The sequence below is a fragment of the Engystomops pustulosus genome, chromosome 1 (assembly GCF_040894005.1).
Source record: "Engystomops pustulosus chromosome 1, aEngPut4.maternal, whole genome shotgun sequence".
NCBI classification, from domain to species: Eukaryota; Metazoa; Chordata; class Amphibia; order Anura; family Leptodactylidae; genus Engystomops; species Engystomops pustulosus.
In genome coordinates this window covers 11,737,186-11,881,364 of record NC_092411.1, presented here as the reverse complement: position 1 = coordinate 11,881,364, position 144,179 = coordinate 11,737,186, and the positions used below count along the sequence as shown (strand labels likewise).

General features: G+C 45.1%; 3 protein-coding genes across 9 annotated transcripts; 1 reads left to right on the top strand and 2 right to left on the bottom strand.

The window, feature by feature from the left end:
* Positions 1-46,109: 46,109 nt before the first annotated feature.
* Positions 46,110-54,583, top strand: LOC140116802 (CD5 antigen-like). The gene is made up of 5 exons (XM_072133239.1): positions 46,110-46,159; positions 48,534-48,560; positions 49,160-49,477; positions 51,428-51,745; positions 54,229-54,583. The coding sequence occupies exons 1-5, from the start codon at positions 46,132-46,134 to the stop codon at positions 54,231-54,233; spliced, it is 696 nt and encodes a 231-aa protein (XP_071989340.1). The 5' UTR covers positions 46,110-46,131; the 3' UTR covers positions 54,234-54,583.
* Positions 54,584-85,536: 30,953 nt separating this feature from the next.
* LIPG (lipase G, endothelial type) lies at positions 85,537-94,496 on the bottom strand. Of its 2 annotated transcripts, XM_072133190.1 has the most exons (11): positions 94,463-94,496; positions 94,249-94,328; positions 90,976-91,169; positions 90,408-90,587; positions 90,143-90,254; positions 89,580-89,804; positions 88,865-89,107; positions 88,499-88,622; positions 88,201-88,413; positions 87,585-87,689; positions 85,537-86,790 (listed from the first exon to the last, which is right to left on the bottom strand). In XM_072133190.1, the coding sequence occupies exons 4-11, from the start codon at positions 90,585-90,587 to the stop codon at positions 86,778-86,780; spliced, it is 1,215 nt and encodes a 404-aa protein (XP_071989291.1). In that variant the 5' UTR covers positions 90,976-91,169; positions 94,249-94,328; positions 94,463-94,496; the 3' UTR covers positions 85,537-86,777. The 2 variants fall into 2 exon arrangements, with proteins under 2 accessions (XP_071989291.1, XP_071989286.1); XM_072133185.1 differs by lacking the exons at positions 94,249-94,328; positions 94,463-94,496 and adding an exon at positions 92,677-92,931.
* Positions 94,497-94,584: 88 nt separating this feature from the next.
* On the bottom strand, positions 94,585-143,463 carry LOC140116763 (uncharacterized). 6 transcript variants are annotated; one of them, XM_072133223.1, is made up of 14 exons: positions 141,215-143,463; positions 141,080-141,117; positions 140,190-140,597; positions 139,686-139,724; positions 139,453-139,497; positions 139,246-139,308; positions 139,030-139,086; positions 138,544-138,567; positions 138,339-138,418; positions 137,509-137,746; positions 137,109-137,219; positions 136,846-137,023; positions 136,209-136,310; positions 134,889-136,098 (listed from the first exon to the last, which is right to left on the bottom strand). In XM_072133223.1, exons 3-9 carry the CDS (start codon positions 140,594-140,596, stop codon positions 138,370-138,372), a joined length of 684 nt encoding a protein of 227 aa, XP_071989324.1. In that variant the 5' UTR covers position 140,597; positions 141,080-141,117; positions 141,215-143,463; the 3' UTR covers positions 134,889-136,098; positions 136,209-136,310; positions 136,846-137,023; positions 137,109-137,219; positions 137,509-137,746; positions 138,339-138,369. The 6 variants fall into 6 exon arrangements, with proteins under 6 accessions (XP_071989335.1, XP_071989324.1, XP_071989329.1 ...); XM_072133228.1 differs by having other exon boundaries at positions 141,231-143,463; XM_072133216.1 differs by lacking the exons at positions 141,080-141,117; positions 141,215-143,463 and having other exon boundaries at positions 138,544-138,564; positions 140,190-141,071.
* Positions 143,464-144,179: the final 716 nt, after the last annotated feature.

Below are 144,179 nucleotides of genomic sequence, written 5' to 3'. Positions count from 1 at the left end.
TTTGCAGTGATTGCGGGTTCACGTCTGTAATGAGATCTCTGCAGAGAATTATTGGGTAATTTCGGTATGTGGCGGCATATAGCCCGGCCCGCGTCCAGCTTGTCTAGGTTACCTAGTAGCAGGGACAGAGACACCCCAGGCTTTATATCACAAAGGCGACCAGACCCCCGGGGACCCAGCCTGGGGGGGCAGGAATAATCATGTACATTACAAGGAGATTAATTAGTTTAATAAGAAAGGATGAAAATATTTGTCCAACTTCACAGTCCGCGGCCCCTCAGCAAATAGAGCGCCATTGTTCCCCTTGTACCCGGGCGACTTCAAAGGCCCCCGGGGATTTATATTGGACCTTGTAAGATGTAGGCATTAACTCTATGTGTCCTGGATAGAATATTCCATCTATAGAAGTCAAACTTTACAAAATATTCTGAAACTTTTTACTTTGTTACAAACTCTGATACTTTGTTTCAATTCTGGACCATATCCAAGATCTCTGCTTATTGGCAATGAATGGATCGAAATATTTGTTCTTATACAGTCTCACTGTGGGTTTTGGACCAAGTATCGAGAATTTAAAGGGATTTTATAGGATAAGCTCCTCCTGACTTGGGGTGAAACAGTGGGGCACATTTACTTACCCAGTTCTGCATGATCCCTGTACGTTGTCCGACGAGAATGAACTTTGCGCCGATTCACAAAGATCATGCGCCCCCATATCCTGCATGTGTCGCTTCCCCGCTCAGGTCCGCCGGAGTTCACCTTCTTCTTCCTGGTGCATGTAAGTGATTTGGTTGCGACACAATTTGAATGTTAAATCCCGCGCTCAGTCCGAATCAGTAGGATCGTCTGACGCCCCCCCCCCCGATCTCTGCCGCTTGTAAGCCAGCGCAGCTGCGCCAAAATCCGAACGTGTGTGTCACAATCCCCAGTTAAATACCTGTCACAGCGGCGCAAATCCTGAAAATTTCGAAAATCCGACGAAAGTGCGATCCGCGGAACCCTTAGTAAATAAGCCCCAATGTATCAAACGTGTGTGAATTCAATGTATATTCAATGTATTGTATATGTATGTACAATGTGTGAATGTATATAAAAGTTTGGAAACCCCCTGGAGATGGGCGATGTATCATGTTCTCATGGCACAGCACCCCCCCCCCCAACCCAAAACATTTGTCCCTTTGGGAGGCATCAACCATGAACGGGGGCGGCCACAGCAAGGTAAGTCACAACAACAGCCAAAGGTGCGGGAACAGGAGGGGTTAAACACCAAAAATAAAGTTCAGCCTTCTGTGTCCCATTACTGATCATAACTATTCCATGATGGTAGTTTTTTTTGGGGGGGGTGGGGGGTTAGGGGGGTTGTGTTGCTGTGACAACCACTCAGCAGTAGGGGGCAGTTGTCGCCATTATTAAGTCTAATAGTTGTCACTGTTGACCCAGTTGCTAAGGCAGAAAGATGGAGCTGCCAAACCTTGTCCAATGTGGCCACTGGGTGTATTATCTCATAACCGAGTGACCCCCTCCCCCCCGATGATCAGTATTCGTCTGCTTGTGTCTGATGACAGAGTCCACTCCCGATGCCAAGACTAATACTGTACTTAATCTTGATGCTAATTCCGGGTTTTTATGAGATGTCCAGAATTAGGGAAACAAACAAGAACAGGGATTTCCTTCTATCCTCAGATGTTTGAAGGGTTTGTCTCTTTTTTTTATGGACTTGTCCACTAGAAAAGAAATGATTAGAAAACCTAAAAATAAAAACCGAAACTTGCCTTCTAAATTCTTGTAAATTCTGTTCCCATACAAGATGGGTCCGATCCTGTCTTAATATTTCCGGAGATGCCTGCTCAGCCAATCACTGGCCAGATCAATGACCCGCCTCAGCCAGTGATTGGCTAATCAGGCATTTCCTGTGTGTCAAGAAAGGACCAGAAAGTGGAAATCAGAGGGAACCTGACAGCTGGATGGGGAAGCTCATGTGATCGGAGAGGTGAGCATCTCTTACTCAATATTTTACTTAACTTTTTGCAACTTTTTTTCATGCAAATCTTTTCTCTTTACTCATTGGCAACGTTTTCATTCCTGCTAGATAGAGCCTTTAACCCCTTGGTGACCGCCAATGCTAATTTTTATTTTTATTTTACAGCAGTCAATACAACCCCCCATGGTATATGGAGAAGAAGAGAACACACAACGTGCAAAATGTGTATGGGAGACATCATGGCAGCTCATCTCCGTCCGCCACAACTGAGAATTACAGATAATAATAATAATTCCTGTATTTATATAGCGCACACAGATTACACAGCGATGCACAGAACTCACCAAATCGGTCCCTGTCCCCAATGGGGCTCACGATCTAATCAACCTATCTGTATATTTTGGAGTGTGGGAGGAAACCGGAGGACCCGGAGGAAACCCACACAAACACAGAGAGAATATACAAACTCTTTGCAGATGTTGACCCTGGGACTTGAACTCAGGTCCCCAGCACTGCAAGGCTGTAATGCTAACCACTGAACCACCGTGCCGCCCCAATAGAGCCTGCAGAGAGGAAAACTGCTACATAATGCAGAATATAAATCCTATAATATCAGATGCTTCTTCTCAGCTGTCAGAGACTTGGGATCCTGGACCAGTCAGTGTATAATCCTATCCCTGGATATTCACTGTAAATCTTACCTATTGCTTCCTCCTGGCAGTTCTCCTGGTCCCTCCATTGTCTCTGCTCCTACAGATTCTTCTAGATTTACTATTGCACTCAATGGGGGTCATTTACTAAGGGCCCGATTCGCGTTTTCCATACATGTTACCCGAATATTTCCGATTTGCGCCAATTTTCCCTGTATTGCCCCAGGATTTTGGCACACGCGATCGGATTGTGGTGCATCGGCATCGGCATGCACGCGACGGAAATCGGGGGGCGTGGCCGAACGAAAACCCGACGGATTCGGAAAAACCGCCGCATTTAAAAAAAAAAAAAGTATAGCTCGGCACGTGCTTACCTTCACTCAGCCCGGCTCAATGTACTCCAGTGCGTTCCGATGCTCTTCAGCGCAGCAGTGACATCTGGTGGACGTCGGAGGAACTGCCTTAGTGATTAGCCGGAAGACCCGAATCCACCGCAGAGAACGCGCCGCTGGATCGTGATTGGACCGGGTAAGTAAATCTGCCCCAATGTCTGCATTCAGCACTTCTAATCTTACACATTGGGGGTCATTTATCTGCAGTCAGGACATTTGCATCTTTATTTGGTTACTTTTTAGAGGTGGATATATCCGGCAGCCGAGTCTGTGGGTTTTTTTCAACTTTCTATTAAAAAGTTGCACAAAAGTTTTAAACTATTCTGCAACTCCTTGGAAAGTTTTTCCTGTGCCTAATCGGGACTGGAGTTTATTTGCGACTTTTTAAGCACAATCTGCGCCATTATTGTAACTTTTTCCTTGTGTCCACATTTGGATTGCAAATATATATCAGACGTAACACTGAAACATTGTTGCACGGCACACTTTGCTGGGCGAGTGGAAAAGTGCAAATGAATTATTAAATCATTTTTTGACGAAAAAGGAGCAAATATAACGGAAAAAAAGATAAAAACCGAAAAAATTAATGACCCCCTTTGAGCTGTAGTGACAACCTGGGTCCTGTGCAGCCAAAACCAAACCATTTTACAAGGGGAAACACCAGACGGCAGCCTAAAAACCTGAAACACCAATGGGGGATGGATCGAGTTTAGGGTTAGTCACTTTTTAGCAGGTTTTGGGAATTTGTGCCAAGTGATTGTTTATATTGCAATTCCATTACAGTACAACAAGTGGACCGGTACATTTGGACCACGTGATTGCAGGGGCGATGTTACCCATGGACTGAGCCCGTTCCCCCTCCCGATGTTTGTATTGGCTCTTACATGCAATCACATCCAGCGCCTATTATTGTCTCACTATAGTTATTTGTTCGGCATGCCCTGAGCCTCTCATGTGCCACTTACTGGGAGATTTGTGTACAGGACTAAGTGCTGAGGATCTGCAGAGTCTCTCATAGCCGCAGCCAAAAAGATTTTTTCCTACAATTATTTTTTCAAGATACTGCACTCGAATGCTGCTTAACCTAATGGAGTGGAAATATCCTAAAACGTTAGTCCTAAAATGTTAGTTCTGCTATAATCAAGTACACTGGAGCAGTATTGTAACACAGCGGGACCCTGAGCATAATTCATTCTGAGAATGTGCTTGTAATCCACATTGCTTGTATATCAAATCAAGTTTTCCCATAGAAAATAATAGAAACGCAGATGATTGGTTCCACAATGACCTAAACCTTGGACTACAAGCGGAATTAGTTACGGGAACATGCTATGTCAAATCAAGTTTTCCTGTTGGAAAATATTTGCGTTTCGATGAAAACAAATATACAGTTGGGCCCCGCCCCCGGGCATTTGCATAGCCATTTCTAAATGCCCCAGCGAATAGACCAGTGCAGAGTTAGACTCCACAGTCGGGTGATATATCTGGAGTACTTTAGACCAGCTATTAGTAGATTTAGTTATTTGTCCATGGCCTCCTTCCTTCTAAAATCATGTTTTATAATTATGCTAATGACCCCGAAGGTGTTTCCAGAGCCCCTTATTGCTGTAGCTTCACAGGCTGTTACAATGAGCAGCTCTCCCTTCCCCCTACTCTCCCTACTGCTATATTACACAGGCAGAGGGAGGAGGGAGAGAGCGGGAGGAGGGGGAGACATGTTCTGCTCATTGTAACAACCTGTGAATCTACAGTGCCAGAGCCCTTCAGGGTTATTAGCATAATTTTAAAAGTTGTTTTTAAAAGACAGAGGCCATAGATAACAAATAGAAGAAACTTACCACACGCTGGATTTTAATAGTAGATTTTTTTAAGGACTGAATTTTACGCCCCCCTTGCCCCCTTTTTGGAAAAGTTGGAAAATATATTGTTATATATTGTTATATTGTAATATAAAAGTAACAGGTATTTTCTGGCAGTGGGAGATAATAGATGGGGTGCAGGGTCTTATGTGTTTTGTAAAGGATTAGGAAATCTTCAGAGGGGGTTTCCAAGACAGGAAGTGCCTGTTACTGATCCTGGAAAATAATCTAATTTCTGGCTGAACTTTTGCCAAACTCATTAAAAGTAACAACAAACATTGGATACAGAGGGATACGATCTATCACAGACAGGCAGGTGGTTTCCTTATATGAGGGGGTCTCCTGCACCCTGACATTGCAGCGGGATCCCCCTCATTACGTCCCTTGGATGCACCTACATCTTATATGTAAATGAACAAATATTTTTTAATTTGCCTAAACAGAACTTTCCATATCGGACAATGCGGAGGGTGAAAGTCTCCGATGACTTATCTTCAATTACAACAAAAGAACATTGTGATATAATAATGTAGGTCATATAACGTAACAATGTAGCTGTGACACCTCGCCCTAATATCTTACACCAGGTGAGGTCTGACTCATAGGTGTAAGTAACGAGTATTGGATGTGCTATATACATGGAATATATGGATGGCTGCACCTCATACCAGGTCATACACCTGATCTCTGTGATATCATTCTATAGGGAGGGACCTGTAGGGAGTAAGAAGTGAATGATTGGCTGCTGTGCTAAGTATGAACTATTTGGGGGGGGAGTTGCTGTGTGAATTATCTGGGATGGGCTTCCAAACTACACATGAATTATTAGTGGGTGTGGATACTGTGCTACAAATAAATTATTTGGGGGAGGGTTGCAGTGCTATGTATTTACTATTTGGAGGGGGTGCTGTGCTATGTGGGAACTATTTGGAGGGGGTGCTGTGCTATGTGGGAACTATTTGGGGGAGGGGCTACTGCACTATGTGTGAGCTACCTGGGATGGGCTTCTGAACTACACATTAATTATTAGTGGGGTGTGGATGCTGTGCTACACATTAACTATTTGTGGGGTTGCTGTGCTATGTATGAAATATGTGTGGGAGTGGCTGCTGTGCTATGTGTCAGCTATCTGAGACCATGAAGTATCTGGTGATCTAAGATGTATTTTAAGGGGTGCATTGGTAATAAATCAGAGCAGTGATCAATGTAGTAAGTGATGTCTATCTCTGCCTGATGGCAACCCTGGTGTGCAGTACATTAATTACTGCTTATATTTATGCGTGGTATATTCACTGCTGGTTTATTTTTCTATATGTGGTATATTCACTGCTGGTATATATTTATATATGTAGCATATTCACTGCTGGTATATATCTGTGTGTGTTGTATTTTCACAGCAGGTACATATTTATGTGTTTGGTATATTAATTGCTGACATATATGTGCTATATTCGCTGAAGTTTCATATCTATATTTGCAGTTTATTCACCATAGGCACATACATACATATATATATATATATCTACATCTTTACTGACTGTATGTACATTTTTTGGTTGTGTAGGATTCAATAGTGGTTGAATCTTTCTTATTGAAGAAGTGGTTGAATAGGGCTGGGTGCTATAATGATATTTGGAGAACATGTGTAACCCGGGTTCCTGGAAATGAAGGTCATAAAATGTATTTCTTTCCTGGTCCGAAAAATAAAGCTCTCCATTCTTATCTCTGGGAGCGGCCGCTTGTTTCTGGCACTCCTCGCTCGGTTATCTTTGGATTGATATCATCCTGAAATATAACTGATGCTTTCATTTCATGGTTTCAGAAAACCATCAGAATCCAAAATTAATATGTTCTCTTATCTGACCCCAAGGAGGGCACAGCAAAAATATTTGATAAGGTCGCTCCACCCAAAATCCAAAAATATGTCCACATCATTGAGGCTAAAAGTTTCGGAATATCTAGCGTAAATGTGGTGACAACCTCTCCCTAGCTCATGTCTAGATGGGTTGTCAGAGCCCCAACCCTCATCCTAAAATATCATCCATCCTGATAAACCAGGGACATTACCCATAGATCCAGGCACCGGGACAGTGGTATCTTCTTATTTGTGTAATTCATGGTCTCCTTCCTTCTAAAATCAACTTTTGAAATTATGCTAATGATGTATTTGTAGGAGAACACTTAAAGGGATGTTCTCATTATTAAACTTATGTCGGTCTATACCTGGTGTATGGTTGAGGCCACTATAATGTGATTCCATTATAGAAGTGACACCTATAGATACATGGAACATTCTAGCTCTTGACTCATGACTCAGGTGCGGCTCTTCTGTGGTAGGTCACACCCTGCCGTAGTGTGTGACATTCCTGCGTATCACATAGCTGGTAGCCGGGGCGGCCGCTTCTCATGTGCTGACGCCTGTTACATCATCTATACTACAGATACCACGGCCGGATGTCATCTGCTTGTAATGATAGGATTTCATATTCTGCAGTAGTAGCAGCAGAACTTTGAAATTGCATTTCTTTAGCTTCTCCCAGTGGAATAGGGACACATTCTGACACTGCTGTGTTCTGTGCTCTCTGCAGGCAGTGTTAGGTATTGCCCCCTGGAGAGATGTGTAATAAGACCTTTGTGTATGTTGTTAGTGGTAGGATTTTGATTCCAGGATTGTAGCTTCCTTAAGTACACTGGGTACATGTCCTGACACTGTTGTGCTCTGTGCTTTCTGAACAGATAGGTATTGCCCCAGGAGAGATGTGTAATCATACATTTGTGTATGTTGTTAGTAGAAGCAGGACTGTGATAGATGGTTTTTGATTCCAGGATTGTAGCTTCCTTAAGCACAATAAGTACATGTCCTGACACTGTTGTGCTCTGTGCTCTCTGCAGGACGTGATAAGTATTGCCCCCGGAGAGATGTGTATTAAGACCTTTGTGTATGTTGTTAGTAGCAGCAGGACTGTGATATATGGATTTTGATTCCAGGAATGTGGATTCCTTAAGTACACTGGGGAAATGTCCTGACACTGTTGTGCTCTGTGCTCTCTGCACAGATAAGTATTGCCCCTGGAGAGATGTGTAATCATACATTTGTGTATGTTGTTAGTAGAAGCAGGACTGTGATATACTGTATTTGATTCCAGGACTGTAGCTTCCTTAAGTACACTAAGCACATGTCCTGACACTGCTGTGCTCTGTGCTCTCTGCAGGCACTGATGAGTATTGCTCCTGGGGAGATGTGTAATTATACCTTTGTGTATGTTGTTAGCAGCAGCAGGACTGTGATATGCAGATTTTGATTACAGGATTGTAGTTTCTTAAACTACATTGGATACATGTCCTGACACTGTTGTGCTCTGTGCTCTCTGCAGGCAGTGTTAGGTATTGTCCCTAGAGAGATGTGTAATCATACCTTTGTCTATGTTGTTAGTAGCCACAGGACTCCACCCTCACACTGCTGTTCTCTGTGCAATCAGCTGCTTGACAACCCCTCCTCTCTGCTCTGAGTCACTGCTGCATTATCCATCCAGAATCCTCCAGAGAAGAGAAAAATGGGATTTTGGAGCAGCTTATTGAAGAGATCTAAGTGCACAGCAGGGTGAGGACATGTCCCCGTTATGAATGAGTTCTCCATGGCTGCTACTTGCAGTCTCCATAGTCACTGAGGACAGATAAACCTGTATTGCAGGTATGTGCACATTCCCCTGCGGGCTCGCAGCTCTTCCATGTTGTTCCAGTAGGGGGCAGTATCTGACATTTGATCAGTAGAAGTCTGGGGTGAGTAAGAGTTTGATGAACCTCTGAGGAATGTGGTCTGGCGGATCGCTCCGCGTACATCTCCTCCGGGGAGACCACAGGTGGGTCCATGTCTGGAGCCTGCGCCCTCAGTGACCTTCAGGATGAAGAACAGACTCGCCCGGGCTCTTACCGTCACTTTCCATCACGTTACATAATTATATTCCGGTTACCGTCACAAGACGCGCTGCTGCGTGGAAGGATGACATTGGCACGGAGGATTTCTCACCGTCATATGTCTCCTAACATCCTCCAGACAACAGGGAGGAGACTAAGATCTATTCCTCCTCCTGGAATTGTCATCTGGGTGTTACCGTTCCATTGTCCAATCAGAGCTGAGAGTGCCGGGGACTCCCTTCTATTAGCATTCACTTAATTATTGAGAAGTAATAAGATGGTAGATACAATTGTCCCTGCATTGTATTGTATCCTGTAAGTGTTCCCTCACCTACCTGTTACCTGCCTCCTCTATGTCCCCCGATTATTCATGGAAATCTACCACCATGACACTTCCTCATAGCTCCAGGCACCTGGACTGTGGTATCTTCTTATATTTGTTATCCATGACCTCCTTCCTTCTAACATCAACTTTAATAACTATGTTAAAGATCCAGAAGGGCTCTTTGGGGCGTTACCAGAGCCCCTCTGTGCTGTAGCTTCACAGGCTGTTGTGCAGGAGCACTTATTCTTCCCACTGGGTGAGATTACATCAGGCAGAAAGAGGAGGGAAATGCAGAGTGAGGGGGCACAGTGTAACAGTCTGTGAGGCTGCAGGATGGAGGAGCTCTGGTAACACCCCCTTCTGGTTCATTAACATAACTTGAAAAGTTGTTTTTAGAAGTAAGAAGTGCTTGGGCGGGAGAGGGGGGGGGGGTGTTACTAAAGCTCATCCATGCTGAAGCTTCAAAGGCTGTTAAACTGTCCCCCCTCCCCCCCCCCCCCTCTGTTCCCTCAGCACCCCCTAGCTATTGCCTGATGTAATCTCACACAGTAGGAAGGGAATGTTTCCTGAACAGTGTAACAGCCTGTGAAGATAAAGCATAGAGGTGCTCTGGTAACAACTGCCTGAGCCCTTCAGGATCATTAACATAATTAGACAAGTTGATAATAAGGAGGGAGGAGGCCATGGATGATAAATATAAGGAGATACCACAGTCCCGGTGCCTGGATCTATGAGTAATGTCCCTGGATTATCAGGATGGATCCTGACGGTAGATTTCCTCTGATTTATCCCCGCTAACCAGGAGATGGGGGGGTGCAGGGCTTTTTAGTGTGTGGCCCCTCCTAGTGGAGAATCGGGGGGGGGCAGGTCTATCTGTGTCACCTGGGGGGCTCCTCTAGAGCCGGTGGAGTAAGTGACACTGGGAAAGTTGCACCTTCTTCCATGGAATCTCCTCCGGCCATTACTGGATCCGGAGTTCACTTGTAAAATACTTGGCAGCGGTCGCAGTCCTTGGGCAATAGGGACTGTACAATCATCATGTGAAATCAGGTGAAATGTGCAAACACATCATGTGCACGGCGACTGACAGCGAGCCACTCCCAAATGTGGATTTAGGGAATTATAATAGAATAGAATATGTTTTAGCTACAATTGTATAAAGATCACACGGGGCTATGACCACCTCAGGACCAGCAGGACATGACAGCGGGAGCCGGCTACGGCAACCTCAGGACCAGCAGGACATATCAGCGGGGGCCGGATATGACCATCTCAGGACCAGCAGGACATGTCAGCAGGGGCCGGCTATGACCACCTCAGGACCAGCAGGACATGTCAGCAGGGGCGGCTATGACCACCGCAGGACCAGCAGGACGTGTCAGCAGGGGCCGGCTATGACCACCTCAGGACCAGCAGGACGTGTCAGCAGGGGACGGCTATGACCACCGCAGGACCAGCAGGACGTGTCACCAGGGGACGGCTATAACCACCGTAGGACCAGCAGGACATGTCACCAGGGGCCGGTTATGACCACCGCAGGACCAGCAGGACAAATCAGCAGGGGCCGGCTATGACCACCTCTGGACCAGCAGGACATGTCAGCAGGGAACGGCTATAACCACCGTAGGACCAGCAGGATGTGTCAGCAGGGAACGGCTATAACCACCGTAGGACCAGCAGGACGTGTCAGCAGGGGCCGGCTATGACCACCTCAGGACCAGCAGGACGTGTCATCAGGGGCCGGCTATGACCACCTCAGGACCAGCAGGACGTGTCAGCAGGGGCCGGCTATGACCACCTCAGGACCAGCAGGATGTGTCAGCAGGGGCCGGCTATGACCACCTCAGGACCAGCAGGACGTGTCAGCAGGGGCCGGCTATGACCACCTCAGGACCAGCAGGACGTGTCAGCAGGGGCCGGCTATAACCACCGTAGGACCAGCAGGACGTGTCAGCAGGGGTCGGCTATGACCACCTCAGGACCAGCAGGACGTGTCAGCAGGGCCTGGCCATGGCCATTTCAGAGGTGGCAGCTACACATCAAATCCAAATTATTTTCTGATTCACTTTGGACGAGCCACTGTTGCGCAAAATTTTCAGGAATTGGTATATAACCTACTCTAGTCCTCAGAAACACAGATTTTTTTTGTTGCATAATTTTTTCATTATGGTTTGTCTGAGGCTGCGTTCACATAATCTGTTTGTTAACGCAATGTAAACGCAACTTGTGAACGCAGCCTCACACCCACCATAATACTCTTATACAGGCGGTCCCCTACTTAAGAACACCCGACTTACATACGACCCCTAGTTACAAACGGACCTCTGGTAATTGGTAACTTTCTGTACTTTAGTCCTAGGCTACAATAATCAGCTGTAACAGTTATCACAGGTGTCTGTAATGAAGCTTTATTATTAATCCTGGTTCTTATGACAACCCAACATTTTTAAAATCCAATTGTCACAGAGACCAAAAAAGGTTTGACTGGGGGTTACAATAATAAAGTACACAGTTCCGACTTACATACAAACTCAACTTAAGAACAAACCTAAAGAACCTATCTTGTACGTAACCCGGGGACTGCCTGTAATCTTATCGGAAATTCAGCAAAAAATGGCACGTGGTTAATCAGGGTCCAAAAGCGTTAGTTGGCCCCTCTGGTCCTGTCATGAGTAGTGAGCAGACCCAATGTTCAAGTTCGGGTTCAGTCGGCTTGGGTTGGGGTATGCGTTCAGCTCGAGTTCGGGTTCAGCTCCAGTTTGGGTTCAAGTTAAGCTCAAGTTCGGGGTCAGCCATATTGATATTGCCGGATTAGTGGCCGAGCAGCCAATCTGGCAAATGCCCCTAGTAACAAGCCATGGCTATGATTGGGAAGGGGCACAACTGTCTACATTCTAGTGGCGTCCGTTTGGCGGATCGGCAATTCAGCCACCAATTCAGCAGTATGTCCTCATCAAGCCGGCTGAACCCGAACTAGAGCACTGGGTTATCTTCTCTCTAGTAATGAAAACTTAACACTGGAAAACCCCTTTAACAGTTACTCCACAAAAGGCTGTCACATTCCCCTCACTTCTCTAGACCCCCGAAAACAGTAGAGGATTATAAAACAGACACTTTGGGCGATACCACGGGGCCCAAGCCTTCTAGGGGCCCATGGCCACCCAAACCACCCACCAAATTATATACTGAGAAGGGCCTTGACACATGAAATCCTCATACATCTCCTCCTGCTCTCAACACACATGAGCCATTTCAGGACCTTTGAAGGTCCTCCAAAGGTCCTGCAGCCAGAGACTGAAAGCAGCAGAAGGGACATGTCCTCCATTCCCCAAGAAGCTGATTCTAGCACCAGATGTAGGAAGTGATTCCAGACTTGTAGGGGCTATAATATTCATACAGCCCAGGGCCCATGGTGGTCTTATCCGCCCCTGCCTGAAGCGCAGAGGATGCATGTGTGAATACTGAGTATCAGGGAATGCTCACCCTCACTTCATGTTTTATCAGAATTTTTTTATATCTTTTCTATCCGGTGTCGACTAATAAAAAAATTTGATGTCAACACAATAAAGTCATTGAGAGGATGTATTGTAGGAATAATAGTGGCACAGTCTCCCATTGTCCCCGGAGCCTCCAGCCTGTAACTTTCATGTCGTGTAATAACTGGGAGTGAGCGGCTCACGTTACAGAATGTGTGCGAGTTGTAAGCCCCGGGGTTACCAGCAGTCATTGACCTCCTATAAACCCGCAGGTAACATCCGTATCCATCCCACCAATCACAGCGCTCCAGATATAGCTCAGAACATGAGGTGTTCCTGCTCAGCCAATAGGAGACGCCGTCTTCTTAGTCACCGAGTTACAATGTATATTGTGATCATCGGAGGGGGAAGAGGAAGTGGCGGCTCCAGGATGTGGGACACCTGACAGGCGGCTCTAGAATAACTCTCACTGACGCTCACATTACATCCCATTCACCCAAAACCTGCTAAAATGCAAATATTTCATCCCCCATAAAGAACTGCTGAGGTCCCGGCCCGTACAGAGACACCCAGGTGATGCTCCTCTAAGTACCTACCTGTCAGCGAGGCTCCACCCTGCAGACACAACACAGGAGAAACAAAGAATAATCACAGTTCTGCAACTTTTTTTGTGTGTGTTTTGATTCTTTATTATAGTCTAGATGTCAGCGAATGACAAATCTCTTGATTTTAGGATGAAATCTGTAAAACCTACAGGAAATTTCCCATCAGAATCCATCCTGATAAACCAGGGACATTACTCATAGATCCAGGCACCGGGACTGTGGTATCTTCTTATATTTGTCCTCCATGGCCTCCTTCCTTCTAAAATCAGCTTTTATAATTATGCTAATGAAAAATGAGATACAAGGGTCCCTGGGGGTGTTACCAGTGCCCCTCTATGCTACAACTTACACTGTGCAAGAGAGGCACATTCCCCTCCCACTGTGTGGTAAAACTTCCTCTGCTACTGTAAGATTACATCAGGCAGAGGGAGGGGGAAGTGCTAAAGCAGAAAGTGTAACAGCCTGGGAAGCTGCAACACAGAGGGGCTCTGGTCACGCCTCCCCAGAGCCCTTTAGGCTTATTAGCATAATTTTAAAAGTTTGTTCTAGAAGGAAGGAGGCCATGGATAACAGATATAAGAAGATTCCCATAGTCACGATACCTGGATCTATGAGTAATGTCCCTGGTTTATCAGGATGGATTTTGATGGTAGATTTTTCTTTAAGAGTTTGTTACATATGTATCCAGAAAATCTCATACACTGTTGCGAGCTCTGATATATTGTATGGCCGATAGGATGTGGACCCCAGTCATCACATCAAGTGCAGCAATCGGGGGTCGTTTAGTGTGGCTTTGTTCAGGTGGCCCCAAGTCACAGGTGAAGGGAAGTCACTGCACACGGGCTGGATTATCATTCTTGACTTTCAGAGAGCCTAATGGCAGGATAAACCAGTTCCCTACATTGTACTGATGAGATGCAACCATGTGGAAACAGTGCTGTCTATAGCTGGGAGTCTGTTCCCTCTGCCATACATATTCTGGTTTGGCTTTAATCCTACATCATGTCATTAGGCTTCATGAAAGTCATGCTTGATTTACAGGGAGCTGCCTTACAAGGTAGCTAAGAGGCAATGTTTTCCTTATCCTAGTGGAAAACTTATTTTCATGTTTCCTAAAATTCCCCAGTGGAGTGACATTAGCTGTAAGTCTTCAGTGGCAAATTGGCAAAGTCTCCATAAGGAGAGATCTTACTTCCCGGCCATGGAGAAGGTCAGACACTAATGCATGAAAAAGTAAGAGCACCGATTCTGATTCTTAGGAGATGGTTACGCAACGAAGCTGGACAGGGTCAGGTGCTGATCATAGCCTTCTGCCTAAACCAGACCCATATTTTGGATGAGTGAAATCTGATTAAGAGTCTGCAGAGAACATCCCAAACCACCACTGATGGAGATGACATGGCTGTGTGCTTGGTGTTATGCACAAGGTGCGGCTGAAACACCTAATTGTAGCGACACCGCAGCCCTTATCCTAATCTGCATCAACCATGGAGCTCCCAAAGGTCAGCACATTGTTGGTGAAAACAAAAAGTTTAGACATTGGAAGGCAAGAAATATCCTGACATTACATTCTGTTCTATATGTGATCCTCTACGTGTATATTGTGGGAAGCTCATGGAGCTCTGTACAAAGGGCTCATTCTATAGGAGGTGCGTGAGCGGCTTCTCTACTGTGAATGGAATGCTACAAGTTGTCTTGGAGGCAGATTTTATATCTCTCATTGTCACTTCTGTATCCAGAGACACCACTGTGTGCACTCATATCCTATACCTCTGATGGCAAACCTTTTAAAGGCTGGGTGCCCAAACTAAAACCAAGTGCCAACCTGACAATTTAAACAGTAACTTATTGCTCCCTGTTCTTCCACAACATTCAATCGTATTGGCCCCCTGAGTACACCAAAATAGTTGAAAGCAGGAGGGCAAATTCAGACATCATTATAGCTTCTCTACAGGGTCTGGAAGATTCATGGGGCCATCAAAAGATCATCTGGCCCTGTTCAAACCTTCTCACTCTTCTGCAGTTCTAATCAGTCAAGGTGGTGTCATCTTAAAAGAGCATTGAGAGCAGCAGGAAGATTCCAGTCCTGTAAGTTAAACTCTGTCCTGGGGCAACAACCTGGGTGCCCACAGAAAGGGCTCCGAGTGCCACCTCTGGCACCCGTGCCATAGGTTCGCCATCATTGTCCTATACTATGCAGACAGCAGCTATGTGGTGTGTCAGGTATTACCCCCTAAAAACCAAACTAACATTAGTAATTTTACATATGTGATGTGTGTGTGATGCAATCTTTTTTTGGGAGCAATTAAAAAAAAACTGCAAAAGTCTAAAAAGTATATAAAATGTAAAAAATAAATAACATTGCTGTTTTGCGTCACAAAGTCATGTACCACAAAATGTAAAAAAAATATAAATATTTCAGCTTGAAAAAAACAAGCCCTCATAAAGCTTCATCCATGAAAACAAATGATCAATTGCCCCGAGTTATTTTATGTATTGGTTCTATTTTGAAACAGTGGTTAAAAATGATAAAACGTTTTTTGAATGTGATTTTACTGAAAACAGCCAAGTCATCTTTACTGCAACATCATAAAAAAATATTTCATAGCAATTTTTAAAAGGCGAATAAACCGTTATATATAAACCAAAATGGTGGCAACTAATAAAAAAGATCATCATGCAAAAAACAAGTCCTCGAATGGATGAAGATGAGGACAAAAGGTTTTGCGGTCTAAAAATATTGGGACGGGAAAACTAAGAAAAGAACTTTAGCATCGCCACAATTCCCAGTGTGGACCATGAGGAAGATTCCATGGAAGTAGAGGCGCAATGTCCGTGAAATAAATGTAAAATGTGATTCGCACTGCGCGTTTCGGCTTTGAACAGAACTCTTCGTCAGGTGAAACTTTTGTTTAAAGCCAAAACGCGTTGTGAGAATAGAATGTTACGTTTCTTTCACGGACATTGCGTCTCTCCTTCCACGGAATCTTCTGTGTCCCTTCCTCTTGTTGCCGGATTGTTACTCTGGAGCTATGTATCGCACCGCTGTGGTTTGCGGCTGCATGGACTCTTTTGGTGTCTTTTTGCAGACTTCTTTTACTTGGCATTTGATATACTGCACTGAAATCTCGTGCACTATTTGTCTTTACTTTCTCCTCCTCGTGGCTGGATACAGGGGTTTCCTCCTCACCCCCGCTTTCCCAGACTTTTCGGAGACTTATATTTTTTATTATTATCCCCATTTTTAGCGATTTTCATGCGCTTTGATGTTAGTTTTTTTGCAACTATTTGGCGCCTTGACTACAAACTTGTGGTGCACTACTTTTCCTCGCTTACGCACTATTTGTCCTAGTCTCCCAGATGTTATACCGTGACAACGGCTGTTTCATCAATTGCGTTATTGTTGCAAAAACACTCCAGGCAGAAGGCGGCTTAGAATGAAGAAACCTAATGGGGCAGATTTACTTAAATCCGATCGCGTGCGCCAAAATCCCGGGGCAATGCAGGGAAAATCGGTGCAACTCGGAAATATTCGGGTCACACGTCGGGAAAACGCGAATTGGGCCCTTAGTAAATGACCCCCAATGTCTACAACCAGGGCCGGCACCAGTACTGGGCATACCTGGGCAAGTGCTGGGTCCCAGAGCTGCTGGGGGCCCAGTTCATAAGGAATCCATGGGTTGAGGGGGGCAGTATCTAATGAATTCATAGGAGGTAAGGGGGGCTTATATAATATAATTAGGGGGGGTTGCTTCATATGATAAACTAGGGAACAGGAGACAGTTTTAGTTTCTGATTTTTTTTTTTATTCTGCCATGTGAGTTCACTGCAAAGGGGCCCACTGAGGTAACTCTGTAACCCAGGGGCCTTCTGAATACTGGAGCCGACCCTGTCTACAACAAGTCACAACCACATGACAGGAAAAGGGATCGGAGAATAACATAGATCGGGTTTAGTCACCTGTGATAAATTGTGCACAAAATTGCAACAAAAAGTAACAAAATGAAAGATAAATAGAGAAAACAATGCATCCCATCAGGGTAAACGTAAAAAATCTGAAATTATTCATTGATTTTTATTGATGCAATGTTATTAGTCACAACTAAGAAATGTAGAAAGTTGTGTGACAGATAGTCCTGTGTACTGTATGTACAGTTACTCAATATATGACGCCTCTTATCTAAGTCGGTGGTTACGGGAGGTTTACCCTCCAGGTTATTGTCACACCTATACCAGTGCAGTAATTCTCACATTCACATCTCACTGCTCCAGGCGGTAAACGCTGGAAAAGGGTACCTTAAAAAAAATCTACCACCAGGATGAAGGATTGTAAACCCAGCACACTGACATTCTGGTGTGCGCCCCCCTCTGGCAGGATCTGCTCTTCTTTTAGCTTCTTATGCCCTTGCTTTTACAGTATGTCAGTGTGCTTGTTATGCAAGCCTTCATCCTGGTGGAAGATTTCCTTTAAAGGGAACCTATCATCAGAAACTGGCAGAAATCGTGGATTCTCTCAAGGTCCAGTGTGGTGGCAACATCCAGAAAATCTGCATTGAATGATATGTAAATTGGTTGTATAAAGTCAGGGAGGTGGAGAGTTTAACACTGAAGTCAAGCTCTCCCTGTCTGTGAACGCCTACTCCCTTGTGATTGACATCTTGGGCCAGACTTCAGGAATGCTGGTTAGTGATGTCTTTGGACTCAGGGCTACCAGTTACAGCAAAAAGTGTACTATAAGGTAGGGAGAGCTTGACTTCAGTATTTCCTTCCTTGACTTCATACAGCCAATTTAAATCAAACTTTGCTGTTGATTTTCTGGAAAATGGAGCCACACTGGGCCATTAATGGAAACATCACCTAGAAAAGTAGTCATCTACTTGACAACATATTGGCAGTGGTATATTAGGCCAATTTCTGATGACAGGTTCCCTTTAAGCCCCATATAAGGCAACAGCCGATGGCTCCACTAATTATTAATACCACATTGATCCAGAAGAAGGCAAAGGAACAATCTATAGTTCTATATATAGTTATTTTTTTGCAGCAGATAACTGCTCCCTTGATGTTGCCCCCCATCTTTAAGCAGGGGGTGCCGCCTGAGGCAAGAGGCTCGAATCGCCTCATCTTATCTGCCCCAATTATAGTCTATTATAAGAACTGTAATTGGCCCAGAAAATTACACCATTTTGTTTTGCTAAGTTTATAGAAACTTTTAAGAAAAGTTTCTAATTTGTTTTATGTCACTTTCAATCACAGGAAATTTTAGTTTTTTCTTTTCCCGCCACTACAGACTTTCACTCTCTGATTCTGCAGAACGGAAGACGTCTCCTTCCTGGCACAAGTTTTATTGCATTGTCTGAGTAATTATAAGGGGGATTTCTTCTCCATCTGTAAATATTAGGAATGACCCCCCCCCCTCTCCTGGGGTTGGATAGGAATCAAATTCTATAAATATAGTTGGTGTTTTTATTGAAACATTGTATTTCTTGTAAGTGGTAACATTCAGTGAAAATGTTTTTGTTTATCTATGGAACAGAAATGGAAATTTGTTGAAAATTGGGAAATATTCAGCAATATTTAAGGATTGCTAATTGTTCTGCTTTATAGACCGAAAACTTCAAAAATTTTAACTTTTACTTTAGCCTGTTAACCCTTTCAGCAGCTTGTAGGAATTAAAATGGAATGGAGGTAAAACAAAGCCCCCCCACACACCATCACACCCAACAGTGTCACCAGCAAAGCCCCCCACACCATCACACCCAACAGTGTCACCAGCAAAGCCCCCCACACCATCACATCCAACAGTGTCACCAGCACAGCCCCCCACACCATCACACCCAACAGTGTCACCAGCACAGCCCCCCCCCACCATCACACCCAACAGTGTCACCAGCACAGCCCCCCACACCATCACACCCAACAGTGTCACCAGCACAGCCCCCCACACCATCACACCCAACAGTGTCACCAGCACAGCCCCCCACACCATCACATCCAACAGTGTCACCAGCACAGCCCCTCACAGCATCCCACCCAACAGTGTCACTAGCACAGCCCCCCCACACCATCACACCCAACAGTGTCACCAGCACAGCCCCCCACACCATCACATCCAACAGTGTCACCAGCAAAGCCCCCCACACCATCACACCCAACAGTGTCACTAGCACAGCCCCCCCACATCATCACACCCAACAGTGTCACCAGCAAAGCCCCCCGAACCATCACACCCAACAGTGTCACCAGCAGAGCCCTCCCACACCATCACACCCAACAGTGTCACCAGCACAGCCCCCCGAACCATCACACCCAACAGTGTCACCAGCGCAGCCCTCCCACACCATCACACCCAACAGTGTCACCAGCACAGCCCCCCACACCATCACACCCAACAGTGCCACCAGCAAAGCACCCCACACCATCACACCCAACAGTGCCACCAGCAAAGCCCCCCGAACCATCACACCCAACAGTGTCACCAGCACAGCCCTCCCACACCATCACACCCAACAGTGTCACCAGCACAGCCCCCCACACCATCACACCCAACTGTTTTACCAGCAGAGCCCTCCCACACCATCACACCCAACAGTGACACCAGCAGAGCCTCCCACACCATCACACGCAACAGTGTCACCAGCATAGCCCCTCACATCATCACATCCAACAGTGTTACCAGCATAGCCCCACACACCATCACACCCAACAGTGTCACTAGCAGAGCCCCCCCACACTATCACACCCAACAGTGTCACCAGCAGAGCCCCCCACACCATCACACCCAACAGTGTCACCAGCAGAGCCCCCCCACACTATCACACCCAACAGTGTCACCAGCAGAGCCCCCCACACCATCACACCCAACAGTGTCACCAGCAGATCCCCCCACACCATCACACCCAACAGTGTCACTAGCAGAGCCCCCCCACACTATCACACCCAACAGTGTCACCAGCAGAGCCCCCCACACCATCACACCCAACAATGTCACCAGCAGAGCCCCCCACACCATCCCACCCAACAGTGTCACCAGCATAACCCCCACACCATCACACCATCACACCCAACAGTGTCACCAGCAAAGCCCTCCACACCATCACACCCAACAGTGTCACCAGCACGGCCCTCCCACACCATCACACCCAACTGTGTCACCAGCACAGCCCTCCCACACCATCACACCCAACAGTGTCACCAGCACAGCCCTCCCACACCATCACACCCAACAGTGTCACCAGCAGAGCCCCCCTGCCATCATCACACCCAACAGTGTCACCAGCAGATCCCCCCACACCATCACACCCAACAGTGTCACCAGAACAGCCCTCCCACACCATCACACCCAACAGTGTCACCAGCACAGCCCCCCACACCATCACACCCAACAGTGTCACCAGCATAGCCCCTCACACCATCACACACAACACTGTCACCAGCAGAGCCCCCCACACCATCACACCCAACAGTGTCACCAGCACAGCCCTCCCACACCATCACACCCAACAGTGTCACCAGCAAAGCCCCCCACACCATCACACCCAACAGTGTCACCAGCACAGCCCTCCCACACCATCACACCCAACAGTGTCACCAGCAAAGCCCCCCAAACCATCACACCCAACAGTGTCACCAGCACAGCACTCCCACACCATCACACCCAACAGTGTCACTAGCACAGCCCTCCCACACCATCACACCCAACAGTGTCACCAGCAAAGCCCCCCGAACCATCACAGCCAACAGTGTCACCAGCACAGCCCTCCCACACCATCACACCCAACAGTGTCACCAGCAGTGCCCCCCACACCATCACACCCAACAGTGTCACCAGCAGAGCCCCTCACACCATCACACCCAACAGTGTCACCAGCAGAGCCCCCACACCATCACACCCAACAGTGTCACCAGCACAGCCCCCCGAACCATCACACCCAACAGTGTCACCAGCACAGCCCTTCCACACCATCACACCCAACAGTGTCACCAGCACAGCCCTCCCACACCATCACACCCAACAGTGTCACCAGCAAAGCCCCCCACACCATCACACCCAACAGTGTCACCAGCAAAGCCCCCCGAACCATCACACCCAACAGTGTCACCAGCACAGCCCTCCCACACCATCACACCCAACAGTGTCACTAGCAGAGCCCCACCCCCACACTATCACACCCTACAGTGTCACCAGCAAAGCCCCCCGAACCATCACACCCAACAGTGTCACCAGCACAGCCCTCCCACACCATCACACCCAACAGTGTCACCAGCACAGCCCCCTGAACCATCACACCCAACAGTGTCACCAGCACAGCCCTCCCACACCATCACACCCAAAGTGTCACTAGCAGAGCCCCCCCCACACTATCACACCCAACAGTGTCACCAGCAGAGCCCCCCACACCATCACACCCAACAATGTCACCAGCAGAGCCCTCCACACCATCACACCCAACAGTGTCACCAGCAGATCCCCCCACACCATCACACCCAACAGTGTCACCAGCAGAGCCCTCCACACCATCACACCCAACTGTGTCACCAGCAAAGCCCCCCACACCATCACACCCAACAGTGTCACCAGCAGAGCCCCCCACACCATCACACCCAACAGTGTCACCAGAACAGCCCTCCCACACCATCACACCCAACAGTGTCACCAGCACAGCCCCCCACACCATCACACCCAACAGTGTCACCAGCATAGCCCCTCACACCATCACACACAACACTGTCACCAGCAGAGCCCCCCACACCATCACACCCAACAGTGTCACCAGCACAGCCCTACCACACCATCACACCCAACAGTGTCACCAGCAAAGCCCCCCCACACCATCACACCCAACAGTGTCCCCAGCAAAACCCCCCCACACCATCACACCCAACTGTGTCCCCAGCAGATCCCCCACACCATCACACCCAACAATGTCACCAGCAAAGCCCCCCACACCATCACACCCAACAGTGACACCAGCAAAGCCCCCCCCCCACACCATCACACCCAACAGTTTCACCAGCAGATCCCCCCACACCATCACACCCAACAGTGTCACCAGCAGATCCCCCCACACCATCACACCCAACAGTGACACCAGCAAAGCCCCCCACACCATCACACCCAACAGTGACACCAGCAAAGCCCCCCACACCATCACACCCAACAGTGTCACCAGCAGATCCCCCAACACCATCACACCCAACAGTGTCACCAGCAAAGCCCCCCACACCATCACACCCAACTGTGTCACCAGCAGAGCCCTCCACACCATCACACCCAACAGTGACACCAGCAAAGCCCCCCCACACCATCACACCCAACAGTGTCACCAGCACAGCCCCCCCCACACCATCACACCCAACAGTGTCACCAGCACAGCCCCCCACACCATCACACCCAACAGTGTCACTAGCACAGCCCTCCCACACCATCACACCCAACAGTGTCACCAGCACAGCCCCTCACACCATCACACCCAACAGTGTCACCAGCACAGCCCCTCACACCATCACACCCAACAGTGTCACCAGCACAGCCCCTCACACCATCACACCCAACAGTGTCACCAGCACAGCCCCACACACCATCACACCCAACAGTGTCACCAGCACAGCCCCCCACACCATCACACCCAACTGTTTTACCAGCAGAGCCCTCCCACACCATCACACCCAACAGTGTCACCAGCACAGCCCCACACACCATCACACCCAACAGTGTCACCAGCACAGCCCCACACACCATCACACCCAACAGTGTCACCAGCACAGCCCCACACACCATCACACCCAACAGTGTCACCAGCACAGCCCCCCCCCACACACCATCACACCCAACAGTGTCACCAGCAAAGCCCTCCCACACCATCACACCCAACAGTGTCACCAGCACAGCCCCCCCCCACCATCACACCCAACAGTGTCACCAGCACAGCCCCTCACACCATCACACCCAACAGTGTCACCAGCACAGCCCCCCCCCCAGGTATGTAGAGTCCATTCCTTCACCTTCTCTAGGTCACACAAAGACATGGTAGTTGGAAGCAAAGATCTCAAATTTGGACTCATCAGACCAAAGCCCAGATTTCCCCTGGTGTAACGTCCAATCCTTGTGTCTCTGGTACTTGGTGCTGGTCCTTAGCAGTGGTTTCCTAGCGGCGATGTTACCATGAAGCTGCTGCACACAGTCTTCTCTTACCAGTTGTTGTAGAGATGTGTCTGCTGCCAGACCTCTGTGCGGCAGTGACCTGCTCTATAATCTAAGCTGCTGTTACCCTGCGATTTCTGAGACCGGTGACTCGGACTTCTCCGCAGCAGAGGTGACTCTTCTCCTCCACAGCAGAGGTGACTCTTCTCCGCAGCAGCAGAGGTGACTCTTATCCTCCGCAGCAGAGGTGATCTTGGTCTTCCTTTCCTGGGGCGCTCCTCAGCCAGTTTCCTGTAGCTTCCTTTTTGGGGACACTTTCCCAATTTTTCGAACTGGCCGACCTTCATTTCTTACAGTAATGACGGCCGCTGGTTTTTCGTTACTCAGCTGCTTTTTTCTGGCCATAATACAAATTCTACCCGTCTATTCAGTAGGGCGATGAGCCGTGTATCCACCTGACTCCTGCACAACACAACTGATGCTCCGACCCCATTTATAAGGCAAGAAATCTACTTATTACCCCTGACAGGGCACTTGTGATATGAGAACCATTTCAGGTGACTACCTCTTGTATCTCATCAAGAGAAGCCAAGAGTATGCAAAGCAGTAATCACAGGAAAAGGAACCTAGAATATAAGACAGATTTTCAGTTCTTTCACACTTTTTTGGTAACTATATTATTCCACATGTGATAATTCATAGTTTTGATGCCTTCAGTGTGAATCTACAACTTTTATAGTCATGAAAAGTCAGAAAACTCTTTGAATGAGACCAAACTTTTGGTCTGTACTGTATATATATATATGAAAGAGGGGGAAAAGGGAACAATATATAAAGTAGGGGACATATATAAAAGAATGCTACATATAAAGGGTAGAATGTACAGGAAAGGGGAGGGCACTGTATGGAAGAAAGAGGTTTTATAGTGGGAGGTTGCTTCAAAGTAAACTACAGAACAGCGCCCCCTTTGGCCCATCAAGTACTAATATATCAATATATTTTTTATAGTAAGTGGGTTTTTCATCTAATGTCTCACACTTATGCTGACATCTGGTGTGAAGAGAAATTATTTTTGAGTGGCAGATCCTGCTATGTAGCAGATAACTGCACCCCTAATGCCGCCCCCATCTTTCTGCAGGTGGTGCCGCCTGAGGCAAAAGGCTCATGTCGGCTATTTACTGGTGAACCCTGGTGTATGACATTAGAATATGGAACATATATAAATCCTATGTGCTAAGTGGTACACAACTCATCTCATTAGTAAAAAAAAAAAAAGTTATATTTTTATTTTCTTGGTGATCGGGACCCAAACATGACTTTTGTTACGAGGCCCCAAGATTCTTACGTACGTCCCTGATCAAAGCATAGAAAAGATATGGTCCTAAACATCAGAAACAAAAAAAAAAAGAAAACGTTGCAACTTCCTAGGGTTAAACAGATGACTATTAGAGTTTAACAAAAACAAATGGAATGTCCCTTTAAGAGAATTCAGAGCTAAATGACCGGAGGAAACTGCAGCATGTGGAGGAAATAATAAGAAGCGGGAGTAATACTCAGGGAAAATCCAGGGTCCCTGAAGTTTGTCGACAACTTTTTGGAAATTTTTATTTCAGAAAATGTTTTTTTTTCTTTAATTGAAGAAAAAAATTGGTGGTGGTGGTGGTGGTGGGGGTTTGACAGCAAAATCACTCTGTATAGACAAACATGGATCTACTACAAGGGTTCTGATAAATCAGCTGATCACAGGCGACCCTCCCCTGCAGAGATCCTCAGCGATCAATGGTGGGATGCAAGAAGGGCCGCCAGAAAGTGTCCAAATCCTCGGCAGCGCCCCCACAGGGGAAGTGAGGTATTACATGGGTCTCATTAAAATCCATCACCTGACTGTTTGATGCAGGACGAGCTGCTTCCTACAAAGTAAGTGACATTTTTTCAAATTAATTTAGAAACATAATAGTTCTAAATTAAAGGGATTTTCCAACCACACATTATTCACGATTATAATTAATAATAATAATAATTCCTTTATTTATATAGCACACAGATTACGCAGCGCTGCACAGAACTTGCCGAATCGGTCCCTGTCCCCAATGGGGCTCACAATCTAATCAACCTACCAGTATGTTTTGGAGTGTGGGAGGAAACTGGAGGACCCGGAGGAAACCCATGCAAACACAGAGAGAACATGATAGTTCATTAATGGGTGATTATAAGGGGTTTTACAGGGGTGCACAATCCATGAGGCGAGTTAAGCCTCTTGCTTCAGGCAGCAGAAACTGCTGAAAGATTGGGGGAAGCATCAGGGGCGCAGTTATCTGCTACAAAGCAGGACCTGACACCTAAAAATAGGGTCTGCTTATACCTGGTGTCAGCATGTGAGACACTGCATTGAGATACTGATATATTACTACTGGATGGGGTGGAGGGGGTGCAAATCAGAAACTTGCCTCGGGCATCAGAAACTTTAGATTCCTTCTTGGGTTTGACACTTTGTTTCCCCTCAATCAGTTGCTTCATTATAGAAGTCATTGGGAGGAGACAGCTCCACCGTTGTGTAGTGGCAGTCCTGGGTCACTGCAGGTCCTGCTATCATTAGAGCACATGGTCCGAGGACAGAGCTGATCGATGTCATGCCCCCACTGATCACCTATTAATGGCCTTATCTATGGCTACATCATCAATCTGAGGCCTCTCTGGGCACATAATGATTGGGCATGTAAAATCCATCATGTCTGATCCTTCTTCCCCTCTTGTGGGGTCACATCTTACATCAATGGGCACCATTATGGTTGAATCAGCAGATATTACGCGGCTATAAATTGGATTTTCTAAAATTTTTGGCACATTTTGATGAACTGATGAGGATCGGCCATTGTTGATACTTCCATTGTTCCATGTCACCTTCTCTTTATCACTTTATCTCTTCCCACGACTCTTCTGTCAATCATCCGTTACTGTAAAAAAACCCATTAAATCATTATTATTGTTTGGGGTGATAATCCTGTTATAATGCGGCATCATGGGTGTCTAATCAGACGGTATGATGTCATTATGGGCGGGGCTGAGGCTGCGGAGGACCCCCCCAGTATAGAGACCAGAAGACCCCCAGAGGGAAGGATTTCATCTTAGCATCAGTCATAAGGAGACAGTATCTGTACATAGTATACATAGTATATAGGGTGTGATGTGTCCCCTGTGGTTAGGTAGAGCTCGACCACAGAGCTTACACTCACTCTGACGGCACTTCTCCCTTTCCAGGCTGATTCAGTGCAGGGGAATTCTCCAAATTGCCATATAAAAAGATATAGATTAATAAAACCTGTAGACCATAACCTCAAAAAAGTGGTTGTACCATAAATATCTTGTCTCTACCGTTTTATAGAGGTGGTCCATCATCTCACATTAGTGGGGGGGGGGGGGGGAAGGGGGTATCTATCATATTTCTGGGACCATTGACTCCCTACTCTCATCACTGCGCATTCAGAACAGCGCCATACATTGCATAGTGGTTGTGCTTGGTATTGCAGCCATGACACAATGAGCTATAATCAGGTCATGTGTCAGGTTTCCAGCATATGATCCCAATGTCGGACTCTCACCAATCTGAGAATTTAAGTAGATCAATCTATTCCCTGGACATTGTGGTCCATTTTGGGGGGTAATAGGATAGGCCATCAGATCAATGGTGGTCTGACACTTGAGACCCCCACATCAGATTATGGCGACAGAATATACATAGAGAGTGGAAAGGGGAGAACAGCTCCATTCTCCACACAGTGGCTGACTTATGTAACTGCAGCCAGAATCAGCCGATCAATGGGTCAGTGCGATACTGATCCGATACTAATTACCTTTCCTATGTATTATCTACATATTAATATCACTAAGCCGGAAAAATCCTCTAAGATTCGTATTGATGTGAAGGATGAATGAGCCACATTTATGGCTTAGGAGATATGAGCCGATATCTACACAGATAAGGTGTGACGCTACTACAGTCTCGTATAGCGCCGGCTGTTACTCATTACTGACTTATCACACGTGATGGAGAATTGCGGGGGTTTTATTTGTCTGAAACTGGGAATTGATCCAATGGATAAAAGAAATATTGATAATCAAATGGAATTAAAGGGGTTGTCCACTTTCAGTAAATAATTTATATTATTTGTGTAAGGAAAAGTTCTACAATTTTCGAATACACTTTTTGTTTTGTTGGTTTTCTAGATCTCTGCTTGCTGTCCTTTAATAATAATAATTCCTTTATTTATATAGCGCACACAGATTCCGCAGTTCTGCACAGAGCTTGCCAAATCAGTTCCTGGGGGCTCACAATCTAATCCACCTACCAGTATGTTTTTGCAGTGTGGGAGGAAACCGGAGGAAACCCACACAAACACGGAGAGAACATACAGAGGCAGATTTACTTACCCGGTCCATTCGCGATCCAGCGGCGCGTTCTCTGCGGAGGATTCTGGTCTTCCAGCGATTCTCTAAGGTAGTTCCCCCCATGTCCACCAGGTGTCGCTGCTGCGCTGAATTCCGTCGGAGTGCACTGAAGTTCAGCAAGCCGAGCCGGGTGCAGGTAAGCGAGTGTCAAGCGACACATTTTTTTTTTTTTAAATACGGCGGTTTCTACGAATCCAACAGGTTTTCCGACGGCCACGCCCCACGATTTCCGTCGCCTGCATGCCGGCGCCGATGCACCACAATCCGATCGCGTGCGCCAAAATCCCGGGGCAATTCAGGGAAAATCGGTTGACCCCGGGGACATGAACCCAGGTCCCCAGCGCTGCAAGGCTGTAATGCTAACCTCTAAGGCCGTGGTCACACGTACCGCTCAACGTCCGTTCATAACGCGACGCTAGCGCACAGGGGGAGGTCCTCGGCCCGAACGCACATGCGTTTCCAGAGAAACGCATGCGATCGGCTTAACAATCTCATGCGTTTCCCTGGAAACGCATGTGCGTTCGGGCCAAGGACCTCCCCCTGTGCGCTAGCATCGCGTTATGACGGACGCCTAGCGGTGCGTGTGACCGCGGCCTAAGAAATCGTGCCGCCCCGATAGAAAGCCACCATGCCGTCCTTCTATAGAAAGCTTCTATGTTTACTTCCATTGAATAGAAATCTGTCCATGTGATATGATGGACATGCAGGTGCACGAGCCGTTATTATCACCGAGAGTAATAGGAGTTGTGTGATAAAGGCTCGTGCACCTGTGTGACATCACATCACCATGGACAGATTTCTATTCACTGGGAGTAAACTTAGAAGCTTTCTATAGAAGGACAGCAAGCAGAGATCTAGAAAATGGTGAGGAACTGATACAGAAAGTATATAGTAAAATTGTAGAACTTTTCCTTCCACAAACAATGTCAATTATTTGCCAAAAGTGGACATCCCCTTTAATATCTGCATGAACCCTCAGCATAACCCCTCCCCAGTGCTGCTGCCTAACCCTAACCTGAACATTAACAAGGTAAGTATAAAATGGGTGACCGTATTAGGCTCTTTCGCATTGGTGCTCAGCTTCAGTTTTGCCTCCGTTGCATTTGGTCAAGGTTCAGGTATTATTTAGTCTCTAATATTTGGTTAAAGTGTAATGATATGAGTCGTACTATATATATGATGGTAAAACTTGCTATTGTGCCTTATCATTGTTATTATAGCACCTCATATCTGAATGGTATAGCGGTATTATTCATGCTGTGTGAGGTGGTAATATTTGCTCACAGTATTTCATTATTACTATTTATTCATTTTATGGTGTAGATACAGTCATGTATTTCTCGGTCTTATTATATTATTAATAAATGTGCACGTTATGGCGGTATTATCCGGTCTCCATATGGCGGTATTATCCGGTCTCCATATGGCGGTATTATCCAGTCTCTATATGGCGGTATTATATAGGCTCCATATGGCGGTATTATCTGGTCTCTATATGGCAGTATTATCCGGTCTCTATATGGTGGTATTATCCAGTCTCTATATGGCGGTATTATACAGTCTCCATATGGCGGTATTATCCGGTCTCTATATGGTGGTATTATCCATCTCCATATGGCGGTATTATCCAGTCTCCATATGGCGGTATTATCCGGTCTCCATATGGTGGTATTATCCAGTCTCCATGTGGTGGTATTATCCGGTCTCTATATGGCGGTATTATGCGGTCTCTATATGGCGGTATTATGCGGTCTCTATATGGCGGTATTATGCGGTCTCTATATGGCGGTATTATGCGGTCTCTATATGGCGGTATTATGCGGTCTCTATATGGCGGTATTATCCGGTCTCTATATGGCGGTATTATCCGGTCTCCATATGGTGGTATTATCCGGTCTCTATATGGTGGTATTATCCAGTCTCTATATGGCGGTATTATCCAGTCTCTATATGGTGGTATTATCCGGTCTCTATATGGCGGTATTATCCGGTCTCTATATGGCGGTATTATCCAGTCTCTATATGGTGGTATTATCCGGTCTCTATATGGCGGTATTATCCAGTCTCTATATGGTGGTATTATATAAAAATATGACAATAAATACCAGGATACATCCTTTAGTTGCTGCTGTTGTTATTTGTTACCTACAGCAGTAGAATGGAGGGTCAGATATTGGTAAAATAATCCCTTCTCCTGCTCCCACCTTCCTGCCTTTGTTATACATATATGGAAATCCCCTTATTTTCATCCCGGTGTGTCAGTCTATGGATATTGAGCATATCCCTTGTGAAGTGTTACTCATCTAATTCCCAAAATTGGGAAAACATAACAAACACCTAACAATACAAAATTGGCATGAAAATCAGGAGGAAACACAGAATCACATTGACATCCTATAATTATTACTTGTATATAGATTATTGAACATCACTGGTGCCCTGCGCCATATGGGAGTGTCATGGCCGCCATACAAGATTCAATATGGGGTGTTATATGGACATGTAAGAAGTGATCAGATTTGTTTAGAGGAAAAAAGGGAAGTCAGGGGTTAAAGAAGATTATATAACCCCTCTCCATAGCATTATAGAAAGTGGGGGGTCCACTGCTGGAGACCTCCGGAATATGATATGAGATACATAGATATATAGATAGGAAATAGATAGATCGTTAGATTATGAGAAAGATAGATAGGAGATAGATAGATAGATAGATAGGAGATAGATAGGAGATAGATAGATAGATAGATAGATAGATAGATAGATAGATAGATAGGAGATATATACGAGATAGATAGATATGAGATAGATAGATAGATAGATAGATAGATAGATAGATAGATATGAGATAGATAGATAGATAGATAGATAGATATGAGATAGATAGATAGATAGATAGATAGATATGAGATAGATAGATAGATAGATAGATATGAGATAGATAGATAGATAGATAGATAGATAGATAGATAGATAGATATGATATAGATATGAGATAGATAGGAGATAGATAGATAGATAGATAGGTGATAGATAGATAGATAGATAGATAGATAGATAGATAGATAGGAGATAGATATATAGATATGAGATAGATATGAGATAGATAGATATGAGATAAATACAGTGGCGTAACTAGAGTACACTGGGCCCCGGGACAAAATTCCTAATGCCCCCCCCCCCCCCAATTATACCTAAAAAAAAAAACCCTTTCTGCTAACCGACATTTCAGTGATTATTACATATTCTGCCCCCGCACAATGAATTATTACATATTCTGCCCCCCCCCAATGAATTATCACTAGAGATGAGCGAACATGCTCGTCCGAGCTTGATGCTCGGTCGAGCATTAGGGTACTCGAAACTGCTCGTTACTCGGACGAATACTTCGCCCGCTCGAGAAAATGGCAGCTCCCGCCGTTTTGCTTTTTGGCGGCCAGAAACAGAGCCAATCACAAGCCAGGAGACTCTGCACTCCACCCAGCATGACGTGGTACCCTTACACGTCGATAGCAGTGGTTGGCTGGCCAGATCAGGTGACCCTGGAATAGACTAGCCGCTGCCCGCGCTGCTCGGATCATTCTGTCTCTGGATGCCGCTAGGGAGAGAGCTGCTGCTGGTCAGGGAAAGCGTTAGGGTGTTCTATTAGAATAGTGTTAGGCAGGAGTGATTCTCAAAGAACCCAACAGCCCTTCTTAGGGCTACAATAACGTTCTACTTTTTTTATTTTAATTTGCATCTTTTACCATTTTGTGAGGAATTAGCAGGGGGACTTGCTACCGTTGTGTTTAGCTCTTAGTGGCACACATATCCATAGCAAAGACCGAAGTGGGAAAATTCAGTAGGGGTTGGATTTCTATTAGGCAATAACTCAGTGTCATCTCATCTGGCATAGTACTGTGCTTCCTTTGATACTTGGCTAGAAAATAGCCATAGGAGAATACAAACAGCTTCTTGAAGCCTACAGTAGCGTTCTATATATTTGATTTCTGGTTGATCTGCTGGTGGCTGTACTTTCTGCAGTGCATGTACTTGCCAATTCTGAGCAATTTGTAGTGGGACTTGCGACCGCTGTGTTCTGCGCTTAGTGGCGCACATATCCATAGCAAAGGCCGAAGTGGCAAAATTCAGTAGGGGTTGGATTTCTATTAGGCAATAACTCAGTGTCATCTCATCTGGCATAGTACTGTGCTTCCTTTGATACTAGAAAATAGCCATAGCAATAGGATAGCATTGTTTGGTTTTAAAAACTCAAAAAAAAACAAAAAACACAAAAAAAAAAAAAAAACACAAAAAAAAACAAAAAAAAGTAAAAAAAAAAAAATAAAGTTATAACTCTCATTTTAAAAATGTTTAACCCGAGGGCTAGGGGTAGAGGACGAGGGCGGGGACGTGGGCGTCCAACTACTGCAGGGGTCAGAGGCCGTGGTCCTGGGCGGGGTGAGACACCACCTGCTGATGAGGGAGCAGGGGAACGCCGCAGAGCTACACTCCCTAGGTTCATGTCTGAAGTTACTGGGACTCGTGGTAGAGCACTGTTGAGGCCAGAACAGTGCGAACAGGTGATGTCGTGGATTGCTGACAATGCTTCGAGCAATTTGTCCACCACCAGTCAGTCTTCCACGCAGTCCACCCATGTCACCGAAATCGCCACTCCTCCAGCTCCTGCACCTCAGCCTCCTCCCCCCCAGTCTGCCCCCTCCCAGGAAAATTTGGCATTTGAACCGGCATACTCTGAGGAACTGTTTTCTGGACCCTTCCCACAGTCACAAACCACTTGTCCGGTTGCTGCTGAGCAATTTTCCGATGCCCAGGTTTTCCACCAGTCACAGTCTGTGGGTGATGATGACCTTCTTGACGTAGTGGAAGTGTGTAAAGAGGTGTCCGACGATGAGGAGACACGGTTGTCAGACAGTGGGGAAGTTGTTGTCAGGGCAGGAAGTCCGAGGGGGGAGCAGACTGAGGGATCGGAGGATGATGAGGTGACAGACCCAAGCTGGGTTGAGAGGCCGGGTGAACACAGTGCTTCTGAGACGGAGGAGAGTCCTCGACCTGAACAGGTTGGAAGAGGCAGTGGTGGGGCCAGACGGAGAGGCAGGGCCAGAGCTGGTGCATCAGCGCCACTGTCAACTAGTGAAGCTCCCGTGGTGAGGGCTCTTGCGGCGAGGGCTAGATCTTCAGAAGTGTGGAGGTTCTTTAAGGAAACACCGGATGACCGACGGACTGTGGTGTGCAACATTTGCCAAACCAGGCTCAGCAGGGGTTCCACCACTACTAGCTTAACTACCACCAGTATGCGCAGGCATATGAATGCTAAGCACCCCACTCAGTGGCAACAAGCCCGTTCACCTCCGGCCGTGCACACCACTGCTCCTTCCCCTGTGTCAGCTGATAGTCAGCCCCCTGCCCAGGACCCTGGCACAAAAACCCCATCGTCGCCTCCACGATCCTCCACAGCATCCACCAGCGTTCAGCTCTCCATACCCCAGACGCTGGAGCGGAAACGCAAATATAGTGCAACCCACCCGCACGCCCAAGCCCTTAATGTGCACATCTCCAGATTGCTTAGCCTGGAGATGCTGCCCTATAGGCTAGTAGAGACCGAGGCCTTTCGCAACCTCATGGCGGCGGCCGCCCCTCGGTATTCGGTCCCCAGCCGCCACTACTTTTCCCGATGTGCCGTCCCAGCCCTGCACCAGCACGTGTCAGACAACATCATCCGTGCCCTGACCAACGCCGTTTCTGACAAGGTCCACCTGACCACGGACACGTGGACGAGTGCTGCCGGGCAGGGCCACTATATATCGCTGACGGCACATTGGGTTAACTTGGTGGAGGCTGGGACCGAGTCTGACCCTGGGGCTGCTCATATACTGCCGACGCCGAGGATTGCGGGGCCTACCTCGGTCCAGGTGTTTCAGGCCTACTATGCCTCCTCCTCCTCCCACCCCTCCTCCACCTCCTCCTCCGAACTACCATCCGTGGGCACGGCGCCATCAGTCGGTAGCTCTAGGCACAGCAGCAGTGCCGTCGCTAAGCGACAGCAGGCGGTGCTCAAACTGCTGAGCCTAGGCGACAAAAGGCACACCGCCCAAGAGCTATTACAGGGCATCACGGCGCAGACTGATCTGTGGCTGGCACCGCTGAACCTCAAGCCGGGAATGGTTGTGTGTGACAACGGCCGTAACCTGGTGGCGGCTCTGCAACTCGGCAGACTGACACATGTGCCATGCCTGGCCCATGTGTTAAATCTGATAGTGCAGCGTTTCCTCAAGACATACCCCAATCTGTCTGATTTGCTCACGAAGGTGCGCCGCATCTGTGCGCATTTCAGGAAGTCCAGCCCAGATGCTGCCACTCTCAGGGCAGCGCAGCGCCGCCTCCAACTGCCCGCTCACCGACTGTTGTGCGACGTGCCCACGAGGTGGAATTCAACACTGACCATGTTATCCAGAGTTTACCAGCAGCGCAGAGCGATTGTAGACTGCCAGATGTCAACTTCCACCAGAACTGGTAGTCAGGTCAGTCAGCTTCCTCAAGTCTACAATGAGGAGTGGACGTGGATGTCTGATATCTGTCAGGTGCTGAGTAACTTTGAGGAGTCAACACAGATGGTCAGTGGCGATGCCGCCATCATCAGCCTCACCATCCCGCTGCTTGGCCTGTTGAAAAACTCTCTGGTCAGCATGAAGTCGGAAGCTTTGCGCTCGTCACAAGAGACGGGGGAAGAATATTCCCTTGTTGATAGCCAAAGCACCCTGAGGTCTGTTTCTCAGCGCATATCGGAGGAGGTGGAGGTGGAGGAGGATGAGGAGGAAGAGGAGGAGAATGTTGGCGAGACACAAGAGGGGACCATTGTTCAGTCCTTCACTGTTCAGCGTGTATGGGCAGAAGAAGAGGAGTTGGAGGAGTTGGAGGAGGAGGAAATGGACAGTCAGGCCAGTGAGGGGAGTGAATTCTTACGCGTTGGTACTCTGGCGCATATGGCAGATTTCATGCTAGGCTGCCTATCCCGTGACCCTCGCGTTCAAAGAATTTATTCCAGCACCGATTACTGGGTGTTCACTCTCCTGGACCCACGGTACAAGCAAAATCTTCCCACTCTCATCCCTGGAGAGGAAAGGAGTGTGAGAATGCATGAATACCAGCAGGCCCTGGTGCACAAGCTGAAACAGTATTTCCCTTCTGACAGCGCTAGCGGCAGAGTGCGTAGTTCTGCGGGACAAGTAGCGAGGGAGAGTAGGCGAGCAGGCAGCTTGTCCAGCACTGGCAAGGGTACGCTTTACAAGGCTTTTGCCAGCTTTATGTCACCCCAGCAAGACACTGTCACCTGTCCCCAGTCTCGGCAGAGTAGGGCTGATCTTTACAGAAAGATGGTGAGGGAGTACGTAGCTGACCATACCATCGTCCTAAATGATCACACAGCTCCCTACAACTACTGGGTTTCAAAGCTGGACATGTGGCACGAACTGGCGCTCTACGCCTTGGAGGTTCTTGCCTGCCCTGCCGCTAGCGTCTTGTCCGAGCGGGTTTTCAGTGCAGCTGGTGGCATCATCACCGATAAGCGTACACGCCTGTCGACTGACAGCGCTGACAGGCTGACGCTTATTAAAATGAATAAAGGCTGGATTTCTCAGAATTTCCAATCTCCACCAGGTGAAGGAAGCTCAACCTGAATAATTGATCCACTCCTCCTCCTCCTCCTCATTTTCCTCCTTCTCCTCCTCTTTGTACAGTAAAGCAGAGGAAACTGGCTATTTTTTGACAGGGCCCACTGGCTCTTGCTATAGTACTTCATGCATTTAATTTTTCTGGAGGGCCACCTACCTGGTCCTCTGTTTGAAACAATTTTTGTGAGTGCCACATACAGGCACTCAATCTATTCCATTTTACTGCAGGGCCACCTACCTGCTCCTCTGGTTTGAAACATTTTTGGGACTGCCACATACAGGCACTCAATCTATTCCATTTTACTGCAGGGCCACCTACCTGCTCCTCTGGTTTGAACAATTTTTGGGACTGCCACATACAGGCACTCAATCTATTCCATTTTACTGCAGGGCCACCTACCTGCTCCTCTGGTTTGAACAATTTTTGGGACTGCCACATACAGGCACTCAATCTATTCCATTTTACTGCAGGGCCACCTACCTGCTCCTCTGGTTTGAAACATTTTTGGGACTGCCACATACAGGCACTCAATCTATTCCATTTTACTGCAGGGCCACCTACCTGCTCCTCTGGTTTGAAACATTTTTGGGACTGCCACATACAGGCACTCAATCTATTCCATTTTACTGCAGGGCCACCTACCTGCTCCTCTGGTTTGAAACATTTTTGGGACTGCCACATACAGGCACTCAATCTATTCCATTTTACTGCAGGGCCACCTACCTGCTCCTCTGGTTTGAAACATTTTTGGGACTGCCACATACAGGCACTCAATCTATTTCATTTTTCTGGAGGGCCACCTACCTGCTCCTCTGGTTTGAACAATTTTTGGGACTGCCACATACAGGCACTCAATCTATTCCATTTTACTGCAGGGCCACCTACCTGCTCCTCTGGTTTGAACAATTTTTGGGACTGCCACATACAGGCACTCAATCTATTCCATTTTACTGCAGGGCCACCTACCTGCTCCTCTGGTTTGAACAATTTTTGGGACTGCCACATACAGGCACTCAATCTATTCCATTTTACTGGAGGGCCACCTACCTGCTCCTCTGGTTTGAAACATTTTTGGGACTGCCACATACAGGCACTCAATCTATCCCATTTTACTGGAGGGCCACCTACCTGCTCCTCTGGTTTGAAAAATGTTTGGGACTGCCACATACAGGCACTATCCAAATTAAATTGTCTCCATAGCAGCCTCCACACGTTGTCTCCATTGCTACCTCCAAAAGTTGTCCATATAGCTGCCTCCATACATCGTCCCTTTATCAAACGAGGTGTGTCAGGCAGAAATTTGGGTTGTTTTCATGGATTCCACATCAAAGTTGTTAACTTTGTCGCCACCCTGCTGTGTTATCCACAAAATATACTGGCAAACTTTTACCATTTAGGGATATTATTTCAGCGCTTCTTGCGCATCTGTTTACATTCCCCTCACCCGCCATATCCTAAACTTATAAGAACGCTACTACACTTGATCTTATACAAAAGGTTCTTAGAAGTGCTGTTTGGGGAGTAGCCTAGAGACAGGGGCTTGGATTGGCGAAAGCTCGCCTGGCAGCGGAACGCCAGCTCCATGCGCATCATGCGCTTCTTGCGCATCTGTTTACATTCCCCTCACCCGCCATATCCCAAACTTATAAGAACGCTACTACACTTAACTTGGTGCAGGCTGGGACCGAGTCTGACCCTGGGGCTGGTCATATACTGCCGACGCAGAGAATTGCGGGGCCTACCTCGGTCCAGGTCTCAAAGGCCTACTATACCTCCTCCCACCCCTCCTCCACCTCCTCCTCCTCCGAATTACCATCCGTGGGCATGGCGCCATCAGTCGGTAGCTCTAGGCACAGCAGCAGTGCCGTCGCTAAGCGACAGCAGGCGGTGCTGAAACTGCTGAGCCTAGGCGATAAAAGGCACACCGCCCAAGAGCTATTACAGGGCATTCCACATCAAAGTTGTTAACTTTGTCGCCACCCTGCTGTGTAAGCCACAAAATATACTGGAAAACTTTTACCATTTAGGGATATTATTTCAGCGCTTCTTGCGCATCTGTTTACATTCCCCTCACCCGCCATATCCTAAACTTATAAGAACGCTACTACACTTGATCTTATACAAAAGGTTCTTAGAAGTGCTGTTTGGGGAGTAGCCTAGAGACAGGGGCTTGGATTGGCGAAAGCTCGCCTGGCAGCGGAGCGCCAGCTCCATGCCAAGATCCAACTAACATAGTTTTAACTGCAGCACCTTTAATCTACTACTAGTTCACTGCCTCCATACATGGTCCCCTTATCAAACGAGCTGTGTCAGGCAGAATTTTGGGTTGTTTTCATGGCTTCCATGTTAACTTTGTCGCCACCCTGCTGTGTAATCCACAAAATATACTGGCAAACTTTTATCATGTACCGATATTATTTGAGCGCTTCTTGCTCACCTCCTTTGGTTCCTCTCTGCCACCCATTGGTTTGAAGCCTGAGTCCATTTAGGGTATGTCGCCATGACACTCTCTAGCCTGCTGCCGCTGCCTCTGCATGCCGTCCCCTATAGTGTCAGGGTCAATTATTGGATGTTTTAGATGCTATCTAGCTTCATTCTGTCACTCTGTCATGGCCATGCTGTTGCCCATAATTTTGGCATAATGGTGCGATTATGCAGCCTCAGAGGCATCCATGCATGCTGCCCCTGCTGTTTCCTGTCCATTTCCGTGGTGTTTCCATCCTTTTCTGAGGTTCCCAGGTGTTTGGCCAAGCTTCCCTGTGCAGAGCCTTGGTCCCCTTGAAAAATGCTCGAGTCTCCCATTGACTTCAATGGGGTTCGTTATTCGAGACGAGCACTCGAGCATCGGGAAAAGTTCGTCTCGAATAACGAGTACCCGAGCATTTTAGTGTTCGCTCATCTCTAATTATCACATATTCTGTCCCCCCCCAATATATCATTAAATATTCTGCCCCCCAAAATGAATTATTAAATATTCTGCCCCCCCACAATGAATTATTAAATATTCTCCCCCCCAATATATTATCACATATTCTCCCCCCCCCACAATGAATTATTAAATATTCTGCCCCCCCACCCACACACACACACACAATTAATTAGCAAATCAAATAAATGTTTTATACAATAAGTCCCTTTTACCTCAGATTTAAAAAAAAAAAACCTGTACTCACCTCTGGCTCCCGCATCTTCTATCTTTCGCCCGCGGCCGGACAGGAAAGGCCGCGCATCCTAGTTCATGGAGCGATGTGCGCCGGGGGGTTTTCCTGCCACGTCGCTCCACCCGCAATAATAGTGCTCGAGCGGCCGCTTCCGACCGCATCGAGCACTATACAGGGACGGACAGGAGCTTCCTGTACGGACAGACAGAGGCCCCTGCCCGACTGACAGTGGCATACAGACCGCGGTCGCCATTGAGACGGCGGTCTGTATGCCACTGGATAGATAGATAGATAGATAGATAGATAGATAGATATGAGATAGATAGATGAATATGAGATAGATAGATATGAGATAGATAGATATGAGATAGATAGATATGAGATAGATAGATAGATAGATAGATATGAGATAGATAGATAGATATGAGATAGATAGATAGATATGAGATAGATAGATATGAGATAGATATGAGATAGATAGATAGATGAATATGAGATAGATAGATATGAGATAGATAGATATGAGATAGATAGATAGATAGATATGAGATAGATAGATAGATAGATAGGTAGGTAGATATGAGATAGATAGATATGATAGGTATGTAGAGAACTATGAAGCCATGCACTACTGCACAGTACTCTCTATCCTTTCCCTGTACTCTCTGCTGTGACCTGTACAGAGAAGTTGATCCATAAGTTCTTATACTAATGGAATACCACTGGGGATCCTTATATTAATGAAATATTTGCCCTAGACCACCAGGGCCCTCAATTATGATATATGATAGGGGTCCCCCATAAACTGTCTCATACTTATATGTAAAGACCAGAATTTTCAATCATTATATTGGGGCCCTGTACAGAATTTGCATTTGCACCCAAAGCTTTTGGTTTTGTCTTGGTAATGCGCAGGCAGGGGGTAGCGACGCCCCACACCAGCCAACAACCCCCCCGTTAGGCCCCTCCATGCCAAGGTGTAAGAGGGGAAATAGCTTGTACCCCACCAATATGAGGTACAAGCCCTGATAAATCCCCCCATTGATTGGGCCTTGATAAAAAGACAGATTTGCCATTCTCTAAGTTCTCACCAAACTGAAAGGGAAACTTGATGTTAATATCCCAAAAATCTATTGACAACATTGAGAACAAAGTGAATATTCAATATCCCATAAAAGGGTTTAATATTTCCAATGTCTGAAAAACAGAAGAGAACTTGTCTCATGCTGAAAAGGGAAAGAAAATTTCTTTGTTTTGAAACTTTCCGTCATATTATGTTTGGGACATTTTATTAGATTTTCACTGCAGGGTCGTGAGAACAAGTCCATGCGACCAAAGGCAAATCTATGACTGACTCCCCCAAACAAAAGCCGAGACACAAGGGTGTGTACAAGTATTCAGAGGAGCCCCGACCCCTCATTCCCAGGCCCAGAGGATACACTGACCAATACTGGAAGGACAAACACTGGATACATTGTATCACCTGAAAACGTAAATACTTAAACTTGTTATTAAATAACAGAATAACCTTGTACATATCTATCTATTATCTCTACATCTAATATCTATCAATCATCAATCTATCAATTATCTATATATCAGACCCCTTCAAATCTTTCACTTTTTCGCTTTATTCCAGCCATGGATAAGATGAAAAAAGTTTTTTTGGGGCTCATAAATGTGCACAGAAAAAAATAACGGAAATGTAGGTATTTTTGCAAATGTATTAAACAAGAAAAACTGAAATATTACATGGTCATAAGTATTCATCCCCTTTGCTGTGATACTCATTTAACTCACATGCTGTCCATTTACTACTGATCCTCCTTGAAATGATACTACTCCTCCTTCAGAGCCCATCTGCGTATAATTAAACTGATTGGACTTGATTAGGAAAGGCGCACACCTGTCTGTATAATACCTGACAGCTCACAGTGCATGTCAGAGCACATGAGAATCATGAGGTCTAAGAAACTGCCCAAGGAGCTCAGAGACAGAATTGTGGCAAGGCATAGATCTGGCTAAGGTTACAAAAGAATTTCTGCAGCACTCAAGGTTCCTAAGAGCACTTCATAATCCTTAAAGGAAACCTACCACTTAAAAGTGGTAGATCTAACCCACAAATACGTGCTGGAGCATATTTTCATTAATGCAAGAAACCCCCGATTGCTATTTTATACCTTATATTACAACCCGTTTCGGTGCACCAGATGATGCCACAGCGCACCATGCGCGCGATTCGGAAGTGCCGGAGAGCCAGTGACGATGTTTATGGGGACCGTAATCCGGCTGCAAATTGTGTCCCCCTGGCGTTCATGTGCATGAGGCCTAAGTTGGTAATTAACTACGGTATGATAAGAGGGGGCAGAGCAGACAGTGATTTGTTCCGGTTTAGTTTTAGAAGATGATACAAAGCTGCATAGAATAACATGGGAACAGGACAAGCAAACAATGCCAGGCAGCTGCTGCCGAGCCCACTACAATCATAGGATGGAGTAACAAGATACATTTTATCTATTTAGATGCTTTTCCCCTATTTCCTGGTCTTAGATGAGAGGCGCAGGAATAGTAAATGAAATGTCAACCACAATACAAAGTCAATGGACAGAACCCAGGGACAGTCAGATACATAAGTGAGAACATTCCGGGCTTGGATACAATGTATCTCATGTGTATTGTTTGCTCCCTCCTTCTCCCGCTGCTGTTTGCTCACCGTCCCCTGGTCTTGGCTCATACCATCCCTCATAGAGACGGGTAATACTATTGTCTGGTAACCGGGATCAGATAAGATGGCGAGACATGGCGCGACTTCTGTAAACACTTCTGTTTTTTGGGTTACGCAGATGTGAGTGGCAGATACAGCGCTGCACTTGTCACGCAGACTGCGCTGAAGTTTAAAGATCCGGTTTTGACATTCTCTTTAGTTCACAAACTGTAAAAAAAAAAGTTTGTACACGTTTTTTTTGTCTAGTTGCTTCAGGGAAACCATCAGCAAGGAGGTTTTTGTTGTTAATGAACCTTTTAATAAATTTTATCATCAAAGTATCAAAGTAGATGAGTTTGAATTAAGACACAGGACCATCAAGTCCAAGCTGTAATCCAAAAGAAGGTAAAAAACTTCATGAAAAAATACTTAAAATACAATTTCAGTGGGTTCTTCATGTAGTCTCTCACACCCAGGCTGACATCAGGTGTGAAGAGACACTAATTTTAAGTGGCAGATCCTGCTTTGTGGCAGCCTTTGATGCTTTCCCCCTATCTTGATAGACGTGTTGCTGCCTGTGGCAAGTTGCTCAACATGGCCCCTGGGAAAGAGTTAAATCTAGTAGTCAGAATACACCATTTTGTAGACCTAGATGTATCGGAGCTTGTTTTTTGTGGGACAAGTTGTAGTTTATGTAAGCAGCTGATGTTGAATTTTTTAATTTTTAATATTACTTTTACTGTGATTATTTTTACTATTAGATAAGATTTTTTTCAACAAGGTTAAGGGAATGAGAATAAACTACAACTCTGCCAAAGTTATTAGAATTTTTATCCTTTTCTATGTTTTATATTAGTAAATAATGTTTTCACTTTCTACGTTTTTATATTATTTTAATAACATATTTTACTTTTATGTTGTTGATTTTGCTGCAGGATCCTCAGTATGTAACCACCAGAGCAATGTCTGGCCTTAACAGTGACATTAAGTCAATTTAGAAGCAGTGACATTATTGGGGCTTGTTTTTTGTAAGATGGGGAGTAGAAGATTTTGCACAATTTTGAAGATTGGAAAAAATGTCAATGTCTTTGTTAGGATGGTGATGTTACATCCATATGTGGGAAGGGGTTAAATTAAGTTTCTTTTGCAGTTACTACTTTGAATACATAATTCCCTGATAGTAAAGGAAATGCAGTCCGGGTGGACAATGGGAAATTGTGGACTTACAGGAACAGATAATCCTATTGTATTCGTCCTGTAATTTCTTGTAATTTTCCAAAGGAAAATTGAAGAAAACAAAATATATTTTAATTGGAAGAAGAAACTGAAACTCGCTATCTGTCCCTGGCTCCCCCCGTGTGAGAAAACCCATTATCACTCTGTGAGCGTCATGTGCAGCCGATGCCTCCAAATTGTGAAGGCCACGGATAAGAGCGGATACAGCACCAGGAGCATGGGAAGATGTTCAGCTTTGTGGAATTCTGATGGAAAATCACACCTCTCCTGTTCATATACCACATGCAGCCTACAAGCCAAGTCTACAGTCAGTATAATAGGGACATTTAAGCCCCTCCCCCAGACCACCCCTAACTCCCTACAGATCACAGGCCACACCCCTTAATAAAATCACGCACTGAAATAGGGTTTTATAAAATACCCAATATAAAATGTAGAGGACACAATGGGGACGATCCAACGGACCGCTCCCCCCCCCCCCCCCCCCGATTTGTGTCGCGTGAAAACCGCCAAAATCTGATCACGAGCGCAAAAAAACCTTTAAAATCCATTGGCGAGATGTCCAATGAAAGTGAGGTCCGCGGGGCCCTTAGTAAATGAGCCCCAATGTTTCAGGTTCAGCCCATGTGACCCAGACATCCTGTTGGCTGTTCGAATACTAATCTTGCAACATTTATGGGTCCCATGCGCTGAACCTGAACCCCGAACCTGAGCAGGTTGTGATGTCGCTTCCAAATGGGTTGGGTCTGCTGCCAGACCTGGAGATCCGGTGGATTCTCTGGTATTCTGCTTGGACATGCTTGTAATTTATTCACTTTTATAGGACTGTGGGAAATTCAGTTCTGATAGACCCATAGAAATGAATAGAGCATTGGCTGAGCATGAACTCCACTGCTTTAGGCACTTGTGGCTTCTTATGATTGTGGGAATCTCAGAGGTTAGATCCTCAACAACTAGAAATGTATCTAACGTTGATGCACTTTTGAATTCCCATTATTTCGTATCCCTGGACTCAAGTGGCATTGAGGGTCCCAATAATCAAATACTAAGGGGGCATAATGGGCTTAAACCCCTGCATGGAGGTATGGACCTTGCTGCTGGAAGGAACCTCTGGTCCCTGGCAATGAAGCAATAGTAGTGTAGTCAGAAATAGGGACAAGGGTCATCAGTAGACGAGACAAGAGCTCATACAGAAGCAGAGCCAGGAGGAGAAGAACAACATGTACCAGATCAACAATCCAAGGTGGAGCGTCAGGTTTAGGTATGATCCTTAATCAGGAGGAAAGGGGTGACCTCCATGTAGCCAGAGGCACAAGAGCTACGCCCTGATCCATCAGGTCCGCAGCAGAAGATGGGGCTTGGATACAGCTGTCGACAGGAATTGAGGTCTCCCCTGGAAAGTGCTGATGGAATCAGGAAAGGTCTATAGAAGATGCTGTTGAGTATCTTCTTATCCCACAACCTAAATGCAGGAGACACCAAAAGCTAAAGGATAGAGGAGACACACTCCACCAGTACAACATATCTCCAACCTTTCATCTTGGAGAACCAGGGGAATACCGTCATGAGATAATCCCTATCAATACAAGCAGGTAATCCACTAAATAAAAAAGTAAAAATATACAAAAGAATCCCACAAAGACCATGAAGAACCTTGATGGAGACAAAGCAAGGCTGGATACCAGCAGCAATGGAAGCTCAACTTACTGGATCACCGAGGGGCACAAAATTGTACTAACCTGAACCACTTTTCTCAATTATTGTTCCCAGTCTCCCGAGATGTCATCTCATGGTTGAGATATTGTATACTTATCATGTGAGTATCTGTGTAAGAACAGTAACAGGATTCTGCCATTCATGGCTCATGCATGGCCCGGGGGCCCACAGAAAGATTCACATGGTCCACCCCAAACCTGCCTACAGGTCCAGCAGACTTTCCAATCTGAGGCTTTGTGTTCCCTTATAAATGATCTAATATTGGGTGTGTGAGTTTAGTGTCACCATGGCCTTATCTGACAATAACATAAAATTGCCACCAACATCAGTTTCACTTGTGGTTATACACAATTCCATGTAACTACTTCTTAAGGTGTCAGAATAAACTTACATTTATTGGAAAGTGAAATAACTGAGGAAAAAGGGAAGTGAAAAGAACATGGGCCTGGAGGATGGAGACATGATGTCCACTTCTCCTTTCCTAGAGGTATGTGCCAACATAATTCCTCTATAAAACCATGACCAATAATATGGGGGTGGTCGTCCTCTCTGGGCTGAGTCATGGCTGCCTGTTGGGCGCTGGTGTTTGGGTTGGTTTGCAGTCAGTAGTCCAGGGTGAGATGTTGTTGAGGTCAGGATTAGGGATGAGATGACTCAAGTTCAGGTTGAAAGTTCAGTCTGAACCCAAACGACCTCCCCCACTGGTAACACGATTGTGCGTGTTACAGTATAAATATCGCCATCAAAGCTGTCTTGACAATCCTAGGGGAGCGACGATTCTAGAGTAAGGGGCGGCCCTTGCTGATCATGGTTGCTACCGGAACGTGGTGGGTGAGCTTTTGACTGACGTCCGGGTTTGGAGACCTGAACCCACAATGTTTGGCACAGACGTGAATATTGCAGTTCCAGTCGCTGGTCATTGTGCACTTAACATCCTCCATTTTAATGGAAGGCGCTAACCATCCTTATCCCCCAATTTAAATCTGGTGAGGTCAAATGTAAGGTTGGACGGTGGGACACTCAATGGAAAGTTGGCTGAAGGCTTCACTTCTGGTTGGAAGAATTGCATAGATGCTGTCACATCACATTTGGTCTAAATCAAAGGTCACCTGAAAAGTTGTGTGTGGCACCGAACTGTCCTACCAATATATCCATCCCTCCCCATTCTTGGGTCTAAAAAATCTAAGGCTTGTTTCTTGGACTCGCTGGATGGGGGCCTGATAGGGTGTGGCTGGAGACATTGGGACTTATTTAGTAAGGGTCCCGCAAACGCATTTTCGTTGGGTTTCCCGACTTTTCAGGGATCGTGCTGGGATTGTGTCGCACGCGATCTTTTTGTGTTGCAATCGCGCCGGCTTTCACGTGCCACAAATAGGGGGCGTGGCCGTCGGACAATCTGACGGATTCGGACTACGTGCAGGATTTTGCACAATTCAATTTGTGTCGCAAGCCATGCACTTACATACACCGGGAGGAAGATGGTAAACTTTCCTGATATGTAAAGTGAAGCCTCCTGTCTTTTACCTCATCAGCCAGAGATTCCTGTCCATAAAATGGCCACAGATGGCGGGTCATGTGATCTCTATCTGTCCACGTGGGGATTGGTAGGTGCGACAAGCAGTCCAGCAGTCATAGACGCCAAGGTATATCTACAGCACAATTACTGAGGTTTTAGGAACATGATGTTGGCATCACTTATATTTACCAGTATAAATATCTACAATTGGCGTCAGAATCTGGAAATCGACTGGTTCCTAATTCCTGAGTTCAGCAGTAAATGTGCTGAGCCCTCGGATGTCGCCTACATATAAAGTTTTACTTTGTGTTACAGTTTATACTTGTGATCTGGAAGAATGAGGGGGACGGGGCTGATCCTGCTGGGTGAGTGACTACGACTACTATCATTGTGTATAGCGGTGTAGTATATGCCCTCTATGGGTTATACACAGGGATGTGCAATGTTCAGGCTTTTCTGCTGATCTTATTATGTCAGGTTATTGTATATATGAAATTATCCAAAATGTGTCTATGTTTTGGATTTTTTTATGGTTAATTTGAGCAAAGACACCATATTTGTCAGGTTCCCCTGGCCTGGAAATGTTGAACTTGCAAGGAGTGTTAACACAATTTGGGACGATCCTTACAAATTCTGAGTTACCTTTTGCTTCTGTGATAACTAGACCAAAGGTCCCAAGGAGACTTGGCCCAATATACCAGGGGAGCCTCGACTCCACTCTTTAGAGGCCTCATACCCTCCAATCCACTACCAGTCTTCCAATAGGAAAGTCACCAATGCTGCTATCATCTACAAGTATTTACCCACTTCCATTACACCGTCTGTCCATAACCAAAGAATCTATTAGAAAAACATGGCCGCTCTCCATAAAAAAAACCCTCTCCCTGCACCTGTGGGGTGTCCTAGTCAGGAGAGCAGCATAGGACCCAGGGTACTTTAATACTCCCTTTCCCTGTTCCCTATAGGTAGCAGGAGCAGTCTTCTTCTCTTCTCCTCTGTGCAGCGGCTGTACCAGCTCAGGCGCGATGATGTCATCACATTGCGTCGGCTCCAGAGCCACATACAGCCGCTGCATGGAGGAGATGGGAAGAAGACTGCTGCTGCTTCAGGGGGATGGGGAAAAGTAAGTATATAGTAGGTGGATGGTGTTTGAACAGAGGAGAAAATCAATGGGGGGATTACAGAGAGGGTGTTATTATAAGTTAGGGGGCTAGAGAAAAGGGGCTATTTTGCCCACTGTGACTTTTGGCTACTGTTGGGGGCACTGTCACTATCCACTAAAATAGGGCACTGTGACTATTGGGGCCACCGACACTGTGGGCTACAGGTTGGCGTTGTGACTGTTAACTAAAAGGGGCATTGACTATTTGCTACTGTTTTTGGGGCACAAAGACAGGACGGTACAATATGTGTAGCTTTGTGGTTCCCTTAACGGGACAATTGTAATTATAAGGCTACATTCACACTACCAAATGGGGGAGGTATGTATGGCCGCAAGCTTGCGGCCGTACATAAGTCCCCCATAGATGGCAATGGTGCACGTAGGGATACGGTGCCCGTGTTACGGCCCGTACGCCGTGCATTTTTATGGAGAGGGGAGGGGTCACCCATCCTCCTCTCCATCGCGGCGGACATATGTGCCACTAATGACAAACATTCCAGGAGTGACCTGTATTATTATAGACAGTTGTATCAAATGTGTCTCATCCTGGCACCTAAATATGGGTGGGGAATACAAAAGCTCCATCCAAGTGACAGCAGTCCCATCAGATGGGGCTTAAGTGTCCTGAATTTGCCAATTCCTATCTATGCAAGACCCATGTTCCAAATATATGGTTGGTCGGCATCAATCTATAGCTGACCCTAAAATTTGGTGACCATCATGCTTTGGGGGGGCCGCCATTAAATCTTGGAGTAGTGTATTTTCATATAGGCGGTATGGGCCCCGGGCGTGGGCCCCTCATAAGCTAAAAGCCCCGGCCGCCCTTCCATACCGCCTATATGAAGATCCGCCCTTGCTGTTACACAACTCCAGTGAGAAAATTCCATCTCTAGTAGATCTAATGGCGGCCCCCCAAAGCATGAAGGTCCCAAATTTCAGGGCCCTATATGAGGATCCGACATCAGTTTAAAAAAAAAAAACCTATACTCACCTTTCTTCTCCCTGGCCCTGTGTCTCTGTCTTCTCATCTTCCGGCCCGGATGCATCACTATGACAACACTATGACATGACATGGCCGCAACAACGTCGCGTCATGGTGTATGCGCCCAGGCTGGATGGAGAAGACGGAGCCGCGTAGAGAAGACGAAGCCGGGGGGCCAGGAAATAGAAGCTGGAAGGTGAGTATAGATTTATTTTTCTTTCAGGAGAGCCCTGCTGTGGACTTTACATGCCATTTTATCAAGGGGGGGCCACTGGGGTGGACATTTCGTTAAAGGAGACGGTAGTCGGGTGGAGGGTTTCAGGGAATGTGATTGACTTTTCTAGATAGATGGGTTGTCAGAGCAGGTTTGAAGTTCATCAGAACAGTATAAGATTAAGAATATAGAGTAGGACTTAAGTCCTAATATCGGGGCACGTGTTGGTTTGGACACTGGGGGGGCCCTAGTCGTATGAACAGTCCGGGGCCCATGGGACACTTAATGCGCTACTGTGTAACAGATATTATTGGGTATTGTATATTATTAATTATTTTGTAGTTATAGATCTAAATGCCTTTTACCTTTTTTGTTTTTCAGCTTTGCTTTTTGGGTTTACGTGTTCAGGTATGTATGTTGTATACAAAATTATTATTTTATATCTGAATAATATTTAGTGTTCCTATGAAGATGTAATGGGGTAAGAGGTGTTTGGGCCTCAGAGGGGTCTGATATCTATAATCTAGATACAATCAGTTGTAACACAATGGGGCACATTTACTTACTTGGTGCAGTTGCGATCCTGCGGCGTGTTGTCCGACGCTGATTCGTGTCTGCCGGGATTCACTAAGGTCATGCACCCGATATCCTGCAGGTGTCGCTGCTGCGCTGAGGTCCGCCGGTGTTCACCTTCTTCGTCCTGGTGCATGTAAGTGCTGATCTTGCGACACAAATTCTTTTTTAAATTCTGCAGTTTTTCCGAATCTGTCGGGTTGTCTCGATGGCCACGCCCCCCGATTTCTGTCACGTGAAAGCCGGCGCCGATGCGACACAATCCGATCGCGTGCACCAAAATCCCGGCGCAAAATTCAGCGCACAATGGAAATATTCGGGAAACCCTACGAAAGTGCAGCATTCGGACCCTTAGTAAATGAACCCCATTATATACAGATGTCTCTAGGACTGTATCAGTCTTCTGTATTGTGTCTTGTTTGTGTCTCTTTTAGACCAGGACTTCAATGTGACGCTGGTGAGCGGGAGCAATCGCTGTAGCGGGAGACTTGAGGTGGAACATGATGGGGAATGGGCCACCGTGTGTGACTATAACTGGAGCCGGCTAAACTCTCGGGTGGTCTGTAAGCAGCTGAAATGTGGCCCCCCGGTAAACTCCATGCAGTGTGGGTTCCTGAAGAAAGGAAGCGGCTCCATCTGGATGAATGAGGTGAAATGTACCGGGGGCGAGGCGGCTCTGTCTGAATGTCCCATGTCCTCACTCACCAAACACAACTGTGTCCACAAGAACGATGTCTGGATGACCTGCAGAGGTGAGGCATCGCTCATAGTTACATTGTATTAGATTGTCCAGTTCAATTTGTGATAGATAATAGATATATAGAACAATTAAAAGGAGTTGGATGGATCGATTGACTGAGACACAAGTGTGAGTATACAAATATGTATATTTTTGGGGAGGGGGGCCCCATTCAGAAGTCTGCTATAGGGCCCTGCCTCTCCTAGTTACACCCCTGCATGGATAGATAAGACGAATATGAAGAATGGATAGTTAAAGAGATACATATGAGATAGATGTTAGATAGATATATTATAGAATTAGTAGATAGAATGGGCCACTGTATCAGTGTTCTGTGCTCAAGTCTCGTTGTTGCGCCAGAATTATCACAAGCTACAACCATCTGTGATGAGTTGAGTTCCTGCTTCTTATTAATATCTTTACTTTAGGCGCAATTTAGGCGCAATATTAGATTCGGGCTCTTACATGTCATCCTGCTACAAGCTCCTCTCTGCTTCTCTCCCGCACCCCAGCATGAGAATGACCCCCACAGCAGCACCCAGGTGTGTGACACCCTGCACCCAGTGACCTCCTCAGCAGGGGCTTCTCCTTGAGGGGATCCTCTGGTGCTGAGCTTCTGCTGCCCCCCCTGTAATTCTGGCCAGTATCCCACTCAGACGCCAGTGTGCTCATCCTGCTACATGGGACACTTCTCTGTCCTGTCTGCAGCTCTAACACATTTCTCTTCTATGCTGCTACACGGGACACTTCTCTGTCCTGTCTGCAGCTCTTACACATTTCTCTTCTATGCTGCTACACGGGACACTTCTCTGTCCTGTCTGCAGCTCCTACACACTTCTCTTCTATCCTGCTACATGGCTACACTTCTTTGTCCTGTCTTTCTCCGTCTACCTGATCTTCTATCTTGCTACACGGGGGACACTTCTCTGTCCTGTCTCTCCCCCTTTCCCTGCTCTTCTATCCTGCTACACGGGACACTTCTCTGTACTATCTGCAAAATCCTGCTAAATTCTCTTCTCTCCTGCTCTGAGCTGAGGCTTTTGCAGATTGTTTGTAAATAGAAGATCATAAACTGTAAACAGAGGCTGCAGGTAGTGTCTGCTGAGCTCTGCTGCTGGGGATACACTGTTGTGCACAAGAGCTCAGTGCTGCTTCTCAGTTTACGCCACCTTCAGGCTGGAGAGTTTTTGCACCTAATTTGCGCCCTAATGAACAAGTTGCTAATGACAAATCATTATTAGGTGCAGAAAAACATCTGGATTGGTAGATAAATGAGGAAAACCTGGTTATTTTTGCTCCGCAGCTAGTTTGGTGTTTAGTCGCAAAACTGGTGCAAAAACAGTGCAACACTATGAAAAGGCGCAAAAACAACAGAAAAAACAAGTGATACATGTGGCCCAATGAGTGCTGCTTATTTTTGTTTTAAATAGATATGAGATAGAGAGAAAGAGATAGATAGATAGATAGATAGATAGATAGATAGATAGATATTAGATAGATAGATAGGAGATAGGTATGAGATAGATAGATATGAGATAGATAGATAGATAGATAGATAGATAGATAGATAGATAGATAGATAGATAGATAGATATGAGATAGATAGATAGATAGATAGATAGATAGATATGAGATAGATAGATAGATAGATAGATAGATGATAGATAGATAGATAGATAGATAGATAGATAGATAGATAGATAGATATGAGATAGATAGATATGAGATAGATAGATATGAGATAGATATGAGATAGATAGGTAGATAGATAGATAGATAGATAGATATGAGATAGATAGGAGATAGATAGATAGATAGATAGATAGATATGAGATAGATAGATAGATAGATAGATGATACAAATATAGATATAATTATTGTTACACAGATATAAAGATACATAATTCTATGATGTCATTTGTGGACTGTACGTGGATGACTTCCCTCTTATCTCCGGCACTAGAACCCTTTGAGGTCCGGCTGGTGGACGGGCCCAGCAGATGTGTAGGGAGGCTGGAGGTCTATCGTGATGGCCAGTGGGGGAGTGTATGTGATGACCACTGGGATGATCGTGATGCCAATGTTACATGCGCTCAGATAGACTGTGGGTCCTGCCAGCCGTACAGGCGGAGGAGGAAGAGATTCGGCCAATCACGTGGAAAAATCTGGATGGATGATGTTGAGTGCCACGGAGATGAACCTTCACTGGAGAAGTGCGAGCACCGCGTGTGGTCCTACCATGACTGCACCCATGAGGAGGACGTGAGTGTGTACTGCACAGGTGAGTATACATGGATACCTGGTGTAACTCTTATACACAAAGTGATTGTGTGCAGATAAGTGGATACAAAACGTATTTATTCTCTATTCATTTCTATGCATCTGCAGAGCTGAAGAAGGCAGGTCCTCACCCAGCTGTGTTCTTGGCTCTCTGCATTGAGCTGCTTTACATTAAGCAAAAAAATAGCAAGCATCTGTTTGAATGCTACAGCATAGTAGGGGGAGGGGCTTTAGAGCAGTTCAATGCAGAGAGCACAGAGCACAGCAGTGTGAGGACACACCCCCAGTGCATTTGGAGAAGCTACAATCCTGGAATAGACATCCATATTTCACTGCTCTGCTTCTACTAACAGTATTAAACAAAAGTACGATTATACATCTCAGCATAGACAATCCCTGACACTGTCTACAAGAGCTAGCAGGACAGCAGTGTGAGGGTACTTGTAAAAGCTACAATCCGGGAATAGACATCCATATTTCACTGTTCTGCTTCTACTAACAGTATTAAACAAAAGTATGATTATACATCTCAATATAGACAATCTCGGACACTGTCTACAGAGAGATAACAGCACAGCAGTGTGAGGGCAGTGTCGGACTGGCCCACCAGAGTACCAGAGGATCCTCCGGTGGGCCCCTTCTCAACCCAATACTGAACCCCAGAGGTCCATCAGAAAACACCACAATTTTGAGGCTGCTAGAGTATATTTCCTGGGGGATGATGAAGAGTGGGCCCCCATTTTGATTTTCTCTGGTGGGCCTTAGGAAACCTAGTCCGACACTGTACAAGGCTACTTGTAGAAGTTACAATCCACATTTCACAGTCCTGCTGCTACCAACAACATACACATAGGTGTTATTTCTCCAGGGACAATACATAACACTCCCAGCAGAGAGCGCAGAACACAACAGTGTGAGGACACTGGAATATACTGGAATATAAATTCTTATTTCACAGTCCTGCTGCTACTAACAACCTACACAAAAACCTGATTCCAAATCTTTTCAGGGACAATACCCACCAGTGGTCATAACGGCTGATAAGAGTTTTCCATTGTAAGATTTCTAAACCCCCATGACCCTTGTGATATCAGGACGCCCGCTTTATGTTAGAATCCATGGGATGAGAATGTCTGACGTTCAGGCGCAGCTGGAAATATTGTCTGTGTTTGCAGCATATAAGATGAAGTAATCCGCTCTCTCATCTGATGCTCGGATATTTCTTCATGCTGGAGACACTTACACATTGCTACAGCGTGATGTTACCAACGCCGAAATACTCCAGAGAGCGGCCAAAAGTGATGACACCAGGAGGGCAGCGCCAGCACATGGAGGCCAAAGCATGTAAAAAAACGGAATAAAACGCAGGAAAACTAGAACAGAAGCCAAGTCTATAATAATTCTGTATATAATATTATATAATATTACACTGTAGTGAGATATAATACTGAATCATACTGTGCTCTAGGAGAAGTTTCCTACAATACTAATAGTCATTGGGCTCTTGCTGATCTTGAGACCCCCCAGGCCCTGGCACAGTGTCATGAATTAGGTGCATGGGCTAAATACACCCAAATTGTGTATTGCCTGGTCTGTAATTACCTTGGCTATTAGGATATAATGACATTTTAGAGCTTCTATATACAGAATAAGGCGAAGCATAAACAAATTACCAGAGCCCCTCTGTGCTGTAGCTTCACAGCCTGTTACAGTGAACAGAACATGTCTCATCCAACTCCCTGCTCTCTCCATGCTTTTTGAAAGTTTTTTTGGGGCGTGTCAAAAGTAATTAAGATATGCTCTGGGTTTTACATGAAGATGCCGAGGTAAATATATTTAAATGGCTACATGCAAAAGGTAGATTTCCTTTAACGGCCTGTATCTCTAGTTCTATAGCCCAAGCCTGATGTAATCTGGAAGATGACATTCTTATCTTTAATTTGACACCAGAAACATCTTTGTAGGTGCTATAGAACTGAAGTTAGAAGTGTCTGAATTGACACTCTCCAGCAGCCTCAAAACTAAACTCATCTCAGGCAAAATCTGACTCTTCTCTGCTCATTTTCACATGACTTTGGATGATTTTTTTTTAAATAAAAGGTAATATTTCAGGAAATGCCTGTATCTCTGGTTCTATAGCTCAAGCCTGATGTAATCTGGAACATGACATTCTTATCTTTAATATGACACCAGAGGCATGTTTCTAGGTGCTATAGAACTGAAGTTAGAAGCGTTCCCTTGCAGCCTCTAAACTGAACTCATCTCAGGCAAAATCTGACTCTTCTCTGCTCATTGTCACATGACTTTAGATGAGTTTTTTTTAAATAAAGGGTGTTTTTTCAGGAAATTCTAGAAAGGACACCCTACCCTTGTAGGTTAGTAGTTTAATGGGGTAAAATCTGGTGAATGGAATATTACAGATTTATTATTATAATGTATTTTTCTATTTTAAACCACATGGCTATAACCTCACTATTCTTACAGGGTGAAGCAGGAAGACGTCTCACATTCTGGAAATGTCTAAAGCTTTCAGTGGCAACAATGTATCTTCCTCTTAGCCGATTCTTTGTGCCGATACTGTCTGTATGTACTGAGCAGTGACACACAATACACTTATACTGTACATGTACTTACCTTTATATTCTGTATCTATTAGTCATTATCATAAAGTCCTTATTATTAGTGGGGTCTAGGACCTAGAAGAAGACCCTGGAGTCAGTAGCAGGGGCCTCGCTCTTACTAGAGGCTCATTGGTCTAATGCGCGTTGGTGTCTCCATCTAAATCCCGATCGTTCCTTTACTCAGAAATTAAAACTTGTAGACATCTTTTTTTTATCTCTTCCATGTTTTTATCTTTTATCACTTTTTAGCAGATTTGGGATTATTAAATCTCTGGGTTGTCCAGGCTTCATGGAATATAGTCCCTGTTTTTCATGCCTTACCTTAAAGGGATGGTCCCAGAAGTCACATAATCAAGGGTGTCCCTTCAGTTGCCATACAACTCTCCAAACCAAAGTTGCAGTAGTATCTTCCCTCTATAATCCTGTTCCTTTAAGAGGACCTTTCTCCACCTTACACATGGGGAGGTGAACATTTTTGTTGTAGCCCCCATGGTTGCTGAGATATCAGTCCCAGTATCTGACCATTATAATCAGTAGTGGATTATAATGGAGGCGATTTGGGTGGTAGCCTGGGGCCCAAGCCTTCTAGGGGGCCTATACACCAAATTATATACTGAGAAGGACCTTCCCCCATGAAATCCTCTTACATCTGTTCCTGCTCTCAATACACATGTACACAAGAACAGGACCTTTAAAGGTCCAGAAACCACATATTGAAAGCAGCAGAAGGGACACATCCCCCACTCTCCAGGATCTTGGTTCTAGTATCAGATGTAGAAGTGATTCCAGACTTGTAGGGGCTAAAATATTCATACAGCCCAGGGCCCATGGTGGTCTTATCCGCCCCTGGTTATAATCTTCTCCTCTGTAGCAGGACTTCCAGCATCATAGCTAGCTGTTATGCCAAAAGTCTCTGTGGAACTACACAGCATAATGGATAGCGATCAGTCCTGCATTCAGGGCTGGCACCAGCACTGGGAGTACCTGGGCAAGTGCCAGGGCCCAGAGCTTCTGGGGGGCCCACATAAGGCTTTACATAAGGAATCCATGAGGGCAAGTAGGGCTGTATCTAATGAATTTCTATATGGGATGAGGGGGGCTTTATATATGAGGGGGCTGTATATAAAATAACCATGAGGGGCTGTTTGGGATGATAAACTAGGGAATATGTTAGGGACCAGGAGACTGTTTTAGTTTCAGAATTTTTATTTCCGCCACCTGAGTTCACTGCAAGGGGGCCCACTAAGGCTATGTCGCCCAGGAGCCTCCTAAAACCTGGAGCTGATCCTGCCTGCATTATCCGTATTTCATACCCAAATATTTCCGAATGGGTCCCATACTGTCCCTCACTTAGCATTTGCACAACAATCCGGAGGACGCGGTCACTAAGAAGCGATAACAGAGCCCCCAGAGCGTGCCGCGGGCCATTGATATAAAAAGGAGGAAAAAATTGTATAAATTGCAAAAAAAAAAAAAAATTTGAAGACCAAACAACAAAAAACATAATTTACATAATCTTAATATATTGCAAAATCCGGGTCCTTTACATAGGACTCTGGCCCAGTCCTGGTTAGGAGACGTCTACACTTGCACAGTCACGGGAGAAGTTGTATAATATTTGCATTGGACGGAGCCTCCTATATGGAAATATTTCACATATAAGGTGCTGCCATTTACCCTCCCTAAATAGACGACTGGATAATGAACCCAACATAGTAACAGCCGGGAGCGAAGGGAAAAACGCGTCATCTCACATTCTGCAGCCTCCTGACAAGCGCAGCAGATTCATCGCCCTCTGCAGTGGAATGAGCTCCATGGCCCACCACGCGGTGCTTTGTGGGCTGTTCCGGGGCACTCATGCCGTCGGGGATGTCCAGGCCGCCTGGCTCCTTGTAGATTGCTGTGGGGACGCCATCTGGTGCGCCGGGGGACTCCTCACTTGGCACGGGACGGCTTTGGCGACGCCGGGTTGCTGCGGACTTGTCCTCGGCGGCCTGCTGGATTGCTCCCTGGCGGGGAGACATTGGCGGGGGGGGCCCCTTCACGGGGGGCTCCTCCCCCCTCCACTGGGGTGTACCGGGCGGCGGCGACGACGCTGCAGTGCCTCAGCGGGAGTCGGTGTCTTGTCTGTGGGGACGCAGTGGGGGCGGGGCGGGCTGGCGCCTAGCTGGATTTGAACCCCCTGCTGTGAGCTAGGATCGCCTCCCCAGGCGCCCACCGCCTCCCTCAGGGAGAATCCAGGCGAAAGCCGCTTTTTTGGACTTTGCAAGACATCTACACTTTGCACATGTTCAGGACTTTTGTATGAAATGCTGGACTTTGCTTAGATTAGGTGTCTTAGGAATTGCAGGCTGTGTTTATCTGGCAAAGGCCAGAAAACACTCACTTTCCACTAGATTTGGACTTTTACAGGGGTTTCTGGGTCACGCATACATTATGCAAACGACCCAAACCAGGAAGTGGACTTTTTGCTAGGTTCCCTTCCTTGTTTTTTCCCCTTCTGTGTCTGTCTTTCAATAAAGCTTCGGGCAAGTGTTACCCCCACCCCTTCCCCTTCCACCCCGCACCCTTTTCCGTTTTTACACTTGGTCGTCGCCGTAAGTGAGATGCAATGCGTGTTTAGTTAGGTCAATTGAGCGAGCTGTGTGCTAGTATAGTGTTTTCATGGCACAGTTGAGGATTATACTCCTGTGTGCTGTCAACACTACGTATGAATCTTAATGTATTGTATATGTCATGTATATGCTGTATGTCTGTTGAAATGTATGTAACTCTGACTTATGCTCATTCAATAAAGCCCTCTGCAGTGGAATGAGACGTCTCTACACCTCACAGCGGGGGGAGAGGAGGAACCGAAATCTTAGCTCTATCTCCCCTCCAGCTGCTGGGAATACATTCTATTGCTCTATGTTATCAACCAGTTCAGGTCTGTAACTGGGCTCAGTGTGGCTTCTGCACCTCATAAAGTCACAAGTTTGCTGTTGTCTTAAAGTGAACCTGTTAGAAGGTTTCTAGCTGCTGACAGGTTCCTGCAGCCTCTGCTCTGCTGATTTTAAAAATACATTCGGAATCATTTTAGAATTTTATTAAACTTAATTTCACTTTCCAAGAAGTATGTGGTGAGTCCCCGGGAATGGACAGCTGCAGCCTGTATGTGCCCTGTCTCAGTCTCCTCTCCTCCACACTGATCCAGCTCCCTCCCCCTCTCCACTTCCTGTCTTCTGCAGTGAGGGAGGAGGATGTTGTGGAGGAGAGGAGGAATGTATGAGGTTACTGAGATACAGGCACATAGATTGCTGCAGCTGCCTCTCAGCCTCACCAAAACACTGCTGGCCAGGAGCTGGGTAATGTGAATTAAACTTGTATAACGTACTGAAATGACTCAGAATGCTGACATTTTTAATATCAGCATAGGATAGTGCCTGGCTATTATAAATTACATTCCTGGTGATCGGTTCACTTTAAGGGTTAATACAAGTAATGTAAATCTCAAACCTAAAATATACCTCCCCTTTAAATAAACTTTGCAGTAGTCCGGTGTGTAGGAGTAACAAATCTATGGTCATTATGTGACTTGTAACCTTCATTTCTCTGCTGCCTGTATCCCTCTCTCTAGGCCAAGCTGCTCCCCCTCCCTTCTTCATAGACTTCCATGCCTAGAATTAAGGGGAAATTTGAGAGTTAAAACAGTTTAGGAGGAAGGAAAGGAAAAAAGTAAGTGGAAAAAGATGCATCTTCCTGATGAGATAATGAAAGGAGCTTACATTCACTTTTACTAGTGAAACGGGTTATAAGTGGTATAAAAAGTCAGTTAAAAAGCTCCTGGTCATTAAGGGGGGAATTTTAAAATTTGCCAAATTTTAAGAGCTGGAGAGCAGGGTCGGCTCCAGGTATCAGGAGGCCCCTGGGTGACAGAGCCTCAGTGGGCCCCTTTGCAGTGAACTCATGTGGCGGCATTAAAAATTCAGAAACTAAAAAGTCTCCCGTTCCCTAAAATATTCCGTAGTTTGTCATAACAGCCGCCTCATGGTTATTTAATATAAATAATCCCCTATGGATTCATTAGATATAGCCCACGGATTTCTTATATACAGCCTTTATTTTGCTTTTCCAAACTAATACTTTATTTTACCATTATGCAAATTAATTTCAGGGACTACTGGGGGCATGGAGTGGCCTGTGTGTGCTCCACAGGCGAAGGCTCCTACACACCCCTTGAAACCTGTAGAGATGCGCCTACCCACTCTGCATTTTGTCTCTGCAGGCGTCTATGGCACCAGGGGGAATTCATTTGCATAATGGTCAAATAAAGAATTAGTTTGTAAAGGCAATTTTTAAAATACTTTATAACCTTACATTAAAATAACACCTGCTGTAAAAGCATTTTACCAACCAGTATGTGATGTAAGGGCTTGGGTACCGCACCCCAGAGACCTTCTGGCTTGTTGGCATAATTATGAAAGTTGATAGAAGGAAGTTAGAAGGAAGGAGGTGATGGATAACAGATATAAGAAGATACCACAGTCCCGGTGCCTGGATCTAGGAGTAATGTCCCTGGTTTATCAGGATGGTTTCCAATGATAGAATTCCTTAAATTTTCTGCTTTCATTGCATCACCCTTTATGGGGTCATTTATCTTAGTCTGATGAGCCAAAACGAGGCTCAAAAAGATCTCAGAGAAGCGGAAAATAAGCTAAATTACCCCCTAAATGGGCAGATAAGACAATGATGCATATTTACTGAGAACAGAGCAGTGTGTACTATGTGCAGTTACCTGTGTAGTGGGCAGATTCAGGATTTCCGGGGCACATTCTTCATGAATCTGGTGCCCCCCTGCACTGCCACTGCCAACTTTTTTTTTTTGTTGCACCTTTAACATGGGGCATGTGACACACTTCTGTCGGACTCTGCATGATAAACACGGCACAGTCCGAATGAGCACCAGAACACGCCCTGCAGTGCAGAAATTTGTGTCGCATGAAGAATAGTGCAGTGAGGACTGAAAATGGTCACGTGTGACACATTTGTGGCGCTGAGACTTCTTAAATACCTGTGCGAGCAGTTTGCACTGAAAAGAACGTGCACAGTCAGACCGAAAACTGGCACAAGGACCTTGCCCCAATGTGTCCCAGCACAGGAATTTGGCGTAAACCACAAGGGTGATTTAGTGCATCAAAGGATAGGTGGATATGCAGACTAGAGGCACAATACCAAAATATTGCCCCCCCCCCCCCCTCATCTCCTGTAGCTGTTCGGTCATTGACCTTAAGTAAAAGCATTATCTGACTTTGTAAAGTCTGGAAAAAAACCATCCAGCTACGGAGTGAGATAATGTGATACATGATACAAGGTTATAATGTGAGGTCCCCGTCATGGGCTCCGCTGTGAAGGACATGTAAGTGTAATGTCGCCAACGTCAATTTCTACGAAGAAGAATAATACAGAAGATCATGTGATGTCAATAGCGGCCGGCGCTGTAAACACAGCTAAAGGTGAGTGCAAAGACGCGGCATGTGACCGGGGGAAACTATTTATGTTACGCACAGCTGCGGTGTCGTTACCATAACACATTACACTGATGCACATGGCCCGGCTCGTACGCACCATGTTCTAGGCAGCTGCCGGGTAATAGATTCCAGTGAAACCACTTGATACTAAGCAGAAGTCCAGGAACATGTGTGACATGGGAATCACACGCAGATCTGTTCCACTACTATGTTGCGTTTGCAAGGGAGTCACATGTGTAAATGCTACTATGTTTAATTCATAGTATCACAGTAAATAAGGTCAAAAAAAGACCCGAGTGAAGTTGCCTCCCCAACCTTGTAACAAAATTGATGTCAAACGTTTGTGCTACATTTGTGCAGCAGAAATTTTTGCCGCTATCGTTTTTAAGATATTAATAAAAGTTTTCAGGGGTCATCAGAGGTCAACCAGCCCCCCCCCCCATAATTACTCAATTCTGCTCCGTTTCTGCTGGTTTGTGCTGCTCAATATTTTGTTTGTGCTGCTTTTGTTTTGAAGATATTAACTAATTTATAAAGATCAAAAGGTCAGCCAGTCGCCACCCCCCACATTAACCGAATCAAACAAAATTGGTGTCAAGTCCAACCTATAACATTATACCGTGTTGATCCAGAAGAAGGCAAAAATCCTGCAAGGCTGATGCCAAGTGGCCAAAAGCAAAGCAGGGAAAAATTCCTTCCCGACCCCGAATAAACTTGAAGATGGAACCTCAATATACCGTAACTCTATTTCTGGTGATAATAGCATGTACTTTATTATCTAGCGATCTCTATCTGTAATTCTCATTTGGCTCAGAGCTGGTGGCTGGAGACGAGCTGCTATGATATCCAACGAATCTGAAAATGAATCTGTAGCTCACCCACAGAGGCAGCAGATACGTGGAGGACATTATACAGCAGTGCTGAACAGTGTAGTGAAAGTATTCGCACTAGATATACAAATAAACATCAGATTTATGGAATCCACAGCAGAAATCTGAGGTCAAACCTTGTATTCCTGTTAAAGTTTGAAAGGATAACGCTGCTTCTCCACCATCAGTAAAGCTGATCAGTTTGAGATTATTGCAGGACATCAGTTGGAGCAATGAATAAATAGTGAATGAACAAAGCAGGAGGTGGGGGGGGGGGGCTGATTACTAGAAAAAAACCTTTTCTCTAATAAGATACACTGCAAATCTTCTTACGATCATTTGTACTGCGGATTTAAGAACAGAAATGCGCTCTCACCCTTTATAATCAGTTGAGTTCTGCTTCTATGTGCGATTATGTCCTCACAGACAAGCAGATCAGCCAAAATCTATACTGCTCACTATACTATCACTATACTGCCAAGACAAACAGAAATCTGGGAAAATATGCAAAGTTTTCCAGGATGGGATAAAGTAAGCCACGCCTCTTTTACCTACCCTGTAAGGCTGCTCCCTTGACATCAAGCATGACCTACAAGAAGCCTAATGACATGATGTATAATGTTTCGACCTGATTGCAGCTCATCAGTACAGTGTAGGGAACTGGTTTGGCTGAGTGAGAGGCTTGAGACTAGGGTCAGGAAGTAAGCGCTCTCCTTACGGAGATTGCCAATTAAGGCCACCATGTAGGCGTGTGGAGTCTTAGAACCATTGATGGGGAATTTTGGGAAAATATGCAAAGTTTTCCAGGATGGGATAAGGAAAACCCCGCCTCTTTTACCCACCTAGTAAGGCAGCTCCCTTGACATCAAGCATAAGACAAACAGAAACACAGGGGGCTATGACCTGTGAAGTGCACATGGAGACATCAACATAAATAGGACCACTAAATTTTACTGTTCATAGAATAACATAAATTGGTGAATTAAGAGTAAGTAATCTCAGCAGGAGGCAGGGGAGCAGAAGAGAAGAGCTGAAGAGTAATTGGAGGAAGAAGGATTTATTGTAGCGATGCTACGTATAATCAATTGTTCTATTGATTTATGAAAAATTTTTAGTGCCTGCAATATATCCACTGCATATAACAAAACTGAACTTGCTCGCGCAGCAGGACGACAGGGCGGCCGTCCATCAAAATTAATTTGGTTCTATCAATTCTTCTTTGATTAGATCCTTATAACAAGTAGACAAGCAGGACAACCAAAATCTGATCCACCTGTCAAATTGGTCTGTAGAGACCACCAGAAATAGGACAAAAAGATTGTGACATCTTGGTAAATTAAGAGTGAGTGATCACAGCAGGAGGCAGGGGAGGACGAGAAGAGCCGGATAATGGGAGAGAGAAACTATTTATCTACATGATATACTACACTGTCTGTAGAGGGTCGTTCTGCCTGCAGGAATAGTACCTTAGTCCCTATAACCCTGAAGACGTTGTAGTAATGGGGAAAGATGTTTAGGCACGAGTTCTTACTGTAAGAAGGAGGATGTAAGATGGTATGGAGGAAGGGAGTACAGGGTCTGCAGTGGGGTCAGTGGAGAGGGGTAGAGTACATGGCTCGGAATCAGGGCCGGCACCAGCACTGGACATACCCTGGCAAATCCCGGGGCCCAGAGCTGCTTGTGGGGCCACACAAGGCTGTACTTAAAGTAAATCTACCACCAGGATCAAAGGTTGTAAACCAAGCACACTGACATACTGGTGTGTGTCCCCTCTGGTAGGATCTGCTCTTCTTTTAGCTTCTTATTCCCTTGCTTTTACAAAAAAAGGCTTTTAAAATTAAGCAAATGAGCCTGCGGGGCTTCAGACTCCATAGGTGTTAATGGAGCCTAAAGCCCCTCAAGCTCATTTGCATAATTGTAAGGCCTTTTTTGATTAAAAACAAGGGTACAAGTAGCTAAAAGAAGAGCAGATCCTGTCAGAGGGGACACACACCAGTATGTCAGTGTGCTTGGTTTACAACCTTTGATCCTGGTGGTAGAAGTCCTTTAAGGAATCCATAGGGAGTGAGGGTGGCTTACCATGAGGGGCTGTTTGGGATGATAAACTAGGGAATATTTTAGGGAACAGGAGACTGTTTTAGTTTCTGAATTTTTAATGCCGCCACAGCAAAGGAGCCCACTGAGGCTCTGTCGCCCAGTGGCTTACTGAAACCTGCAGCCGACACGGCTCCCAATCTTTCAGTAAATATAAACATTGAGCATGTAATCTCTTTATATTTGTAGCCAATCCTGGTGGCTATGATCCGATGGGTTATCCAATACCCATAAGTGCCTTTAGGACAAGTACAGTCTTTTTAGCTGAGACTCTCCTTGTACTGGCGGCCAGCCTGGCATGTGGCATCATATCAGTGCAAGTATTGTGTATCTGGGCTTCCTTCCTAAGCAGCCTTGGCGGACACATCAAACACAAGAGCTTGCACTTCACTGTGACCTACAGGATGGAGCAGATCTAATCGACCTTGTGTGCCAATGACACAAACACCCAGGATACATAGAGAGGAGGGTTTTGTGCCTGGTAGAGAAACCTGCAGCTTGTCACCCTGTGGGGCATCACAATAACATATTGGGGCGCGATTCACTAAGATTGTGCGTCCGATATCCTGCATGTGTCGCTTCCAGGCTCAGGTCCGCCAGAGTTCACCTTCTTCTTCCTGGTGCTTGGTCTTGTGATTTGAATCTTAAATCCTGCGCTCAGCCCCAATCAGTCGGATTGTCCGACGGCCCTCCCCTCGATTTCTGTCGCATGAAAGCAGCGCAGCTACGCCAAAATCCGATTGCGTGAGACACAATTCCCAGTTAAATACCTGTCACAGCGGCGCAAATCTCGAAAATTACGAAAATCCGACGAAAGTGCAATCCGCGGACCTTTAGTAAATAAGCCCCATTATGTCTCTGGGGCAGAATTTCGGATGGAAAGACGTACGTTACCTGGAATAGATGAGGTCATGTATCAAAATAACTTTTATGTAAATGTCAAGAAATACACGGTTTGCTGAAGTCATGCAGTATATACTAGTTTATGTCTTCAAGGGGTTAGCTCATGGATAAAAGTTCTAAATGCTGAGACCCCCACGGATCACAAGAATAGGGGTCCATTACCACCTTCTCAATGTAGTAGTTGGCTCCATCTATGGGACTGGTGGAAATAGACAAGGACTGCATTCACCTATCTCTGGCAATGGAAAATAAAGGGAATGGCAGTCGGTGCGCTCAACCTGATCCTCCATTCCACGAGAAAATCCAGGTCACATATTGTCATCTTAATAAACTACAAGGAACATAAACTAACTTTTTATTTTGAATTGTACAAAGACTAATATTCATTTTCTTAAAGGGGTTGTCCACTTTCAGAAAATATTTGATATGGTTTGTGCAAGGAAAAGTTATACAACCGTTAGTATCACAGAGTAATCAGAGCTGTATGATATATAATAGCTTGTGCACCTGCATGTCCATCACATCACTTGCACAGATTTCTATCCAATTGGAGTAAAAAAAGAAGCTTTCCATAGCAGGACAGCAAGCAGAGATCTAGAAAACTGTGATGAATTGATACAGAAAGTATATTGGAAAATTGTATAACTTTTCCTTACACAAACCATGTCAAATATTTGCTCAAAGTGGACAAGCCCTTTAAGAAAATGAATATTAGTCTTTGTAAAATTCAAAATAAAAAGTTAGTTTATGTTACTTGTAGTTTATCAAGATGACAATATGTGACCTGGATTTTCTAGTGGAACGGAGTGTCAGGTTGAGCGCACCGACTGCCACTCCCTTTATTTTCCATTGCCAGAGAAAGGGGAATCCAGTCCTTGTCTATTTCCACCAGTCATTCAGACGGACAGCAAGCAGAGATCTAGAAAACCAAGATGAATTGATACAGAAAGCATACTGGAAAATTGTATAACTTTCCTTACACAAACCATATCAAATATTTGCTGTAAGTGGATCACCCCTTTAAACTGTAAGTCCCCTTTAAGTAAAAAAATAGGGTTTTCCATGATTTACATATAATATTGTTCTATTCTAACCAGTGCATTGTTCATTATACCTTAATAAAGGGAAAGATTACAAAAACAGAAATAAAACTCGCTTGAACTTTCACTTTAAGCATGACAAAGTCTTTGGCATAGCAGGAATAATTAGTGAGCTCTGGTGTGTTACTCTGTGTGCGGCGCATTGTGTAATATGAGGTAACGGGATCTGGGATTCTGAGAAGAGTGGAGGGGACATTGTATCCATTTCTGTGAAGTGCAGGGATGGCCGCAGGTGAACCTTACTAGAAAGACACAAAAGTTTTCCTGAAAAGTCAAACTTGCCACACCCCCTGCACCCTGACCACGCCCCTTTCCCCAAAACTATTGAAATGATACATATGTATACAGTATATAGAAAAGACATAGTTTTGACCCCATATGGCATGTGCCCTCCTCCAGCTGTGATACATCAGCTGATGACAGATGCCCCTGGCGTTGTACAAGGTGACTGACAGGTGCTCAGTGTTATGGATGTACTTCATGTTCTGTCCGGTCTCAGCTTGTTCCCGGACTTCGCCGTTCTGTAGCACGAGACCTTTTTTGATCTCATCAGTCATCGTGTCTCTCAGACTTGTTGAGTCCGCTCTGGCGCCAGTTCTTACTAGTGTGAGGCGACTTCTGGACAATGTATAAGCGGATGGATGTATATATACAGGACGGGGGAACCCCACAGTATTAGTGTGAACACTAAGTGATATATTTTGGGACTTAAAGGGGTTGTCACAAGACAGGATAATATGTTGATTGGTTGGATTTGAATTCTGGCAACTCCACAATAACCTTTTCTACCAATGCATCATTAAAGGGGTTGTACCAATTATTCAAGTTATCTCCGATCCACAGGATAGGGAATAACAAGCTAAGTGGTCGATCATGAGAATGGGACCCCCAGCATCTAGAGAACGGGGGTCCTTTTCTCACTTATTGATGTAGCAGAACGGAAGAAAGGGCCTCTGTCCTGGCGCTCCATTCAATTCCATAGCAGTGTGGGGATTTGCTGAGCACAGCGCTCATGTATTTCCAGCAATCCCATTAATTGTCCTAAGTGCTGTGCTTGGCAATTTCCAACACAATTGCAATGGAATAGGAATCCGGGACTCCCATTCTCCGGATTGCTGAGGACCCCATTCTTATAATTAACGGGGGTCCCAGCAGATACACCCCCAATCAGCTTGTTATACCCTATTCTGTGAGTAAATGGTAAAACCGCTTTAGTACTTTTGCCCTGGAGCCCCCCTTCAAAACTTATGATGACCTTTGACTTTTCTTTTAGACTCATGACCCATCAATCATACGATTCTTCAATCGTCATCTGTCATTTTGGGCGATGCAGGAGGGGTGTGCACACTGATCAAATACACAGAAATTTTTGAGACAGATTTTTGGAACTGTCTTTGTTTTTAAAAGTTTTAAAGCAACCAATCACAGTGCAGCTTTCATTTCTTTTTATGCTGTTGAATGATATATGCTTCTCTGCTATTGGTTGTCAGGGAAAACAAGGGAATTTTCCTTTAAGACAGTGTCATAAACCATATAAGCTCTGTGGAATGAAAATGGAATTACTAATATGTGCGGTATTCCTGGTATTTACCTAGAAGGAGAGTCCTGTTCAGGTCTAAGGCTAATAATTGGCTGAGGAGTATGTTGGTATCACAAAGCAAAACCGGAAGACTGCGGCACCCATTGTAACAGACATAGAAGAGGAAAACGACATAATGGTTGGGGGCGAGCAATAATTATGAGAATGAGGTTCTATGTCCTACCATTTGCACTGAATGAAGGTTGTGCATGCGTGGACGAACCGTCAGAGAGTCTCTGTGGAAAGAGTCTGTGGACCCTCTGGACCACCGCGGGGGATGATGGTACTGGCCGCATCCCGGGACCGGAGTCTAAGTGGCACCTGGTCTTCGCCAGAGCCCGCGGCAAAGCAGGATGGTCTTGCTGCGGCAGGGTGCCACCAGGTCGTTCCAAGGGTGCGACTAGGCCCGCTGTGGCAGCCAAGGTAAGGAGGCAGGAAACAGGAACCACAGGGACGGGTCACCGGAGTAGGAACCACTGGAAGAATCACAGGAGTCGGACACAGGAACAGACCTCGGGAAGGCAGGACCTAGGCTGGATGGCAGGACCTCAGGACGACCACTGGTATACCGGACCACCACAGGGATACCGGACCACCACAGGGATACCGGACCACCACAGGGATACCGGACCACCACAGGAACACAGGGGAACGCCACAGGGAAACACAGGAACACAGGGGAACACTGGAGTACCGACACACAGAGGAATCCTGGAAACGCTGGAACACTAGGAAACACAGGAGGGCTTTCACTTCAGGGAAATGACTTGAAGATCCAGCAGAGAGTGAAGGGCGGTGCCGGATTATAAGATAGCAGCGGGAGCGCGGCCTAGTTGGAGTAGGCGTGTGGCCTGGAGAGGTATTTACGGGCCGGGGGAGGGGGCGGAACATGTCACATAGCGGAGTATAGGTGTACATGGATCGCGGGGGCACACGGGACAATGCGCCATATCTCCATTCAGTTCTATGGGACCATTGGCGATAGACAAGTTGAATCAGTCATAGATATGAATAGAACCTTAATGCACAATTCACAAATGTCATTCCATTGAAACCAGTGGACCCCAATCATTGGTTAGGGAACCACACAGGGTCCCCTGTATGTTAATCCCCAGCTTTTATCAGTTCAGATACTATTAAGTCCTAAGTGCACCAGTAGTGTTTTGGCTTTACCATCCTCAAGATATCCCTTGAATAACAGACATTTCATTCAGTCGTGATTTTAGGAGACTTTTTTCCTGTAATCGCTCTGTGTGGCTAAAATAAAATATCTAAGTTGTATCTCATGTGATGATCGAGGACAAGAAATTTATTGGGGCAATATAAGATAAAAAGGTTTAATAAAATTTTGGAATTAAGAGGAAAACATGAATAAAACACCAAAGAGTCTTTTCCAAATTCAAATGTTTTATTATGTCATTTTATTATGAAAATATAAACTTATCTTGCAAAAAACAAGCCCTGATACAGAAAAATAAATCAAATATGGGACTCAGAATTTTGTCAAAAAAATTGATATTTTTATTGTGTGATAATAATAATAACCATGGACCAATCACAAATCATCCCTTATCACTCTGTAACCTTAGTAATGGGCCTGATGGACCTCATCTAAACCATCTTCCCCACGTAGAGTCAGGTTTATATGTGCACACAGTAATGTGACAACCAAGCTATTGGTAGCTATAACTGTTGCATCATGGGAAATAAATATTGGATTATTGGGTATATAAATATTTTGTTTTGTTTGCTTCATTTTATATATAGCTTTCCTCTCCTATGTCCTGCTGCTCGTGTCCCGCTGTGAACACTATGACCATTCACACCGCAACGTTCACTCCTCGTACCTAATAATTGTGCTGGGGGGGACCTGGCAATCACGGGGGGTTGATGCGGGGACAGGATTCTGATTTTAGCATCATATATCACTATGTGCTTGTTCTCCGCCAAAATCTATTTCAAGGTTTAAGGGCGTCACAGGACATAGTGAGAGGGTTATAACATACTGTAACAGCAACCAATTAACTTAAAGGGTGTGAACATTTTGGCAAACAATTTCTTAAAGGGGAGTCTCCCAGATCCCAAACCAAACTACAAGGTCAACCAGCATTGTGTATGGCACGTTATAATCTTTCCACACTTTCCTTTCTTGTGATCCTGACATCAATTCATTATAGAGAAAATTCATTTTTCTTTATGCAAATGAGCTTCTAAGTGCTCTGGAGGAGGGGCCATAACTGCTGGTGCACCTGTCAATCATTGTGTAAAAGAGAAGAGCTGGGAAGCAGAGCAGGAGGAATTTGGGTGTACCAGTAGGCATAGCTCCGCCCTCAGTGCACTAGCAACAAGCTAATTTGCATATGGAAATGACAGATTACTGGAAACAGGAAAGATGTGTCTTTAAAGGTTATAGAGAGCCCTACACAATGGTTACATGGACATTTGGGAGCTTGTTGACTACCTTATAGGGTTTTTTTTTCTTTTCAATGGGAGTTGCAGTTGCAGATAATACTTCCTATCAGCGCATGGAACAACCACTTCAGTGTCCTGCTGATAGACCCTCAATAAAAAGTCATTGCTGACCCCTTTAACAGCTGCAATACACAAAATAAGGAACATTGATTTTAAAAGAATAAGTCTCTTCTCCTCCCATTGTTTGTAAACAGCTCTATGTCACTATGGTTACAGACTACAAACAAATACTATGTACGGTAGTCTGACCCTGAAATCATAAATTGGCAGCACGGTGACTCGGTGGTTAGCATTACAGCCTTGCAGCGCTGGGGAACGGGGTTCAAGTCCCAGGATCAACATCTGTAAAGAGTTTGTATGTTCTCTCCATGTTTGCGTGGGTTTCATCCGGGTCCTCCGGTTTCCTCCCACACTCTAAAACATACTGGTTGGATGATTAGATTGTGAGCCCCTTTATGGACAGGGACTGATTAGGAAGCTCTATGCAGCGCTGCAGAATCTGTGTGCGCTATATAAATACAGGAATCATTATTTATTATTTTGCTCTCTTGGTTATTGATAACTAATAGTAGTAGATCAGGTTATAAGAAGAGAGTCAGATATTGTTTGTCATCTGTTACAATGTAGACACAGACATACTGCTAATTTAACCCTTGGAATTCCATGGAGGAATGTGTCCAATGGACCAGATTGCCAGACCTAGGAGCTGACAGTTTCTAGGAACGGCTCCTGGTCTAAGCAGGGCTTGAACTTGTAGAATTCATGAACAAGGAAAGACAACCAATAATTTGTAAAATTTAGTTTTCCCCTTAGGATAAACTGCACAGTTATCTAATGATACTGGTATGGCCACTATTTGCCTTTAAGGGAACCATCTCTCACAGGCTGAGAGAAATTAGGATAATATATCTTCTATGAACCAACCCATGTATGTTTTATAAATGTCACAGAATTTTCTGTGTGAAGTCTCATTTTTTACATTCCTAGTGATTTTGTTTTGCTTTGTTTTGTTTTGATTTTCGTTGTATTTTTTTAAATACACAAAATTAGTGTGAAAAAAATTTGACCAACATTTCATTATTTCACAGTAATGTGTTTTCATTTCCATGACCAAAACTAATAAACTATAAAAAAAAATGTATTTATTTAAAAAATAAATAAATAATTGAATTATTGGGGCACATTTACTTACCAGTCCCTGGCACGTTCCCCGATCCGGAATGTCCGACTATAATGCACTGCGCCGCAATTGACTAAGATCGTGCGCCCGATATCCTGCATGTGTCGCTTCCCCGCTCAGGTCCCCGGAGTTCACCTTCTTCTTCCTGGTGCATGTAAGCGCATTGTCCGTGTATAATGCGCTGTGCGGGGAGTCACTAAGATCGTGCGTCCGATATCCTGCATGTGTCGCTTCCCCGCTCAGGTCCCCGGAGTTCCCCTTCTTCTTCCTGGTGCATGTAAGCGCATTGTCCATGTATAATGCGCTGTGCGGGGAGTCACTAAGATCGTGCGTCCGATATCCTGCATGTGTCGCTTCCCCGCTCAGGTCCCCGGAGTTCACCTTCTTCTTCCTGGTGCATGTAAGCGCATTGTCCATGTATAATGCGCTGTGCGGGGAGTCACTAAGATCGTGCGTCCGATATCCTGCATGTGTCGCTTCTCTGCTCAGGTCCCCGGAGTTCACCTTCTTCTTCCTGGTGCATGTAAGTGCATTGTCCGTGTATAATGCGCTGTGCGGGGAGTCAGTAAGATCGTGCGCCCGATATCCTGCATGTGTCGCTTCCCCGCTCAGGTCCCCGGAGTTCACCTTCTTCTTCCTGGTGCATGTAAGTGCATCTTTTGCGAGACAATTTGAAAATCCGAATCCGTCGGATCGCCCAACAGCCCACCCCTTGATTACTGGTGCATGAAAGTCAGCGCGATTGTGCCAAAATCTGATCGCGTGTGTCACAATCCCCTTCTAAATAGCTGTCACAGTGCGTTCCGCGGGACCCTTAGTAAATAAGCCCCATTGTCTATGCATGTAAAAATTACCAAGCAGGTGTAAGCCCCAACAAAGATTTACACAACGCAGCCGCTTGTCACATAACTTTTTATAGACCCTGAATGGTATTTATGTGTATGGCACTAGATGCTGTACCACATATTGCTTTTTACTATTTTACCTGATATTCTGCATAAGTAACCGCCCATACACAGTTTATGTCAGTCTTCACTGTAGTCTGGAATTGCCTTCACGCATGTAAAGCTGAGGCTGAGCAGAGATTTGCACTGGAGATAAGGAACGTTGCTGATAACTTTGTTATTTCTCCTAAGGGTAAAACAAGGGCTGACAAATTACTAGTTGACTTTCCTAGTACATACATCCTGTATGATCAGGTGTCATAACACGAGCGTCTGGAGAATTATATAAACTATTCACATCCTCAGAATTCATTGATAAAGAAATGTTTCCACATTGTAAACACAATGGGGGAGGGGCATGTATCAAAACATTTTTTAAAAATGCTGATACATGCCGGCCAATGTGCGGCAGCAAATCATACAAAGTGCATAAATCATAATGGGAGGGGTTTATCATATGTTGGCACATGGTGGGCAAGCACTTGATGTAAACCCCTCCAACCGCCCTGGATGTATCCAGAGGCTCTGGACTCCAGACATATCCATTGCATGTTCCGGGCACACGTATCTCTCTTCCAGAAACTAATGTACATGCTTTGATAATTCCCCAAATTCTCTATAGTTTTCATATTGTTCTGAATCCATCGATATAATTAGGGGTTGTTGATGCACCCACAGTGGTACCTCAGAAAAACTTAGTCTTACCATTTTTAATAAAAATAATAATAATAATTCTTTTTTTGTATAGCACCTACAGATTACGCATGTCAAATTGGTCCCTGTCCCCATGGGGCTCACAATCTAACAGTATGTTTTTTGGCGTGTGGGAGGAAACCGGAGTACCCGGAGGAAACCCACGCAAACAATGAGAGAACATACAAACTCTTCGCAGACGTTGACCTGGGTGGGATTTGAACCCAGGACCCCAGCGCTGCAAGGCAGAAGTGCTACTCACTCAGCCACCATCAGAAAACAAATTCTAGCTATAGCCTGCACAATTCTGAAGTTGTTTTCTGAGTGAGTAGCACTTCTGCCTTGAGGCCCCAGACACAGGGCAGGAATGTACCATGAAGCCCTTCTCTGTGCCTGAGGATGGCCCTTTCACATATCATCAATATAGTTCTATATAGTTTTCATAATGTTCTGCATCCATCTATATAATTAGGGGTGGTTGATGGACCCAGAGTGGTACCTTGGACATTTTTAGTCTTACCATCGGAAAACACGTCAAAGCAGATTTATCATTTAGGCAGAATCTCAAAGATGGAAGACGCAGGGTCCATTAATAATTATGCCCATAGTTATTGTATAGATCTGCATCAAACTGTAGATCATTGGGGGTCATTTACTAAGGGTCCGATTCGCGTTTTCCCGGCGTGTTACCCGAATATTTCCGATTTGCGCCGGTTTTCCCTGAATTGCCCCGGGTTTTTGGCGCACGCGATTGTATTGTGGTGCATCGGCGCTGGTATGCACGCGACGGAAATTGCGGGGCATGGCCGAACGAAAACCTGATGGATTCGGAGAAACTGCCACATTAAAAAAAAAAAAAAAGTGTCGCTGCACACGCGCTTACCTTCACCAGGAATAGGATCGTGTACCCCGGCGGACCTTGGCGGACCTTGACGTCGGAGGAACTGCCTTAGTGAATCGCCGGAAGACCCGAATCCACCGGAGAGAAAGCACCGCTGGATCGCGAATGGGCCGGGTAAGTAAATCTGCTCCAATGACCTGCAATACCAGTGCAATCAACATAGCGCAAAGCCACATTGTCAACACACAACATTTAGGGGGTGTTGAGGTTCCCACAGCGGTACCTTACAAGTCTTATTCTTTACTATGAAAAGTTGAAGAAACTGAACTTCTGGTAACTTTTCCACTATACAAAATGCAAATCCTTACTCATCCTCTTAACTTCCAAGGTAGCGGCACAGCAGCTGCGATGAATCCTCTGATAGGGGCTCCATGTCCTGTGTAGGAGGATCAAAGAAATATATGCGGATCAATGGGAGACACGAAGAGGAAAGGAATGTTCTTCATTATATGAACACCTGACATTTTACAAGATGTACATTAACTCTTGATGTTCACATTTTTTATTGATTCTGAATGTTTTATATTTGAAAAGTGATGGAGAGTCAACCTCTCTTCAATTCTGCTTATACAACCCCTTTACATAAGTGTAAGTCAGAATTGTATTCATGAAACAGAAAGCTCAGGATGAGCAGAGATTATGGATCCACCAGGGAATATTTCAGGACATGGATATATAGAAGCGGAAGTCTACTTTAATACTTTGGTGAATATTAACCCCTTTTCAGCTTAAAAATTGGAGAGAAGGAGAACAAATGTCATCAGGAATAGTAATACTTCATATTGGGCACGACACATGGGGCTCAGTCACTTCTAGACTTGTAAATAACGGAATTAGGTGTAAATCTTGCAGAGCTCTTAGCCGGGTTATGATGTAAGTCCCTTCTTCTAGAATCTTCCAGATTTCCCCCCGAGAGATCACAAGGTTTTTCGGTGGCACGTGCACTCACATTCTTTGCATAGCGTTTGTCACAAGGACTTACACTAAGAAGCTTTATTTTTCTATATTCACAAATACAAAAACCCAAAGCATTGGCAAAAGGACAATGGTGGGAATGGACCCTCACAAGGACAACTGCAACGTATGTCCCCAAATTATCTGCATTTAGCACTTGATTTTCCGAGACTTATGGAGTCATTTAGCTATATGGAGTTCAGCTGTTGAACAGGACTTGAGGTCATGCTGTGACTTACCGCTGTGAGAGAGGAAGAGAGAGCTGGTTCATTTATAGTCTAGAAGTTAAAAGGGGTCATTTATCTTTATTTTTCTTCTGTCTTTTTTGAGACTTTTTTAGCGCATTCAATTTTAGCGACTTTTTTTCAAATGTGCACTGAAGTCCGCTGGACATTTGTTTATCATCAATAAGACACATTTATCTTCTATTCCAGATGTTCTAAATGTTGCAAATGACATTTATCTTTTCAAATTGTCCAAAAAATGTTGCCGCAAAAAACTCTAGACCAAACCATACTTAAGGAAAACTTAGAAAAGGGAAACAAGTGACCTGAGACATTTGTGCGACATTTTTGAGACATTTGTAACAAATGTCGCAACAAGAGATCTGAAAAAAAAAAACCAGTTTAACACAAGGAAAAAGTGAGATGATAAATTACCAAAGTAGCAGATGGAAAAAAGACAAAACAAACAAATATTTGATAAATGACCCCCCCAAAGAATTCCATAGGTGCCAGGGAAGGTGGAAGGTGCCAACATCGCTTCTGCCACTTGTGCCCCAACAGTCTCAGCTTGACTGGAAGTGTTTACAGTCCCGGGACCCTATTAGTCACGTCAATCCATTGGGTTCAAGTTTATCTCTCTAAAAGGTTTGTTGTTCTACACTCACCGGCCACTTTATTAGGTACACCTGTCCAACTGCTCGTTAACACTTAATTTCTAATCAGCCAATCACATGGCGGCATTTAGGCATGTAGACATGGTCAAGACAATCTCCTGCAGTTCTCCCGAGCATCAGTATGGGGAAGAAAGGTGATTTGTGGCCTGTGAACGTGGCATGGTTGTTGGTGCCAGTAGGGCTGGTCTGAGTATTTCAGAAACTGCTGATCTACTGGGATTTTCACGCACAACAATCTCTAGGGTTTACAGAGAATGGTCCGAAAAAAAAAAAAAAAAAACCAGTGAGCGGCAGTTCTGTGGGCGGAAATGCCTTGTTGATGCCAGAGGTCAGAGGAGAATGGTCAGACTGGTTCGAGCTGATAGAAAGGCAACAGTGACTCAAATCGCCACCCGTTACAACCAAGGTAGGCAGAAGAGCATCTCTGAACGCACAGTACGTCAAACTTTGAGGCAGATGGGCTACAGCAGCAGAAGACCACACCGGGTGCCACTCCTTTCAGCTAAGAACAGGAAACTGAGGCTACAATTTGCACAAGCTCATCGAAATTGGACAGTAGAAGATTGGAAAAACGTTGCCTGGTCTGATGAGTCTCGATTTCTGCTGCGACATTCGGATGGTAGGGTCAGAATTTGGCATCAACAACATGAAAGCATGGATCCATCCTGCCTTGTATCAACGGTTCAGGCTGGTGGTGGTGGTGTCATGGATCCATCCTGCCTTGTATCAGCGGCTCAGGCTGGTGGTGGTGGTGTCATGGTGTCTTTGGGCCCCTTGGTACAACGCCACAGCCTACCTGAGTATTGTTGCTGACCATGTCCATCCCTTTATGACCACAATGTACCCTGTAACATCTGATGGCTACTTTCAGCAGGAAATCTCCTCCAAGTTTTCCAGGAATGGGATTAGTTTTCTATTATTGGTCATTGGGACCCAGGACTGAATTACATAAAAACAGAGAACTTTTATGTCTGACAATGATCTTCTCTGAGGCTTGCGGGGCACCGACAGCTGATTTGGCAGCACTGGCAGCTGGTGGCACCAAATGTCCAGTCTGGGTCAGAGGGATCCACAATCATTTGTGCCAACAAGCTGGAATTCTTAAAATTCCTTTTTCTGTAAGAGAAATACTTGTATCTATTTTAGAATAGAGAAATTCCAAAGACCAACAGATAATGAGAAGGAGAGAGAAGGTCCATCCCCCGACCTCTATGATGAGAATTGGATCAGAACATTGAATATTACATTTCTCTGTTTCTGGATATTGTCAGATGTTCCTGAATTACTTTTCCGGATGTGAATTGTGGCAGAGACTCACATTAATTCATTCCATATTTTTAGAAGTATTCTGAATATGGTAATGGGGGAACAAATGGGGACGTACTGAGTGTTAACTGTTTTAAATACAACAAGGCTCTTACTTGTTCTCCATAATATGTCCGGGTATGACCCTTTAGTCTGCGCATCACTACCTTATACTGCACTTTTATATATAAAACTATGTAAATATTATGCATTTTCATTGTATTTATCGTCAGTAATAAAGATTGTTAATTTTTTACTACAAATGTAGTGCTTGTAGCCTGCCTTATTTCTCTAGGGGGTATCCCCAGAGCATCTGGAAGAGGTTCTCATCCAGGATATCTCTGTACTTGGCCGCATTCATCTTTCCTTCCATTACACCCAGTGGTCCTGCCCCCCCCCCCCCTATGGCCTGATGCTGCCTCCATGTGTCACTGCTGGGATTGTATTTGGCAGGTGATGAGTTGCGCCTGGTTTTCTCCAACGCTTAGAATTATCACCAAAAAGTCAGAGCAGAGAATCTTATTTCTCATAGTCCGGGATCCTTCATGTGTTTTGCACACTGTATGCGGCTTTCATATGTCTTACACTGAGGAGAAGCTTCCAGACTCTACCATAAAGCCCCGACTGCTGGAGGCTGCAGTGATATGTGACTCCCATCTCCCTACTGCATCTCTGGAGCTTAGCCACAGGGATCTTGGGGTTTTTTCTTACCTCTCTCACCAAGGCTCTTCTCCCACGATTGCTTAAATTGGCTGGACAGCCTGGTTGAGCAAGAGTTGTGTTCATTTAAGGAGTATGGAGGCCACTGTGCTCTTAGGAACCTTGAGTGCTGCATAAATTCTTTTCTAACCTTGACCAGATCTGTGTCTTGCCCCAATCCTGTCTCTGAGCTCCTTGGGCAGTTGCTTAGATCTCATGATTCTCACATGCACTGTGAAGTCTTATATAGACAGGTCTGTGCATAAACAGCTGGATTCCAATGAAGGAGTAGAACCATCTCAAGGTGGATCAGAGGGAAGTGTACAGCATGTGAGCTAGATATCAGTGTCAGAGCAAAAGGGCTGAATACTTATGTGATACTTCAGTTTTTCTTGTTTAATAAATTAAGCAAAAAATATCTACATTTCTGGGGGTTTTTCTGTCAAGATGGAGCAGAATGCTGATTAATAATTAAAAAAAGATTTTTTATGATTTTACCAATTTACTGCAATGAAACAAAGAGTGAAAAATGTAAAGGGATCTGAATACTTTCCGTATCCACTATAGATAATTAGATACAAAAATTGGAAAAAATAGGAGCACAACTGTAGGAATGGTAGGTGCTTTCCCTAGATACAATCTACAAAGGTCCCATAAAATAGGCAGAACTCCAACTTTAGAGAAGGGAAAACATGAAGGTTTATTTAAACCTTTTCAATTGAGCAATACAACCTTTCTACAGAAACCTCGCTCCACTGGGACATCACCATGTGGGTGAATAAACTTACGGTACATGTTTTCGCTTTTCTAAAGTTGGAGTGCTGCCTATTTTTGGTTTTATGACAAGTTTAGATAATTATTTTATGGCTCTCTACTGCTATTTTTTTGGGAACCCTGTGGGTAAAGCATTTTTTTAAAACATCCCTTTATATATATATTTGCTATTTTATCTAAATATTTTACCATATTTAGATAATTTATAGCAGTTTTAGCATTGAATCACTAGTTTTCTATACCAATTATTTTCAGTATCATATATGGTTAGATGGGAGTATGTATGGGATTTCTAAGTAAGTAGCAGGTGTGTGGTTGAATGACCTTACCTGGTAAATAATAATAATAATAATAATTACGTTATTTATATAGCGCATACAGATTACGCAGCGCTGCACAGAACTTGTCATATCAGTCCCTGTCCTCAATGGGGCTCACAATCTAATCATCCTACCAGTATGTTTTGGAGTGTGGGAGGAAACCAGAGGACCCGGAGGAAACCCACGCAAACACGGTGAGAACATACAAACTCTTTGCAGGTGTTGACCTGGATGGCACCCAGAACCCCAGTGCTGCACCTGGTCAGTTCAAGCAGTTGTTGTAGGTATTAATGTATATTTTTAATTGTTTTTAAAATTGTCCATATTGTCTCATATTGAGTTTCATATGTGGGTGCAATGTATCAATAAAATTGATTGTACTTGCCTTTGTTACATTTGTTTCTTGTTTCTTTTTCAGTGTGTTGGCTATTTATACTATCATTGATTTTGTTGTGCATGGTCCCATTTGTGTATAAAGAGGTGTGTATGTGTGCATGTCCATTAAAGGACATCTATCACCAGGATGAAGGATTGTAAACCAAGCACACAGACATACTGGTGTATGCCCCCTCTGGTAGGATCAGTTGTTCTTTTAGCTTCTTATGCCCTAGTTTTGTTAGAAAAAAAAAGACTTTTTAAATTATGCAAATGAGCCAGAGGGGCTCCAGGCTCCATAGGAGTTAATGGAGTCTGGAGCCCCTCGGGCTCATTTGCATAATTTTTAAAGCCCCTTGTTCTTAAAAACAAGGGCATCAGAAGCTAAAAGAAGAGCAGATCCTGCCAGAGGGGGCACACACCAGTATGTCCGTGTGATTGGTTTATAATCCTTGATCTGGCGATAGAAGTCCTTTAAAAGGCATCTGCACCATCACGTTTGAAATCACCAAATTTTGCCCAGCCGATTCCTGGGACTTAGGGAACGTCATAGACGAGGATTTGAGTCGAAATTTTCACCCTGTACTTTCCAAAATCAACCAGAATCAGGAGCCATTGTCTGCTGCTGCTCTACTAGTAAGCAACCAATCACAGCTCAGCTTCTAGCAACCAATCAGAGCTCAGTTTCTTTTTTGACACAGGTCATTAATATTAGCTCTGAGCTTTGATTGGTTACAATAGGCAATTAGTATAAGACGGCTTATGTGTGATGTAATATGTGAGGTAATATATGAAATAATATGAGGTAACATGTGAGGCAATATGAGATAATATATTCTCAGTTCATACACTTATATCATCTGTGATACTCCATTCACATCCAGAGCTGCAGTCTTATCCTACCTATTATATATTCCAGTCACATCAAGAAGGGCAATCATCTATCTACCATTATATTATCTCAGATGACTGCAGCTCTAGCTGTGACTGGAGTATCAATCTGCTGTTATCATTCTTAGTATAAGACAGCTTACGCGTGAGGTAATATGATCTCAATTAAGACACTAATATCATCTGTGATACTCCCATCACATCCAGAGCTGAAGTCTTATCCTTGCTGTTAAATACTCCAGTCACAGCAAGAGCAGTTATCATCTATCTATTGTTAGATCATTTCGGATAATCCAGTCACATTCAGAGCTGCAATCACCTATCTACCGTTATATCATCTCAAATGACTGCAGCTCTGGATGTGACTGTAGAATCAATCTGCTGTTATATCATCTCTGATACTCCAGTCACATTCAGAGCAGAAGTGTTATACTTTCCATTAGATCATCTCTGCTTCTACAGTCACATCCAGAGCTGCCATCGTCTATCTAAAATGTGACTGGAGTTTATCAATCTGCCATTATTATATCATCTCATGTTTGTCTTTGCATCAGAAGGAAAAATTAAGAATATTTTGTTAACCAATTCTATTTTTAAAAGCAGTTACTTACTACATTGGGGGTTACAATTAAAACAATTATTACAAATAAATAGGCAGCACTCCAACTTTAGAAAAGTGATAACATGTAAGTTTATTCACCCGCATAGTGTTGAGCAATGCACCCTTACTCCAGAAACCTCAAAAAAGGTTGTATTGCTGTATTGTTTTGCTCATCCTTTCTCCAGAAACCTCGCTCAGCTGAAACATCACTATGTGGGTGAATAAATATAGACTTTTTCGTTTTCCTAACGTTGGAGAGCTGCCTATATTTTGTTTTGTTACAAGTGGACATTCTTGTTTTAGATAATTAGATAGATATTAGATAAGTAGATCAATTGATACAAAGATAGATAGATAATAATATTCCTCTAACAAAAATATATTTCCAATAAGGCTTAGTAAACCTTCTACAATTGCTTCCCTTCTCCCAACCCTTATTATCAAAAACAAATACTTGTTCATGAACACAATGCCAGGCCTGTAGTATAGACTGACACCCCGGCAGTGAGTCTGCATTTCCTCTGTGGCCGTCAGTCACAGTTATTGTTGCGGCTGTGGATCACCTGATGGAAACACGAGTCTATTTGCCTATGACCGCTGTCATCAGGGCGGTGACGTGACGTAGATGGTTGTGTCAACACTCAGCACATGTGCGGCCGGAGGTGTGAAGACCTCTGCAGAGTTGTCGTTGTTATGTATGCGGACAATAGGAGTCGCGTGACAGCACTACTAGTCCTGTTATCCCTGGATAGAATTTGGTCACCGATTTTGAGCTCATCCAAAAACACTGTATGTCGGTTAAGTGGAACAAATTCCGCATCTTCCCAATGAGTGATGGCATCTGCTTGGAGCCGGTCATGTTACAATGTGGGAAGTAATTTCCATACATATCTTGGCACACTGCAGGAGTCACAGGCAGGGCGACGGAACAAGAACAAAGAGGCACAGAGATGCCTCTACTGACACCTAGGCAATACCCACAACCACCTCCGCGTATACTAAACATTTACCTTGGCTTCAGTATCCATGAAGATGTTTAGACTGAGCTTAGCAGAACACATGGATGAATTCATAGAGGACGGACTGTGATAAAATGCTGATTTACTGACTTTTCTGATGTGGAAAAATCAAGCAAATGGTAAAGATACTTCCACCAGATGCAGGTGCTACAGAAGTGGAACATAGGGACATGGAGAGCAGATGTCAGGACCAGGGTCGGATTAAGACCACGATAGACTCTGGGCTTTATGAATATTATAGCCCCTACAAGTCTGGAATCACTTCCTACATCTGGTACTAGAATCAGCATTTTGGGGAATGGAGGATGAGTCCTTTCTACTTTTTGCTTTCAATCTCTGGTTTCAGGACCTTTGGAAGACATTCAAAGGTCCCGAAATGGCTCTTGTGTACACGTGTATTGTAAGCATGAACAGATGTATAAGGATTTCATGGGAGAAGTTCCTTATCAGTATAATATTTGGTGGGGGGTTTGGGTGGCCATGGGTCCCTCAGAAGGTTTGGACCCCGGGCTATCACCCAAACCACCTATATTATAATCCACTACTGATCAGGACTACTCATGCCCAGTACTAGACATTACCTTGTATAGGGTAATGGGTCTATCCGAACTATACTAGATAAAAGGAGCCCTTAAAGAGTGAAAGTGCCCAGTATAGTTGAGATTCATCACCTCCAGTAGTGGTCATGCCAAGGTAGACAATGATGACACCACAGTGCCAATATGCCACATTTCACTTTCGGACATCATCACAGTTCACTTTTCTACTTTATTTTAGGTGACCACTTTGGATTCATGTCACAAAGGTCTATTCAAGGTTCAGCATCTTCCCAGGACATCCTTCCTGAGGGTAGAGGATGTGTAAGGTCATAGGGTTCCTTATGGTGCAGTAACCTACTTGTGCACCCATATACTCCGAAACATTGAGTGACGTGTCATCAGGTTCCTCAAACTCCTGAAACCCTTCCCCTTTCTTGAGATAGGTTGGTACTTCAAATTTGGTAGACACTGGGATGGCAGCGTAGATTGAACCTCCAGAAGAATTGGGTCTCTCTAAGCTTAGGTGTGAGGAAGACAACAATCCCAATGCCTGTGGGTCCTTCTGTCCCGGAGAGTTGTTAAAGGTTTACATGGACTTTTGTAACCCCATTTCCACAAGAATTGGGTGTGACTTCCGTACCTACTCTCCCTGCCTATTACACAAATGCTGTGACGTGGGCATCATATGACAGCCCAGAGCCACCACCTCCAGAATCCTGACTAGAACACGTACTATGTGATTCCATAGAATAGATGAGTCAGTCACAACAAAACATTATTACGCATTAAGTCACAAGATTTGCCCGAAGGAACGGGATAACACCAGCTGTGCCAGCCGCCTCCACTGCCATCCCTTCCAGAATTTATTAATGCACCATATCCTTGGATGGAGCCCAACCATTGCTTAACATAATTTTTTTTAATAATTACATTACATGAGAATCCGAGGAACACTCCCATAATAAAAAATCGGAAAAGCTTGGGATTGGCACTGTTAGAAAGAAGGTTCCGGATTTATTGCAATATTAATGTTTAACATTATCTATGATACCATTGGTGTTCATAGTACCATCTTTTTAATACCTGCACAGTATTTATGTATGTCATGAGATCAAAACAAGGACTGTTCTAATGTGGGACAATTTTCTATAATGGGTTTTTTTTTTGTTCCAATATAACTTTGGCCTTTTCTTTAGTTGATCGTTGGTAAATAAACTCAAGGTTCGGGTTCAAGTTTAAACTCTAAACTCTAAAGTCAGATTTTATGGTATTTTGACTGTATTTGTTTTCATTCTCACTTTTATTTTATCAGGCAACAGTTCTCTTTTCCCCTCTCTCAGCGGGAAGTCCCAGCAATATCTCACGTCCTAGTAAATGGCTAAATCAGTTAACTAACCTTTATAATTGTCTCTGAAGTTAAGAATTACTCCTCTTAATGCTGAACTCTAATACCCAGAAGTGTAATGGTTCCACTAGAAGTCATCAGAGATTCCGTATTCATTATCACATGGTTTGCTGTACCCACATCTGAAAGAACTATGGACTTTCCATTGGAGTCAGAATACCACTTTTGGGTGATTGGTTCTAGTTTTAGTTAATACTTTTGTCCTTAAAATATATGAATTATCTTAATCTGCTGAAACTTTCCTTAGATCTTCTATAGTTTATGAATACCCCAATATTTTTGGATTAGTTCCACCTTTTTATTTGCATGGGGATGAGCAACTAGTCTCTAATCTCTCTTCACAATACCGACACAATATACGTTTTTAGAATGTTTTCGATTATCTGGGCCTTCATTTACAAATTTAGGTATGAAACCGTTTGTCAGGCGGTCAAATCACTGCCCACTTGGTACACCCCTTTTTATGGCATACTTTATTGCCATCCAAATTCTTACTTCCAGTTACGGAAATGAAACATATCCATGTCAAGGTAAATCTAAGAACTAAATGATTCCCATTTAAAGACTATAAGATTCTATCCATTAAAACAAACACAGTATTCCATGTAATCCAGTTATATTCATTTGTTACAATGTTATAGACCCTCAACAATATAATAGTGTATCCCCTTAACCCATGAGCAAATTGGCATATGTAGGCGTGAAAGGGGTACCCATTGCGGTGCCACTGAGCTAAAATGGAATCAAACAGTTAAAGCAAAATAATGCAAATTTTTGTACATATTTGACCTCTGACTGGCAGGAGGTTGCTGGATCCCACCATAGAATGTGCCATCTGGTTCACGAATATTCTCTGCCTAATTATTTGGACCATTATGTTGAAGTCATGATACCCCTTGCAGCAAAGTTTATGAACTCACTGTCTGAGTATACTTCCAGTCATGAGGCAGAAAAGCAGAGTTCATTCTCCCGGAAGCAGGTATAAGTTTACCTATATCAGAAGTGCAGCATAGTGGATGGGAGGCAAAGGGCTGTATATCACAAGTTCTTCCCCCCCCTACGTGAATGACAAACTACATACCACAGATTAATGGATACTTAAATGTAAGTAAAACTTTACCATTGTGCAGAGATCTGTGACACACACGCAAGGTCACACACAGCCTACAAAACTAAAATAGGAGTCAACCTAAAAAAAAAAACAAGACATAGAAATAAGATTTTTACTAAATGGATGTTCTTGATCACTGCCAGACAATGCCCCTTAGAGTCTTCTCATCGCTTGTCTCATAGTGTTCACTGGTCTTATAACAATCTGAAGGACTCCATACTTGTGCCACCTTCCTTGAAGTGTCCCAAATTTGTATCACTTGTCTTCTCCAGCAGATCTGAACTTGTACCTGTGCCACCTGTTCTGACCAGAGTCTGGATACGGACTTGAAACCCATTATTGGGCATTGACCTGCTCACTCATTATGGTCCTAACCTGTCCCTTCAGTGTAATGCACTACTGTCACTAATCTGGTCACCCCCACCAGCACTTCTCCAAGAGGTAGTTACCTGATGTTTTACCTGCATTAAAGCCCAGAACTCTATCGGGGGTGAAATCAGGCAATGCACTTTGGAATAGCCCCATGGCAAGCTGGTTTGGTAACAAAGTGGGTTCACACTTACCGCATTACATATCCACATAGAAAAATCTGTCGAAGGCCATGACAATCGTCCTACATAGATGGAATCAAGAATCCAACTAATTCCAAATCTTCAGTCGAAGACAAATTGTCAATACGAAGAACTAATGAGGGTTTGATCAAAAAGGTGGAGCCTGTAAACGTCACCATGGTGTAAAACATTCTTTGATTATAGATTGATTGTAAATCAAGAGGGAGTTAGAGATACAGTAGCAAGTAGCAGAAGTTCTGGTGCCCTTTCCACCAGACCTATTGGAGCCGGTAGAAATCGCAAGGGCAGATAGTTTGGATAATTGGGATCCAGCTGACGGCCAAAAATTGCAGACACAAGTGTCCATGGACAGAGGGCAGAGTCCTCCGGTATAGCCAGACGATTGTAGACAAACACAAATCATCAGTAGCCGACCTGCAGGGACATGACCTGGAACTATCAGTGTCAATGACCTTTGGCTTTGAATGTTATGGATGACACCTCATCCACAGGACTGCAGCTCTCCCTTGTGTTGTATGGATAGAGGAGAATGTGTAGACACTCCATAGAATTGAAAGTCTACTATACACAACCATAGTTTCTCCATGGCTATGGTGTCCTTTTCCTTACATACTCACGAATCGTCTTGAAGCTACATAGAACATGTTATGCGTCTTTGTGAAATCTACCTACCTATGAAGATTGAGTTATCATAAGACACTTAGCTAGTAAGGAGAAGTCATCCGGATAACTTACAGCATGGGCTCAACAATCCTGGATGTTCTTCAGATCATGTTGTGTACTCTAGGACTACCGTATAAAAGGGGGATCACACAAAAGGTTTAGGACAATTAATACACTGTAATTGAAGTGGATCCATTCCGATACTTGATAAGGTTCTGTTGCCGGACTTTGGGGTGTATAGCAGACATAAGACTAGACAAGATCTAACCCTGCTGCTAATCTGCTGCTGGAGGGAACCTACAGACAACTTTGTGCCAAATACATTAGCAAGAATATCCTCTGAGTGCATATTGCATTACAATGTAAAGAACTTGTCATTGTTGACATATACATCAAAGAAGAGTGTTCTTTAGGGCTCTGCAGCTTTAGAATTAAGCTCTGATTAAAAGCATTGTGGGCAGGTTGATCTCAAGTCTATATGCATTAAAACCATGGAAATATTCCCTTCAATCAGCGTTGACAATGCAGTAATGCAGACAGTGTTAAGAAAAATGTCACACACACAGAATGTTCTAACTAAATTTATATTTATTATTCTTTTAAATAAGGTCATAAAAAAGTGGGCTGTGTTAATAGAAATGCACATTCAGAATAAATAGGACACTGCATATACACATTCATGGCAAATTTTGAAAAAAATTCATCATATACAAATATTTCATAAATTAGGCATCTGGTGGAGGCGCTTTATAGAGGACTATACAATAACTTAGTTGGAATGGCTGCATTTGAAGTAAGAGAACTTTTAAGGCAGCGGGGTCTATGTACAGGGTATATACAGATATTTACAATGGATGAACAAGATGGACATCAGGGGACCCTCCGCTTATGTCATCATGACAAGGCATCTGCCACCTTGATCAAAGACCAGCATCATGGGATGTGGACCCCCTTACTGCACTGGTGAATCCCCTCCGACGTCACAGACCCCCCAGACCTGAGGAGCTCAGAGACTATTACATGTCACTTGTCCCATCTCCAGCCTTGGGAATGGACCACCATGTAGTACAAGACTCCGACACAGGAGGAGAGAAGAGGAAGTGAAAGACTCAACTCATATTCTGAGTGGAAGACAAGTCAAGCCAAAGCACCAAAATATCTGACCGGTGCCAACACTTATTGATCCCACAATCGGTCACCGACGGTGGTGGGAGAGAATGGAAATGCAAAGGAGGAAAAAAAAAAAATGGCTTCTTGAAGTCCGTCTTGTCACATTCCAGTAAGTGCAGTGGACACTGAAGATTTAGAAAAGCATGGATGACTTTTTTCCCCAAAAGCTTCACCAACCCTGTCTATTGATTGGGGGCAGCCCATCCATTTCCAGTACAATGGAAAGAAGCCATGCTTTTCTAATCCCAAAATGTACATACGTTGAGGAGGGGGGGGGGGGGGGGCATAAAAACCTACCGGATGGTTCACCATGTGACTGGGCTCTCAATAGAAAATACTGACAACTGGGTCTTCATATACAAAGGTTAACAACAACCATTATAAATAAAAAGGACTATGCTGCTCATAGAGTCCGCGCCACAGCTCACACTGTATAAAAATAAATATATTAATCTCTACATTGACATATACAATATACAGCACGGGAGGGTAAGGAGGAATTAAGGTGGAGGTGGAGAGGAGGGGGGGGGGTGTTAAATGGTTGTAACAGCAGCAAATTGTTAGAATCTCAGTCCAAATTGTCCTTCCATGAAAATCCTTCTTTGTAACAGTTCACGTATTGGATGGGGAGGGGAATGTAAACTTCTTCAAAGTCTCCATGAAAGGACTACAGTGGCCCTCACCAAGTCAATGGCTGCAGAAGGCTGTCACAAAGCGACCTATGAAAGGAGCCGTGACATTTGTCCTTTTTGTATTAAATATAAGCAGCAAAGGCTTCAGTGCTTCATAGATGGCGTCTCCATGTAGAGCTCCGCTTGGGTCTTCTCACAGTAAAGTTTAAAGACTGCAGAACCCGTGTAATGGATCCACGACATTACAAGTTCACCCTGATGGGAATAACAAATAACAGTCAATGATTGGCTTAAAGGGAACCTACCACCACAAATCTACCTATAAAGGTAGATTGGGTGGTAGGTGGGTCAATGGGACGTGAGGATAGCCCTTTTAAGGGCTAATCCTCACGTCCCTGCACTTTTTTGAGAACTTTAATTTGATATTTATTCAAATGTACTTATGCGGCTACCGGGGCGTGGAGTAGCCGCTTATGAGATTACACGAGGCGGCTACTCCACGCCCCGGTAGCCACTTTACTCCTCCTACTCACCCATCTTCGGCGCGCAGCTCCGCGTAGCTGCGCGCCCTCGTCCGGCGAGCCTGCCGTCTGCGCATGCGCAGAAGAGCAGGCCCGCGCCTGTTTCGGAGTTGTGACCGCGCAGGCGCGGGCCTGCTCTTCTGCGCATGCGCAGACGGCAGGCTCGCCGGACGAGGGCGCGCAGCTACGCGGAGCTGCGCGCCGAAGATGGGTGAGTAGGAGGAGTAAAGTGGCTACCGGGGCGTGGAGTAGCCGCCTCGTGTAATCTCATAAGCGGCTACTCCACGCCCCGGTAGCCACATAAGTACATTTGAATAAATATCAAATTAAAGTTCTCAAAAAAGTGCAGGGACGTGAGGATTAGCCCTTAAAAGGGCTATCCTCACGTCCCAATGATCCACCTACCACCCAATCTACCTTTATAGGTAGATTTGTGGTGGTAGGTGCCCTTTAAAGTCTGGGCCTTGGGGCATCGTGTAATCACATTTCTTGGAGGGGCCCTTGAAGGAAGCTACAATGGGGTCTTACCGTTTCCGGCTCTTGACTTCCCAGCCATCTCTACATTTTTCGAATACCAGTTCACCACCAGGAGTTATTCGACTTTCTTTTAAATCCTTCAGACAGAAAGTGAATCTAGAAATAAAAAAATATGAAAGTGTTTATTGTTAATAAAGAGAAACATTCACATTACAGTCCAAGATTGAAAGTGTGAAGCAAAGTCTACTCTAATTGGGTCATCTAGTTTGGCCTCCCAAGTAGATTATATATGGCTGAACTTAAGGCCAATCTGATGCGAGGAATAAGGAGTGTTCCAGTGCCTGTGGGAGGAGGATCACAGGGAATATCTTCCAGATTAACAAGGCTTCACCCAATATCCATCAAAGTCTCCTCTATAGTGAAGAGGATTGGGAGAGATTCTTCTACTGTGGACCCAAGACCCAATTTTAGCAAAGAAGGAACCACCATGTAAAATACCATAGAGGGCAGCGGATGTCCAGCAATATATAGTACACCCAGACTACTGTACGGGAGAACTCGAACCTGTGGTCACAGACAGTACCTGGACTGGAACAGTGTTTAAATGAGAGGCCACTTTAACTCTTGTTCTACCCATCCCAGACCCGTACATCACCAGGACACTCACTTATGTTGTGTTTCTCCAGACTTCACCCGGATACGACGGATGTGCAGCTCTTTATCAGCTCCCTTGGACCCAAACCAATAACTGGAGCTCCAGAAATTGTACCAGGGCTGTTTAGTCCCTTCCCATTTCAGCTTGATGGACATGAGATCACCGACGTCTTCCTCATTGTACACCAGGAAAGTGTTGGTGAAATTGTATCCGATCTGCTCGGGTCTAAAAACAGATGAGGTTTTAGCTACAGATCAGACATAAGATGGAGCTCGGATATGGCGGCACAATGGATCCAGTCTATACTCACACAGTCAGGGACAGAGGGATGGAGTCATTCATGGTCCCAGCCAGGATGACTGAGAAGGTAGGTTCAGTGGTCTCCTGCTCATGGATGTAGTTGAAGATGTGCATCTTGAGTTGGTAGTGGTAAACTGTAAGAGCAAGTGATGTAGTGGTGTTAAAATGTTAACCTGTACTAAGAATATTGTGGTTTTACTTTCCAGGATAGTCGTTAATCACCCTCTTCCCCTCCTGTAAGTCTTATGACTATGCAACTATTTTCGATTTGGGATATGGGAGACACTAGTGTGCTATACAATTTACCCTTGCAGATACATACCCCCCACCCATGTATCACAGGTACATACCCCCCCCCTGTATCACAGGCACTTACCTTTGTATGGCATGTGTGCCCGGGTCTTCAGGTACATTTTGCTGTTTCTTTTACTAGTGCTCTTTTTGGCATTATAACCAATGGCGTTACATCGGTTCTTGCGACAACTCAGGCAGATTCCTTTCTTGAAGCGATTGGAGTCGGTACATTGGAAGGCGAAACTCTCCTTGTCCTTATTAATGAGAGAATCCACAAAGAGATGCACGGATCGCTCGTGTTCACACTTCACAGCGTCCCCAATATCTAAGGGGTAAAAGAAAAACAATGTCACAAAAGCCAAATAGTCATCAACTACAGTATTATAGCAGTTCTATTTTTGTACCTAAGGGGCAGTATTATAGTAGTTATATTCTTGTACATAGGGGGCAGTATTATAGTAGTTATATTCTTGTACATAGGGAGCAGTATTATAGTAGTTATATTCCTGTACATGGGGGGCAGTATTATAGTAGTTATATTCTTGTACATAGGAGGCAGTATTATAGTAGTTATATTCTTGTACATAGGGGGCAGTATTATAGTAGTTATATTCTTGTACATAGGGGCAGTATTATAGTAGTTATATTCCTGTACATAGGGGGCAGTATTATAGTAGTTATATTCCTGTACATAGGGGGCAGTATTATAGTAGTTATATTCCTGTACATAGGGGGCAGTATTATAGTAGTTATATTCTTGTTTATAGAAGCTGTAAATTTACCAAAATGTAACTTACTTCCATAGGCTAGAGCTCCCAAGACATCTGACAAGCCACATCCTGGCTGATAGTCGCCACCATTGGGATAGATGTCGATGTGGCCAATGGGCATTTTGATGCCAATGCTCACTCCTAGCGCCTCCCTGGTGTATGTATGAAGAACATCTACAAATTCCGCATCATCCGGAGAGAGGCGTTTATGAGCTTCTACATCTTCAAACATTGGACCTGCTGGATCCAAGCCTGAAACATAAATTATGAAGAAGAGTTCTAGTAGTTGATATTTACTGATAATTCCAAAAAATTGATTTTACCAAGATTCCAAACCAGACAAGTATACATGTAGATGTGCCTGTACACAAAGTCATTGATAGGTTCAGGACAGATGGAAAAACCCTCCAATATCCTTGTATGTTCAGGCCACTAAGATTTGGCGATATTTACTTTCCCAAGATACTTAGCAATGGTAATCCAAGTATTATGGTCTAATCTCTTCCGATCAAGATTATAGGGAATGAGAGAACAATCTAGATCTGGTATGAGCTGGATGCCAAGAGCTTGGGCCATACAGTCTTACATACCTGTAATGCGGCCAAGTGTTCCCGAAACATAATTTCCGGCAAAGCCTGCAACGTGTGCGCCGAGACTGTATCCAATAAGATGGACGTTTTTAAGGGACATATTTCCTTTCTCCTGCAAGTAAATAGACAGACATTATTCCATCTGATCCATTCAATGCAATCCTATTAACAGTAAGTGTCCAGTAGGTCTTGGAGGCAGTAGCCAACCTTGACCATAACTGGATAAAAGTGCTAGGAGTGTATCCACATAAGGTCACGTTCTCACCTGTAACCAGTCTATTAGTACTGCAGTTTCTATCCCAACAAGCTTTGTGTGATTGACGGCATCGGGGTAGAGTTGATGAGCGAGAGACATCCAGTCCACGACTATGATGTTGGCATAACTCTCCCTCTGCTGAAGAGCCTGCACCAGCTTGTGCAACCAGTTCTCAAACAGTCCAGACATCTGAAGATAAAGAGGTGAAGATTTAGCAATGCAACAACATGTGCCAAGTATCTTCAGGAGAACTTTGCTCTTGGTGACACAACTGGCAAACTGTGTCCATGTATCCCCATAGCTGCACTACTGGCTTTACCCCATGGTTTGCTGAGTTCTTGGCTTTAGCTGTAGGTTCACATTCAATGTACAATGCCACCTAATAGAGGTTCTATCATTTATAAGTTACGGTGGAACTCAAAAATTTTAAATAAATCTCTAGTTTGGATAGATAGATAGTCTTTCAGACAAGTTTAATTGTAGAAAACCTCAAGTAATTCTTAGATTATCTGGTTACGTTGTATCTCACATCACATTCTACAGCTATATACTACACAGCAGCATCTACAGAACATACCGTCCACCCATGGATGACGATGAAAGTCTTTGCTGATGAGTTGTAGTGACAGTTTTGCAGGCAGTCATCATTCTGGGGGTCCAGGTAACAACCCTCATCAGGATTGGCAGAGAAGTGGGCATTGAATTGTATATGAGGTTTCTTAGGTGCCAAGTCTTCATCAGCCTCTTTTAATAAATTAGCAATCGTGTCATCTGCAAGCAACAAACAAAGAGTTAATCTGCTGGTAGCATTACACATGTTAGAAACCCATTTGCTCTTAAGGGGACAATAGCTGCTGACGCTATTGTTGTATAACTGGTCAAAAAACTTTGTATCCAGTGTTTAATTGTAAAGTAATAAGAAGATATCTACAAGCTCCGCTGCTGCCTCTATAGGTGGAAAAGAGGTACTGCACCTTTCTGGATGATCCCTAACCATAGATTTAGCCGCAGGCATATAAAGACACATTACATGACTAACACCCAGACAGAAACATTACAACCAATAATTACAGATGCAAACCCCGTGAGAGAATGAAGTGACCCACTTGTCTTAATAACCAGGCGACTTATGCAGTGGAGTCATTAAAATGTCAGATGAATCAAATGCTTATAGGAATTTCTAGTGTAACCACAAATTTTTAAAGGTTTTTTTAATTTTTTTTTTTAACACTTTGCCTACCAGCTGCTATCGAACATGGCAGCCAACTGGTTACACAAATTCTGAATAGTGAATTGAAACATTAATGCCCTCCCTATCATTATCCAGCAGCGTCTATCTTACAGGTGCACATTGCAAATCGCTCTTTTGTTGCGTTGTGTCGCACAGATGTCTTATTATGCAAAATGCAACGTGCGTCCAAAAGCGACACAGCGGAAGCTACAATTCTCCAGAGATTTATCCATCGCCAGATTGGCCCAGACATCTGAGACCACCACCATGTGGATTAATAACAATCCCCAAGTCCCATTGTTTCCCCCTCCTGGGTAGCAGTAATACAATTAGCAGCAGCATTGTGCACTTGGGGTACCATGAGATCTATGAGGTCTAGTAGTGGAGGGGGATTCATCAAGATGATAAATTATCATCATATTATGAATTTTCAGAAGTAATTTCTAAACTTATTAAAGTGATGAATGAGGCAACGAGTTTTCTCTATCAAAACAATCAACATAAAACCAGCAGCAGAATACATTGTAACTTTATACACATACTGGATAGGCGGATAATAGTTAATGTATATATCCCACAGAGTGGAATATATTCCAACACATAATACAAACACTATCATTTGTACTATCCACATATATAAAATACATCATAGATCATTTCCACACTGCCTTATTTACTGCAACAATCAAATACATCATCCACAAACCCAAATATCTACACATTCCATATACTATTCACATCCCCAGATCTATAATAATCATGTATAACATCTACACAACAATCAATAGACTTTACACATCTAAATATTTATAAAATGTTACAAAGTAACAGACTCCCGATGTGTCATCTATATCCCCATTACCCTGATACATGTGGCTGATCACAGAGAGCACTAGAGTTATACAGTCCAGAGACACTTGTAGTCTCCCAGCAGACAGGGGAGAGGCAATAGCCACGTGTCCTGTGTAATCTCCATTCATTCTCACTATGGGGGGTCTTTAGTCCTGCAGGTGATCAGACTCCCCCCTAAGTGAAGAGACCACTCACCTTTTAATATCCCCTCCTCAGCCAGTACAGAGGCTTCTACAAGGGGCACTGCCAACCCCAGGCACATCCACAAGAAGCCATAGAAGAGCGGCATCACTGCTGTACAGGGGCTGTGGAGGGATTGATCCCTATAGATGAGGAGTTATTAGGGGCTTCAGCTGAGCAGCAGCTCCTCCTCACATAGAACACTGACTGCACTGACACAATGTAACGAGCTGCCGGCTGTTAATACTCCAGCGAGGGTCACATGACCCATCGGCCGATCTGTGCCTGTTACATAGGAGCCCGGTGCTGCTCTCTGATTGGTCACACCTCTCACACGCCCAAAAATCAGAGAGGGAGCGTGTATGAAGAATGAATGGGGAAGAATGGGGATGTTCACACCTCCACGAGAGGCAAACAATGCGGCTCCTGTCTGCTGACTGGAAAGTGTGTGTCCTCCCAGTGTAACCTGACACAAGCAGGGGGCGCTGTGACATCAGAGGGAGAGGCAATAACATGTCACATGTGCCCTCAGAGCTGAACTCTGCATACAGCTCATTCCCTCAGAGCTGAACGCTCCATACACTCCATTCCCTCAGAGCTGAACTCTCCCTACAGCCCATTCACTCAGAGCTGAACTCTCCCTACAGCCCATTCCCTCAGAGCTGAACTCTATACAGCCCATTCTCTCAGAGCTGATGAATCCTCCATACATCCCATTCCCTCAGAACTGAACTCAACAGATTTGTCTCTGGATCCTTGTGTGCCCCCTGAGTGCTGCTTCTGTTATATCAGCCACATTCTGCTGTTTATGCAGGAAACAAAACATAAATTCTGCAGCCACATTCATATACCAAGAAAATCCATCCTGATAACCCAGGGACATTACTCATAGATCCAGGCACCGGGACTGTGATATCTTCTTATATTTGTTATCCACGACCTCCTTCCTTCTAAAATTAACTTTAAAAGTTATGTTAATTAGTCATAAGGGATCTAGGGGGTATTACCAGAGCCCCTCTGTGCTGTAGCTTCACAGGCTGTTATATTGTGCAGGAGATTTGACATTATGTGAGATTTCATCAGACAGAGGAAGGATAGACAGTATAACAGCCTGTTAAGCTGCAGCACAGAGGGGCTCTGGTAACAAAAGAGCACTTCTGATGCATTAGCATAATTGTAAAAGTTGATATTAGAAGGAAGATAACACTGATAACAAATATAAGAAGATACCACAGTCCCGGTGCCTGGATCTATGAGTAATGTCCCGGGTTTATCAGGATGGAATCTGATGGTAGATTTCCTTTAAAGGGAACCTTACAACATCAGACAAGCGCTGTAACTAATCGTAGGAATTATTGTCCTGTTTAAAATAAAAAAAGGAATAAGGAAAAAAATCTGAAGGAAAATATTGATAAGATAAGAAATATTAGTGACTATACTGAATGGTAAGCTTGTAGGTTCACTACTTATTATTGTTATCCCCATGACTGATGGACCCCCACCGATCCTGAGAACAGGGGTCCGGCCCACACTAATCAATATCAATCAGTTCTCACTCCATCCGTTACTATGGGAGTCAGAAATTACCAGGATCAGGATCCGGACGTCCTCTGTCCCTCTAGTCTCTGGGGTCGGCACCGCAGAAGCACAGGAAGAATCTGAAGAATCTGCGGGAGACAAGACCAGGGGATTGTGGGGACATTAGTGACTGGTGAGTCCTGATATGGAGACCCCCAACCATCCTCTCTACTTGGTCTGATAGGGGAGGGGTACAGAGGATGTCACAGAGTCATGTACTTACCTGGAAGACCTCTGCCCTCTGCTGCTTCTGCTGCAGAAAGAGAGAGAATAAATATCAGTCACATCAGTGCATGGAGGAAGATAAGGGGGGAATGTAGAGCCCAGGACAACTACCACCATCATCCCCAGTCCCCTTAAAGTGCATTTAAACAAAATATCTGTCACCACTAGGGGGAGCTCATTGCAGATACTGTATAAGAGCAGTGATACACACCCCTATGCAGTGAGCGCCCCCTAGTGTCCTCTACAGGTAGAGAGATAGTCAGCTGTTACTCACGTCTTCTTCCTGCTGCCTCCTCTGAGAAACTTCGAGGACCACCACCTGCGTCTTGGCCTAAAGGAAGAATGAAGAAGATAAATCATAGTGATCAGTCTATAAGTTCTATAAATTAAGATTGTCCTGGATCATGTACTGTGGACGCAGAAAGTATGTGCCACCCCCCACCCCCCCATGTGAGCTTCAAAAAGCAACATCTAGTCCTCTCTATAGCCCATACTTACTGGGTAGACGGGTCACTGGGCTCGGCCTCCTCCTCCTCCTCAGGTTCATCTTCCTCTTCGCTATAAGACAAAGGACATAAATGAAGTCTCTATTAATACATCAGTATAAATCTAGTCCCATAGTCTCCTCTCTAACTGAATGGGATAAAGGTAATGAAGTTTGTGACCCCCTGTCGCTGTGTCCTCGCCGGGTTATAGACTTACATGGTATCCAGGACAAAAGCTGGAACATACTTCGTCCTTCTGATCCTAAAATAGAAAACAATCACTAGTTACTGGTGGCCCCCGAGCCACAAACCCCAAAACAGCCTCATAAACCCCAATGTACCGTCATAAAGCTCCAATAAGAATTTATCAAAAAAAATGTACCCCCAGTATGAAGCCCCTGTATTTGTAGTCCTATACAGAATAGAAGTGTCATGTAATTACCGTATTGGGGCCTCTGATCCCATCACTCGCCACCACCACCTGTTTGGGGAATGTGATAAGATACATTTTATATATATATATATACACAGGTCAGGATTAAATCATAGACACGATACAATGTATAACAGCAGGTATTTCCATAGACACAACCAATCTCATCCCTTATGTACCCGGCCCGGATTCTGTGATTTTTTGCCGAATATTTTTCCTATTCTAGGTCCATCAATCACATCAATGAGGGGATTCATCATGGCTTCAGGAATTATTTTCATTCTATGCCAGATCTATGCCATGTAGACCCCAGACAAGAGCATTAAGAATTAAGTAGAATTAATCCACAAACACTGTTGTGCGCTGGATATACTAAAGGCCGGACCCTCTTACTATATCCAACACAGCATGTGCCTACAGCAGTGGAGTATTGTTATTGGTGCATGATGCGCCCAGTCATGATAAATCCCCCCAATGACTTGTCTCATGATATAGATCTGTGATCTACTTACGCCCACTTCTCCTCGTTCTCATCCTCTTCATCCTTCGCCTTCACCTCCGCACTCTCTTTCTTGATGTTTCCATTCTCCGCCATCTTCATCACCTCCTCCTCCATCTCCTCCAACTCCCTGATGTTAAACACCTCCACCACCGTCTCCTCCACCTCCTCTCCGATCTTCCTCTCCGCCATCCTCCACAACTCCTCCTCCAACTCCTCCAACTCTCCGATGTTAAACACCTCCACCACCGTCTCCTCCACCTCCTCTCCGATCGTCCTCTCCGCCATCCTCCACAACTCCTCCTCCAGCTCCTCCAACTCTCTGCTGTTAAACGTCTCCACCACCGTCTCCTCCACCTCTCCGATCTTATTCCTCTCCGCCATCCTCCACAACTCCTCCTCCAACTCCTCCAACTCTCTGCTGTTAAAAACCTCCACCAACGTCTCCTCCATCACCTCGTCGTCCTCCATTCTATAGATAAAGACATAATGACAGTAAGTTTCATGAACATAGATGATAATCTCTACTAGAGGGCACTTACTGTATACGGGTTTGGTAATGGAAGCTGTATACAGTGAGCTCCCCCTAGTGGTGGCTGTAGGCAAACACCTTTGACATTGTATAAGGAGACCCCTCTCTTCATGGACCCCATAGCAGTGACATCACCCGCCTCTATATTAGATACACCACCACCCGCCTCATCCATCTACTAGGCCCCATAGAGCTTGTTTATAATGAGAGTTATCGCACATTGTATATTTATTGGAAAGATGGACTTACCGCACAAATCACACAAAAAAACTCCAACCAGCACCAACTGTATAAAAGATGAAAAGTAAATAAGTGGCCATTACTGAAGAGGAGGAGACATGATAGAAGACAATGAAGGGAGGAGCCAACAACACTGCAGCCAATCCAATTAATGAAATGAATACAATCTAATTAATCTATATACAATGTCACAGTTGTGTTATCATTCTCAGCATGAGGACTACTACCACTATCATAGCCATAGTTACCGCTATGGGGTCCCAGGAGGGACACACAAGGTACAGGCCGCCATAGCCACATACAATGATGATCAGGTCCAGGGGCTCAGCCTTTCCCTGGTACAGAATGCGCCGCCATTACTGTAGTACAAGTGATACTCCCATCAGGGGTCCGGATCTGAGCCCCCGCTACCTATCAATGTGACCCAATGCTGTAATATTATGTGATCATGCAGAACAGGAGCATCTCCAGTACTAATAACATCAGCGAAGTGTCATCAGGATATTTTATTTTACACCAAATACTTTAGGGACAATGTGGACACATTATTGGGGGGGAAATGTGTTATGGGGGCACAGGACCCTCTATATAAATAATAAAATTATTGTGGGGTAATATTAATTATCATGAAGGCTCTATGTATATTCCAATTCATTATGAGGGACCATATTTATATCATAATTTATACTGGGGGCTCTGTGCAGGTACAATATCCCCCAATATCCCTCATAATGAATAAAAATACATACACAATGGGGGTCATTTATTAAGGGCCCGATTCGCGTTTTCCCGACGTGTTACCCGAATATTTCCGTTTTGCGCCGCTTGTACTTAAATTGCCCCGGGATTTTGGCGCACGCGATCGGATTGTGGCGCATCGGCGCTGGCATGCGCGCGACGGAAATCGGGGGGCGTGGCCGAACGAAAACCCGACGTATTCGGAAAAACCGCCGCATTTAAAAACCGAAAATGTGTTGCATAAGGACCGCTTACCTTCACCTGGTCCAGCTCGGTGCATTCCGGCGCGATGAGTTTACTTTCAGCGCAGCAGCGCCACCTGGTGGACGGCGGAAGAACTACCTTATTAAATCCCGGCCGGACCCGAATCCAGAGCGGAGAAGCCGCCGCTGGAACGCGAATGGACCGGGTAAGTAAATTTGCCCCAATATGTTATTTCCCCTAATAACAGCTTTATAAATATTACACAGAATTAAGGTAGATGTGTATATAGACTTAAAGGGGTGTGTACTTACCCTGCTCAGTTCTAGCATTGCAGCTGTTTTTCAAGGGTGTTTTTGACATGAGCACAGGGGCGTAAGTACAGGGGTAGCAGCCATAGCAGCTGCAATAGGGCCCACAGTGTCAGGGGGCCCTGGCATCTGTGATATTTCATATGAATATGCAGTAAGTGTGCATTTGTGATGTGTGTACGCTGTATATGGTATAAATACACTGTTTGTCTATTTTTTAAGGGTAAATGGGCCCCGTTCAGAAGTTTACTATGGGGCCCTGCTTCTCCTAGTTACTCCACTGCATGAGCATGCTATCCGTTTTTCTGCAGATGGCATACTGACCCATTGTTTTCTATAGGACTGTTCACATATCCCTTTTATTCACAGATGTGCAGACCGCACTGCACTATTTCTTTCTCACATGTGGACCACAGACCTCCATAGTCAATGACATCCATATGCAGTCCATTTTTTCTAGGCGACCAACTGGGCAGGGCAGAGAATAGATTATAAACCCATTTTTTCCGGATAAGGATGTAATATGGATTGTACATGGATAATACACGTCCGCATTTTTTGCGGACACACAATGGACATGCTCGTCTGAATGAGTGGCTTTGACATAGGACTACCGCAATGCTGGAACCAGACGCCATACATACATTAAGGGCTGGGACAAGGCTTTATGGAGACCTAGGTGGACACATCCATTGAGCAACCAATTCCTTCAATAAAATTTAGCACCATGTCAATGCCCCCATAACCAGTATGAGTGGTGACCATAGTTACAACAAGACATATTTGTGGAGATTTATCAGAAGTAAAACTATTCCAGTTGCACATAGCAACCAATCAGAGCTCAGCTTTCATCCTTCCACAGCTGTTCATAAAATTAAAGCTGAGCTCTGATTGGTTGCCATCGGCAACTCGAACAATTCTGCTAAACTTCTGATAAATCTCTGCGCTAAGGCCGCATGTACACTTCCCTCAATAAAATTTAGCACCAAGTCAATGCCCCATAACCAGTATGGGTTGTGACAACAGTTACAACAAGACAAATTAGGGGAGATTTATCAGAAGAAGAACTATTCCAGTTGCGCATGGCAACCAATCAGAGCTCAGCTTTCATTCTCCCACAGCTGTTCCTAAAATTAGAGCTGAGATCTGATTGGTTGCCATCGGCAACTCGAACAATTCTGATAAACTCTCTGCGCTAAGGCCTCATGAACGTTGTTTGTGCCCCCATGTATTTCTATGGGCTCATACATACACGGGGCTCGTTTATATGACCCAATGTGTGAATGGACCTTACACACTGATGACACAAAGATTACAAACAATGAACCACAGATCCAATTTTTGTGACCTGTGATATGTAGGAGGTAAAACCAAGTATCACACATTCACTAAGAACCACAACTCTTCTAAAAAGTGATACGAACTTAAGGGCATATTTGGGCTGTATGGCTCTCCCTTCACCACTGGCCGCTGTTTGTTAGTACAGAGGTCGTCCATGATGTCACATCGATAGCTGCCCGCCTGCTACAGCCTGAAACTCCTGCTGTAGCAGGTGCGTGACTATAGGGATGGGTGAACCCTACAGTCCATAACCCTCTATATACAAACAGTGGCTGAATGTTATATGTTTTTGTATAACAACCCCCCCACCCTCGCCCACCCAAAGCGATATTTAATAAAATAAATCCCAGAAATCCACTTAAGAAAAGTGACAAAAAGATACAATTTGTGGTGCAAAATAACATTTTATCCCCCCCTCCTCTATAACAACACACAAAAGGAGATGAGTACACAGCGGACTTACCTCAAACGCCTACAAAAACCCTCAAAGGCTTGAAAATTCCGCAGCTACTTATATACCCGAGTGATGTCATAGTGTAGGGGGAGGAGCCAACAGAACATTCCATGACATCACAAGCAGCAGCAGATTGCTGGGTCCTGATTGGTTGATGCAGTCAATTAATATGCGTGATGTCATATTATTGTGTGGGGGAGGAGCCAACAACACTACAGCCAATCCAATCCCTTGTAGATGAAATGAATACAATCTGATGAATCTATATACAGTGTTAGTGTATTGTTATCATTCTCTGGTTCTGGGTCTGGTAGGACCCTCACATTATATATTGAACCTAATGAAACCATGACCCCTCCAATACTGCCCCTTCTAGAGGCACACTAGAATACATCACCCAATCTTAAAGGGATTGGCCATTTTGTATGAACACAAAGCAGTTGTCGTGTGGTCCCCGCAGCGGTCGGCGCTGTCACGGCCATGAAAGTGTATGTGGCTGCAGCGTCCTGAGGACAGGACATCAATAGTGACACTAGAAAGTAATGGGGGATCAGCCTGAGGCCTACTACCACTATAGTAACCATAGCAACCGCTACGCTGTCCCAGGAGGGACACACAATGTACAGGCCGCCATAGCCACATACACTGGTGATCAGGTCCAGGTGCAGGCGGCCCGAGCGCACATTTACTATGGGGCTCAGCCTTTACCTGGTACAGCCAGAATTAAGGGGATCTGTAGATATACTTAAAGGGGTGTGTATCAGTGTTATCAGTGGACCCCAGTGATGTAGAACAAGTGGGAGTCACCCGGGTCCATAAAAACCCACTGATTGTTGATATATTTTCTGTCAACCCTGATACTTCCATCATAGTCAGTGCTGGGATACAAAATACAACCACAAGCTGGGAATCGGAAGCCATAGATACTTCTTTTCAGGGACAAGACATTTTGGATACTGAGGCAATATAAATTATAAATGATGACAATGTCCCCATAACCGGCTCCAGGAATATTGCATAAATAATAGTTACAACCAGACATATGACACTTATATGAGGCCTCGTGTACATGAACGTTGCTTGTGCCCCATGTATTTCTATGGGCTCATACATACGGCCCTGGTTTCTATGAGCACCTCAGAGCAGGTCCTATTGCTACACGAGTCTGCGGCTCCTGTCATTGGGTTGTGAGTGGACCTCACATGCTGCTGACACAACAACCTCAAAAAAACAATAAACCACAGATGCATTGTTTGTGGCCTGTGATAAGTACAAACTCAAGTGCAGGAGACCGAAAAACACATCTACTAAGAATCATCCATAAAGGTTCTCAAAGTGATATCGAAAGGGGTTCTCTTTGCTATAATACTCTTATATACAGTGGGTACGGAAAGTGTACGCCTGGTGTTTCTCCACCATTTAGAATGGTCTCATCAGAACAGAGAATCTTATTCCTCATAGTCCGGGATCCTTCATGTGTTTTGCACACTGTATGCGGCTTTCATATATCTTACACTGAGGAGAATCTTCCAGACTCTGCCATAAAGCCCCGACTGCTGGAGGCTGCAGTGATAGGTGACTCCCATCTCCCTACTGCATCTCTAGAGCTCAGCCACAGGGATCTTGGGGTTCTTCTTTACTTCTCTCACAAAGGCTCTTCTTCCACAATTGCTTAAAATGGCTGGACAGCCAGGTTGAGGAAAAGTTTTGGTCGTCCTAAACTACTTCCATTTAAGGATTACAGAGACCACTGTGCTCTAAGGAACCTTGAGTGCTGCAGAAATTCTTTTGTAACCTTGGCCAGATATGTGCCTTTCCACAATCCGGTCTCTGATCTCCTTGCGCAGTTCCTTAGACCTCATGATTCTCTTGTGCTCTGGCATGCACTGTGAGCTGTGAGGTCTTATATAGACAGGTGTGCGCCTTTCCTAATCAAGTCCAATCAGCTTAAATAAACACAGCTGGACTCCAATTAAGGAGCATCTCAGGGTGCGGTCACACGTCGCGTTTACCGCATGCGTTAAAAAACGCATTGGAATAGCTGGAGAGTGATTTGCCTAATTAAACACCTCTTAACACTTGTGTTTACAAAACGCATGCGTTAACCGCGATGTTAACGCATGCGTTAACAATGCGTTAACAACCGCATGCGTTAACCGCGATGTTAACGCATGCGTTAACAATGCGTTAACGGTTGCGTTTTGTAAACACAGGTGTTAGCAGCTGTTTAATTAGGCAAATCACTCTCCAGCTATTGCAATGCGTTTTTAAACGCATGCGGTAAACGCGACGTGTGACAGCACCCTCAGGAGGATCAGAAGGAAATGGACAGCATGTGAGTTTAATATAAGTGTTACAGCAAAGGGTGTAAATACTTGTAACCATGTGATATTTCGTTTTTCTTCTTTAATAAATTAGCAAAAATATCTTAAGCAGCCTCTGTCTGTGCTGTGTCACTCAACCTCCACTCCACCCCTCATCTCTATAAACCTCTAAGTAAGCTGACACCTCTGTAAGCTGCAGTCCGTCTTGCTCTAGCAAGATGGATTCAGCAGAGAGATTAGAGTGAATATTAGAATTGAGATGTGTGTGTTTTCTATTATTGACAATCCAATCATCTGATCCTTATCTATGGTTTTGTAATGTCCCAGGTGACCGGATATAATGTGTCATGATACTGTAGTAAGTGAGCAATATGTTTCCATCACTTATTTATTACCATATCTGATGATAATTAGAATGCAATGTTCGAAACATATAGGAACTTTCTATGCACATGTTGTAACAAGCTTGTAATGGAACTTCTATAGGGATACATTACTTTGGTTTGTCCAACTATATACATTTACCCCCTATTCACAGGAGAGAGGATTTATACAGGATAGATAATATATGAGGATATGCAGGATAGATAATATATGAGGATATACAGGTTAAAGGATAAACAGTACAGACCAAAAGTTTGTACACACCTTCTAATTCAAAGAGTTTTCATGACTATAAAAAATGTAGATTCACACTGAAGGCATCAAAACTATAAATTATCACATGTGGAATTATATAGTTAACAAAAAAGTGTGAAAGAACTGAAAATCTGTCTTATTTTCTAGGCTCTTTTTGCTGTGATCACTGCTTTGCACACTCTTGGCTTCTCTTGATGAGCTTCAAGAGGTAGTCACCTGAAATGGTCTTCCAACAGTCTTGAAGGAGTTCCCAGAGATGCTCAGCACTTGTTGGCCCTTTTTGCCTTCACTTTGTGGTACAGCTCACCCCAAACCATCTGGATTGGGCTCAGGTCTGGTGACGGTGGAGGCCGGGTCATCAGGTGTAGCCCCCATCACTCTCCTTCTTGGTCATATAGCCCTTACACAGCCTGGAGGTGTGTTTGGGGTCATTGCACATGTGGACATTAGGAGCAGGGGTAGATTAAGACCACCATGGGCCCTGGGCTGTATGAATATTATAGCCCCTACAAGTCTGGAATCACTTCCTACATCTGGTACTAGAATCAGCTTCTTGGGGAATGGAGCTGCTTTTAATCTGTGGTGTCAGGACCTCTGTAAGGACCTTCAAATGTGATGAAATGGCTCTTGTGTGTTAAGAGTAGGAACAGATGTTACAAGGATTTCATGGCTGATGGTCCTTCAACCACCCAAACCAAACCACCTATATTATAATCCACTACTGATTAGGAGATTCTACTGCACCCTTCTAGGGGGGAATTCACACGCAGCAGATGCGTTGTAGAAATTCCTGTGACTGTCCTTTCTTCTTGCAGGAATCCATGTGCTTGCTGCAGTAATAACCCATTCACATCAGCTGAGTTTGGACACAAATCTGCCCTGTATGAAATTACTCTAAAATCACAATAACCTGCACAGTGTCAGTGCGAACATGAACTTTATGTTTGCAGAATATCTGTTCTTTTAAGTGGGTTTCATACAGATCGGTTCAGTATGGGAAATAGGGACAGTATATACAGGATCCAACACTGTACGGGGACCCATAATCATTATTATAATCATCTATGATGCAAGGAGTCACTGGCTACGGTTCTGAAAGCCTAGAGGATGCTCACAGCAGCACAGATGACTATAGATGTCTATGCTGCTGGGAGTCCAGGCGCCTGCACAATGGGGCACATTTACTTACCCGGTCCTGCACGATCCCCGATCCGGAATGTCCGCCGGAATGCACTGTGCCTGATTCACTAAGATCCTGTGCCCAATTTCCTGCATGCGTTGCTTCCCCAATCAAGTCCGCCAGAGTTCACCTTCTTCCTCCCGGTGCATGTAAGTGCAATGGATGCGACACAAATTTAAATTTAATTTAACCCCATTTCTGTCACATGAAAGCCGGCGCCAATGCAGCAAAATCCGATGGCTTGCGACACAATCCCCAGCGCGATCCCCGAAAAATCGGGAAACCAGTCAAAAATGAGGCCACGGGGCCCTTAGTTAATAAGCCCCAATGTGTGTGAATTCACCCTAGAATCAAAATTACCTGCACAGTAATTGCTAAGCTGAACCTGAAGTCTGAAAGTAATCCGTCTTTTTGTTGTTGCTGTCATACAGCTTGTTAAGTATGGGAAATAGGGACAGTATAAGTGGTAACCAACACTGTGCGGAGTCCTGGACTTCCTGCATTATAGTCATCTATGATACAGGGGGTCACTGGGGTCACAAGACCTGTAGAAGCCAGGGGCTCACAGCAGCATAGATGACTACAGATGACTATGCTGCTGAGAGTACAGGTCTCTATCTAGACCACAAATTTGTCCAGCCTACAGTCTCTATTTCACATACAAAAATGACCCTGTAATTCCAGTCCAAACCTCAAAAATCATTAGTGATATTTCTCTGTGTGCATCACATGGCAGAGAATCCGGTAGCAGGACTCGAGGCAGACGTTACACCCTTGTGTGTAAACTCAGCTTTAATAACCATGGAGAATCCCACAGCTGACGGCAGCATATCCCTGAGCTCAGCAGTCCTCCTCCTGCCACCGTATGTCAGACCTGTCCCTCCAATACTAAGCGCAGTCTCTATAGCTATACACACTGGGCATTTATTTTAACCCTGATATTTAATATGACACCTTCTCCAGATGTACAGCACCCAGCAGGAGGGTCAGGGTGCACTCACTCATGGACTCCAAACCCTTATCCTGCATTTATCCCATTCCCTATGATCCTTTTATAGAGAGGGTATATAGAGGATGGAATATAGAGGGTTGTATATAGAGGCTGGTATATAGAAGGTGGAATATAGAGGGTGGTATATAGAAGGTGGAATATAGAGGGTTGTATATAGAGGCTGGTATATAGAAGGTGGAATATAGAGGGTGGTATATAGAAGGTGGTATATAGAGGGTTGTATATAGAGGGTGATATACAGAGGGTGGTATATAGAGGGTGGTAAATAGAGGGTGGTATATAGAGGGTGGTAAATAGAGGGTGGTATATAGAAGGTGGAATATAGAGGGTGGTATATAGAGGGTGGTAAATAGAGGCTGGTATATAGAAGGTGGAATATAGAGGGTGGTATATAGAGGGTGGTAAATAGAGAGTGGTATATAGAGGGTGGTATATAGAGGGTTGTATATAGAGGGTGGTATACAGAGGGTGGTATATAGAGGGTTGTATATAGAGGGTGGTATATAGAGGGTGGTAAATAGAGAGTGGTATATAGAGGGTGGTATATAGAGGGTGGTATATAGAGTGTGATATATAGAGGGTTGTATATAGAGGGTGATATACAGAGGGTGGTAAATAGAGGGTGGTATATAGAGGGTGGTATATAGAGGATGGTATATAGAGGGTGGTATATAGAGGGTTGTATATAGAGGGTGGTACATAGAGGGTGGTAAATAGAGGGTGGTATATAGAGGGTGGTATATAGAGGATGGTATATAGAGGGTGGTATATAGAGGGTGGTATATAGAGGGTTGTATATAGAGGGTGATATACAGAGGGTGGTATATAGAGGGTTGAATATAGAGGGTGATATACAGAGGGTGGTAAATAGAGGGTGGTATATAGAGGGTGGTATATAGAGGATGGTATATAGAGGGTGGTATATAGAGGGTTGTATATAGAGGGTGGTATATAGAGGGTGGTAAATAGAGGATTGTATACAGAGGGTGGTATACAGAGGGTGGTAAATAGAGGGTGGTATATAGAGGGTGGTATATAGAGGGTGGTATATAGAGGATGGTATATAGAGGGTGGTATATAGAGGGTTGTATATAGAGGGTGGTAAATAGAGGATTGTATACAGAGGGTGGTATACAGAGGGCTGTATATAGAGGATGGTATATAGAGGGTGGTATATAGAGGGTTGTATATAGAGGGTGATATACAGAGGGTGGTATATAGAGGGTTGTATATAGAGGGTGGTATATAGAGGGTGGTAAATAGGGGGTGGTATGTAGAGGATGGTATATAGAGGGTGGTATATAGAGGGTTGTATATAGAGGGTGGTAAATAGAGGGTGGTATATAGAGAGGGTATATAGAGGGTGATATATAGAGGGTGGTATATAGAGGGTGCCAGGAGACGCATATTAGCATTGATAGCAGAGAATGGGGAACTATTACAGATTGCATTGGGGTCCAGGATCTTCCTGCAATGCCCCTTGTACAGATGAACCCACCCTATTCTCGCTTGGCTTGGGGACATATGAGGCTCTTCTAAACCTAAAACCTTATATGCCAATCTTCTTTAAAGGGGTAGGAGGACTGGGACCCCCATTGATCATGATAGTAGGGGATTCCTAGTACCCACTTATGAAGAAAAGTACCTACACATGGTAGGTGGGGGCGGGTGGCTCAGGTATGATTTGGCATTTACTTACAAGAAATGGAAAGTTTGTTTCTGAAATATTGTTGTTTTTTGCAGCGTCAGCATTTTATAAAGCAGCTTTCTCATGTGGGAGTTCAAAGCCATTGTTCCACTTACTGTAAGCCTGGTTATATTAATCTCTTACATTTACCGTTGAACTGGAAGAGAAGTAAAATTCTGCTTAGTCCTGCTTAAAAAATAATTGCACTGCCAGAAAAACCTGATGGGTGAGGGATGGATCAGACTTGGGGAGACTCTCGAGGCGCATTCTATGTGCTCCCCCCGGTTTGCATGACTTAACCCCTGTATGTTTTACCTGAATTGTTCTTTGAAGGACATGTCAGCAGATTCTAAAACCAGGGAGCCCAATTCTCAAGGATCATCAAGTTCTATGTATCTTATCAAAGGACAAAGGAACATTTTTAGTCCGATAACTTCCTCTCCACTTTTGACTATTGTCCACTTGTCACAACTTAGCCAAAGGAAGGATAAAATCATTGCACAGTAAGGATTTTCAGGTCCCATCCCACACACCTAACCCTGTTGACTTTTCAAATGATTAGTAATCAGGGGCGTAACTACAGCGGTAGCAGCCATAGCAGCCGCTATGGGGCCCACAGTGTCAGGGGGCCCCGTCATCTGACCTGACACTAAAGAATGAAGAATGTGCACCATTATATTCATATTATGCTGCGTATTGTGGTATATATGTTGTATATCTGTGTGTATCTGTGATGTGTATATGCTGTATGTGTATATGGTGTATGGTGTGTATAAATACAGTGCGTTATATGTGTATGTAAGCTGTATGTCTGTAAATGGAACTGCATGTCTGTATATGGGATGTGTATATGCTATATGTGTATATGGTGTATGGTGTGTATAAATACAGTACGTTATGTGTGTATATGGCACTGTATGTATGTATATGTGATGTGTATATGCTCTATATGTGTGCAACAGTGTATAAATGTGTATGTATGAGTGATATACTGTATGTTTATGTATATAGGAATGTAATATATTTTTAAGCTGGCAGGGGGCCCCCTTCAGAAGTCTGCTATGGGGCCCTGCCTCTCCTAGTTACGCCACTGTTAGTAATAACTCTCCCCTTTAAGAACACCTTCCACCCATATAATGCCCCAATTTACACTTTAATACACACCCTACATAAGTGATGGTGAACCTATGGCACGGGTGTCAGAGGTGGCACTCAGAGCAATTTCTTTGGGCACTCAGACCATGGGTCCAGAACAGAGTTCACCAAATAGGACCAAATCCACCTGCAATCCCAGGCAACTTAAGAGATGCTGCTCTCAGCGCTGTTTTAAACCAACACTTCATTGACTGTTTGGAACTGCGGGAAAAGCGAGAAGGTGTTGACAGAACTGCAATGTCTATGGAGGTCCTCCTACTGGACCCACCATTCTTTATCTGCAGAGAGACCCTGGAGAGAAGCTACAACCAGAGTCTGCTTTTGCGTTCCTTCTTTCAACCGTATTGATGGCCTCAGGTGGTTGATACGATTGAAAGATAAGGAAGAACAGGCAGCAATAAGTTACTGCTTAAAATGTCATGTTGGCACTTCACGGGAAATAAGTGGATATTGGTCGTAGTTTGGGCACTCGGTCTCTAGTAGGTTCGCCATCACTGCCCTACATAATTCCCCTCTATGTGTTGATCTCTAACTTGATGTGAATAATCCAAATGGGGTGAGATAGAAGCTACTATTATCTATAAGCGATAGAGGTCCAACCATAGAGAGGGGAACCCCTCACGCATATGCGTTTCCAATAAAACACATGAGTTTGATGGGAAACTCATATGCGTTTTGGCCAAACCCCCTCCCACTTGCGTTTTGGATACGTTTTAAAAAGCAACAAAAACGCCACGTGGGAAACCGCCCTGACCCTCCCAGATCCAGATCACTAAGATCCACAAACAGAAATCTCCTGCCTACTGTAGTTTCTGCATCACTTCTACATCGTCTTGTGAGCTTTATTCATACAAGAACTACAAGTCCCATGACACCTCATCAGCCCATGGCACCTAAGCTGAAAATCTGGCTGTAGTGGAACTACAACTCCCAGCAGAATTCATACTATACTCCCAAAGACAAATATAATCAAATCAATGAAACTAATCTGATGATGATGGGTGGCTGGGCGCACGCTGCAGGAATGAACAAAGGAAGATCTCTGTTTCATGTGTTTATTAAAGGGAATAAAAGGGATTCCAGGGGGTTAATCCATGGGTTGTGCTGAATATACACACATGACCGGGAGTAACCTGGAGGCCGGGCCTCCACCCTGCTGTGCCCTCCCCTCATCATCAGGCCACATTGAGAGGAGGGCAATCCTGACAGACACTTGCCAAAATCTTTCCTATGACTCCCTATGGTAAAGAACATGTAACGCTGCCTCCCATATCCTGCATTGTGTCTGCAACGCCACCGCAATCTGCCTGAAACTAACCCCCAAAAGTTCACAGATGATGACTCAACCTTCACTGCTTCATTCCAGGTCCGGGGAGGTTTCAGCTATTACATTTCCATACTTTTTTTATAATTTTTGAAAAATGCAGCAGATTTTTTGGGCGATTTGCTGCATCAGAGAAAGTGGTCATTCATTTTCGGAACTTCCCCCAATGTCTCCAATAGAAACTAAATAAAAGTTGTAATAAACTTTCTAATAAAACGTTACCGTCCTGTGCTCATAGGGCCGGTCACTATCACTTGCAGCCGAATTTAGGGATGAGATGTATTTGGCGCACGTTATTTCTAGTTGTTTCTCACTTTTTGCAACATTGTAGCCGATGTTTGTTGCAATGTTTTTCTTGCTACATTTTAAATAGTAATTGCAAGGCGAAAAAAAACAGCTTTGCTTTGGAGTTACTATGGATCTGCAAAGAATTAAATTGTCCTAAGTGAATCACAAAATCTGCACAGAGAGTAAGAGGCGACTGTGTTGCGTTTCCAAACACAGCGCAAAGGCTCCTCCGGCGAAAAACCTGTTAAAGTCACTTTGTGTATGCATCGTTTTTGCCTTTGAATTGCAACGCAAAGCAATGCAGTCGCCACTTTGGAGGCGCAATGAAATCTGCATCACATGTTGATAATAACACAATTATTGTCTGTCACTGCGACACTGTGACGGCTGATCTGCTGTGAGCACTAAGGAACTCGAAATGCTGCATAGGTGAATATTGTGATCAGATGTTCCCCCGGAGCAAATGTAGCGGCAGCACTTGGCATCATCTTGACATCATAAGAGGTCAGGTCCTATTACAGTGATTCCAGCTGCTGGGGCCCGAGAGGTTTATATTACAGCCGCTCATTGCAGTGTAGGGCTACTGTACAGGACTGTAATGGAAGGGGACAGGGCCGCCATCAGGGGGGTTTAGTCTGACTGTGTTAAGGGGGCCCAAAGGAGGAGAAGGGGCCCCAAGTCACAGAAAACTCTTCTCCCTTCCCAGGTGCTGGAAGCTCTTGTGCACATAGGGCCAGATTATCATTATATGAGGGGTTGGGGCCCCAAACTTCCTAATGGCAGCCCTGGCCGGGTAAGATAGAATATTATCCCACTAAGTCAATGTAAAGTCATGTTTGTGCTCAGTCTAATGTCTCCTTCTGGTCCAAACGGATAAAAGAACATTAGGAACTATGTGAACCAGCTCATGTAATATCACCTGTCCTAGGCCAGGGCAGAGGGGGCACTTAGCTCCACCAGGTGCCCTTGGAGGTGTATTAAAGCGAAGGTGAAGTTTCTTGAATAGGAGGGCGCAGGTAGTCCGAGAAGAGAACGGCTACTGACACTGTGTTTGAGGCCATGACTAGGCTGGTGGTACACGACCATGGTCGCCAGTGAAAGAAGGACCATACTTCATAGACCGACCACTGTTATGTGCAAAAGATCTAAAGTGTCTAAGAGGAGGAGCCATGTGAGGCTGGAAATACAGATGTGGGTAAGGAGGGTGACCCTGTGCTTATAGCCCATCCGGTAGTTGGAGAGGAAGTGACTGGTGGTATAGGTAGGTATAGGTAGGTATACACTCGACCTTGTGCCAATTTTTGTTTGTACTTTTCAATGGATCTGTGCCCATGGCTGTGACATTAAAGCACCGAGCACTGATCCTTATACATGGGTGACAGATTGAAAAAAACCTTTTATTGCAGATCAGACCATGAGAAGTTTGTTAAACATTGATCTTGTTCGGATTGTACGGCCGGATACACTTCTTGGCTCTCTCTGGGGACTCTATCGGGCGTGATCCTGCCATATCAAGGTTCTCCTGCCAATGTTTATACCTGCTGGATATGAAGGGTTCATTTCAGGTCAGGACGATTCTTCAAGTGCAAGATATTCTTTATAAGGCTGGAAGTTCATAGTGGCATGATGTTATCCTGGCACAGCTGCCTACAACTGGCATTTCTACACTATCGCCACATCTATAGGGGCAATAAATATAAGGATGGTTATAAAAGAGCCCGGAATATATCTGTATTTTTGTCTTGGTCATTTTTACTTAACGTTAGCTACATCCAGTCACCACTAGGTGGAGCTATGTGCATATGGATTTATACAGCACAATGTGCTTCCTATTAGCTATTGTAGAATATTATCATGAAAGTTATAATAATACTACCCTACCATCAGGAGACTGTACCTCCCTGCCATCAGGGGCCTCTACTACCGTGCCATTAGGATACTCTACCACCCTGCCATCAGGGCCCTCTACCTCCAGGAGCATCAGGACCTCTATCACCCTGCCATCAGGGGCCTCTACCACCCTGCCATTAGGATACTCTACCACCCTGCCATCAGGGCCCTCTACCACCAGGAGCATCAAGACCTCTATCACCCTGCCAACAGGAAGTTCTACCACCAGGGGCATCAGGACCTCTACCACACTGCCATCAGGGACCTCTACCACCCTGCCATCAGGGACCTCTACCACCCTGCCATCAGGGACCTCTACCACCCTACCATCAGGGACCTCTACCAACCTACCATCAGGGACCTCTACCACCCTACCATCAGGGACCTCTACCACCCTACCATCAGGGACCTCTACCACCCTACCATCAGGGACCTCTACCACCCTGCCATCAGGGACCTCTAACACCCTACCATCAGGGACCTCTACCACCCTGCCATCAGGGACCTCTACCACCCTACCATCAGGGACCTCTACCACCCTGCCATCAGGGACCTCTACCACACTACTATCAGGGCTCTCTACCACCCTACCATCAGGGACCTCTACCACCCTACCATCAGGGACCTCTACCACCCTACCATCAGGGACCTCTACCACCCTGCCATCAGGGACCTCTACCACCCTGCCATCAGGGACCTCTACCACCCTACCATCAGGGACCTCTACCACCCTGCCATCAGGGACCTCTACCACACTACTATCAGGGCTCTCTACCACCAGGGGCATCAGGGCTCTCTACTACTAGAATAATCAGGGCTCTCTACCACCCTCTACCAGAACCATAGACGGGGATTCTTTACTGTAAGAGCAGTGAGACTATGGAACTCTCTGCTGCAGGAGGTTGTTATGGAGGACTCTATGTTCAAGGTTGTACTTGATGGACTTGTGTCTTTTTCCAGCCTTACATACTATGATACTCTGATAAAAATTGTCTTTTACCAGACTTTGAGGTGGGGGTAATAGAGGGTAATAGACTCCATGTGACCCTCTCTCTGGTTGAGGACATAGTTCTCTCTCTTCTACTCCAGTTTCTCAAAGAACCTTTAATTATGGAAGGAGACGGACATCTGCAATCAATCCTGTTTTCTTTTCCAGAATATCCTGGACATTACAGCAGTAAACGTTGTATGGCGCACCGGGCGCACTACACTCATACCTTGTCTTCTCATCTCCGCGCTCAGCAATTGTGGGTTTTTAATTCCTAGAAATTCCAGTTATGCGCAGAAGGAGACTATGGGGGAAGCTGCAGGGTCAGATGAATGGAGCATTAAATCAGCTGCTAGGAAGTTTCTGAAACCTTCTTCATCTGCTACGTGAACTACAGGGCTGCGGAAATTCAGGAAAATTCAGAATCTGAAAAGGGTAGCCTTAAAACAAATACTTAAGATATATGTTATTTGCCAAAATATTGGTACCCAAGGGCAGACACATGGTTTATGTAATAGAGAGCAGGAGCCTAATGTTCCTGAGCCCCAGTGCAACATTTGTAACACCTTTCATGTGTCGCTAATACCGGGGTCCTTATTGCTTCAGACCCTCAATCAAAGCTCTACATAGTTTTTAATTGCAGACTAGAAGACTCCACCATTACTCCAGATCTCCATCCAGACCCCAGAAACTTATATTTAGAGCCCAAATCAGATCTTCTAAATGATTTAGATCCTTGATCAGAAAACAAAATTAATTTACATCTCAGACAAGACTCCAAGGCCGCGGTCACACGTACCGCTAAGCGCCCGTCATAACACGACGCTAGCGCACAGGGGGAGGACCTCCCCCTGTGCGCTAGCGTTGCGTTATGACGGGCGCTTAGCGGTACGTGTGACCGCGGCCCAAGGTGAATTCAGATGTCAGACCCTGGTCACATAAAAAAATGAAATTAAACCTTAGAGTGTGTTCAGTCTCCAAAATGCCTTTAAATTAGCCAGATTTAAGAACTATACAGACCCCAAACCAGACTAGACAGATATTCAGTGGTCACTTACTTCTTATCTGATAAATATTTTAGTACAATCCCTTTAGTTCAGACCTCAGATCAGAACCCTACATGTAATCACACCCAAAACCAAATTCCAGAATTTATTCTAACACCACATCAATCCCTTAAATTTATTCTGGCTTTCAAGAAGAAAGACTAAACCTTCAAATCCCCTCAGTCCCTGCCCTACAATGTAATGTGGATCCTGTTTCTTTGCTGGTTTTACTCCTTTCTCAAAAGTGGCTGCTCCTGGGCTAATGATTGCCGCCCTGTGCACCCCTGCTATAGGATGTATACAGCGTCGGACTGGCCCACCAGAGCATCAGAGAATCCTCCGGTGGGCCCCAGGTTCTAACACTTTATAATGGGCCCCAAATATCTTCATTTAGAAGTGAATTGGATATTATGCTTTATTTTTAATATAGGACTATTCCAATATTACAGATTTTTAGATCTTTTTGATGATACATCCAACATGATTTGATTTTATATGGTTGAAGGGTGGGTCCTGAAGATCACCACCTTTGGTAGGCCCAACACATGCCAGTCCGGCACTGGATGTATATGTATAGTGCACTCAGGGTGTCAGTTTATCACTTATGGAAGGAAACTGCATAAAGAGCAATCCCTTAATATGATTATTGGAATGTCTCCCCTGACTTGTCTTCGGTATATGGACTTCTATAAACAGTCTGTGGATCACCACAGGGGGCTCTACCACTTGGCTCCCGGCTACCCTGACAAGGCGACATACAGAGATCTGTAGTTACACAGCAGCTGGAGAGCCACAGGTCGGAGACCACCGAACTACAGACTGACATAAATAATCGTGTCTGTAATAAACCCCCAGATGACCCCAGAGGGTTATTACGAGCTCATTCTTTATTAATGTATGTCTCTGGTAATAAATCAGAAGTTCTCATAGGTGGGGGTCCATGTACTGTAGTGGGGATGAGGGGTAACTCACTACCTCCTACCAGATTCCATCAGCATCTCCCATAGACTTCCATTACTGTCCCTGCAGCAGTTACAATGTATCAGTTTTTACAATGACACTGGCGCCATCTAGTGGTGAAATATTAATACTACAATCCACTGCTGAAGAGAACACTGCAAAAGGTGTGAACTTTGGGTTTCACCTGGAATTTCAGCGAGCAGGGGCAGTTTTGGTAATTTTAGGGGCCACAAGCAAAGTTATTATTCTTACACTAAACTTCAGGAGGAGGATAGCCAAGCTGGGCAGTGCTGCATCACATCATGGGGTGGACAAGGAGGATGCAGGTCTTTATCCACCTCCTCCCACATTACCTGGTGGCGAGCATGCATCCTACTATTATGTGTTGTATTTTCCCTGGAGAGATGTGTAATCAGACCTTTTTGTATGTTGTTAGTAGCAGCAGGACTGTCAAGTATGGATTTATATTGCAGGATTGAAGCTTCTCCGGTGCATCCCCAGCACTGGGGATGTGTCCTGACACTGCTGTGCTCTGTAGTCTCTGCATTGCTCAGTGGAGATGCTATGTTGCTGTTGTTTTTGTTTATTTATGTTGTGGATTATAAAAGTATACAGTGTTACAGGAAGGAGGGGCTTTATATGTTGGTGGGCCACTTTAGGGCTTATTTTATACTACATGGGGTCTACTGTAGCATTATACACTTGCAACATCCCCCACCGGGCCTAGCCTTTGGATGGAGGTCTGGAGACAGCCGGGGCCCGCGGTACCGGAGTGGCTGGCGGTTGCGGCCTAAGCACGCTATTGTCACGGTGCTTGGTACGGGGGAACCGGAGGGCTGTCCTACAGCCTGGCAGGTCTCCAGCAGGGTGGTGTTGGCAAGAAATGATGAGGGAGCGGCTGCTATAGCGGATCTCCCTGGGGCAACCCCTTAATGTCCCGAGGGTGAGTCTCTGGGTGATGGACAGGGTGCCGGTGATGAAGGCAGCCGTATTAGCAGGGACCAGACGGAGACAGAAGTTGAAGAAAACAACTTACAGTTCTTTATTTGAACCGCAGGAACCGCAGCAAACGTGCCTTTAACAGGTAGGTAGGGTGCCGAGATGTGAGTTGGAGGGAGCCTCAGGAGATAGTTCACCAGCCTGGAAGTAGAGGGCAGGCTGGGAGGCAGCTGTGTCCTGGTAGGAAGCTTCAGCTTGTCCTGTAGGGCTTCAGGTATCACCTTTAAAGGTAAGATGATACCCCTTTTCCTCACTACACTAACTCTAGTCTTCTTGCTCCACTCTTCAGAGGCAGGGGCTAAGCTCTTCCTGCTCTGGTATGGGCTAGACAGAGATTTCTCACTCACTCACTGATTCTACTAGGATTCCACACTAGAATAATCATCTAATGTTCTGATCTGAGCTGAGCTCAGACTAAACTGTTCTCCAGAACATTCCTGGCCAGAGGTTTAATTACCTCCCCTTGGTCAGGTGGTGGCTGCTCCTCCAATCACATCTCAGCTTACAGAGCACAGGATGTAACACATATCATTGGATGACAGCATCCTGCATTATACAAAATACTTAACCTCTGCCTTGCCAGGCAGGATTCACCACTGCAATATCCCTATGTCCTATCAGGACCATGTAGTGTAATGGAATTACATGCAGGTGGGACGTATTCGCAAACCCTCCCTCGCCATTGCATCGGCGAGGGTGTTGCATACCCCGGGGGCAATTGAAAGAGCCGCCCTCGGCTCGACTACCGATGGTTTGGGCACAGAGGGGGCTAAGGGCACTTCTAGGAAGTGCAGGCTATGTGAGGTGTAGGGACAAACCGCCCATGGTCCTGGAGACAGGCACCTGGGTTGGTGTCGGACTAAGACAAACATGTAGCTGTATGACAGTTGGTCGCTGACGCCATTAAACCGAACTGTACAGTAGGAAAGGTGTGGTGTCATGTCCTGTAATCCACTCCTTGCACCAAGGCCTGTATATTTGTTTTATCAACACTTCTTCCCTGGCGGCAATTATATATGGTGTATATATGCATACATTGGCATATGTGACACAATAAAACATTGTACTACATAGAGACGGTCCGACACAGCCACACTACAACCTGAAAAGCCTATGAAAGGGTTAATGCAGACTACTGGCATATCTTCTGACAGTGTGCAAACAGGTTAATTCACATTGTCTTAGGAGCCCAATGGGTACACATCTTATAACATTGCAAACGTTACAGAGGTGGATAGGCTACTCAGGGTAGCACGGTAGTAAATGTCTCTTTTCCTGCAAAGGAAAGGCATAAAAAGTGCATGCAGAATGTCCGTACCTAAAAAGGAAGGCATTAAGTGCAAAATAATAGTCAATAGCAATAGCAACTTTTCCCTGGAGTATCTGGCGAAAGTCTCTCAGAAGGTCTCTAGTGACAAAGTCCATCTTCTGGGTACAGCCCTTGATGTGGGGAAAAGTGCAGTAGAAGCAAAGGGTCTCCTCTATTTGTAAAGGGACAGAGTCCTTTGAAGAAATCTCTGCTGTGGCAGAGGAAGGGTGCTATCATAGCACATGACAATAATCAGTTCAAGGTATGTCTCTTGACTGAGATAAATAGGGATAAGAGTCTCAGGAAAGTCTCTGGCTCTTTTGGGGTAAGGAGAGAAGGGAATATACAATATGTACACAGTACCTGAAGTGGGCTACAGCCCTTCAGGGGTTACTCTGCATCTTCTTCGGTGGTAAGTACTTCGGTGTCAGAAAAACGTACCTGCCTCCTGCTTCTGCGTGTCACCAGCTGGTACTCCTGCAGGTACGCAGGAGCTTTACCTTTTGTCTCCCTTTGAGACCTTCGAAGTTCCGGCCTGGAGAAGATAACAACCTCCTCATCGTCCTCCTCTGAGTCAAGCGCTGGAGTCGGAGTCTCAGCTGCCTCTGATGCTTCAGGGGTTGCAGACACTGGAGCCGGATCATCCTCCACAGGCAGCAGTATTGGAGACTGCGGTGGGGATGATGGTCTCTCCGAGGTACCTCTTACTGGAGTGGAAACAAAACAGAATTGAGGCACAGTCACAAGTTCCAAGAAACTGGGGGTAGGTGAACACAAGGAGGTCTGTAAGTTGGGGGTCGAGGTGAGAGGTGTAGACATAGGGGCAAAAGGACGAAGACATCTCTTCAGCCGGTTCCTATGTACCCGGAGTGGTGGACGGTCTCCTCTTGAAATCTCGTAGACTTCAGGGGAGAGACTGTCCCTAACTAGGTATGGCTCACGCTCCCAACGCCCATCTAGCTTACTGGTAGGATGGTTGTTGCGCAGCCACACTCGATCTCCTGGGGCAAAAGGCTCAGCACAGGCATTACGATCGAAGTCCCTTTTTTGTTTCTCTCGGGCCTCTTCCAACCGCAGATCCACAACTTCTCTGGCATCTCTGGTGTTCGTGAACCCAGTCAGTCTGAGGGAGTAAAGACTGGGAATCAGGGGACTCCATGTCCCAGGTCATATCAGCAGGGAGATGGCCGTGTCTCCCGAACATCAGATAATACGGGGTGTATCCTGTGGAGCAATGAGTGGTATTGTTGTACAGGTACACTAATTCGGGCAATAGTTTTGGCCAGTCAGCCCTTTTTGCAGGGGTCAGAGTCCTCAGCATATTGATTAGAGTCTGATTCATCTTTTCACAAAGCCCGTTGCCTTGGGGATGATAGGCTGTGGTCCTCAGCTTCTTGCAGCCATATAGAGTGCACAGCTCCTGGAAGACTTGGGACTCAAATGCTGTTCCTTGGTCTGTAAGGATCTGGTCCGGACAGCCATAAGGGAGGATGAAGCTCTTCCACAGGGCCGCTGCGGTAGTCCTTGCAGACAGATCTCTGACAGGTACTGCAACCACAAATTTGGTATAGTGGTCGATGATCGTAAGAGCATAACTGTGACCGGATCTGCTGGGCTCCAACTTCACGTGGTCCAATGCCAGGATCTCCAAGGGCCGTTGGCTCACAATGGGACGGAGAGGGGCCCTTTGGTTGTGTCGCTCTCCTCGAGCGATGGCGCAGGCCGGGCATTCTCGACACCAGGCTTCAATGTCGGACTTCATGTTGACCCAGAAGAATCGCCTTCGGAGGGTGGCTTCAGTCTTCTGAGCGCCAAAGTGTCCAGACTGGTCATGGTACATTTCCAGTACTATCTTGGCGTCCCTCCTGGGAATCAGAATCTGGTATATCCGATCATAAGTGATAGGGTCCAGAGTTCTTCTCTTGAGCAGACCTTGGTGCATGCTCAGAGTCTTTCTCTGGCGCCACAATTGAGACAGTTCTCCATCAGCTCTTCTGCGCCGGATTCTTTCAGGCACTCGCCCACTAGAGAGATAGTCCATTACTTCTCCTATGGCACGGCTATCAGCCTGAAGACTCATCCAGAGGTCCTTCTCCGCAGGGGGCTCTGACTCTTCTTGAGGAGTAGCTGGCTCTGCCTCTGTCGGTAGGGAGTAAACTCTCTGGGCATCTTGACGCACAAACCGGGCATAGAACGCTGGCATCTCCACATCTTCCCACTGAGCATCCGTGGAGGGTCCCTCCCACTGGTCAGGGAGACGGGACAGAGCGTCGGCGTTGTCATTGGTCTTACCAGCCCGGTACTTGATGGTGAAGCTGAAATTGGCAAGTCTGGAGGCCCACCGTTGTTCCAGTGCTCCAAGACGTGCGGTGTTCAGATGCGCCAACGGATTATTGTCTGTGAAGACAGTGAAAGATGATGCAGCTAGGTAGTCCTTGAACTTTTCGGTCACAGCCCAGACTAACGCCAGAAACTCCAACTTGAAGGAACTATAGTTCTGGTCGTTTTGCTCCGGTTCTCGGAGGGAACGGCTGGCGTAGGCTATGACCCTTTCAGTTCCGTTTTGGAGCTGGGATAATACCGCCCCTAGACCTTGCTTGCTGGCATCAGTGTATAGGGTGAAAGGCAGACTATAGTCTGGATATCCCAACACCGGAGGTTCAGTCAGCCGTTGCTTGAGCATCTGGAAGGCAGCTTCTCGTTCGGCCGTCCACTCAATGGATACTCGGGAACGTTGGCTCTCTTTTGGCAGGCCCCTTAGAAGCTCTTGCAGGGGAGCCGCCAGCTGGGCAAACTTCGGGATGAAACGCCTGTAATAACTGGCAAATCCCAGGAAGCTTTTGATGTCCCGTACGGTTGATGGGGTAGGCCAGTCGTGAACAGCTGCAATCTTCTCTGGATCTGGCTCAATTCCATGAGCGCTCACCACATGTCCCAGGTACTTGACGCTAGGCTGTAGCAGGTGGCACTTGGATGGCTTGACCTTCAACCCATGTTGGGTCAGGATTTGGAAGACTTCAGCCAGATGGTGGAGGTGGTCTTCATAAGTCTTGGAGTAGATGATGATGTCGTCCAAATATAGCAGGACGGTCTCGAAGTTGCGATGACCCAAACATCTCTCCATCAGCCGTTGAAATGTGCCTGGGGCGTTGCATAGCCCAAACGGCATGTTGTTGAACTCGAACAAGCCCATTGGGGTGGTGAAAGCCGTCTTCTCTCTGTCTTCCGGCGCCATGGCCACTTGCCAGTAGCCACTGGTCAGGTCCAGGGTAGAGAAGTAGGCAGCTGACCCTAGGGCTGCGAGGGATTCCTCGATTCGAGGCAGAGGATAGGCGTCCTTGTGGGTGATATTGTTGATCTTCCTATAGTCAACACAGAATCGAAGGGTTCCATCCTTCTTCTTCACAAGGACCAGCGGGGCAGCCCATGGGCTGCGACTCTCCCGGATAACGTTGGCTGTCTTCATCTCTTGTACCAGCTTTTTCACCTCTTGGTAGCGGGCTGGAGGTATGGGCCGGTATCGTTCCTTGATAGGAGGATGAGAGCCAGTAGGGATGGTGTGTTGGATCAGAGTAGTCTGCCCAAAATCCAGTGGGTGTTTGCTGAAGGCCTGGTGGTGCTTCATAACGACCTCCAGGACACCTTGTACTTGGTCTGCAGGAGTAAAATCGTCATCTCCAATATTGAGCTCAAGCCACCAGGATTGCTCGGCAGGCTCATCTTCAGCACCTTGCTTCACTTCCAACTGTTGGGAGGCAGACAGAGAGGTTTCCACCAAGTCTTCAGGATGGACACTGAAGAGAGTGGCTACGGCTTGGTACTTTCTCAGATCCACTGGGGAGTCTCCCACATTTAGTAATCGAATGGGTACTTGTCCTCGGGATACAGTGACTAGGCTCCTGGCGGCTAGAATGGGCAGGTCTTCATCAGCTGGTAGAGGTTCTACTATCGCCTGGTAGTCTTGACCTTGGACGCCCATGCAGGCTCGACACCATACTAACGTCTCAGTCCCAGGTTGAAGGCGGACAGGTTGTGGATCCTTGATCCGGGCTCTGCAGATTTCTCCATTAGGGCCAGCAAACTTCTGTTGCGCCGCTAGAACCTGCATAGTCTCCTGAATTACCTTCCGGGAACCGTTGGGCACTGTTGGCAGGGAGTCGTGGAGAGCCTTCAGCACTTCAGGGTAGCAGTTGCGGAGGACATTGGTACCCAGTACCAGGGAAAAGTTACCGTTTTCGGGCACACGTGTCACCACTACGCCCTGTCTGGTTAACTCAGTGTCTCCAATGGTTAGCGTGGGCTCCCAGTAGCCGCGGATGGGTACGGGCTTTCCGTTCGTAGCAATAATGTTCAAGTAAGCCTTTGGAGGCTGGACTAGGGATGCTTTTCCTCGGCATTTCTCGAAGGCAGCACTCCGGAGGGTGGTCACTTGAGAGCCGGTATCAATTAAGGCCGGTAGGGTAACTCCATTGATGGTTACATGAACCATGGGGCGAGTCCCCACGAACCTGGGCATCCAGTTAGCATCTCGGGGACTTACAAGTTCTTCCCTTGGAGGTCGTCCCTTAGCTCCAAGGGTTTGTCGTTTAACTGACGACAATCATTCTCTTCATGCCCATATTTATGGCAGTAGCTGCACCGCTGGCGGGGTTTCTTCTGACTCCAGGTGCTTAACGACTTCGCCTCTTTTGGGCGCTGCTTAGTCGGAGATTCACGAGGAGTAGCTGACCGTACCGGGTTCTCTGGAGGTTTCCTCCTCATAGCGGAGATAGTCACTTCCACCTGGGTCAACCGATCGAGGATTTTATGCAGGGTGTCCGCCAGATTAGAGACCTGTCCTGCTAAGTCAGCAACTTCCGTAGCCGCAGGAGTAGGTGATGTCGACTGCGTTGGATAGCAAGCTAGAGCAGATTCCTCCATTTCCACGGATTCAGGCTCTTTCTGCGGTCCAGTAGGTGGTCGGTCTCCTAATATGTCAATGGCAGTTTCCTTAAACTCAAGGAAGGAGGCCTGGGCATGTTGAGAAGAGATGATCTTTAGTTGACACCTTTGATTTCTATCAACAAGTCCATTAATAAATTGTTCCCTTAAGGTTTGATCAGAGGTTTCAGCGTCTTTGGGCTCAAGGCAGGTGATGGCCTTCCATGTCTCCTGTAGGGAGAGGGCAAAGTCTCGGAGGGACTCTTGGGGATTCTGTCTTTTCCCGAAGAATTTCTGCTTCAACTCGGAGACAGTACACTTGTCAAAGGTATTGCGTAGCCTATCAAGAATCTGGACCACATTCTGACACTGTTCTCGGGGCCAAGACTTGACTTCCCGGAGAGCGGGTCCTTTCAACTGCCCGATGAGGATGCCCACTTTCTGTTCCTCTGTGAACGGGAGCAAGGCGAAGGTGGCTAACAACTTGTCCCTGAATTCAGGGAGAGTATGTGCTTCTCCCTCGTAACCAGGGGGCCCCCAGATAGTAGGGCATAGTCAGCGGCATCATGGTGGGAGTCCCAGGGGCACTAGCTGTAGCAGGGCTGAAGGGACTCTCTGGAGGACTTAACATGCTCCGGTACCCTGAGGAGGGACCAGGGGACGGGACTTGCGCCAGTCCCGTATCTTCGTCCTGGGCGGACATGACTGGCCTAGCTGAGGGAAGCCGGTAGGGTTACACAATGTCCGTTGCTATGGGCGATGGCTAGAATGGGACGTGGGCACTTTAAGACACAGTCACTATTCCCTGGGAGGTGAGCCAATAACCTAGCATCGGAAACAATCTCTACCCCCCTTTAACTTCCCCAGCGGTACTCACTCAGGATCAGCCGCGGTGACAGGACAGCTCCGGTACACGAAGGTCTCCGTTCCCGATGTCCGGCAGGCAGCAGGGTTCAGTGATGCTCCGCGGTGTTCTCCAGTCGCAGGACACGTGCGCCGGAACTCCGGATGAGGCGCACACTGCTGGCAGGCTTCAGGCGCGGCCTGCGCCGAAATCCAAGATGGCCGATTAACCCTCTTCGTTGCCGGCCGCACTCGCTCCAGCTCCTCCTCCACGGTGCTTCGCGCCACTCGCGCAGGGGGCGGAGCCTAATGACGCCTCTGGAGTTCCCGCCAGTGAGGATTTGGCGGGCTGGAAATACTTGCTGCGCCACACGCCTCTGAGGTAAATGCTTCAGGCGCAGCAGCGCCGGATGTAGCAGAGCTGACACAGTCCTTGCAGGAATTAACCTCTTGAGTGCTGGAGCGGCGCTCGACAGCACGTGGCAGCAGTATAAAGTTCAATGTAGAAACACACAAATACTTGGGCCTAAACCCGGATGGCAGCAGGGTTAGGCAGCACAGTCTTTTTCTTAATAAAGTACAGTCTTTAGTGCCAGGATAAGGCACAGAAGTATATATCCTGTGATTCGTGACGCCACTTGCAACATCCCCCACCGGGCCTAGCCTTTGGATGGAGGTCTGGAGACAGCCGGGGCCCGCGGTACCGGAGTGGCTGGCGGTTGCGGCCTAAGCACGCTATTGTCACGGTGCTTGGTACGGGGGAACCGGAGGGCTGTCCTACAGCCTGGCAGGTCTCCAGCAGGGTGGTGTTGGCAAGAAATGATGAGGGAGCGGCTGCTATAGCGGATCTCCCTGGGGCAACCCCTTAATGTCCCGAGGGTGAGTCTCTGGGTGATGGACAGGGTGCCGGTGATGAAGGCAGCCGTATTAGCAGGGACCAGACGGAGACAGAAGTTGAAGAAAACAACTTACAGTTCTTTATTTGAACCGCAGGAACCGCAGCAAACGTGCCTTTAACAGGTAGGTAGGGTGCCGAGATGTGAGTTGGAGGGAGCCTCAGGAGATAGTTCACCAGCCTGGAAGTAGAGGGCAGGCTGGGAGGCAGCTGTGTCCGGGTAGGAAGCTTCAGCTTGTCCTGTAGGGCTTCAGGTATCACCTTTAAAGGTAAGATGATTCCCCTTTTCCTCACTACACTAACTCTAGTCTAATACTCCACTCTTCAGAGGCAGGGGCTAGGCTCTTCCTGCTCTGGTATGGGCTAGACAGAGATTTCTCACTCACTCACTGATTCTACTAGGATTCCACACTAGAATAATCATCTAATGTTCTGATCTGAGCTGAGCTCAGACTAAACTGTTCTCCAGAACATTCCTGGCCAGAGGTTTTATTACCTCCCCTTGGTCAGGTGGTGGCTGCTCCTCCAATCACATCTCAGCTTACAGAGCACAGGATGTAACACATATCATTGGATGACAGCATCCTGCATTATACAAAATACTTAACCTCTGCCTTGCCAGGCAGGATTCACCACTGCAATATCCCTATGTCCTATCAGGACCATGTAGTGTAATGGAATTACATGCAGGTGGGACGTATTCGCAAACCCTCCCTCGCCATTGCATCGGCGAGGGTGTTGCACACTCACCGGCCACTTTATTAGGTACACCTGTCCAACTGCTCATTAACACTTAATTTCTAATCAGCCAATCACATGGCGGCAACTCAGTGCATTTAGACATGTAGACATGGTCAAGACAATCTCCTGCAGTTCACACCGAGCATCAGTATGGGGAAGAAAGGTGATTTGATGCCTTTGAACGTGGCATGGTTGTTGGTGCTAGAAGGGCTGGTCTGAGTATTTCAGAAACTGCTGATCTACTGGGATTTTCACGCACAACCATCTCTAGGGTTTACAGAGAATGGTCCGAAAAAGAAAAAACATCCAGTGAGCGGCAGTTCGGTGGGCGGAAATGCCTTGTTGATGCCAGAGGTCAGAGGAGAATGGGCAGACTGGTTCGAGCTGATAGAAAGGCAACAGTGACTCAAATCGCCACCCGTTACAACCAAGGTAGGCAGAAGAGCATCTCTGAACGCACAGTACGTCCAACTTTGAGGCAGATGGGCTACAGCAGCAGAAGACCACACCGGGTGCCACTCCTTTCAGCTAAGAACAGGAAACTGAGGCTACAATTTGCACAAGCTCATCGATATTGGACAGTAGAAGTTTGGAAAAATGTTGCCTGGTCTGATGAGTCTCGATTTCTGCTGCGACATTCGGATGGTAGGGTCAGAATTTGGCGTCAACAACATGAAAGCCGGATCCATCCTGCCTTGTATCAGCGGCTCAGGCTGGTGCTGGTGGTGTCATGGATCCATCCTGCCTTGTATCAGCGGTTCAGGCTGGTGGTGGTGGTGTCATGGTGTCTTTGGGCCCCTTGGTACAACGCCACAGCCTACCTGAGTATTGTTGCTGCCCATGTCCATCCCTTTATGAGCACAATGTACCCTGTAACATCTGATGGCTACTTTCAGCAGGATAATGCGCCATGTCATAAAGCTGGAATCATCTCAGACTGGTTTCTTGAACATGACAATGAGGTCACTGGACACAAATGGCCTCCACAGTCACCAGATCTCAATCCAATAGAGCATCTTTGGGATGTGGTGGAACGGGAGATTCGCATCATGGATGTGCAGCCGACAAATCTGCGGCAACTGTGTGATGCCATCATGTCAATATGGAGCAAAATCTCTGAGGAGCTTCCAGCACCTTGTTGTATCTATGCCACGAAGAATTGAGGCAGTTCTGAAGGCAAAAGGGGGTCCAACCCGTTACTAGCATGGTGTACCTAATAAAGTGGCCGGTGAGTGTATATTTAGGTGACAGGAGATATTATACATTGGGGGGATTTTACCGGAATGGGGGGACAGTGTGGGTGGTTGACAGGAAAGTGGCAATTATACTATTTGGGGGAAACTAAGGGGCCATTATGCAGAGTGGAGATCATTAAGGGTGTGGGTATTATACAGTGTGGGAGGGATAACTAAATGTGGGATAAGGGAAGGGTCATAGATGAGGCTTAGAGCCTTGCCTCCTCTTTCACCATCACAAATGTTTAGATGTATGGAACTTAGCCAGGAGCCTACTAGAGATCTTACACAAAGTGCAGGAGGGGCTGATGAGCATCTTAACAGGACAGACTGATAAGGACCCTCAGTGTCCAAGGACCAGTTACAGTCCTGGAAAATGATTTGCTGCTTCCGTATCCAACCAGAAGCCAACTATAAATCAGCTGAATGCAGTGTTAGATCTTGGGGCACATTTACTAAGGGTCGTGCTGCCCTTTTGTCGGACTGTGCAACTTTTTCGGGTCTAAAACGGTTTGTACAGGTATTTAATAAGTGTCTGCACTCTGATTGTGACGCACACGACCATCTTTTTTGGCGCGGCTGCGCTGCTTCCATGCGACACAAATTAGGGGGTGTGGCGTCAGACGATCCGACTGATTCGGACTGAGCGCAGGATTTAACTTTCAAATTGTGTTGCAAGCCCAAGCACTTACATGCACCACAAGATGGTGAACTCTGTCAGACCTGAGTGAGGAAGCGACTCATGCAGGATTTAGGTGAACTCCAATGACCGTTAAGTAAATGAGCCCCATTGTGTGCACGACCCTCACTCCTATTGTTACACACAACGTTATTGCTCTGTAATATCTTATTTTGTTTATAAGTGACCCCTATGATCTGTTCAATGCTGGGACTATAATGGAGCTATATAGAGATTATTATTATTATTATTATTGATAATGTGATTACACATCTCTCCAGGGACAATACATAACACTGGCTGCAGTCTGCAAAGTGACTCCAGATTCTGTAGTGACTTCTAGTGGTGATAAATAAAACTGCATTATTTTTCTGCTGTCATTTATCCGCATTTGCACCACTGAAAAGAACTGAAGAAAAATGTGCAAACTGCTTGTCCATGGATTAATAACGTGTCTGTGTTTTGTGTAGCAGCTGCATTGTGCCGACAAGACAGAAAAAAAAGTGCACCTAAAGCGGCTGTTACTGCCTAGTCCTGGCCGTGCGACACAATTGTGCACATTGAACAAAATGCAGCAGAAAATAATGGTGACACTTCCGGAACAGTACAGGGGGCACCTACAGACTGCTCTAGTTTTGATAAATGTGGGCCATTGTCTGAAGGTTTTATCAGCATCAAGTCTTTTTCCTTAACTCTTTAAAGACCAGGCCATTCTCGTTTTTTTGTGTTTCCAATTTTCACAAAATTTTCATTAAAAACCCCTAACTTTTTTGACCTTTCGATCACTCTTTGTTGAAATTTATATGTGTTGCAAAATAGCAAATAAGTGGCATTTTGGACACTAGGGCGCTATTTTCTGTTATGGAGTTCACCGCTACACAAACAACTGTTTTAATATGTTGATAGATCGGGGAGTTTTTGGATGTGGCAATGCCTAATATGTTTATCATTTTATTAGTGGTGTTTTTAATATATAGTTTTTGAAATTTGTATTTATTTTTTAGTGCTTTTTAGACGTCCATGGGTACTTTACCCCTAAAGGGTCTGATCGCTCCTACAATATCCACTGTGGGGCACATTTACTTACCCGGCCGACGGAGTACCCGAGATACGGAGTGTCCAACGATCATGCACTCCGGCGCGATTCACAAAGATCGTGCGCCCGATATCCTCCATCTGTCGCTTCCCCGCTCAGGTCCCCGGAGTTCACCTTCTTCTTCCCGGTGAATGTAAGTGCATTGGTTGCAACACAATTTTAAAGTTAAATCACGCGCGTTGTCCGAAACAGTCGGACCGTCCGATGACTCGCCCCTTGTTTTGTGTCGCATGAAAGCCGGCTCTGCTGCGCCAAAATCTGATTGTGTGTGCCAAAATCCCAGCGGCGCAAATCCAAAAATGTCAGAATATCCGACGAAAGTGCAGTCCGTGGGACCCTTAGTAAATAAGCCCCTGTATTGCAGCATATGGAGAATTTGCTATGGATTCTGAAGAATGACAGGTATAATACAGACTCCGGGCTGCCATGGTAACTGATTGTCGCTCCCCAATGTCATGGAGGGGAACAACTACCCATCCAAAATGGTGGTGCCCATGCACCGCTGGCATTTGCCTGCTGCCGCAGCTTTTCTGGTGGCAGGTGAAGAGTTGACATCCCCGATTGCTAATGTCAGCTGGGGGTGCATAATGCAGAAAACACCCACCATGTATGATGAGGGATCAGCACAGGAGCCTCTTCATACATCCTTAGCGGCGCTATGACCTACATGTCACAATGCCACAAGGGGTTAAAGGATTTGGGACACTAATTCACCTGCGCCTCATGAGCCGGGGATTTAGTGTCTTTGTAAACCTCCTTTTATACATACAACGTCTCCGGATGGATGAAATATTTATTGATTTATTCCTCTGGCTCTGTCACTGTGAACGGTTCAGACAACTCAGGTCAGCGGACGATAATTCTACTGTTTTTAACCCCTTACCTCTGCACTTTTAACACTTTTTCTCATTACTTACAGCAAACCAGTCTACGGCTTTAGAATTAGTATTTAGCGACGTGAAGACAGCAAAAAATATTTTATATGTATAAGATTTTAAAATCTTTAACAAACACAACCACAGGTTATCATAATGAAAAAAGATGGAAAATCAAAATAAACTAAAGACTAATAAGGGGCCTAAAGGAAATCATTTGCTGTTATGCATTATGAACCAAACATACCATGAGAATGATGTAACTACACTGATGCAGAAACATATCTTGTTTAATCCCTGAGCTAAGTGGTTTTGCTGAAAAAACTATTTAATCAATTATGATAATAAGGCTCTGTCCCTCCTGTGGCTGCCCCTGTGCTTCTTCTCTGCACTGATCCAGAGAATGGTGAAATCACTGTGTAATGCCTGACAGGCAGAAGTAATCAATTGCTGCACAATCCCCCAGCTGCTGTGTATAAATCATCCAGCTCAGGTTGATTAGTCTTGTCTGGACTGGTCAGGAAGCTCCTCGAAACTTGAGCACCCCACTTGGCTCAGGGTTTAAACAAGATATGTTTCTGCACCAGTGTAGCTACAGCATTCTCAAAGTATGTTTGGCTCAGAATGCATGAAATCAAATTGTAGATTTCTTTTAAGAACTACAAGAAAAGAGAATTGGAGGGAACAGCAATGGAAAAGAATTAATAGAACGTATTATACATGCAACCCAACGTATGGGGATTAAAGTCAATACGAAGGTCACAGATTTTCCAGAACTGAACATAGCCCCTTTGGTCAAGAAATTGGGAGAGAGAGTTTGTATATGGAGTAAACTAGCTTTGAGTAAAGGGGATAGGATTGGATTGGCCAAAATGGTTATCCTCCCACAAGTCTTGTATGTTATTACGAATTGTCCTTGCTGGATTGAGGACAAATGGTTTTAGAGTATTGAGAGCAATTCTAAACAAACTTTTATGGGGGAGGTCAAGAGTGCGTATCAAGCAAGAGTTCTTCTGGAAAAGCATTGTGTGTGGAGGAGTATCTCTCCCATCCTTTCTTCATTATTACATTGCATCTCAAATTTTGTTTATTGGGGAAAATAGGAACTCGTATATTTTTGAAAGGGTATTAGGGTTAGGGAGCACATGAGAATATCTTTTCCGCTCTAGAGTCGGGTGCATTTAACCCCTTAACGCTCTGCGCCGTAGCTCTACGGCGCAGAGGTAAAAGGAGTGTATGAAGAGGGCTCACGCTTGCTTGCACCGATCGCGGCTATTAACCCCTCCATTTAAAACGTATCTTTGTTACGATCGCCGCCCTCGAACGTCATCGTTGGGCGGCGATCGGTTGCCATGGTAGCCTCGGGTCTTCGTTTGACCCGAAGCTATCTGTCTTCTGCAGATTCGTTACAATGAGCCAGTGGCTCATTGTAATGAATGTGCTGCAAAAATGGCATATATTGCAATACAGAAGTATATGGTAGGAGCGATCTGACCATCTAGGGTTAATGTACCCTAGATGGTCTAAAAAATAGTGAAAAAAAAAAGTTTAAAAAATAAAAAAAATTAATAAAATATTAAAAATTCAAATCAATGATATAAAACATAATAAACAGTAAAAATCACAGACACATTAGGTATTGCCGTGTTCCAAAATGCCCGATCTATCAAAATATAAAAACGGTTACAGGTGGCGGTGACCTCCGAGACGGGAAATGGCGCCCAAATGTCCGAAATGCGACTTTTACACCTTTTTACATCACATAAAAAATAGAATAAAAAATGATCAATATGTCGACCTCAAAATGGTAGCAATGAAAACGTCGGCTCATTTAGCAAAAAATGACACCTCGCACATCTCCGTGCGCCAAAGTATGAAAAAGTTATTAGCTTCAGAAGATGGCAACAATATTTTTTTTTCTTTTTTGTACACATTCGTTTAATTTTTGAAAATGTATTAAAACACAATAAAACCTGTCTAAATTTGGTATCACCGCGATCGCACCGAACCAAAGAATAAAGCTGAGGTGTTATTTTGAGTGCACAGTCAAAGTCGTAAAAACTGAGCCCACAAGAACGTGACGCATGTGCGGTTTTTTTTCAATTTTTCCACATTTGGAATTTTTTTTCAGCTTCGCAGTACACGACATGTTAAAATAAATAACATTACGGGAAAGTAAAATTTGTTACGCACAAAATAAGCCCTCACACAGGTCTGTACACGGAAAAATGAAAAAGTTATGGATTTTTGAAGGTGGAGAGCGAGAAATGAGCGAAAAAACCCTGCGTCCTTAAGGGGTTAACATAAAGGGAAGAAAAATATCACAGTTTAGTCCAATAGTAGTAATGTTGCACTGGGTGTGGCAGAAATATAAGGCTTTATTAGGAGTGGGTGGAGCAATAGAATGGATGGGGTAATCTGCACTTGGGAGAATTTTTTAAATTTGAAGGGGCCGATTTTTGGAAGAAAAAAGGGCTTAGGTACATTGCACAGTTATTTCAGGGAGGAAAAATGAAAGATTTTGGAGAAATGAAACACAAATTCACTCTTAACGATTCAGACTTTTTCAGGAATTTACAATTAAAACACATGGCACATGCGAAAGGTAATACAAAAATATTCACGATCACTACACTCTAAAATTTCTAAACTACAGGCGGTCCCCTACTTAAGGACACACGGCTTACAGACGATCCCCTCTGCCCCCTGTGACCTCTGGTGACCTCTCTGGATGTTACTATAGTCCCAGGCTGCACTGATCAGCTGTAAGGAGTCTGTAATGAAGCTTTATTGATAATCCTTGGTCCAATTACAGCACAAAATTTTGAAACTCCAATTGTCACTGGGACAAAAGAAAAGAATTTGTCTAGAACTACAATGATAAAATATACAGTTTCGACTTACATACAAATTCAACTTAAGAACAAACCTCCGGACCCTATCTTGTATGTAACCCGGGGACTGCCTGTATATGTTATGAATTATGGAAAAAAAAAAATTATCAAGAATATACAAGTGAATTTTGGATGAAATGAATAAGGGGATTGTTCATGTAAGCCAGGGGAAATGGGGAAAGTGTATAAGTGGATTAAGAAGTAAACACTGGGAAAAAATATACAAGGAAGTAAAAAGGGTATCAAATAACGATAATTTTAAGTTTATTCAGTTAAATATTTTGTATAGAGTTTACTACTCACCCTATTAGATTCTAAATGCCATCGATGTAAACAGGACTCTGCTGATGATGTACATCTTATGTGGTTTTGTCCACTTATTGTCGATTTCTGGTATGGAATTTTCGATGATATTCGGAAAAATATGGGCTTGGCGTTGCACTGTGAACCCCTATTGGGTATTCTAGGGTATACCGCTGAGATAGCAACGTCAAAACGTAGAAAGAGACTAGAGGCCAAACTACTATCTTTGGGTCAGTTGATCCTGATTAAGGATTGGAAGGGGACAAAAAAACCTGATATTGGGAACTGGCGGAATCTAGTTGAAAAAGTCAGAAGATACGAATCCAGCATAAAAATTGATGGTCCGGAAGCGAAAATATGGAAGGAATGGAATATTGGAGAAAATTAAAATTAAATAATTGTAATGGTAAGTTACTGAGATAAGATAACTGAGCGGATAATTGCCGAAATAGAGGAAAAAACAGAGTGGGATAAATGGCTTAATATGTTTCACTATTGAGATAGGGTGCGGTCACACGTCGCGTTTACTGCATGCATTTAAAAACGCATTGCTACAGCTGAAGGGAGATGTGCCTAATTAAACAGCTGTTAACACTTGCATTTACAAAACGCAAGTGTTAACGCATTGTTAATGCATGCGTTAACATCGCGTTTTAGGCCCCAAGGGGACAATTACATGATCTTTTTTGTTTGATCTCTTATATAAAGCACTGAGCTACTTATGTAGCTTTGTGCATTATATCTTCAGTAACATATCTATTGGACCTCCGGCCTGGCCAGATAGATACCTATCACAGGCAGCTCTGGGGTCCTTCACTGAACCCCGGGCTGCTGAGCGACACCATCAGCACCCTGTGATCCCAGCTGCAGGGTGCCAATGGGTGGCAGAGGGGAGGGAATGCACCCGGGATCGGATCTATTCTGATCCCCGGTGTTAGGCCCCTTTCACACTTGCGTTTTTCACGCACGTTTTCTGTCCATGCTTTTGACGCGCAGAACTTGCATTGCACTCTGACCCATTGTAACCAATGGGTCTTTTCAGACTTGCATTTTTTTCACGCACACACGTGCGTTTTTTTTAACACGCGTTTAAATCTCGTCATTTTCTACTTTTGCAAGTCACGCGCGTGAAAAACGCACCATACAAGTCTATGGAGACGCATCAAAAACGCATCGCACTCTGAGACACTTGCAAGTGCAATGCGTTTTTCACGCATCAATTGCCATAGAAAAGATAGAGCTCAGTCCTGAGTCCATTTCACGCGAATTTTCTGCGCGTGAAAAACGCTTTGAAATTGCATTGAAAACGCGCATGAAAAACTGAGACACTGAACAAACTCTGACTGAAAACTGATTGCACTCTGATGCAAAATGTGCGTTTTTCACTGACCAAACCCTGATCGCACCCTGATCAAACACTGATCGCACCCTGATCAAACTCTGACGTGATCTGCAACGCAAGTGTGGAAGGGGCCTTAGGGTGAAGACACACATGGCGTTTTTGGTCCGTTTTTGGTCTGTTTTTACTAAGTGCGTTTTAAAATCGTTAAAAACGCATGCGTTTTGTCAGTTTTTCCGAAATTGCGCAATGAAAAACGGACAAAAACGCATGCGTTTTAACGATCTGAAAACGCACTTAGTAAAAACGGCCCAAAAACGCCATGTGTGTCTTCACCCTTAGGCTGGCGCCACACGTGGCGCTTTTGTCTGCGTTTGCGAACGCAAACGCAGACAAAGTCGCGCCCACCGGGGAGGGCCTCGGCCCGATCGCATCGGCGTTTCTATGGAAACGCCTGCGATCGGGAACGAGCCGCCGGTGTTTCGCGTTAAATTAACACGAAACACCGGCGGCTCGTTCCCGATCGCAGGCGTTTCCATAGAAACGCCGATGCGATCGGGCCGAGGCCCTCCCCGGTGGGCGCGACTTTGTCTGCGTTTGCGTTCGCAAACGCAGACAAAAGCGCCACGTGTGGCGGCAGCCTTAGTGTCGGGCTGGACAAAACAACCCAGCACCAGCAGGACCTGATGACCTGATGTCCTACAATCTTCTTCTGAAGCCGCGTCGTAGAAATACATCGCATCACAAGAAGTGCGTAGGTGGTCATTAAGAGTCCAGGGGTGAAAATCAGGTAATGCAATTTGACAAAACCCTTTGAATTAGCCCCATGTCAAGCCGATTTGGTAATAACACAGTGGGGCTTATTTACTAAGGGTCCGCGGATCACATTGCCGTCGGACTTCCCGACCTTTTAGGGATTTGCACCGCTGGGACAGGTATTTAGAAGGGGATTGTGTCGCACGCGATTGGATTTTGGCACAGCTTCCATGCAACAGAAATGGCGGGGTGGTGCCGTTGGACGATCCGACTGATTCGGACTGAGCGCAGGATTTAAGATTCAATTTGTGTTGCAAGACAATGCACTTACATGCACCAGGAAGAAGAAGGTGAACTCTGGGGACCTGAGCGGGGAAGTGATACATGCAATGTGCATTCCGGTCAGACAATGCACTAGACGGGTAAGTAAATGTGCCCCATGGGGTTCACACTTACCGCGTTACATATCCACATAGAAAAATCTGTCGAAGGCCATGACAATCGTCCTACATAGATGGAATCAAGAATCCAACTAATTCCAATCTTCAGTCGAAGACAAATTGTCAATACTAAGAACTAATGAGGATTTGATCAATAGGTGGAGCCTGTAAACGTCACCACGGTGTAAAACATTCTTTGATTATAGATTGATTGCAAATCAAGAGGGAGTTAGAGATACAGTAGCAAGTAGCAGAAGTTCTGGTGCCCTTTCCACCAGACGTATTGGAGCCGGTAGAAATCGCAAGGGCAGATAGTTTGGATAATTGGGATCCAGCTGACGGCCAAAAATTGCAGACACAAGTGTCCATGGACAGAGGGCAGAGTCCTCCGGTATAGCCAGACGATTGTAGACAAACACAAATCATCAGTAGCCGACCTGCAGGGACATGACCTGGAACTATCAGTGTCAATGACCTTTGGCTTTGAATGTTATGGATGACACTTCATCCACAGGACATAGATGGAAGAGTATGAGTAGACACTCATTCAGTAATGTTCCTACTATAAATGAAAACCCATTACTTAAAACCATTGTTTTTCCCTGGCTACAGGGCTCTTCTCTTCACATACTTATGCATCATCTTACAGAGGACCAACTAACAGGTTTTACCCAGATAAACTGCTGGTGCCCTCAGACAGGGGGATGAAATGTCCTTTCTAAAGTTGCCTCTAATGTGAAATCTCACCCATTTACCTATACATGAAAAATCTCCCCCAAAGTCAAGCAAATTGCAGGGGTAGTGTCACTTCTGAAACCCATCTCTTCTGATCTATAGCACCTAGAAACATGCTGCTGGTGTCATATTAAAGATAAGGATCCCCCATGATTTTGTGAGCTACAGAACAAGAGAGTTGTTAAACATAGTTGGAAATACAAGCTGCAGATAAAGATCCAGTTCACAGAATGTCCCCTGGGTGCATCTTGGATAACAATGTAAAGAACTTGTCATTCTGGACAAATAAGTATGAGGCTCAGTAACTGATAAAATGTTCTGTAGCTATGGGAACCATATCGGATTAGAAGCATTGTGGAGAAGGCCTCTGCAGGTAGCCATGAGATCAAGACCATGGAAACATTCCCTTTAATCAGTTTTGATAATGCAGTAGTGCAGACAGTGTATGCATTAGCCCTGGAGAGATGTGTAATCAGAGCTTTGTGAGTGTTAGTAGCAGCAGGACTAGTTCAGGATTGTACCTTCTACAAGTGCACTGGGGGTGTGTCCTAACACTGCTGTGCTCTTGGCTCTCTGTATTGAGCTGACATCACTGGCCCAAAGCCCAAAAAAATAAATTAAAGGAAACACACAAAATCTTATAATTTAATTTATATTTATTATTCTTTTAAATAAGGTCATAAAGAATGTTCTGTGATAATAGAAATACACATTCTGAATAAATAGGACACTGCATATACATTTTCATGGCACAAAACTCATTGCATATACAAATTTCATAAATTACTGGGGGAGGTGCTGTAGAGGACTATACAGTAAATTAGTTGCAATGGCTGCATTTGACCTGAGATAATTTTTATTTTTTTAATTTAGATAATTACAATTGATGAACAAAATGGACATCAGGGAACCCTCCGCTTATGTCACCATGACAAGGTATCTGACACCTTCATCAAGGACATCATGGGACGTGGACCCCCTTACTGCACTGGTGAATCCCCTCTGAGGTCACAGACCCCCCAGACCTGAGGAGCTCAGAGACTATTACATGTCACTTGTCCCATCTCCAGCCTTGGGAATGGACCACCATGTAGTACAAGACTCCGGCACAGGAGGAGAGAAGAGGAAGCGAAAGACTCAACTCATATTCTGATCGGAAGTCACAGAACCAAAACATCTGACCTGGGCCCAACACTTACTGATACCAAGATGTGTCACCACCGATGGTGGGAGTGACTGGGAAGGGGAAGAAATGGCTTCTCTGTGTCCATATTGTCACTTTCAGTGATTTCAGTGGAGACTGAAGGAGGAGGAAGAGGTGGAAAAACCTACAGGATGGTTCATCATGTGACTGGGCTCAATAGAGAATACTAAGAAATGGATAGAAAGTCCTAGACCACAGCTCACCCTGTACACAAGTATACACCTACATCTCCATGGACATATACAATATACAGCGCAGGAGGGGAAGGAGGAATTAAGGTGGAGGAGGAGGGGGGGTGATAAATGGTTGTAACAGCAGCAGATTATTAGTATCTTGTTCGTCCAAATTGTCTTTTCATCAAGAACATGTCTTGGGTGGGGAGGGGAATGTTAACTTTTTGAAAGTCTCTACAAAAGGACTACAGAGGATCGATACAGACTGAAGTCACTGGCGGCACAAGGCTGTCCGATGGGCGACCTATGAAGGGAGCCGTGACATTTGTCATTTTTGTATTATACATAAGCAGCAAAGGCTTCAGGGCTTCATAGATGGCGTCTCCATGTAGAGCTCCGCTTGGGTCTTTTCACAGTGAGGTTTAAAGACCGCGGGACCCGTGTGATGTATCCACCAGATTACACGTCACCCTGGTGGGAAGAACAAATAACAGTCAATGATTGGCTTATAGTCTGGGCCATGGGTCATCGTGTAATCACATTTCTTAGTGGGGCCCTTGGAGGCTACAATGGGGTCTTACCGTTTCCGGCTCTTGACTTCTCAGCCATCTCTACATTTTCGAATGTTTTCATCACTGGGAGTTATTCGACTTTTATTTGAATCCTTTAGAAATTAAGTGAATCTACAAATAAAAAAGTACAAAAAAGTTAATTGTTAATAAAGAGGAACATTCACTTTACAGATTAAATATGGCTGAACCTGAGGCCCATCTGATGTGAGGAATAAGGCCCCATACAAGGTGTTTGGTGGTGGCCTCCACCCCTCATGCCCGGTGCCTGTGGGAGGAGGATCACAGGGAATATCTACCAGATTAACATGGACCATCCACTGTCCATCCAAGTCTCCTCCATAGGGAAGTGGATTGAGAGAAATTCATCTACTGCCGACCCAAGACCCAATTATAGCAAAGAAGGAACCACCATGTAAAATACCATAGAGGGCAGTGGATGTCCAGCAATGTATAGTACACCCAGACTACTGTACGGGAGGACCCAAACCAATAAACTGGACAGGTCGAATGGGAAATATGCAGCATAGCCATTGTCATGCAAAACATAACAAGTAGCCTGGGGGTGCAGGTTGTACCAGGACTGGACGAGTGCAAAGGACAAATAACTTGTGTTCTACCCATCACCGCACATCACCAGGACACTCACTTATGTTGAGTTTCTCCTGACTTCACCCGGATACGACGGATGTGCAGCTCTTTAGCAGCGCCACTTGGAACCAAACCAATAACTGGAGCTCCAGAAATTAATGGACATGAGATCCCCGACGTCTTCCTCATTGTGCACCAGGAAAGTGTTGGTGAAATTGTATCCGATCTGCTCGGGTCTAAAAACAGATGAGGTTTTAGCTACAGATCAGACATAAGATGGAGCTCGGATATGGCGGCACAATGGATCCAGTCTATACTCACACAGTCAGGGACAGAGGGATGGAGTCATTCATGGTCCCGGCCAGGATGACTGAGAAGGTCCAGTGCTCTCCTGCTCATGGATGTAGCTGGAGATGCACCCGGAGCTGGTAACTGGAAGAGACATGGAAGATGATACAGTGAAGGTTAATATTATCACAACTAAGAATATTGTGGTTCTTCATTTCCAATATTCAGTCTCCTAATAATCTCCCCTTCCCCTCCTGTAAGTCTTATGTCTATGCAACTATTTGGGGTATGGGAGACACCAATTCGCTAATCAAGGTGCTTGTACCCATACACAGGTAGATACCCCCACCCACCCCTGTATCACAGGTACATAACCCCCCCACCCCCTGTATCACAGGTACATACCCCCCACCCATGTATCACAGGCACTTACCTTTGGCATGTGTGCCCGGGTCTTCAGGTACATTTTGTTGTTTTTTTGCTGCTGCTCTTTTTGGCATTATAACCAATGGCGTTACATCGGTTCTTGCGACAACTCAGGCAGATTCCTTTCTTGAAGCAATTGGAGTCAGTACATTGGAAGGCGAAACTCTCCTTGTCCTTATTAATGAGAGAATCCACAAAGAGATGCACGGATCGCTCGTGTTCACACTTCACAGCGTCCCCTATATCTAAGAGGTAATGGAAGAACACAACATAATAATTAGTCAGACATAGAACTCGTAGTACAGCTCTTACTCTTATAAAGAATGTGCCAGATTATTGAAGGCTAGATTAATCTGCCGCACCCTGCACGTAACAATTGCGCTTAAACTGAGTGCACCATCTTTTTTCTGGTGCACTCAATTTAATGGGCGAATCTGCACCAGAACTCCCCTTTAGGTTCAGTTTTGTGTCGCAGCGGACGTAGTGCATCCGCAACACAAAACTGATGAAAACACATCATAAATACTTGTGCAAGCAGTTTAGGGGGGAGCTACCCCCTCACGTGTCGTGTAAAGAGAAGCCGGTATGTGAGGAGGTAGCCGGAAGCTGCTCCCACCTCCTTCTGTCCCAGTACCTCCGCAGCTGTAATGTACCGGACCAGGAGGCAACGGGGCAATAGCCCAGGACGGCAGGACTGTCCCAGTTTTCAACCTCTTTCCTCTGAATTTAAGTTGGTAGGAAGCTATGCCCACCGATCCTGAGAACAGGGGTCCGGCCCTCACTAATCAATATCAATCAGTTCTCACTCCATCCGTTACTATGGGAGTCAGAAATTACCAGGATCAGGATCCGGACGTCCTCTGTCCCTCTAGTCTCTGGGGTCGGCACCGCAGCAGCACAGGAAGAATCTGAAGAATCTGCGGGAGACAAGACCAGGGGATTGTGAGGACATTAGTGACTGGCGAGTCCTGATATGGAGACCCCCAACCATCCTCTCTACTTGGTCTAATAGGGGAGGGGTACAGAGGAGTCATGTACTTACCTGGAAGACCTCTGCCCTCCGCTGCTGCATAAAGAGAGAGAATAAATATCAGTAACATCAGTACATGGATAAAGGAGGAATGTAGAGCCCAGGACAACTACCACCATCATCCCCAACCTTAAAGTGCATTAAGACACAATATCTGCCACCACTAGGGGAAGCGCAATGTATATCTGTTTATTATACTCTATGGGGCACATTTATCATAGGCAGCGCTAAGTGCCCCAGAATGTCACGTTCCCCGCATCACCGGCATGCACCAGATTAACAGGAGGCTGTGGCCCCACAATAAGTCCTGGCAGCGCAGCCATGTTCTGCGCCACCAGGTCACTACTAAGCCAGCGCCAGCCCATTCCATGGTTGCAATCCCCAGCTGTTTTTAGGCATAGAAACTGTGATTAATGTGGACCTCAAATAGAAGTGATATATGCAGTGAGCGCCCCCTAGTGTCCTCTACAGGTAGAGAGATAATCAGCTGTTACTCACGTCTTCTTCCTGCTGCCTCCTCTGAGGAACTTCGGGGTCCACCACCTGCGTCTTGGCCTAAAGGAAGAATGAAGAAGATAAATCATAGTGATCAGTCTATAAGTTCTATACATTAAGATTGTCCTGGATCATGTACTGTGGACGCAGAAAGTATGTGCCCCCCCCCATGTGAGCTGCAAAAAGGATCATGTATTCCTCTCTATAGTCCATACTTACTGGGTAGACGGGTCACTGGGCTCGGCCTCCTCCTCCTCCTCTTCGGGTTCATCTCCCTCTTCGCTATAAGACAAAAGACATAAATGAAGTCTCTATTAATACATCAGTATAAATCTAGTCCCATAGTCTCCTCTCTAACTGAATGGGACAAAGGTAATGAAGTTTGTGACCCCCTGTCGCTGTGTCCTCGCCGGGTTATAGACTTACATGGTATCCAGGACAAAAGCTGGAACATACTTCATCCTGCTCATCCTAAAATAGGAAACACATCACTGGTTACTGGTGGCGACAAAGTTACGAACCCCCCCCATGCCCTCATATAACCCCCCCCCCCCCCCTCCGTGCACTTGTATAGCTCTTGTACCCTCCAATAACAATTTACAACAGATGAAGCCCCTGTATTTGTAGTCCTATACAGAATAGAAGTGTCAGGTAATTACCGTATTGGGGCCTCTGATTCCAGGACTCGCCACCACCACCTGTTTGGGGAATGTGATGAGATACATGATATATATATATACAGGTCAGGAGATTCTCACAGACACGATACAAAGTGATAACAGCAGGTAATTCCGTAGACACAACCAATCACATTCCTTATGTACTAGGCCAAGTTTTTGTGATTTTCTGCTGAATGAGACCAAATTTGTCCTATCCCAGGTCCATCAATCACATCACGGCTTGTGCCGATTTTCACTGTCAGGATCTTTTTTTCTTCTAAGCCAAATCTACGCCATGTAGACCCCGGACAAGAGTATTAAGAATTAAGTAGAATTAATCCGCGAATACAGCCATGTGCTGGATATACTAAAGGCCGGACCCTCTAAGTATCTCCAATACAGCGTACGCTGGAGGTGAGGGAGTGTTATTGGTGCATGATGCGCCCAGTCATGATAAATCTCACCAATGACTCGTCTTATGATATAGATCTGTGATCTACTCACTGCAATGTCTCCGCATCCTCGTCCTCCTCCTCTTCATCCTCACTCTCATCCCAGATCTTTCCTTTTGTCGCCATCTTCTTCACCTTCACCTCCACACTCTCTTTCTTGATGTTTCCATTCTCCGCCATCTTCGTCACCTCCTCCTCCATCTCCTCCAACTCCTCGATGTTAAACACCTCCACCAATGTCTCCTCCACCTCCTCTCCGATCTTACTCTCCTCCATCCTCCACAACTCCTCCTCCAACTCCTCCAACTCTCCGATGTTAAACGCCTCCACCACCGTCTCCTCCACCTCTCCGATGTTATTCCTCTCCGCCATCCTCCACAACTCCTCCTCCAGCTCCTCCAACTCCTCGATCTTAAAAACCTCCACCAACGTCTCCTCCATCACCTCGTCGTCCTCCATTCTATAGATAAATAAGGCAGTAAGTCTGGTGGACATACACTATGATCTCTACAGACAAAGATATGACAGATATCAGACACTTGTGGACAAGGGAATAAGAGTCTTATTTACCAAAACTATCATCAACTTGTACTTAAAGCTGCAAACCTATAGCCCAGTATCTACAACTTATACTTTCTCTTCACTATTAGGTAAATAATTCAGCAGCTCCCAATATACGGCTGGCAGCCACTAGAGGGCACTCATTGTATATTGGTTTGGCAATGGCAGCTGTATACAGTGAGCTCCCTCTAGTGGTGGCTGCAGGAAACAGACCAGGCCCAGGCCCCCTCTCGCTATGGGCCCCACAGCAGTGACATCACCGCCTCTACAGTAGATACACCACCGCCTGCTTCATACTTCTATTGGGCCCCATCTATCTATAGAGCTCGTGTATAATGAGAGTTATCACACATTGTATATTTATAGCAAAGATGGACTTACCGCACAAATCACACAATAAACACCAACCAGCACCAACTCTATAAAGCATGAAAAGTAAAGAAATGGTAATTACTAAACATATGATAGGACACAACACGATGATGGACACAACAGGAGACAACATCATCAGTTCACCTTATATTGAACCCACCGAAACCATGAGGCTTCCAATAACCGTGGAGCCAGACTATAATACATCTCCTAATTTTAAAGATAGGCCATAAGTATTTGATTAGTCCTGGGCCATCACAAAGCAGGTGTCCTGTGGTCCCCGCAGCGGTCGGCGCTGTCAGTGTCAGGAAAGTGTATGGGGCTGCAGCGTCCTGAGGAGAGGCCATCAATAGTGACACTAGAAAGTAATGGGAGATCAGCCTGAGGCCTACTACCACTATAGTAACCATAGTAACCACTATGGGGTCCCAGGAGGGACACACAATGCACAGGCCGCCATAGTCACATACAATGATGATCAGGTCCAGGTGCAGGCGGCCCCAGCGCACATTTACTATGGGGCTCAGCCTTTCCCTGGTACAGCCCGGGCCGCCATTACTGTAGTACAAGTGATACTCCCATCAGGGGTCCGGAGCTGAGCCCCCTCTCTCTATCAATGTGACCCAATGGTGTAATATTATCACCCAGAACAGGAGCAGCTCCAGTACTAATAACATCACGGAAGTGTCATCAGGATATTTTATTTCACACCAAAGACTTTAGCGACACATTATTGGGAGTCGGGGGGGATGTGTTATGGGGGCACAGGACCCTCTATATTAATAATGAAATTATTGCGGGGTAATATGAATTATCATTAAGTCTCTATGTATATTCCAATTCATTTATATCATAATTTATACTGGGGGCTCTGTGCAGGTACAAAATCCCCCAATATCCCTCATAATGAATAAAAATACATATTTACATACATACATACAGTATTTCTCCTAATAATATATTTTTTAATATTACAAAAAATTAAGGGGGGGGGGGTCTTAAAGGGGTGTGTACTTATCCTGCTCCAGTTCTTGCATTGCAGCTCTTTTGATCCCCGCAATAAGGGCTCATTCAGATGAGTGTTTGCGACCTATGTGTTTTTTTTTTTATTTTTTTGGCAGTATACTCACCCATTAATTTCTATGGGACTGTTCACATGTCCATTTTTTTACAGATGTGTAGACTGTGAGAAAAAAAATTGCAGCATGCAACTGCGGACCTCCATAGACGTCAATGGATCCGCAGAAAAAAAAAAAAAATGAATGGCTCAGGGATGACACCCGTATACAATCTGTTTTTTCTCAAATGTTACCAGGCAAACAGGACAGGGCAGAGAATAGACAAGAAACCCATCTAATTTTTTTTTGCAGGCTTGAAAAAAAAAAAAACGGATGACATACAGATGTGAAAAAAACATTTTTTGTGAACAAGCAAAGGACCCGCAATGGACACACTTCTGAAATAGCGCCTGGAATAGAAGTGTTGGGGGATCCACTTTGGCCAAACAGTATCATCAGGGGACCACCGTGATGTAGAACAAGTGGGGGTCACTGGGACCCATAAAAACCCCTGGATGAAGCCAGCAAAGTCAGTAGTACCGCAACGCCGGAACCGGAAGCCCACCTTTCTTCCCTCAATAAAATTTGGCACTATGACAATCCCCCCCATACCCAGCCCCCAGGAATATTGCATTAATAATAGTTACAAGGAGACATATCACATTTATATGAGGCCTCATATACAAACAATAAACCACAGATGTTTGTGGCCTGTGATATGTAGACAATGGGGGGGATTTACTAATTGTGGCGCAAGCACGTCTGTCGGCATCGGAGATCCGTCTCCGCAAAGCACAGCCCGATGTATTTAAGTGGGGCAAGGCTGTTAGTAATTAATAGGTAGACGGAACTGATCAGTCGGGCGCCATAAAAATGCCGACATCAATGAGATGTGCGCCCAAATCTTACATGGACTGCGCCTTCATTTTGCTATCTGACCATTGGTCTATTGTGCGCCAAAAATTGCGCCTAAATATTCAGACAAAATACACATAAATGTGGAGGATAATGTGGAAACGCTAGGCCACACCCACTTGCGCCAAAAAAAGACGGATAGTCGGAAACATCTGTTCTTTCTGGCGCAAACTCATTATAAATGAACCGGAACATGAGACCTAAAGCTAAAACCAAGCATAACACATCTACTAAAAAACAACTAGAATCATTCTCAAAAGTGATATGAACCAAAAGGGGTTGTCTGAGCCATAATTCTATCATATACAGGGGCGTAACTGCAGCGGTAGCAGCCCAAGCAGCTTCTATGGGGCGTTTCAAAAACGCATGCCTTTTTTAGCGAACTGATTAAAAACGGTCGAAAAACTGGTTAAAAACGCCACGTGTTCCGCCAGCCTAAGGGTGGTGGCACATGTGGCATTTTGAACCAGTTTTTAAGAAAACGCATCCTATTTTTGACAGCTTTTGTCCGTTTTCGAATTGTCTTGATTAAGATTATTGGGAAAAACTGTCAAAAACGGATGCGTTTTTAAAACAGACTGCTTAAAAACCGCTTCAAAACGCCCCGTATGCCACCACCCTTAGGCTGGTGGCACACATGGAATTTTGAACCCATTTTTCGACCGTTTTTAATGAGTCCGGTAAAAAAAAGCATGCGTTTTTTTTTTAAACGCATCCATTTTTACCAATTAACTTCATTAAAATGGGTCAAAAACGGATGCGTTTTCAAAAAACACATGCTTTTTTTAACGGACTGCTTAAAAAACGGCCCAATAACAGGTTCAAAACACCACGTGTGCCGTCCGCCTTAGGGTGAAGACATACGTGGCGTTTTAAGTCAGTTTTTGGGCCGTTTTTAGTTAGTGCGTTTTCACATCGTTAAAAACGCATGCGATGTGAAAACGCACTAACTAAAAACAGCCTAAAAACGCCACATGTGTCTTCACCCTTAGGCTGGTGCCACACATAGGCTTTGTCTGCGCTTGCAAACCCAAACAAAGTCCCACCCACCGGGGCAGGCCTCGGCGTTTCTATGGAAACGCCTGCGATTGGGAATGAGCCGACAGTGTTTTGCATTAAATTAGCGCAAAACACCG

Bases quoted from the DNA above. Each gene is read 5' to 3' on its own strand.
- LOC140116763 (XM_072133201.1), bottom strand. From the start codon at position 140,632: ATGTCCACCAGACTTACTGCCTTATTTATCTATAGAATGGAGGACGAC. The intron at 139,498-139,685 runs GTAATTACCTGA...TTCCTATTTTAG, and splicing joins GAATCAGAGGCCCCAATACG to GATGAGCAGGATGAAGTATG. The intron at 138,568-139,029 runs GTGAGTAACAGC...CTCTTTATGCAG, and splicing joins GGAGGCAGCAGGAAGAAGAC to CAGCGGAGGGCAGAGGTCTT.
- LIPG (XM_072133185.1), bottom strand. From the start codon at position 92,770: ATGCCGCTCTTCTATGGCTTCTTGTGGATGTGCCTGGGGTTGGCAGTG. The intron at 90,255-90,407 runs GTGAGAACGTGA...ATTTACTTGCAG, and splicing joins TACTAATAGACTGGTTACAG to GAGAAAGGAAATATGTCCCT. The intron at 88,414-88,498 runs GTGAGTATAGAC...ATCTGTTTTTAG, and splicing joins ATCCCTCTGTCCCTGACTGT to ACCCGAGCAGATCGGATACA.
- LOC140116802 (XM_072133239.1), top strand. From the start codon at position 46,132: ATGAGGGGGACGGGGCTGATCCTGCTGG. The intron at 46,160-48,533 runs GTGAGTGACTAC...TTTGTTTTTCAG, and splicing joins GACGGGGCTGATCCTGCTGG to CTTTGCTTTTTGGGTTTACG. The intron at 49,478-51,427 runs GTGAGGCATCGC...CTCCGGCACTAG, and splicing joins TGTCTGGATGACCTGCAGAG to AACCCTTTGAGGTCCGGCTG.